The 144179-nt window shown below is 28.1% G+C and overlaps 7 protein-coding genes and 1 non-coding gene across 8 annotated transcripts in view; 4 read left to right on the forward strand and 4 right to left on the reverse strand.

Moving 5' to 3' along the window:
- The window catches only part of LOC107447146 (uncharacterized), a 17463-nt gene extending 14325 nt beyond the window's left edge, over positions 1-3138 (reverse strand). The window contains exon 1 of the mRNA XM_043042365.3: positions 2739-3138. Coding sequence (XP_042898299.1) covers positions 2739-2919 — 181 coding nt within the window. The 5' untranslated portion in view covers positions 2920-3138. The remainder of the gene's footprint in view (positions 1-2738) is intronic.
- Positions 3139-11940: 8802 nt separating this feature from the next.
- Positions 11941-24971, reverse strand: Prp18 (pre-mRNA processing factor 18). The gene is made up of 9 exons (XM_016062005.4): positions 24810-24971; positions 22735-22839; positions 22572-22640; positions 21187-21450; positions 20126-20197; positions 18574-18786; positions 16397-16514; positions 14463-14500; positions 11941-12119 (listed from the first exon to the last, which is right to left on the reverse strand). Exons 1-9 carry the CDS (start codon positions 24870-24872, stop codon positions 12042-12044), a joined length of 1020 nt encoding a protein of 339 aa, XP_015917491.2. The 5' UTR covers positions 24873-24971; the 3' UTR covers positions 11941-12041.
- Positions 24972-25850: 879 nt separating this feature from the next.
- On the forward strand, positions 25851-36605 carry LOC107447157 (mesoderm induction early response protein 1). Its single transcript, XM_016062003.4, has 3 exons — positions 25851-25873; positions 28312-28426; positions 34678-36605. Exons 1-3 carry the CDS (start codon positions 25867-25869, stop codon positions 35192-35194), a joined length of 639 nt encoding a protein of 212 aa, XP_015917489.2. The 5' UTR covers positions 25851-25866; the 3' UTR covers positions 35195-36605.
- A 9157-nt stretch (positions 36606-45762) lies between these two features.
- On the reverse strand, positions 45763-46424 carry LOC107447155 (transcription elongation factor elongin C). Its single transcript, XM_016061999.5, has one exon. The coding sequence runs from the start codon at positions 46267-46269 to the stop codon at positions 45934-45936; it is 336 nt and encodes a 111-aa protein (XP_015917485.1). The 5' UTR covers positions 46270-46424; the 3' UTR covers positions 45763-45933.
- Positions 46425-46503: 79 nt separating this feature from the next.
- On the forward strand, positions 46504-59211 carry LOC107447154 (protein Cryzl2). The gene is made up of 8 exons (XM_043042363.3): positions 46504-47080; positions 50181-50277; positions 51204-51334; positions 53011-53117; positions 54708-54789; positions 55617-55798; positions 57587-57815; positions 59081-59211. The coding sequence occupies exons 1-8, from the start codon at positions 46808-46810 to the stop codon at positions 59147-59149; spliced, it is 1170 nt and encodes a 389-aa protein (XP_042898297.2). The 5' UTR covers positions 46504-46807; the 3' UTR covers positions 59150-59211.
- Positions 59212-64014: 4803 nt separating this feature from the next.
- caly (ubiquitin carboxyl-terminal hydrolase calypso) lies at positions 64015-90140 on the reverse strand. Its single transcript, XM_016061992.5, has 11 exons — positions 89641-90140; positions 89450-89534; positions 87202-87328; positions 84247-84366; positions 74169-74230; positions 71931-72073; positions 70637-70836; positions 69695-69807; positions 68785-69610; positions 67423-67515; positions 64015-65982 (listed from the first exon to the last, which is right to left on the reverse strand). Exons 1-11 carry the CDS (start codon positions 89696-89698, stop codon positions 65782-65784), a joined length of 2028 nt encoding a protein of 675 aa, XP_015917478.2. The 5' UTR covers positions 89699-90140; the 3' UTR covers positions 64015-65781.
- On the forward strand, positions 90107-90179 carry TRNAT-UGU (transfer RNA threonine (anticodon UGU)). Its single transcript has one exon. It is a non-coding gene; the product is annotated as a tRNA-Thr (tRNA).
- A 424-nt stretch (positions 90180-90603) lies between these two features.
- Positions 90604-110348, forward strand: Mccc2 (methylcrotonyl-CoA carboxylase subunit 2). Its single transcript, XM_087153027.1, has 17 exons — positions 90604-91019; positions 92651-92717; positions 92809-92893; positions 94798-94899; positions 96370-96497; positions 97796-97908; positions 98000-98113; positions 99011-99075; positions 99247-99346; positions 102234-102329; positions 102589-102661; positions 103286-103362; positions 104020-104086; positions 104738-104894; positions 106149-106263; positions 107811-107896; positions 110063-110348. Exons 1-17 carry the CDS (start codon positions 90849-90851, stop codon positions 110178-110180), a joined length of 1734 nt encoding a protein of 577 aa, XP_087009153.1. The 5' UTR covers positions 90604-90848; the 3' UTR covers positions 110181-110348.
- The last annotated feature ends 33831 nt before the right edge of the window (positions 110349-144179 follow it).

Here is a 144179-nt window from a genome sequence, read left to right on the forward strand (position 1 = left end):
GTATCCTGGAAAAGAGGAAAAGTTGGAAGTGAAACCATTCAAAGTTTGTTTCCATAAGGAATCCATCTTTGAGTACAAAGTCTTATTAACAGTTATTTTTCACATCCTGATCCTGTTCTTTCAAATGGGCACCTGGAGCCGCTTGCGGCTTTATTTCCTATTACAGAAAATAGTGTTATATATAAGATATAACTTTTATGATTTTTAAGTTTTTAAGTTATAACCTAAAAAATAACTTTTAATAAGTTTTGGCAGCCAGGCTTCGTTATTTAACCTAAAAACAGGATAGTTATGAAATAGTTTTTCTACTAGCTTTTTTTTTCCTCTTTTCCAGGGCACAAATAATCATGTTATATATACGTTATATCAATACAGAATATGGGCTACTATACTTGCTACTTTTAGGTTTTCCAAAGAAGCTTTTCTTTTTTCCAATGCAGTAATAGCCCTGTTATATGTATGTTATATCAATATAGAATATGGACTACTATTCCTGCAACTCTTAAGTTTTCCAAAGAAGCTTTTCTTTTTCCAATGCACTAATAACCCTGTTACATGTATGTTATATCAATATAGAATATGGGATGCTATACTTGCAACCTTTAGGCTTTCTAAAGCTTTTCGTTTTTCCAGGGCACAAATAGCGCCGTAATATGTATGTTACATCAGTATAGAATATGGGCTACTATACATGCAACTTTTAGGCTTTCTAAAGCTTTTCGTTTTTCCAGGGCACAAATAGCCCTGTAATGTGTATGTTATATCAATATAGAATATAGGCTTCTATACTTGCAACTTTTATTCTTTCCAAAGAAGCTTTTCTCTTTTCCAGAGCACAAAGAGCCCTGTTATATGTATGTTGTATTAATATAGAATATGGGCTACTATATGTGCGATTTTTAGGCTCACCAAAGAAGTTTATATCTAGTGGCAGTAAAATGAAATTTGAATTGTCATTGTTAAGTAGATTTTTATTTTATATTTAGCTCACTCATTGAAATACTTAACCTGAGCGTCTATCGTCTCAAACAAAAAATCTCTTTTAGCAGAGTTGTTAATTGGCACTTCTTTTTAAAAACTAATTCTTATTACTTAACATCAAATTCGAAGGAAAAATTGCATTTCAAAAATTAGTTAGCTGAAAAATCAGTGAAAATCATCGAATTTTGAATAAAATTCATGAAAATTTTCCGTAGACACCCTCTAACGAAGAATAATAGAAGGTTAGAAATAGAGTCTATCTCAATGCACTGCGCGAAGCGGCATTAGCTGATTCGTCTGTGATGATATCTCGATAATGGGAAAATATGTGAAGTGGGAACATAATGGAAGGGAGAGGGGGTTCCAGCCACCAAAGGGGTAAGTTATAAGTGAAATAACAGGCGGTAGTAATATGATGAACTCAATTTGAAAATACGAAATGACAAATTAAATTATAATAAAATTAGCAAAACAATTTAAGTACACGATAAGAACAAGTCGAGATTAATACGAGAATACATACAGTAAGTAAATCGAGATAAATTAATAATACTTATAAGATACAGTCGGACTTCTATTTAACGAGCTTCCATTTTGCGAATTTATCTATTTTGCGATTTTTTTTTGAGGAACTAAGAACATTTTGGAAATTTCTTCGTAAAATAACTTCCAAATAGCGAAGTGAATTATCTATTTAACGAACTTTTCTTTGAGATCCACTTTCCCTATTTCCCAAAATATTTCAGAACATTTCAAAATTGTTAAACATTTTATGGGGGAAATGAGCTTGAATTGATTTTCGAGGCCAAACTTTTATAGAGAAAGCAGTAAAATCCCTTTCCCTTTTTGTTTACATTTCAAAAGAAAATTAAAGGATTTTATCAGTAGCAATTAAACTTAAGAGCTCATCTCGTAATGTATGTTTAAAATTACTTTTATAATAAATGCAGCTATAATTTTATGCATAAATTTAGCTTTTTTTAGTTGAAAATGTACATAGCATGATAGGGTAACACTGGAAAATGTTTTGCTCTATTCTTGCTTTCCATGAAGATTTCTTTTATGGTTAAAATTCATAAAATAAATAGTAGATACTAGTTTACAAGATAAAGGTGTATCAATTGCTATTTTAATTATGTCTAGAGTTTATAAATTTATAACCTGTTTTGTGTTGTTTAACTATTTCAAAAGGTGATTTTCTGCTAACGAATTTTCCATATAACGAACTTTTTATCGGGATTTAGATATTTCGTTAAATAGAGATCTGACTGTACGTACATTTGTACACAAAACTGAGAACACGAGATGAAAATTGAATTATGAAATAAAAAGGAGTTATAGTTAAAAGACTAGTTACTAAGTCAGTGGCTCTCTTAAAGTGATGACCCAAGCGTACTGGTAAATACCACATGAATAATAGCTGTTCAATATGTGTGTTTAAATTATTTAAACGTAGCATAATAATTCTAAATAGTTCTAAATATTAAATTCAGAATAGTTCTAAATTGAATTTATTCGAGCATGAATCGAGTTTGGATGCAGTAAAGTGGCTATCAAATTAATTGTAAAAATAAAATCATCTAGAGAAATTGAAAGAATTGGCGAGTATGGGTTATCTTACTGATTTCTCGTGGTCAATAATTTTGGGTGGTTTGCAATAAATTATTTTACTACTAATTTTTACATTTGGGCACCTTAAACTTATTGTACCTTAATGTGAATTTCAGTAATGGTAAATAAATGATTATAAATCTTACCATGTACTACAGCTAAAGGTTTTACATCCAGTTTTTTATCCCTTCGATGTTTTGATGCCGCAGCACCAAAAAAAAAATTATTCGTAGGAGGTGGTGTAGTAGGTGGCATAGTTGTCATCGGTGTTGTCGCTTCCAATTTACCAATTGCCACCAACGTATACAAAACGATGTCCCAGAACATTTTGAATCCAAACAGTTAATTTTTAAACTTAAGATCAATTTTGAAATTAAAATTCCAATACAATCATCAAATTTGGAGAATTTAAAATTTTTTTAGAACTGTACTCTGCCATTAAAGTTACTACATTTTCGAAAGTACAAAGCAATTAAATGTAACGAACTTCTCCTCTGAGCAGTTAAAAGTACTAGTTATTAAGATCTACCGTAATTAAATTGGTGTAACGTTTCTAGTGGCTATATTACTATATGACCTAGACATTTCTTAACCAATCAAAAACCACCATTTTTCTAAGTACCACCCACTTATTCTAAGCACGATTTCTGGACATTTAGTTGTGTCGCGATGGCTTGCAAATAGCTCCAGAAGTTTTGTATAGCTAATTTTACAAATTATACAGCAAAAAGGGAGATATTTTGACGAGCAGATATAATATTCTTCGGGTCTTAATTTAGTGAAGTGGCTGCTTTTGCAGCTGCAGTAATTTTACGCTCTGTTGTTTTGAATTAAGCCATCAAATATACATGCATTCCTAATTCTGTATTACTTAGCTGTACCCCTTGTGTTATTTAAACTAATGGATTGCCGCTTAACGTTACTGTTTTGAGCAATGGTTGTTTTGACTGAATAAACGCTCTTCATTAAACTCTACGTGCATTGTAAATTTTTGATGAAGCATATAAAAAGTAACTTCAAATCTCACAGTAAAAATTTTAAAACATCAGACATGCAATTAGACTAACAAAAAACTAGCGAATTTTGTAAGAAAGGAATAAACTCAACATCTTAGTAGCATTTCCAATTAATTATTTAAAAGGATTCAAGTTTTTTGCTTTATATATTTTTTTAAATTTTATTAATGGTTTTAAATAAGAAAGTAAAGCTATTAAGGGTGAAGGATACTTTAAACTGGGTTGAATTTCCTTTCTTTATTGATAAAAATAGAATTTAGAGTTTAGTTATGATTAATGAAAAGTTTGAATTTATTATTAATAATTTTTCATTCAACTTTAAATATTATTATTTACATAAATGCATTGGAGGATTCCGAAAAAGTTAATGATGCATTTTAAGTAAAGTTGTTGGTATAAATCTTAATCTTATCGTAAATAATATTTAAAATTAAAATCAATATAAATAAATAATTTAAACTTAACCAAGATTCATGGAAATTTTTTTAAACTATGGTATATATACATCGAAGAACCATTACATTATGGCTACCCTGCTAATAACATGTAGGACCACCTTTAGCCCTCAAAACTGGTAGCACCCTCCGTGGTATTGATTCCACAAGATGCTGATAGGTAGTCTGAGGTATCTGGTACCAAGCGCTCACCAACTGGTCCTGCAATTCCCTCACATTGCGAGGGTGTAGCATGGCAGCACGAATTTGGTTTTCCAAGTAAGACCACAAATGCTCTATTGGATTAAGGTCAGGTGAATTTTGGGGCCAAGACATGACTTGAAAGTCACTGGAATGTTCCTCGAACCAATCCATGACGATTCGACCCTTATGACATGTTGCATTATCCTGTTGGAAAACACCATCCCCCGCTTGAAAAACTGTTGCCATAAATGGGTGAACCTGGTCTGCAACTATATTCAAGTAGCTTACAGACGTCAGGGCTTGTACTGTGAGGATTATGGGTCCTAATGTGCCCCATGAAAACATTGTTTCTGGACGAGAAACCACGAAAACCTGGGCGAGCCCATTGTGGAGGGTGGTCATAATGTAATGGCTCTTCGGTGTATATATATATATATATATATATATATATATATATATATATATATATATATATATATATATATATATATATATATATATATATATATATATATATATATATATATATATATATATATATATATATGAAACATGTGCCAATGAACAAGTAGTTCAAAAGTTGCGAGAATTTTTATGTTTAAAAAGCACTATTTTTGAAATGACTTATGTACATTTCCGATGAAAATTTTTGTACTGAATTTAATGAGATAAATTAATATGATAGGGTATATAGTTCTGAAGTTATAAGGTTTTCTTCATAAGGGCAAATAAAAAATCGTAAATTTAACACAAAATAATGATTTTAACTTTTGAAATACTAGTCCTGTTGATTCATGTTTAGCATCATTCAATTGAACGAGAAAAAATACGTAGGAAAAAATACCTCACTTGTCTGTATAGCAATGTAAGATGGCAAATAAGTGCAAGATAAAAGTGAATTTCCAAAATTGTTCTTTTTGTACATAAAACGCTTATAAATTCTGAACAATTAGTTTGATAGTCTCGGTATTGACCTCATTCAATTCAGTGTGAAAAATTACACCGAAAATAATACCTTACATGCTCATAATAATCCCTAGATAGTAAGGTAAAGTGTGCACAAAAGTGCGCATCAAAGGAGTAATTTTTTATACATAAGAGCTCTTGCAACTTCTGAAACATTCATTCTATTGCCTCGCGTATAGCCTTATTTTATTCTCCGGGAAAAAGAGCATAGAAAGTATGCCTCACTTGTTTAAATGACAATGTCAGAGGCACAGATAGGGACAAGTACAAAAATTTATATTTTTACATAAAATCCTTATAACTTCTAAACTATTGGTTCGTGTGAGCGTGATTAATCTCTTTTGATTCAGTGTAAAAACTTCATCAGAAACAATACCTCACTTACCTGTATAAAGGATATACAATTCTCCCTCAAATCACCCCCATTTTTTCCATAAAAAGGGTGAAACTTACAAGGGAGAGTTTACAATTATTGTTTTTAAAGTGGTTCCCAATTTTTTCCAGCTTTGGAAACCCTAAGGATCAACCCACTTATGGCGAAATCCTTACTTCTTTATTAAAGTATGTAAAGATAATTGCGAAAAAAAATATTCTTTTATTTTTAAAATATTTAATAAGTGGAATTATTTTAATCATTTATCATTGATAATCCTAAATTAGATGTTATGTCCGACAGTTGAATTCGCTGTTATGGGGCTTTATGACAATGTCTAGTAAGGAATTTGTTTTTGATGTATATTTTTTAGAGTACATTTATACGCTAAATACGGATAAAATTAGACAAATTATGGTTTAATTTGAAATATAAACTAAAAGTTGCTGTTATTAACGTTGAAAATGGATAGTAAGTAAAACATTTCTTCAGCAGCCCGCTGTGGGCCAGAGCGTCGCGGAAGTTAAGGCTTAGTAATTTCGCGTACAGCGGCATGATTGTAGCAATGTGCTCAGCTTGGGAATATATTGCCTTTGCTTTCCAAGCAAGCTGGTACTCATTGATCTGAAGCTGGGTGGGTATCGAGCCGCCACTGGGGATCGAACCCCAGAGAAAATAGTTATTAGGGAAACATATTTCATCTCTAGCGAATTTAGTTATTTTATTTTGATTTGAAAAGTCCGAAGGGGAAGACAAATGCATATCATTTTAATAATTTATTCAATATACTGTTATTGAAAAAAATTAAATTAAAAAAAAAACTTGTAGTTATTTTTATTGGCATTTTATTTAAAATAATTTGATATAAAGGCAATCGAAATATTAAATAAGTAATGGATTATTGGTTAGAGTCGCATATAATTAAAGTTTCAAATCATTACTGCCTAAAAAAAAACCCAGTCTCGGAACATTTTCAACTCTTTCATGGAACATTAGGGGTTTGCTAAGCACCATTTGGGAGCCACTGGTTTATAATGACAAAGCAAAGCGCTTTAAAGAAAAAAAAAAGTCTTGTAAGTTAGTTCTTCTGAAGAACCCTCCTTCTTTTTTTTCTTTTTTTTAATAATAATAAGTTTATTTCTTGGTGAAAAAAATGAAAAATATTCTAAGAGGAATCCTCAATTTTTCTAAAAAAAAAAAATATTGTAATTTTTTATAGTTATAAGTTGTTACAGCTATATTCTTAAAAATAGTCGAACAAAGTAGAGTTTGGCAGTGATTGAAACACCGATTTCGAGAACAACGCATATTACAGGATCAGACCTGCCGAACACTATCTTGCATCCCTTCCAAATTCTGGATACCCACAACCTGCCAAAATTAAAATTGGTGACTTAATTTTTTTTTAAGACAACTGATTTTTATTTTTAAATTTAGCTTCCACTTTGGTTTTATAAAAAGTTTTGAACTTAATAGAACTTAATGTTTTCAAAGAGACAGTATTTTTCATAAACTAATCAGTAATAAACTAATTTCATAAACTAAACCTTAGTAGTTCAGAGAGATAACCTCAAACACAGTAATTAATTTTAGCCAATTACTGATAATATTACGGTATAAGACACAAAAGTATACTTTTTCTAAATAAACATACATTTTTTCTTATGACTGATTTGGATTATTGATCATCAAAATAATAGTAGCACTATGGAAAATATTCCAATAGTTTAGGCTGGAGAATGGTCATAAGTTTGAACCCCGTGATGTTGATTCAACAATTTATATATTTCACCATACTCAGGAAATTTTTAAGTGCATTGAAAAATTCTGCACACAATTATAGAATTCATTTATCCAAAGATAGTTCCGAATAATAAAAAATAATATTATTCATCATTATTTAAATCAGTAAGGGTCAAGAAAATTATACATTGCGAGTCATAGAAGTCTTGTATACCATTTTGAACTATGTAATTTTAAATAAGGATCTAAAAAATTTCAGCGAAAATGGTTGAATAGTTCCGGGTTTATAAAATTTCAAAAAAGCTGCATAACTATTTGACCAATTTCGTTCAAATTTTGTATTTTGTCATTTTTAATTACTTAGTTTTAAATGGAATAAAATTATTTTGACAGATATTTAAAAAAAAAAACAATTACATCAAATGAAATATTTCTTAAATAAATTCTTAGAAATTTTCCTTTATATTCGGATAAATGAAAAGTTTTCTTTGGATAACCAAGTTTTATAATTCGATTCCCTTAAAAATTTCCCTTTACGGAGCGAAATATCTAAAAAGTGGAACAGCAAAGGATCTAATAATCTGACCATTCTCCTGACTGAACTATTTGATTATAATTTCCAGTCTGTTTCTCCTTCCTCCAAAATTATGATGATAAAAAAGTATTTTTATTTAGAGAAAATACGTTTTTCTGTCTGATTTCGTAGCTTAATTAATAGTTAGCGCTAATTAATAATTTAATTTACCTTTCAGAACCATTAAGATTGTCGCTTAGTTGCATAATTTATTCGTGATGTCTTTTCTTTAATGCAAATTAGCTATCATTTAGAAAAATTTGTTAGACCGTGCTCATTTAATATAGTTTGAAGAAGTTAAACTTCATTTATGCAAAAACAAATCATCTATACACTATCCTAAAAAATTATCAAATTTTCTTAAAGTATTTAAGTTTTTCAGAATAGTTTTTGAAGCTGATTTTAGAGATATCAATGAGTCGGAAAATGAAAGAGAGTAAATAATTTTTTTTATCTCAATAGTTGAGAGTCTTCAATCTTAATAAATATAAGATTGATAATGGGCAACAGAAAATTTCAAATTTAAATTAGCAATGATAAGGGTCCGGAAGAATCCCTAAGCTTTTTCAGCTAAAGTTATCGCCTCAAAAGCAGGTATGTCTTAACTCGTTAGAATTATTTCCATATTTTGTTCATAAGCTGCTAAATCAATTATTTCACTTTGGAAACTTACCTTGGAGAAACAAGATATTATATTTTATAAACGGCGCTGAACAGCCCACTCAATTCTGAGTGTACGACTATCAATGTTTAACTCTGTAGCCATGCAATTTTAAACCAAACACAGAAGACAAGGGAGCACATGCATCAAGCATTGGGACAAACTAGCCTTTGTGGACGACTTTTAGATGTAACTAACCGGCATTTGCGTTACACGGGGAGAAAAACCACAATACCCTCTCACGGTTAGCCTGACGGCCAGGGGATAATAACCCATGGTCTATCACTTAAAATAGTTCACAGCAGCACTATGGTGTACGACTATCAGTGTTCAAGTCCTTAGCCATGCAATTTTTAACCAAACGCAGAAGACAAGGGAGCATATGCATCAAGCATTGGGACAAACTAGCCTTCGTGGAGGACTTTTAGATGGAACTAACCGGCATTTGCGTTACACGGGGAGAAAAACCACAATACCCTCTCACGGTTAGCCTGACGGCCAGGGGATAATAATCCACGATCTATCATTTAAGATAGTTCACAGCAGCACTATGGTGTACGACTATCAATGTTCAACTCCGTAGCCATGCGATTTTAAACCAAACACAGAAGACAAGGGAGCATATGCATCAAGCATTGGGACAAACTAGCCTTCGTGGAGGACTTTTAGATGGAACTAACCGGCATTTGCGTTACACGGGGAGAAAAACCACAATACCCTCTCACGGTTAGCCTGACGACCAGGGGATAATAACCCATGATCTATCACTTAAGGTAGGTCACGGCAGCACTATGGTCAGTGCGAGTTGGGTGCAGAATTCGCTTCAACCAGAAACCGTTGGGATTCGAACACGTGTCACTTAATCGGGAGGCGAACGCTTTCTCCCCTGAGCCATCAGGGCTCAGACATACTTTTAGATGTAGCAAGATGACATAGCATTTTGACCGCAATCAGCGATATTTAAAATAATTCTTTTTTTTTTAAGAATGGTAGTAGCAATAACATGAATATCTTTATGTTGGTTTGATGTTGTATGGGTGACCGATGTTAGAAAATATCATCATAGCTAAAACCTAAATACTATGCTAATTTTTTTAAAAGTTCTTTTTACATCGCTATCAAAATCATCATCATCGCTGCGCTTTTGCAATCTTATCAGGAAATGAAATAACGGGCGAAGATTGTAGATGTAGCCGGATAAGTAGAGCAGATGCTGAAGTATTCCATAAAAGTTTTAATCTTGTACGTGGTTATCAAATCTTCAACATAACAAGCAATGCAAAAATGATCACAAAAAATGGTTCACAGGAGACTTTTTTTTTGTTGGAAAATTGAGTTTTTGAAGTGGAATAAAAAGAGAAAATTCTATTTTTACTTATCTAAAATGAAAAACGCAGGGCACGTTACTTTCGAAAGGATTTCAGGAGTGGTGATAGAGGTTTATTATGAAAGTGTTGTGCCCCACCTTTCTATAAGTGTGACAAAAATAGAATTATTTTCTCGTTTTCATTTCACTTTAAGAACATAACTTCTAAAACTGTGTTCACACCCAAAACGAAAAAAGTAGGGATCATGAAACAATTGCTACTTATAATATCATCCAATACAGAGCTTCAGATGAAGTTTGAACATTATTTAGATGTAAATTAGTCGAAATTTCGACAGGCAATAAATTCTATTTGGAAATAAATTCGGCCAGTGAAAAACTGGGAAAAATTGAAATGAGAAAATCCAAAAGAATTTGAAATTAAGATTGATGGTAAATTTTGACAGCAGTCAGGCAACGATTAAAATTTATAAAGTAGTTAGGAAAAGAAAATTTAAGTTTAAAATTGAGCAGTCTAGTAAGTCAAAATTTTAATTGACGATAAATTACCTTTTGTGATAACATCTCAAAAAGTTAAGATTGCAAAAAGTCAGGAAATGATTTAATGTATCTAGCATACAATTAAAATTTGAGCATTCTAGCTAATTTTAATGTGATAGTTAAGTTTCTTGGGTGATAAGATCATGACAAGTTCTACGCGAGCCGGTTAAGAGAGAGTTGAAACTTACTTTGTCATCAGGTACAGTACTCTAGTAGAGAGTAATGATTTTCAGTTTTCCCGTTAGTCAAAAGTTTTATAATAGTCTTAAATTTCTTGTTTCATAGCACTTATATTGTATATAGAACTAACAGGATGCTTTGAAATTAATTTTCTGATTTGTATTAAGAATAAATTTCTAGGAAAAATTTGATAGACTAGTTATAATTAATATTCTTATAATTTTTAATCATTGCAATTGCAATACAAATTATAGTAAGCATTAGTATAAAATAGAAGTTGTAATTATAGTAAGGTAAGATAAAAAAATAAAGGATCGATGCAAACAATCCAAGAGTATCTGCAAGCTCATATTTTATGAGTACCGAATGATTTTATTACATTACAAAAACGACAAAAAACATTTCGCTATTTGATATATTTATTCCCGATAAAGAAAAATATGTACATGTACATTAACAACATTAGAGGAAATTTAATATAAATAATTATATATAAAAATAAAAAACTGCATTCGTCTTAAGTAATTATTATCATACCAAAAATTAAGTAATATTAATATTTTTGCGCATGTAATTCTTCACAGCAAAAACTATATTTAACTTTTGTGTCAAACTTTGGCAACAATGTTTCATTTTTATTAACAAACGAAATTACATTAAAAGATTTCCTACTGCCACCGTAATTGTTTATTTTTGTTGTAAAGCGATAGTCATGTCCAGTTGTTTGCTCGTCTGCTAATGATGGGATCACTAATTCTTGGACAAAAATGAACAGTTTTATCTTTTCTCTTCGGTAATACAACTAAACAACTTTCTTTTACCTTGCATAAATTATGATTATGTTTTCGCCTGCTTCTTACCTTAATTTTTCCTCTGTAAACGTTTTTTTTTTTTGTTGCACAGATACTTTTTTTTTTTTAAATATTACAATATTAAAAAAGTATCTGCAAATTGGAGAATATCTACCAATGTATCCATGAACAGCATGTGTCTATATTATCTAACTATGGTTGCAATAAATTTCATTCTCTTGCCTTTTTCTAACAATTAATGACAATATTATGGGGAAGGACTTTTTATTAAGCAGCTTTTTATTAAGCATTTTTTTTAGCAAACATATTCAATAATTTTTATTAAGTGGGAAGTCATTTTACTTCTGAACTGAACATTGCAGTTTGGAAATTTTAAAATCAAGAACTATTATACTATAAGCTAACAAATAAGACAAATTTCAGTTAAACACAGTTTCTAAAAAAATTATTATAAAGAAGAAGAATAAAAAAAAATCCTATTTACATAAAATGTTGTTTCAAGAAATGTAATTCAAGACTTAATATAATAAAATTATTTAATGCATTTCCACATACAAAACCACAATAACAAACACACATTATATACATATGATACAACAAAAAAAAATGCAGTTCCTTTTTAAGCATTATATTCAACAGAGCGGGAGGGATCTGTAGGAAAAAATCTCTGGCATTGAGTCATCAGTCTTTTCAAACCCTAAAAAGGATAAAAAATTAAATGACAATTGTGAAGAAAGCTTTACGGTTTAATAAAAAAGATCCTGAGAAAATTATACTGGCATTACTAATTCAAGAAAATATTTCATATGCTAGACCAAACTAAAGCTTGAAATCTTGGTTTATTTAATTATTATTAATGTTTTTATTATTATTAATGCTTTTAATTGTTATTACTTTTTTATATAATCTTCTTAAACGAATAGTCATTTATAGTAGTCTGTCTAGAGATATTATACTAGTACCAGAGGCAACAGAAGCCTAGGAGATCAAAACTACATAATGATTTTGAGAAAAAACAATTTTAAAAATTTGTTTAAAATAATTCTTCCTTTGTTGTTTTTATTTTAATTTTAAAGAGAAAATGAAATACTCAAATAAGCAATGAATAATAAACTACTATCACCAAAAATCCTTTTATGAATTAAAATGGGGAAAAAAGAGATAAGGTAAACAAACTCCCCCTGAAACGTCGCACAAAATATGTGTCACTATTCACTACTATTTAAATATCAAAAATCAGTAAGGAAAATATTTAGAAGCTTTTATCTTATGTATTAAAAAAAAAGAATGAGGGAATATAGGGGAGATATAAACAATCACAGACATGCTTCCTCATCTAAAGGATAGTAGGGGCAAGTGACCCCACTTTTTTATATTTAAAAAAAAAAAAAAAAAAAAACAGATATTCCCACCCAGAAAAAAAATTTGCTCAATAACTTATTTATAACCTATCAACAAAAATTGACTTCACTAGTTCAATAAATTAAAATTAAAAAAAAGTCCTAAGCAGAAACCTAGAAATGTTACATTTTGTGCTTACAATTTTTGTGCAATGCACAATTTTATATAAAAATTGCACAATTAATTGAAAAATACCTTTTATCTATAAATAAATAATTTTATTCAAATAATTTTATTTATATTTTTAAGTAAAAATTGTGACTTGAAATACAAAATTATTGTTCTAAAAAAGATTAAATCAGAGAATCATCAGAAATACAGTCAAACCCCGCTATAGTGAACCTTCAAGGGACCGAAATTTTGGTTCACTATAACCGGGAGTTCACTATATCCGTTACGCAGGCAATTTAACTAATGGTTCCCAAACTCCTCCCTTTTATTACACATCATTCAAATAAATGACTGAAAAATATTATGTAGTAGCAAAAAATGCGTTAATTTTCATTACTCTTCGTCTTGCGTGCAAAAAAAAAAATTTTTTTTTTTTTAATTTTTAGCTTATGAGCAATCTTTAACATCAGATATGGAAACATTTTCTGCCTCTCAGATAATTTTTCCTTAATTTCCGTTATTCCGCTTTTTAAACCTGTCTAACCTGGCATTCGAGCACATAAAATCGCTTAACAAATTTATCGACATTTGTCAAGATACTGGAAGATTGCGGCTTCTTCGAATGGTGAACCACTTCAGTAATGCTTCTTCAACAGCCTTGTGATATGCTTTTCTCAACTTTTTTCTGCCATCTAAATTTTTTTCATTAGCAGAAATTATCAATTGTCTATTTTTCCATTTGTTACAAACTGCAGATTTGGATAGTTTATATACCCTGCAAATATTAACTTGATTGCATCCATTTTCAATTTTTCTGATTATGCTCATTTTATCATCAACGGAGAATGTTTTACATTTACTGGTCGCCATAGTTAAATTTGAGACACTTGTTTGCAGGCTTTTTTTTAACTGAACTGAGAGCAAAAAGGAGTTGAAATGAGGGTTTTATCAACACATATTAGTGTTCAACCATTTGACCAATAATGAATAATTACTCATTCCTGCTGACAGAAAATGCATATTGACCCCACTGACACCAGGTCCGCCTGGGTTGGAAACATCAGCTTGGTTTGTTTAGGGATTGGAAAGTGAGATAAAAGAAGCAAACAAGAAATAATGCATATCGCTCTATTCCCCTCTATAGATGGTTTTAAACATTGGTATATGTATTTATTTTGAAGTAGAAATTTCAAAATGATTACCAAAAAAATAAAGAAAAAAATCAGTTGAAGACAGAAAAAAGTTCATTATATCCAACTTCCTCATTTTTTTGGTTCACTATATCCACAAGAAATAACATTATACGCGTATTGCAAGGCACGGGACCGAACACTTCGTTCACTATATCCGGGAGTTCACTATAAACCGTGTTCACTATAGCGGGGTTTGACTGTACCATAAAATAGTGTGCAAAACATTTGCAAAGTTGTTCTTCATAACTTTGCAAAGTTATGAAGACCATATCACTAAAAATTTTTTTAATTATTACACTTCTTATGCTAAACTAAAATAATAAATTATTCCCTACTTGAATAAATTTTCTTTGAGTTTCATCATTGAGTACATCTATAAATTAGTTAAGGTTAGTATAAAATCAGGAAATCAAATAAAAAAAGAAAAAAAAAGAATCAAGAATTATGTAATTAGATAAGAATCCAAATAATTTTAAAATCCAACAATTACAAAGTAAGTTGCATAATTTGTAAGACTGATACAAATTTGGGAAAATCCAAAGTAGTAAACGTTGTTTTCTAATATATGTAATGAATCAACTTTGACATACATATATAATGAAACAATGTGAGGTATTCTGTCTAAATTTTTCACAGATACATTAAAAAAAATTTAGAAATTATACAAAAAATACACATTTTGAAAATTTTTAAAGAATATAAAAGACAATTGTGAGAAAAAGTTTATATGCAACTACACTTTTTTCTTCATGCTCTGAGTAAGCTGAGATTTCCTTTCAAGTTTATATGAGTCTTCCCTACTAACATTGCTTCCTTTTTCAGTTAGACATATGTTTAATCTTCGCCATTGAGGTTGTTGGAGATCAGATGACCATCTTTCAGATAACATGAATCTTAATATATAATAGTTTTCTTGGGCAACTGCTTTTCTATGGATTTATATGCATTTTTTTGCAGATATGTTTCTGCTGACAGCTTTTCAAAGAGCTGTCTTGCTTACATGATCCCAGATTATCTAGTTTACATTTAAATAAGCCAACTTTAAACAGAGGCACCGTTTTTGTTAAGTGAGGGTTCCTTATGAATATGATAATTGCACAATAGCAATGTCTACAGATTACTCTTACAAAGAGTTAGTGATTTATATGATGGGAACGTTTATCGATAGCAACCAAAGGTTATGATGCAATCTAGAATAATCTGTACATACGGTTTAATGTGTTAAAATACGGAAATATGCTACTAGTCTTAACCTTTTGTACAAGTTAATGAAAACCTTCCTAGCAAAGTTAATGAAAACCTTCCTTCCTCATGCAAAAATCATGTCTAAATATTAAAGGAAATATTTTTGCACAATTTATGTTTTAAAGCATTTAAATCAACCTATTTTTACTTAACAATAAAATTTTTACCTCACAACGTGTACAATTGCTTTTAAAAAGAAGAAATATGCCAGCCTGCTTTTTATATTCATGTAGCTTATGCAATCCCAAAACAAAGATCAATATTAGTCAAATATTGTGCGCTTGAGTAAAAATGGTGATAACTTTTATCAGCAAAAAAACTAAATTGCTTTCATCAAACTAATGTCATGTAATAGACATGAAAGTATTTAATTCAACACTTTTTTTATCTTCATAATTTCAAAAATTTAACATCTGACATTGGTTATTACAAAGTAAGTTTTAACTTGGAAGAAGGGATATAGCTGAGAAAATATTATAACAATGACAATTTCCATTCATTGAATTAATAAAAAGGTTTTTCCTGTGCCTTGCCTAAAGTAAAACCAAATAAAAATTTAAGAGAACCAATTTTTAAAAAAAAATGAAAAATACCTGACAATTATTACCTTAAAATATTTATTCCAACATTTATTAAGGATCTATGCACTACTTGTTTAAAGAAATAATTAACATAATGTACGCTCAGGCATAACTTTATTAATTTTATAAGAAATAATACAAACTAATAAGAAATTTGTCTAAAAGCTATAATTCTTGAACTATTTAATATTTAATGACATAGCGAAAATGAAACATTGAATTATGAATAAAATTATGACTTTGAAAAATCAATTCATTGATTCATCTAAAATTTTGTTGCTAAAAATAAATAATTATGCAAATGAAAATAATAATAGCTTCGTTATCAGTAATAGATCTTAATAAAATGAACTAAATTGGATAGATTAAAAGAAAAATTGTATGGCATGAGCTAATTTGTCACAAATACTTTGAAATGAAAATAAAGCATTAAGGAAGGATACGGGCAATATTTCTTGAAAAAATCTTTTCTCGACCAGTTCTTGCGTGGATACCCACCATAGTCACACCAATAGGCCATGGGGCATTACCAATTGCCATCTGCAAGTATGCAGCATTTGCCTAGAAGCAAAAAATTACCCTTACAACAATCATAACATAGCACAAAATTTTTAATTATATTTCAAATTTATAAGCTTACTTACATTTTAAATTACATATCTAAATTTTAAGTTTTTCAAACAAAAATCTTAGGCTAATTTTTCTTCCTAAATTATTCTTTTTTTACCCATTCATTTTACTTTGTCTAATTGACATATGAAATAAGAAACGAAAATGACTTAAGTCGAAAGTTTTTCAATCCATCAAAAAGCACAGAGTTAAATGCTAATCCCAAATTCAAAATTATAATTTCTCATAACTTATTAAACTAATGCAAAATATACACATTTCTTAAATCATACTTCTTTATTTTTCAGTTTTTTATTATTCTACATCATGAAATAGTATATTGTTGTTTGAAAAAGAACTAAGGGTGATTCACTATTGATTGTTTCAATACTTTCTGAGTTCAAATCACATTGTAGAGAAATGTGCTTAAGTATACAGTAAACATTAACTACCTTTCCCATAAAAACACTGTATAGTAACTTAGAAATCAAATTAAATCATTTAAATTTTAACCAACTAAAAGAATTTGACTACTGTATTTAATAACTGATCATTTAAGAAAACAATTGAAATCCATTTTTGCTTAATAATAAATGAAATCCTAAAATAAAAAAAAAACGCAATGCTATTATTTGATTAATTTAAGGTTCATTGAAAAAGATTTTTTTTTGAACATCAAGTTATTTCAAATAAATTGAAATATATTAAATCTGTTCATAGAAGTATGCGGGTCATTTAAATAATTTTAAGAGCACATTTTCGTTTTTTATGGGGGGAAATCTTCAACATTGCAATGTAATTCATTATAAAAAATATTCTTGAATATTATTTATGGTTAAAGTGTTCATTATGTAACTCAGGTAGAAAAACTGTCCTCTACACAATAAATTTAAATGAATATTTCAACTCAAGTTGTGTGTAGCATTTTCCGGTTATTATGTTGGTGAGAACACGAAACATATAAAGTAGGCGATTATTACAGTGCAATAAAAAATTAACATAAGGGACAAAAAGTTCAACATTGAGATTTTTATATATTTGGCATTTTTGTATAATAAACACATTACAAAATTTAAAAAAAAAAAAAAATTTCTTTCAACAGTTTTTTCAAATTCTGTTTTAGTGTTCATAACATTAGTAATAGAAAGAAAATAGTAATCAAGCCATTTTTATCGAAATTTATCGTGAAGCACTTACATTATTTTTCAAATTACAATGCAGATTACTTCTTCAAAGTAAAAAATTCTCATCGGATTTGGAAACCTTCTCTCACCATTTCTTTAATTATTTTTTTCCATCAAACTTTCATTAGAAAAAGACACTTTAAAACTGACTTCTTGTCAATTTTGATCATGAAAACTTGCACAAGAAAGATGATTGTGCCATCTATTCATGAATTAAAACCACACACCTATATCATCTATTTAAAACTAGAAAAAAACGTTTAATTACTCATAATAAACTATTCATTTCTGAAAATATTAATGTTCTATCAACGGAAATTAATAAATTATTTAATTAATAGAATATTAGTTCTAAAACATTAAAAAAGGAAATAAAAAATAGGAGTTGTAATTCAACTTAGCATTTTTTCTTTCACATAGACGTGCCATTTTACATGCTACAAACAATCCAACTCTATCTAAATTTGTTTACTATTAAAATTACTATTTGATAATAAAAAAATGCTTCCATTTTAAAATTGCATCATTGTAACCTGTAATAATGAGAGTAGGATAATTGCTTTAAGAACTATTCTTGAGAGCATATCACATCATACTTATAAACAAAACTTTATTATGTTCCCCTGATTATTATGCTTGGAATGGAACCATCAGTTGATAAATTCTTTCAGATTCATCTTGTACATTCATGCAAGTTTGAAAATTCATATATAATTAACTAAATTTTGAACGTAAATTAAACAGTGAAGACCAACCAATCAGATAAAGAATGTAAGAATTTTTCAAAAACTTAAAGAATTAGATTATAACTGAGTGAGCATATTTACTTCTACATAATTCAGGTCCAGCATATATTTAACAATTAAAATCAGATGTTCTAAAATGTCTTCAGGACAAGTTTCTTTCTTCAGGCGTCGAAATAGAGGCCTTATATAGTCTTGAGTTTGAGTGTAGGTGGCTGATGCCATTTTCCCCTTCATACCTGTCTTTTCACTCTCTGAACGAGAATTTAGTTTTTGACCCCACACTTGCATTAAAAACTAAAACAGAAAAGTCAATTTTTTATTACAGCTAATTTTAAAAAATAAAACAAAACATTGAAAACAGACCAAAAGCAGCAATAAAACATAAATTAATATGAAGGGTGTTAAAAAATGGTGACAGCAAAAAGCATAATATTTGTAACAGTTTTGTAAAAGATCGACAGGTTTGGGGTCTAGATTGTATTAAAGATTGGCAGGTCAAAACACTGGGGGCTGACCACCCAACTTGTATATCAGCTCCTGCATCTAAGGTAAGATAACTGGGATGGACACAGTAGGCCTTGTGAGCCCATGGGCTGTTCACCACGGAGTTAAGTTAAAAACTATGTTGTCATTTTAAACATTACAGCCACTGTATAATCCTGAAGTATATTCATTTCGAAAATTCAATGAGTACGCTGTGGAATTTAATTTATGAATTGGTCATGTAAGATGTAGTATATATTCCCTTAGATTTTTCCGAAATAAGGGGAATACCTGATTGATAATACTTAAACTGATCTTTCTTTTTTGTTTGTTTGTGATAGTTGGATTAATATTTTTTCATTTTTAATTCTTTTTTCGTAGGTGCAAATCTAATGTACATTCGAGGATTGTTCTGCTCCATCATATTTGTACTAATCTTTTATCTGTCAAGAGTTGAATTAACTACTCCACAACTATACATATGTATAGTCTTTTAACAAAAGTCTTATGAAATGTGTTTAGTTACTATTTTTCTTTTTTAAAAAAGTATAATTATTTAATATAAAAATGGTTTTTTGTAGATGACTTATAATTGATATTCTTTAGCGATCTAGAAAATCTGAAAAACCAGATCAAAATGTTGTTGGAATATTTTTGGAAAAAAAAAACTATTTTAAAGTAATGCAATTTAAAATTGTGCATTTATGATGTTATTGATTTCATTTTTAGAGGTAAGAATTTTATGAAAGATCCATTTTTAAAATGAAAAGGATTGTGAGCATATGCATAAGATACTATAATTTGCGAACAGTTTATCACTCGACCCAAATTTTTCCTAAATGATGTTATGATTATTTGTGTAAATGATGGAAATAATTTGTCGAAATAATGGTTACAGATCATATTTGTTTAGTTTTTAAATAATAAAAAAGTACATGAGAACTTTATTAGGTGGCTGAAACTTCTGAAAGCTAATGCACTTGTTCACAAATAGCAATTAATATTTCAATAATAACAATGAAAATCAGAAACAATTCAAAACACTATTAGAACAGAGAATTTTTAAAGTCAAAAATGAAAGCTAATAGATTTTATGTAACTAATTTAAACAATCCAACTTAAAATTAAATTATTTTAAGGAGTTTCTTACCCGCAAAAATTTTAAGATGACTTTAGCATCATCACTGTCATTTCCTTTCCCAAGCTTCTCTTTAGCTTCAGTCTGAAACACACAATAAAAAATTTTGAGATTGCAAGTATGTTCTAAAATTTTAGATAATTTAATACACCAAAATTCAATTTATATTTTTCAAAAAAGATGTCTTACACATGTTTATAAATATAATGGGTAAAAAAAACTTGTACTTCTTTTTTTAGTCAGAGTTAATAGAAAATATTCAGAAAAAAAAGTCAACATCTCTAAAAATTGAATTTTATTCTTTATATCTCCTCAGAAATGTGATTTAGATCATTGTTTAGTACCTAGGTTCCCAACATAGGTGCTATCACCTCCCCCCCAGGTGAGTGTTAAAAACTTCTAGGGTACCTTTGTGTAAAAACTTACAAAGAGTACTTTTTTTTAAAATATTGAGTACACTTAAAATAATTTTATTTTATATCAAAAATAATACATATTTAACTCTGCATAAATTACATATTAACAAAGCAGTTATTAATTCAATAATTTATAAAGGAAAATGTTGCTAACATATTTTAATAGTGAAAATAATACTTTGTTTACCGTTCTACACAATAATATATTTACACTTAGAGGTTTGAGATGATTTTTTCTTCACTTTTTGAAATTTATACTATGCTTTTTGATTTTTTGACAAATTATTTTGACATTTTTTTTTATTCATCGTTAACATAATGTAATAATAGTTTGGAAATTTTAAAGTAATTTGTTAAAAGTTATTTTACGCTTTGTTTTGAACTTCACAGGAAATAAATCTTTTTTTTTTAATATAAAGCCTATTTTCATAAAAAAAAACTTCTAAAAAAAGTTTTAAAAAAACTTTATTATAGCTACTATTTATTTTGAGTTCTTTAATGCTTATAAATTAAAACATTAACTTAAAATGACTCACCAATTATCTGACAATTTCGATTTTTCAACAAACCTCTTGTCCCGAAGGCATAGGTTAATCAAAGTTCTACTGTATGTAAATAACTGAAAGCTTATTTTGTGACTACGAAAATATTTTTTACTTTTATTTCTTCCATAGATGTGCTCTCCTCCTCTACTTTTACATCATTCACAGATTTTCCATCTTCGACACTGCCTTGAGTTTTCATTAACTCATCTAGATAAGCCTGGTCAACTTTTTCCATAGCCTCTTGAAAATCATTTCTGAAGCCACGATCAACTTCAGGTTCTAGGATTTCTAACCTTCTTAACCTTTGAAAAGCTTCAAATTCTGTTTCACCATATAAAATTATAGGTTCTTGTCTTTCTCTCAATCTCCTGACAACCTAAACAAGCATAGAGAAGTAAGTTACATTTCATCACTACAATATTTCTTTAGTTATCATTTTTTAAAAATATTTCATAGTAAATCTGATAAAATACAAACTTAGAAAACAGTTATTTTTATAAACTTAAAGGGTCACGTAACTATAAAATATTTAAAAAAAAATCATTACATCTTTTAACTAATTGTACAATATTTCATATATTCTCTAATTTAAGTAAAATAGAATGAAACTCTAGGAAAGAGTACATTTAAAGCTCATGCTATAAAAAAAAAAAAATTCTATAAACTTATTTTTGAAGCTCGTTTACACAATTTTCCCAAAGCTCCTGCAATAATTTCATTGAAATGAAAACATTTCTTCTTAATAAAATTGACTAGACATTAAACAATGGATTTGTTTTCTGGTACTTTCGCCTAACCCAATAATATCGCCAAAAGGTAGCTTTCGCACCAATAATCGCAAATTTTATCCTATTTACTATGTTAGCCTTTAACATGTGAACTATATTATAAAAAAAAAAATAATAAAAGTTTTTACTTTGTTTTGATTATTTTTATATTTTTTATTATGTATTTTTACACTTAAATTTTTTTGTTACTATTACTTTATTATTGCTTGAAAAATTTAATGTGTTTAGAATGTTTATTTTAGAAATTGCTTTTCATTATGGTGGCGCCTAAGGATTTGCATATTTTCACCAGCGTAGGCCGCAGGATAATACCAAAGTACCTTTTTTCTTTTGCCACAATTTATTCTTCAAGGCAATATATGTGGTCTTAGTTTTAACAAAAATGATATTTTCTCTGCAAGAATTTCAAATTTAGATTTTTTAAAAAACTTTATTCAAATCCAGTCGTTTCTACTTCGATGCACGTAAAATTACAATAAGATTGAGACCTAAATTTTCATTAAAAACTCAGTAAAAGGTTACTTATACTAAGAAACCTGCAATACAGAACTTTGCCAAAAAAATTCTTAAAATGTTTAGCTACAAATTTAATGTAATTAAAAAACTGAATTTTGAATAAAATTTATTTTTCAGCTATATTAAAAGAAAAAAAATGCTTTATTTTGCTCTTTAAAAACCATGTAAACCATTCAGAATTATAAATATATACTTCTTTGCGAGGCAGTGCATTTTCTGATTCTTTAGACTTTGAGCTTTCAGCAGCTTGCTTCTTCTCATTCTGCAAATTGGAATGTTTAAAGATCAAAATCAATATAAAATAATAAAAACATCGTTTGAATATTTTGATATTCTTTTTCTACTTAAAATAATACCTCACTAATTTCATTATCTTCTTGTTGGGGATAGTGTTTTTTCCAGTAATCTTCTTCAGCTTGCTTGATTAAATCTCCTCTCTTGAAATATTTTTTCCCAGAAGTCTGTAACATCAATATTCACTTTTTGAAACAAACAAAATAGTAAAATTAAGGGTTGGGGTTTTGGATGCACTAAACTGGTTTTGGACAGGTCACCTGGGTTTTAATGTCCTAAACCATCTTAAATTGTCCTACACTGACTAAAACTGCCCTAAACTAACTATAACTGTCCAAAAACTTGAACTTTGGTAAAAGGTAAAAATTCTATATGTGTAACATATAATTACATATATTAATAAATATTTGATTTTTTTTGTACAATTTGCTTAAACTTACTAAAACAAAACAGGAAAAGATTTATAACTTTTGAAGCTCCACAATTCATTGAACAGCAAAAATTAATACTTTATCCCTTAAATATGAATATATTTATATGCTTTTAATGCTGATAAATTATGTTTCGCATAAGGATAAATAATGCAATATTAAAAATAATAATAAACTTCTTCAATTAAAAAAATTGTCTTCATTCTGTTTCTTGTTCAAAAATTAACCTTTCATTTTTCACAATATTTTTTTTTAATTAAGACATGAGTAAAAGGGTTTTAGACAGTTTTGGACAAGATGGATGAAACTCTGGTTTAAACCATGGATTAATTCATTCTGTCCTAAACTTTGCCAACTCTGAAAATTTTAAACAATGAAAAAGTTACAAGTCAGGTATTTCCTTATTTTCATTACTTTTCAAGCAGTTGTGTTGCATTGCAAAAATGTTTATAAATTTGATTTTTATTTCAAATTAATAGTTTAATTTGATGATAAAATTACATAACTCTAATCTAAATTTTCAGTAGATAAAGCAATAATTATTCAACTTTAGATACTATACTTTACACAATTTTTATACTATCACAAAATCTTTTTAAACAAATCAATGATTAGATAATTAAAATATAAGAGCAGAAAATTGAGTATTTAGTATTCTAACAACAATTTCAGGTAAGACCAGAAACATCTAAGGTTAAAGTTTCTCAGAAATCTGATTTTTGATAACTATTCTTGACAGGAACATTGCCCATTTTGGTAGAAAATATGATGAAATATTTACACAGTAAAATATAGACCAAAATTAGTAATATTTACAACTAAATCACATGAAAAAATTTCTGAACTACCCCTTCTATCATATTCAAAACAGGAAAAATATAAATATATATATATATATATATATATATATATATATATATATATATATATATATATTAATTTCTATGAAAGTTCTTTATGTTTCAAAGAAAACTTAACAAATTCTTTTAGTCCTAATCAAGAATTTTTTTAGCTGTCCTGGTGCACATGCAGAAATTTAAAAGAAAGAAAAGAAGTTTATTTGGGGAGGATATGAAATAGTTCTTTTCTGAGATGTTTTTCTTTCTGTTTCTTGCAGTCTGCTGCCTGGAAGTTGCCAAAGGTTCTGAAAACGGGCTTAAGATTACCACCACTAGAGGAAAATAATAAAAATTTAAGAACATTTTTTCACAAATACCAGCTAAGTTGAACGAAATTTAAATGTTAAATAAAATATCATAATTTGAAATCACTAACGACTTCAAGGAGTTTCAGAACAATTGAATACCCGTATTTTGTATAAGTAAATTTGAATGAATTTCCAACTGTAGAATTTTTATAATTGGGTATTATTTATATTTTTTAAGGAGGACTTTTCAAAATCGATACTTAATCACATACAACTATTATCGTCACGGCACCAAAGGGTTCTAATACGAGCAAATATTTTTTTAAAAAAATACGTAGAGGTTTAAATGCATATAACATAATGAATTTGAATTGAAAGTAGCTTCTTTTACTAATATTTGGAAAACATACAGTTCCTGACCATTTAAACTAATCTATTAATTTAAAAATATTTTTTTTTCTCGTTATTTTTAACTAGTACATTAATCATGGGGTTTTAGTAAGTGAAGGTGAAAAGGCCAGCAATTAATGAATGTAATTTAAATGAAGAGGAAAAATACCACAAGATTTTTCTCTTCTAGAAATCTTTTTTTCCTCTCAATTTCAGCTTTAATTATATCCATTAATATTAATTAAAACGTTTTCAATCGCTGGTTTGGATATGGTGCTAAAAATTTGCTACTACTGTTGATACTACTGTTTACAATTAGTATTATCAAAAGTTGCCAAAAGAAATTTTAAAAAATACTGATCTCAAAAATGAGCGTTGTGTGCTAAAGATGTATATTGATTAAAACAATTCAAAAATTTCTGGATAATTATCTTATCCATGAAAACAAAATAATTTTTGTTTTATGGATAATTCTTAACAAATTACTTTTTAATCTAAAAGTTATAGCCACATGGTCGCAATGATATACCTGCATGACGACATTTGATTGGAGGAAATACAGTAGCGGTAGGTGGAGCTAAAGGATTTTTTTCTGGGAACTTGAACTTGGCACACTTTCAAGTAGTTCAGTTTAAGATTATTCAGTCGATAGAATATTGACCCGTAAATATTTCTACCTTGTTCGAGTTTTTCCCAGTGAGTCCGTCGAAACGTTTTTGATTCTTAAAGATGGTACAACGAAAGAGAAAAGGCAAGAGGTAAGCATGTATGCAGTTTATTGCGTTTTACTTTTGCAAGTTCTTTTATTCTGTTACTATTGCTAAAAACCACTTAAACCAGTTCGTGTTAGGTTTTTATTTTTATTATATTTTCATAAGTAAAATAAGATATACCCTTTTGATATTTTTCTGATATAAATAGTTAAATATCGTGTAATTTTTTCATTAAAAGCTCGTGGTTTCAAATAGTTTTGTTAGTATTTATTTTAAATATAGTTATAAATTAGATATGTGTACTTCTATCAGTTAAGTAATAAAAGTAAAGAGATTTATTTGGGTAAGAAGACAATTAGTTAAAAACTGCATGAAATTTTTGTTTACTCCTCGTTAGAAAAAAACCAAAGCAGCTTTATGTTTGTTTTCGGTATAGATAAATATCTCGAATTTTAAATATGGATTTTGCAATCTATCTTTGTTCATTTCCTAGATTTGTCTTATTTGTTTTCAATGAAAGGTTTATTTCTAATTTTGCTGCATTTTTCCCCCTTGTTTTACTATCGAGAAAACCATAATAAAAATAAATTTTTGAGTGTTTTGAGAAGTATGAAAATACCTGTCAATTTAGAAAAGTTTAAAATGCCCAGCAGTCTTCTTAAAAGCTACAATATATTTAATTTGTATGCAGTTCTACTTGGACGATTGCTGTTGGTACGACTATATGCTGTTATTTGAATATCCCTTGGTCTTATATAAAAATAAAGAATAACCATTTAATTTATTGTTGCAAATAAATTATAAGATTTTATATATTTTTTATACTTCTGTTAATAAATACTTTCTTGATTGATCTGAACATCTTGACTGATATTACTATTTCAGTTAGCATCTCTAATACATATTTTAACCTTCGATTTGTAAAAGTTTTGAGAAGTACTATTTTTCATCAGTGCTTCATGCTATTTTTCTTTAGAATCTATTAATTTTCCTTAGAAAATGAAAGTTTTTTTTTTTTTTTGAACGGTGAATATTTTTTCATTGATCATTTGATTTGGTATTCATCAGTGGTTAAGACCATGTGCATAACAACTCAATAACTGAATAAATTTAAAATTTATCAAATTTTATCTGTAACTGAAATAAAATTTTTCAGCACTTACAATAACTTAGTGCATTACAATTGTTGTATATGTATAATATTTTGGGATTTATCTTTTTAATGTATTGCGTTGTTGATATCAATCTCTAGGATATTGTAATGAAAACTGCCAGTATTGATCGCATTTTTGGGAATTTTTTCTGCAACATTTGTTTTTGCATTGTATATTTTTACGATTTTAACTAAACTCTAAAGGCAATATGTTTAATTAAGTCTTGTTTTTGGGTAATACCACCTATTTCCGCTTACGACTTATTTCCGTGTTTACAGTATATTAGGCACCTATTACTAAAATTATTCTAGTATCACTGACATCTATATTTTAGTAATTTTTTTAATATGGCTCCAATAAAAGAAATGTCCTTAAAATTGCTTATTTTGAGCTGAGTTTATACAAGATCCTTGTAGCATTCTGTATTAGCTTTTTTTGTGTTTCATTGATGTTTTACTGGTATTTTACTTCTTTAAAGAGATATAAACTATTTAACTGTTTTCCTTAAGTGATTTTATTTTAATTGACATACATAATCCTGCACCATAAAATAAATTTAATCCAAAAAAGTTAAAATTCTTAAATAGCTATTTTATATCGTTTCTTATAAAGCCATTTTGTTTCACTTTGAAAGTATGATTTGATTACGCATGATTTTTACACACCCATATCTCATGATTGCAAAGGTATGTATGTCATCTTAAATGTATGTTGATGTTAAACATCACTCAACATTATAGAACAGTAGTGAGTAAAGTGTTAGGTGTAATTTTTTTTTTATTGAGAAATTTTTTTATGTTCCTCTTTGTTTTAAAGAAGGCATGTATTTTTGCAGTCACCTTCTGTGGTTTTAACTGAAACTTAAAATGCTCATGTAGTTCATTAGAAAGAGCCCATTTTATAGTTTTCTTTGAGGAAAAAGAGTCATAGCTTTCTCAGGCTCAGAAAATAGATATTAATATTTAATTTATGTATATATTTTCCTATTACCATCTATTACAGTGTTGGATGGAAACACAGTACTTGGTATTATTATTATTGTAAAGTTTAAAGAGTAAATCTGAATATCTCATTTTTAGCTGTTTAAGATTTATTCATTCTTTAATTCATAGTTAATCAAGGTTGCCACTCCACGGGGAAAACCTGGAAAATACAGAGAATTTAAAAATCACCTAAAATAACAGGGAAAAAGCAGTGAATTTTGATTTTTCTTTACAAACTAGGAAAATACAGGGAATTTTATTTCTTATTTTTGTCTTTCTAAAAAATGGTGACCATTCAAAGCGTAATTTATGGTATACTTAACCATGATATTTCAGCTATTTTTAACTATTCCATTTATTACTTAAATAATGCTATTCTATAGCATTATTTAAGTATGTTCAGTTGTTTTTCCAGCAATTAAAACTAATAAATATAGTTATACCAATATAGCTCACACAAGAGCACAGTAATTGTTGTTTCCTCTTAATATATTGTGTATAATATGTAAAGGGAAAACACAGGGAATTTTTTTCCAGATTTGAGTGGCAACCCTGTATAATAGAAAATCTTTAATAATAGAAAAAAAAACTAGATAAAAAAAAGTTTGTTTTTTTTCCCACAAAAAATTATCAATTCGAGAAGTTTTGGATTACTACTGAACTTGATTGCTACTGAAGATTCTGTTCTCCTGTTAAAACTGTGCTTAATAGTTTAAGTTCTTGAAAAGCAGTTTAAGAAGATTCCCAAAATGTTTGGTCTTTTTGATTAACTGATGCATATGATGAGAGATTGAAAATTATTTTCTGTGTTCTTTGTGCAGTTTGGGCCTCCTATAAGAACTGTGTTTACTTTGGATCTTTAACATTTTGGAGATTGAAGCCTTTCCTGATGAAATCAACTAGTCTATTGATTGTTTACCAAAGAATAACTGATAAGTAAGAAATGGTGTATTTATATTCCATGAATGAGCTATTAGAATGAAAGTAATGGATGATATGAATTTAGTGAAGAATGAAACTGAAATTTTTTAGAATACTAAACTTGCATGAATGTTTCTTGATGAAAATGTATTTATGGATGCTGTTGCTTAGTGTGAATGAATTTTTTTAAAACTTATTGTCTTACATAAGTTTTTTTATTATAAGTAATGATTTTACGATTATTTATGTGTCTATTCTAGGTATGGTTGTTGTTGAATAGTGATTTGTCCAAATGCTGAATATTCAGCATCTGGATAGTTCATTACATACTAGAATTATTTCATAAGCTCAAATTACTTTTGGGGGTGGAGCAAATCATTTTCACATATTCTATTCTTTTAAATTTTATTGACGGCAAAGTATATCAATTATTTGGTTAGTAATGTAGCATTTTTTAAAGTCAAATTTAATAAAAAAGTAATTAATTATATTCCTTAGAGATAGCAGAAGAAGTTTATTTAGTTGCCATTTATTTTATTTGCAAATAGCAAAAATTTTCCAAAATAAAATTTTTAACATGCTTTTATATATATATGTCTAAAGTTTTCTGCCAAAAAATACAATCTTGTAAAATGTTAAATACAGTGAACTCTCACTTATGCACCGGTGTAAGGAGCCCAGAGAAAAAGGCGCATAAGTGAAAAACTTCAAAATTCTAAAGCGCAACGTAAATTGCAGTGACAATATGAATAAATATGTTTCTAAAGATTAAATGCTAATATTTATACTGTTTTGGTATTTAGTACTATAATTATACAAAGAAAAAATTTTAAATACCTTAAGACAATTTATTTCCTTACAAAATAATCTTAATACATGTTTGTATTTGTTTTTGCCGACATATTTCAAAAACAGTTTCCTCCAGTTCATATAAATGGGATAAGGGGGAGTTTCAGAAAGCAAAATTAAATTTTGAATAGTCACGAATAGTGTCTAAAGCTTCCAATACTGTTGTGTGATTTGGAGGAACTTTATCATCCTCGTCAGTATCATCCACCACGTTCTCATCGTCCACAAGTTTTAGTTAGATATAAATGAACACTTCTTCACAAAAATTTTGAGTTTTATGGGAGGGGGTGAAACATCACATGATAAATTTCTAAGAAAAGTACTTGACGTCATAATATGCTGCACAATAAGTTGTTCGATTACTAATGTCACTAAACCGATCACATCCTTTTATTTACTTATAATGTCCATCTGACTGCAAGTAAGTGATCGCGGTCTCTTTCATCTTTCGTATTCCAGGTGTCTTTTTTTTTCGCTAGAAAACAGCATGGGAGTAAAACTAATCTCTAGACAAGAGGAATGGTCATTTTCTAAAAGATGAGTGGGCTTTCATTGTTGTTGGTGCAACACAGTGGTTCTTAACCTTTTTTAGCCGCGACCCATATTTGAGAAATCTGCTCATGTCACGACCCAAAAAAAAGTCAAAATTAGGCTGAGTAAGTCACAATGACTTCTTCTAGGAGGTGTTGGTATTACTTATTATTTGAAAAAATTACTAACTTTTTTGGTTCGACTCAGCGCGACCCAAGAAATATGCTTTGCGACCCAATTTTGGGTCGCGACCCATAGGTTAAGAATCGCTGGTGTAACAGATAAGACACCCTATTCAAAATTCTAGAAGGAATGTCTTTCCAGAAACAGCAAAAGTGAAAAGGTCACAGGGGGAAGCAAATTCAATAGGATCTAACAACATATATTTCTTTTCATCTGTAGCAAGGATTGCTTATTTCGGCGCATAATTGAAAAATTGACTTTTAGAGCGACGCATAAACGAAGGATGTTTATCATTATTTTCCTATCTAATGTACTGGGACCTATAAAAATCGTCATATAAATGAAAAGGTGCATAAAAGAGGTGGTGCATAAGTGAGAGGTCACTGTACTTACAAAATCAGCAAAGCTAATGAGGATAGTAATCTCCATTCAAATCAACAATGGTCTGCCAGCGTTTTATCAACTTTTCAATCCCTTCTGCGAAGAATGGTGGCGTGCGTGGGTCCGGAAAGCAATAGACTTTATTTATGACCTCATCATTGGAATGGAAGATTGGGCCATCGAGATGCAGATGTGAAATCAGATAGTAATCCAAAGGCGCCATGTGTGGTCTGTATGGTGGATGTTGCATCAAATCCCACTTCAGCATGTAGAACATCCAGTCGGTCTTCACACTAACATGTGGTCGGGTATTATCTTGATGAAAGAGAGCTACCTTCCTTCTGAACTCGTTTTTCTTGAATGGCATCACTAACTTTGATTAGCTTATTACTGAATATTGTACTTTTGATAGCCTGCCCGCTTTTCAGATACTCCTTATAGATAATTCCACGATAAACTTACCAGAGTCAGAGAAGCACCTTCTTGTTAGTTAGCGTTCGTCTTGCAACCGAACCTACTCATTCCCCGGGTGTTGAACACCCTCCTTTACAGCTTGTATTGCTGTAGTACACCCATTTCTCATCCCAGGTCACGATTCTGTGTAGAATGTTCTCTTTTCTTTAATCTCTTCACGGAGCCTAACCGGCTGCTTTTCTCTTGTGTTCAGCAGTCAATTCGTTAGGCACCCAGCAGTTAAACTTAAGTGTTAGATTTATGCGTTTGAGAGCATTAACTATTGGATTTTGGCAAACGTCAGGCTCTAACGCAATAGTTTGTGTTGAAACATTTCTGTCTTGATCAATGATTTGCTTTAACTGGTCTAAATCAACCTCAATGGGGCTGCCCGAACATGGTTCATCTTCAATGTCAAGATTCACATCTTTAAATCTTTCGAAACCAAACTTTTACTTTATCATAAGAAACAAGTATTGAAACCTAAACTTTCACAAATTTTTTGTGGCATTCAGTTGCGCTGAGTTTATTTCGGAACTCATAGTAAGTGCATAATTTTTCTGATATGTTTACATGATAGGTCCATTTTAAACACTTCTTTGGTGCACTAGATCATAAAGTTTTGACAAACAAATTACACAGTTGTGTAGTTCTAACTTTCATCTTTAGAATGCAAAAACCCATTTGGAGAAAGGTTAACTACCACGGGGGATATGGCTGCTGTTGGCATGGAGGTATCTCCCCTTGGCGGTAAACTTTTTACTCAACCTGGTATTTCGATCTCATATGCATTTTGATTTTTATGATGTTCGTTGCATTGTGTCACTATATTGTATGGGTTTGTTAAATAAAATGAAAAGTTTCCAGACTGGATTGTTACAAAAATAGTCTATAAGTCAAATATTATTTATAGCACTCAAATTTAATATTCATTGAGAGGTCTAAAGGACAACTTTATGTTTTTACATTTAAAATGGCATTTTTCTGCATATTGCATACCAAAATTAAATATTAAAAAAAAAGAAAAACTTGATGTGAAGGGTGATTGGACATTTGTTTTTACAACTAATTATGACATTGGTACCCTCATTTGTGGAAATCTCCATAGGTGCTCATTGAAAAAATTAATGAAATAAAAACTAAATTTTATTGAATATTTTCTTTTTTTTGTCATATTGATATTAAATTATGTCTCATTTGATTGTTTAATTATTTTAGTCATTTATTTTGTAAAATGAGCAATTTTTTCACATTTTGCTACATTTCTAGGTTAGGTAATTAAAAATTTTACAGAGCTTTAAAATTATTCTGCTTATGAAGTGATTTATTTTCCCACTACATACATAAAGTAATGACTATGCCTTATCTAGCCATTTAAGTTCACAGTAGTTTTTTTTTATTTTTAATGATGCTGTTTGTTTGATATTTTGTTTTCAAAAATATTGCAAAAAGCTCTTAAACTTAAGAAAGTGTAGTATTCCTGATATATTTCAATTATATAATTTTATATTTGTAATTTCATATTATGTAAATTTAGATTCATTCACTAGTCTGTTATTTATATATTCCCAGAGTTCGTTATGTATTATATTGGTTTATCTGCACTTTTTTTTAAACTACCCTAGTCATGCAGTTAATAATTCTTTAGCATGGGAATTTAACTTAAGCTTGGTGATATATTATATTAAAATAAAAATAAATTATAAATAAGTAACAATAAAGAAATAGCTCATCATTTAATAATTGTCATTTTATAACCATCGTTGAACAACCACTCAATTTTTGGGTTTGCGACTACTAATGTTCAATTTCGTAGCCTTGTAATTTTTAACCCAATCTGGAAGACAAGCCAACTCCTGGAACAAGTATTGGGAGAAATTTGCCTATGTGAAGTACTTTTTGATGGAACTAATCCGCATTTGCGTTACACGGAGAGGAAAATCACTAAAATTTCCCATGATAGATTGTCAACAAGGGGACTCTAGTCCGTGATCTACAACTGAGGATATTTTTCATCAGCACTGTGGTTGGTGCAAGTGGGTGCGGATTCATAGGCTAATTTTATTTCATAACCATCATTGAACCTCCGACCCAACTTCGGGTTTACAACTACTAATGTTTTACTCCATAACCTTGTAATTTTGAACCCTATCCAGAAGACAAGGGAACTCCTGAATTAAGTATTGTGAGAAATTTTACCTCCGTGGAGGACTTTTTTTAAGGAACTAACCCTCATTTGCAGTACATGGAGAGGAAAACCACGTTATCCTCCCAAGATTAGCCTGACGGTAAAGGGGACTCTAACTCAGTATCCATCTACCATTGAGGATATTTTACCTAATTACTGTAGTCAGTGTGAGCCGGGCACGGAATTCTGATTGATCAGTTGTAGCTGGAATTTGGACCTGGTTCATCTCACTAGAAAGCAGGCACTGTGTACCCTGAGACACCATAGCTCTCATAGCTCTAATTTTTTATATATACAGTCAAACCCCGCTATAGTGAACACGGCTTATAGTGAACTCCCGGATATAGTGAATGAAATGCTCGGTCCCGTACCTTGCTATACACGTATAATGTTATTTTTAGTGGATATAGTGAACCAAAAAAGTGAGGAAATTGGATATAATGAACTTTTTTCTGTCTTCGACTGATTCCCCCCCCCCCCATTTTCTTTGTAATAATTTTGAAATTTCTACTTCAAAATAAATATATATACCGATTTTTAAAACCATCTGTAGAAACTACTTTTATGTGCTCGAATGACAGGTTTAAAAAACGGAATAACAGAAATTCAGGAAATATTATCTGAGGGTCGGGAATTGTTTCCATATCTGATGTTGAGGATTGCTCATCAGCTAAAGATTACTAATTTTTATTTGCGCGCAAGACGAAGAGTGATGAAAAATAACAAATTTTTTGCTATGTAATATTTTTCAGTCATTTCTATGAATATAATGTAATAAAAGGAGGAGTTTGGGAACCATTAGTGCGTAACGGATATAGTGAACTCCCGGTTATAGTGAACCGAAATTTCGGTCCCTTGAAGGCTCACTATAGCGGAGTTTGACTGTATAACCGTCGTTGAATGGCGTTCCCAATTGTTTGATTGACCAATTCGGCGGACCAATTGACCCTTTGGCCAGCAGGTATATAACCCACGAACTCTTGGACATGGGCTCGGCATGGTGTATATATATATATTTTTAGGGCGGTATTAGTAAATTTTTTAATGATTTTAAATTCTAAAATTATTTTTTTTAAATAAGTACTATTTTCTTTTAAAAAAAATACACTTTTAAATGTTTCTTTTTTTTTTTAATTTTATATTAAAATTATAGAAAAAAACTTTTAAGTTTATACATACATTTTTTTTAGTTTGCTTTTTAAAAAAAAAAAAATATGCACAGATTTATCATGTCTTTAATTATTTTTATAAATTACAATTTTTTTTTTTTGATAATGAAGGAGAATTACTTTTTCTGAAATATACGCATAAAATAGTATGAAAGGGTAATTTAGAAATTGTTGAGGATCATATTCAGTTATTACATAATACTACACATTTTGATACATTTTACGGTGTTAAGTGAGTGCCTTCTTCTTAGAGGCCTGTCCTGTTCTGTCCTTTTTTATTCCTAAGGAGAACTCTGCTATTAGATTCTGGGCTTAATTTCAAAATGTCTGAAATAAACTTGGACAATTGAGCAATGAATAATATATATTTTCTGATTTGCCTAATGGGGTGTAGGCTCGTTGCTAAGTGTCAGGAGGATTACAAATTACTTAGGACTTATCCAATTCACCTATAATATATATATGTGTGTATGGTGAATGTATGTACTATAAAATATTTTATTATTTTTCAGATCTAAAACCACTGCAAAGGGACCTCCTGCCAAAAGTGCTTTATCAGTAGACTTCGACTCGAAATACGAAGATTCAACGCCTCTTGGTAAACAGTATCAGGCTGAGATACCACCACTTGCAACAGCTCCTTATGATGAAGATGAAGCTCCATACCTGGATAAAGAGACCTTAGTGTGGAGTCCTTATAAACTGAGTGAGGAAGTAGTTCAGAAACATCTTGCAGACATTGGCATAACAGGGCGAAGAGGTCGCCATCAGATGACTGCTTACGATGAAGAAATGGCATTGTTTGAATTGCATAGATCAGATTATGACACTGAGGAAGCTAAAAGAAGGTTTTTGAATAGGCCACCTATTGCTTCTCTAGAAGATGTTTGGTGTGAAGAAGATAAGAATCTCTATAATATTGAGTTTAAGAAAAATGGCAAAGACTTTGGCGCAATTCACCGAGTTTTGTTTTGGAAAAGCATTGAAGAAATTGTTGAATATTACTATGTTACAAAAAAGATTTGTTAGTCAAGACTTTTTTATTTGTTTCATATCTGTAATTTGCCTTTGACTTGTCATGTGATATCAAAAATTACTGTGATATTTTTGTACATGATGAAAGAATGTTTTAAATGTTTTTTGTCTGTAAATAGTCTCTTAATCTGTCATTTTAACTGCTTTGAGATTAATTAACATTATGGAAGTTTTTGCTAATTTCCTATTTTTGAGTTCTTAACATGAATTTCATATTTGAAATATATATATGTATATTTTTTTTTCTCTTTCCTTTTATACATATATAAATATAAAGAAAGAGGTCTTGTTACTAACTAAATTTAAATTTTTTAATTTATTGATCTTGAGTATAAATGATAATTACTTATTTTTGAGCTCTTAACTTGTATTTCATTCGCTAAATATTTAATTTTGGTTCAGCTTATATATTTTTATATATAAACTAAATTTCAGTTAACATTTAATTATTTAAATTTATTAAAGAACAAAATTTTAATTCAAATTTATTTTACAGCTGATGCTCACATTTCTCTTTCTGCCATTGAAAATTTTATTTACTATCAAAATTGGTACTTAAGATAAAGCATTTTTACTTATTAACAATGTGGGCTCTGATAATAGCGAGGAAAGTACAAATTTATATTGTTTGTATTCAATAATTTCTGTTACATAATTGTCACTGTACAGAGAGTAGTGATAGGATGAATCTTGAATTATGTTTGACCAATTTTTAATTACTTCAAACAAAGCTTGTTTTTAAAAAATCTACCATTTTTTCATTATTATGTTTTTAATAAAACTTACATTAAGAGAAATACTTTAAAAAATGTGTTTGCTATTTGAAGAGTTAGGTGAAGAAGGTTCTAAGTGTCACTTTTGAAAAAAAAATTGACTTCTCAGGGAAATATTTTTATTTTATTATTCTTATTTTACTATAAAATTTTTTTTTTCTTCCTCAAGCCTTTACATTTTGAAGACCTTAAGAGATCTCTTAGTTCTTAGATTTAACTAATGGCAGGTTTACGAACAAGAAATAAAGGCATAGCATAATCTACCTTAAATGTATAAAATTTAATAATTTACTCAAGTTCATTGAAATATCTCTTAGAGCCTTCATCTACTTAGCTCTTCATATATTATGAGTTGTACAATGTAAGTACAGTACAGATTTATAACTTTTGAAATTAAATAGTTTATTTTTTCAAAAAGATTTTAATGAAAGTTACAGCTAAAAATTAAAATGTCTTCCTAGAATTATATATTCCAGAAAAAGAAACATTTGTTGTAAGAATCAAAATAGTTGTGTATAGGAAACACACAGCTTTAGTTATTTAAAAGTATTCAGAAGCTTGTTTATTTCAATGTGAGTACTAAAATGTTAACATGTGTATCTAATCTTGTTTGAATAAATTTGTTACTTTTATAGAATTAGTATTTATTTAACCACATTCTTGGCATAATAATTATGTAAGTACTATACTTTAACATAATGATTATATCACATGGTGATTTCACTTAGGTGAGGTACTTTTTTTTACAAGGCAGTTTTTAAAAAAATTCTTTATTGTCATATCATATAATATCTATCGATTTATATGTTATTTTTTATAACTTTTTGTCATTTCAAGCAGTTATTCGTGATTGTTAGGTTATGTTTCCCCCCCCCCTAAACCAGCACTCTCTGTGTCATCTTATAAAAGCAGGTCAAAATATCAATATGAAGAAAAGCAACAGTTCTGTAAAATTTAAAGTGTTTGTGAACGATTTCAGTAGCAAATATAGAGTTACCAGTCAGTAAACATCACCTGACCACATCATTTCCCTCCTTGAAAATTTTCATAAAAAGTTTAATTTGATAAATTAATTAATATTTATGCTGTTTAACATATAGAGCGCCTTACCTATTTTTAAGAAAATCCCTGTTCGGCAGAGCAAGCTGCCTAGAGGCCCTCATATTGTGGTATAGCAATGTACTACTAACAGATTGAAAAAGATAAAAAATTCATTTCTAATAAATAAAAATTTAGTAATTTTTAAATGCATTTTCAGTTTTAATGTGAAAGAATTTAAATGTGTCAGTTTTATATAATATTTTACACTGTTAGTCCCCAGTGAATAACAGCCTAAATGGAAAGCTCGGTGTCAGTTATCAATGATTGATTGTAATAGTTAATGCAATTTATATATTAATTTATGCTAACATTTAATAAACGAATGTTGATGTAGTAAACTAATATAGATCAAAAAGGTGTGAATTGAAAAATATATGATGGAATCTCCATTTATTAGGGGTCGTTTCATTTGCAAAAAAAAAAGAATAACTCTCAAACAAACATTTTGAAAAATATAATGAGAATAGTACCTTTCAAATAGAACACAGTGTATCTTCAATTCTCAGTCCTAAAATTGTTAGATATTAAAACATATAATTTGATTATTTTTCGTAAATATTTTAATGAGCAGCCAGATCTGATAGGAAAATGTTGTAGATATAGACCAGGGGTGGCCAAGCTCCTTAATAATCGAGCCATTTTTCAAAATTAGAAATTTTTCGCGAGCCGCAATTAAATATGTATTTAAAAGGTATGAAAATTTTTTTTTTTTATTGAAAACATATAAATAAAAGTACAAAATATGTGTATTGAATTCAGATATTAATCAAATTTTACTTCTCTTACTATTCTTAACTATTTTACTTCTCTTAATAATTCTTTAAAATTTGGTGAATAATTGGTGACAGCACTTCTCAGTAATTCTTTGCGATGCTGGTTAGTTGATACTGATCGATATTTGGATTTCACGAATTTTAAAGTGGAATAAAATGATTCACATAAGTACGTTGATCCGAATATTGAAATAATTCGACAAGCAGCCTTTTTTAATTCAGGATACTTCGATTCTGGTACAAATTTCCAAAATTCAGTAATCGACGTCGACTTATATTTTAATTGTAGAGCTTGATCTTCTTGCATCTCTATTACTAGGTGCTTTTTGGGTCATAATTATATTGGAAATGGAAAACTCACCTTGAATTATATTAACTTCAAATGGATTCAGAAAAAAATCAAGAGACGATTTGAAATATTTCAAGTCTTGAAATCTATTTTGTCAATATTCCTTTTAGCTTTTTTATATACTCGCTGAGTTTTCCCTGTTTAATATTGAAACAAATTTTTTTAATTCGAAGAAAATGACAAAATGTTTTATTTTTAACGTCCTCTTGAAAAAGTTGTAATTTAGTTTGAAAACTAAAGTAGTTTGAAATCTAAATATACACAGTGAGAGGTCAAATATTATTTTATCTTTCCGTAAATTCAGTGTTTGCAAATGTTCCATGACATCTGTTAAAAACATTAAGTCTAGTAACCACTCGTCTAATTCTGAATAGGTTATTTCCTTTTATTTTAGAAATGCAGTTATCGGATCAAACAAATCTACAAAGCAATTTAATACGCTGTAGCTAGATAACCATCTAACAATGCAAAAGAAATTAAAGTCATTTGGAAGTTCTTCGTCCTTTAATTCCTTAAGGATATTTTTTGAATTCTCGATGATTTTTTGCATTGGTGCGAATGCAATTTACAATGTGTAACACTGTTTTCATAACATCAGGATATTTTAAATATTTTGTAACGAAATGTTCTCGGTAGGCAGGTTGGCCACCCCTGATATAGACATTAGTTTTTGAGTGTCGAAGTTTCTTATTTGTGCCACATTATTTAATAACAGGTCTCTCCCTTTTTTTTCCCTTCTTAGTTTTAAAGTTATTAAGTTTTTTAGTCTAGCTTTTTTTAGACTTTTTGAAGAAAAGGAAAAACTAAGCTCAATAGAATTATAATTTTTTTGCAGAAATATGCTTTTATGTCTAAGGATAAGAAGGACCTGAGTCTCTTTTCTCCATAAACGTGCAATTGGTTTTGGAGTTGTTAAACTTTAAACTTATATTTTAAAAAAAATCGTTTAATTGCGAAAGATTAACGAAAAATTCAAATTTTTCCGTTTAAAGTAGCATAGCCATGTATACTCGTATTTAGATGCCATTTTTAAGTCAAAGAATCTGCTTTTACTTGAATTAGCAAGAGTTTTTGATTAAGTATTGTCATACGTATTAGGATGTATGCATGAGACTTGGCTAACTCAAGTAAAAGCTATTATTTTCTTCTTTTTTCTTAGTTGTAATTTACTCTTTAATTTTTTTTTAATAATTTATTTTTTCTTTAAATTATTTATAAAAATGTAAAAAGATTTTTACCATTTTTATTCAGTGTATCTTTTAGTAATTGCATTTTCTTCCCTTTACTAACCAAAAACTATTTAAGCTGAAAAGAAAATCCTTTGTTCAAAATAAATTATTTAGATTTTATAGACCAATAACCTAATTCTAAAAAAAAAAAAAAAAAATACAATTTAAACACCAATAAAATTTTTAACACCTTGAATAATAAAATAAGCATTTTTTTCTTACACAAATGTGTTTACATTGTGACATTTAAACCAGGGTTGGGTTTTTAACGTCAAAAACTGATTTGAAAACCTGTCCAAAAGTGTCCTAAACTGCTAAAATCAGAAAAATTGATTTTACACATAATGAACAAGATGATTAATCACTGTTTTTTCATAAATTGTTTTTGCATTTTTATAATATTCTAGCTTATAATTACTTTCTGTACCAAAATTTTGATTTTTTTTTTTTTACAATTATTAAAAACTATGTCCAAAAGGGTTTTTTGACAAGAGTTAAAACTGAAAATTGTCAAAAACTGGACAATCCTGATTTATATAAAGAGAATAATTAACAAAATATGTATTACAATTATTTGCCATACTAGAAATGCTTTTACAAGTTTTACATTATTTCATTATACGGACATAAATTAAAAAAAAATTAGTTAAGATGTGTAATAAACGATTTTTTTGAAATATTAGGAATAAGTATAATGATTGAGGATGAAAAACTAGTAAGAATCATAATTAAACTCAGTTTTTAATACAATGATTGACGAGAAATAAAAATACTTATGACTAAAATATTATTATATCAATCTCAAATAGTTCATAGATTGAAAAAATACACTTCTTTATGATCTAACCTCATTCTTTTTTACACGCAAGCTATTATAACTAACAAAAAAAAATTATACAGGAAAAAGTTTAAACAAATTACAAAAATTATAATAATAAATAATTTTAAAAAAATTGAACATACGCATTAATCTTGAATATTTTAATTATGCTCAAAGAGGGAGAAAAGAATAGCTAACCATCTAAAAAAAAAAGAAAATCCAGCTTAACATGCTAAACCTTTCCTAAGATGTATTCAGCTGATAGGAAGAAATTTAGTGTGCTAAACGAATCATATGAGCTATTGATGTATTATTTTTCAAATTTATTTTTAATATTAATTCTTTCTAAAAAATTAATGGTGAAAGCATTAAAGGAGTCTGGAAACAAATTGGCCATAAAGGAACAATCAAGCAATTCAAAATGGCCAAGTAATGGCCCTTTGACAGGTATTTCTGTGGCATGCAAGAATTGCATATTAAATTATTTTTATTCATTAACATCTTTTGAAATATTTTTTGAAAAACAGATCTTCAGTGCTAGCAACTCTCACAGACAGATTCAGGAAGATGATATAGTACTTAGAACTTAGGAAATCCATGTTGTAGAAGGGATGTATAAAAAACTAGTATAACTATATGGCTTTAGTTATCTCAATTTCATTTTATTGCTTCCCACAAAGAATGCTCGCTTTAGGATATTTCATCTTAGCTCAATCTTAAATTGAAATATTTTTAAAAATATTGTTTATTTGATATGCACATGATGCAAGGTAATAACAAAACAACAAATGCAGCCACACAATGTAATTCTATAATTAATTTGAAATCAATGTTCAACAGTTTAAAGATTATTTTTAAGGAAGAAAAATCAACAAGTTACACACTAGATTCTTAAAATTAATTAATCTTAACTTGACTAGTAAAAGTTTTTTTTGTTTTTTAAAAAAGGAATATTATAAATAGAGGATTGATATTAATATCTGTGTAAAGTAATATGGAGATTTTTAAAATTTTCTCCTGAGGTTTTTCTTTTAAATGTGCCATGTGACTTAGACCTATTTTTTTTTTTTTTTTTTTGAAGAATGAAGTTCAGCTATCTACCATTGAATTCCTTTATTTAAAATTAGTTGTGGAATCAGTGGAAATTCACAGCTATAAATTCTTACATTTTTGCATATTTCACAAATTGTAACTACAACTAGTTGCTATTTTTACAATATACTGTGAAAAAGGTTTAACTATAACATTCAAACCACCTAGTAAAATGTTAGTTGCTTAAAATAAAATCATAACTTTTAATTTAACTCACAAGAAACAAATATCAATCCACTCCAATATCTCGGAGTTTTTCCACTACTATTTGTACTATTGCAATATGAAAATAAAGGTACGAGATTGCGAGTAGGTTTAAAATAAAGTTATAGTGTATTGAACAAGACTTACTTGAGATGAGCAAGCAAAGCTATCTGAAAAGAACTCAGTTTAAGGGGCTGAAACCCCTAATAATCATGTAAAAATATTAAAAAAGTTTTCTTTTGAAAATTTCAGTGGTAATTGTAATCTTCGTAATTCGCTGTTATTTATAAAACAAATTTTGAGACATTAGAGATATTTACTTTCTTGAGGTGTATATGTTATATAAGGTTGCATAAAAAGTGTGAAATTTTAAAAATAGAGTTTGACACTGGGGATTTCATATCACATGTTTTAAGGATCATCCTGTCTCTCAAAAACTATACATATTTTTCAAAATAATTATAATTTGCTTAATGAGTTACTAAAAATTATAGTTTATTAGAGAATTACTTACGGATCATAAATTGCGCCTGTCTGGTTTTTTTTATTTTATTTAAACGACTTAAAACTCCTCATGCACCACAAAGTATAGCATGAGGCTTACAGTTGCCTGTCTGGTTTGTTGTTTGAAATTTTATAAGGATTTTTTAAAATTTAAAATACATGTTTTTTTTTTTTTTTTTTTTTTGCAGGAGAGAAGGACAATAAATCCTGTGGGTTCTAAAAAAATAAAAATTGTAAGAAAAATAAATATCAAATGAACATTGATCATATAATAAGAAATTTTTATTGAAGAAACTTTAAACAGGTGCGATTTAAAACATTCAAAGTATAACTAATAAAAAATATTTTTCTTTATTTACATATAATTTTTAAAAATCAAGAAAATGTAATAGTTTGACTATGGTGGGATATAAAAAAAAATCTAAATTTTTGAAATTAATATTGCAGATTGACTCAGTATATTCAACTAACAAAGTCTAAAAATTAAAAAAGCACATACAATGTGAGCATTGACAAACATTTGCATTAAATTTGAGGGCAACTTCATTCAAAAGACACCCTCAAATTTAATGCATTTAAGCATATATTTAATTTTTATTCACCATGGAATTCAAGATAAATTGATTCAATTTAAAATCACTTACATAAAATATAGAGCAACATTATATGAATAGGAAAAAGGCTAGCATTATTTATATGCTTTTTTTTTAACTGGCTCAGTCTTATGATTGCTTAAATCACCTGTTTTTTATCTTTACAACAAATTTATGTAAAAAATAATTTATATTGAATAATTTATAAATGTGATTTTTTATTATTTAAAAAAAATTAATATGAGCGATATTGCAAAGGTTTTTATCAAAAGAAATAATGAGATGTAATAATGTATGTAAATGATTGTTTGATGGTCAAGATAAGACTGAAATAATAATTAAAAAAAAAAAAAGAGTGACCAAATGTGGAAAGAAAAAAAAAAAGAGACATGGAAATCATAACTTTCCATTATTTGTAAGTAATATAATTTTCTCTTAAATAAAATATTTTAATTATACTGGTTTAATTAAAACTACTTTTAAAACTTATTAAATATACTAATATTCAGTTTGTGATTACAGGAACTAATGAAGAAAGACTGGTATTACAAGAGTAATTTAGAAATATTTTTTTTCCTTACATTTCACAGTCTAAATAATTTTTTAATCATTTGATATCACCTGTGGCAGAATTTTTTCGGCCTTTCAACGGATCAAATAAAATAATTATTTAACTGAATATGTAATTTTATGGATAGATAACAAACTAATTATTTCCTTTTTCGCATTTTGTAATTCACCATCACATTATAAATGAATAAATAAAAAAAATCATGAAATCTATAGCAGTAACTACCAAAAAAAAAAAAAAGGAGATCGACAGTGAAATCCGCGAATCAGACTCTTCAAAAGGGGTTACTCAAATGCATATTTTCATTTCGAAATTCAGTAGTAGTAATCAATAATATCGAATTTTAAAAGTTATGTGGAAATCAGTAGTAATAACTACATGAAAAAATAGAATGAAAATTTCGACAGAAAAGAAAACATAATTTTTTACTTCATTATTCTCAAATGAGAATAGAAAAATCGCAAGCATTTTTTTCCACTCTGATGTGCAAGAAAGGCATCTTTTGAATATACTTCTGAAGAAAAGATAAAAATTTTCAAAAATTTCTGCAGAAAAGAAAATATTTTACTTCTCATAAGAAAATCTTTCTGCAATAACTCGGCAACATTCTGCGACAATGTCGCCACGATTCTGTCACAGGGTTGATATCCAACTAAAAAAATTTATCTTAGTTTTCCCAAATTCAGTGCTGTTGAGTTTGAATAATTAGTTTGTAATAAGTTAAATAGTTCTAACAAATATTAATGACTTTAATTATAACATTGATTTTATTAGGCTTTAATAAGTAAATGTAAAAATAAAATGAAATTTGCAAACTTTGGAAAAGGGACTTTCCTAGTCAAACAGTATCACTTCATTGTTAAATGTTGTGATGCATAAAAGTTGAGAGCTTGAATCTCATTGTAAGTTTAAATTAGATTTATATTGCAATAATGTCTTTAATAGTGCAATATGTATGTTTTTTTTTTATCTTGGGTTTATGAACTACTTTTTTTATATTGAGCACATAAGCCCATCTATATATCTAAATAAATTAACACATGGCAGTTACATAAAATTTTGAATTCGATGCGCTTTATCAAAGGTTAGGAAAAACATTAATTATAGTAAAAAGAAAGACTTTCGTAGTGTAAATTGCAGCAGAATAATCGCAAAGTCTTGACAACTTCCGGGTAGCGGCCTGTGAGAAACTAAAATAAAAACATTATCATGGAAGGTCGAATTTACTACCTATTAGCGGTACCTTCACTAATTCAACTTTAAGAAAAATGGTAGTTTTACAAAATACTTTTTCATAATATTTTATTTTTGTATTGCTTAAGAAACGATAAATCTATATTTTTATCCATATTTTTGCGTTGATTTTTTAATATAGTTTTGAATTTTTCACAAATTATGTTTAAATTTAAATTATACGTGGCTTTTAAATCACGTGAATATGAAACTCTATATCGAATTTAAAAAATGTAAAAATACAAATCATGATGCATAATTTTTAGATCGCGTAAATAGGAATTACGATGCATAATTTTTAAATCGCGGGAATACGAATACCAATGTCTAATTCATGAATCATATATATAAGAAAATTGATGTTTGATATTACAACTGCATAAACGAACACAAAAGAAAAAAATGCTTATTTTATTATTCAAGGTGTTAAACATTTTATTGGTGTTTAAACTCGCGTGAATACGAATTGCTACATAAGGTTTTGTAAAAGCAAAGCATAAATACAAATCACAATATTGAATTGCAATGTACGATATTTAAATCGTGTGAATAAGAATCGCAATGCGCAACTTTTAAATCGGGTAAAAATATGAAAATTGATGTTTGATACTAAAATTGCGTGAAAAAGAAGAGATATCAGCAGGTTCTGGGCTTGGGATTTCTAAAAGGCTTGTTTGTATTATTTTTGTTTAGCCATAATAAATTAAAATTTAAAAAATAAATTGAATGAGCAAATAAATATTTTCACTGCAAATCCACTGCTATTTTTTATTATTATTAATTTGTTTGCTTTCACGCCAGCAACGTCTAAATTATGAAAATACGAGCTATCTGGTGTGTGGGCTAAAATATTTTATTTTCCCCACATAAAAGAGGAAGAAATAGCTAAAATAAGTAAAAATGCATAAGGATTAGCAAATATGACAGAGCTTGAATTTTCTGTTTATTTTTGAAAATCGGAAGTAATTATAATTATTTTATATCAAAGACTTATTTTCAGAAAAAGCTGTATATTTATAATATATTATAAAATATAATATAAATAGTATATTTATAATATGTAGTATATTATGAAAGCTAAATATTTACAAAAAAAAAAAAAAAGAACAAACAGAACTTTTAGAGAATTGGAGTTTTTGATAAAAAGGCTGAAATTCGAGAGACATAAGCGGAAATCTGCTAAAAAGCGGAAAATCTCATCCCTGATAACTCCTAGCCAAATCTTTAAAAAATAAATAAATTATAAGTTAAAAATCCATTTGTGTCTTAGCGATTATATTTGGCATGACAGATTATGATACAGAAACAATGGCACTCAAGTAGCAATCATTAGATACATTTATTTGTTTATATGTGAATAATTAGTAAATCATTACACAAATAAATAACAAACAACAATATAAATAACAAAATTAAAGTACAGGCTTGAATTTAATAGTTCGATAAATATGCAGTAGCATAGGGATGAAATGTGATCAAGTGACGTTTATTTCAACAATCAAGAAAATTTGCAGCCATAAGTAGCTCTAATGCTATTTCAGGGGCAATTGGAAACTCGGGAATTTCAGTAGAACTGTTGGTGTATCGCACCTTGTATGCAAAATACTGGCATACCTTCTGTAAAACATGAGAAGGTATTTCACGAAAATTTACTTCATTAGTTTCATTTTCTGAAAACTGACCAGGGCCACTCAACATGGCTCTAATTGTTCCTGAAGTTAGAACATATTCTCGCTTAATGATGAATTCGTGACCATCAGACGAAATAAGCTTAACGTACATAGCATCAGGGCCTTCACAGCCTCCGTATAGATTTACATCAGGCATTTTGCTGCTCTTTAATGTAATACTGAGATATTAAATTTTCTGCCTTTTAATAGGCTACTATAAAGTATCCTTCTAATATTATATAACAATAGGTTAGCTTAGAGCTAAACAAAAGAACAAAACTTTTAGCAGAGCATGACTGTTGCCATATTCGTATAATTGAATATAATTGACAGTGTACAGTTAAATTTATTTTAAGATAAAAAAATTTTTAAACTAAAAAACTTAAAATGTCAATTGAAAAATCGTACTACTTTTGATGATAAACATTTCATTTTTAGAGAAAAGCGAGTTGCTTAATCGGAATCAGAAAAATCGAAAATCGGTTAATTATGTTTTTCTATCCAAAAAGGAACAAAAATAAGTAGTCGGAAACATTTGCAAATAAAATTTAAGAAATGTAAATATTGTTATTAAACTAATTGAGAATGAAGAACTAAATAGTGCTTGATTATTTTGAATTATAATTTTCTCCCTCCATTTTCTACAAAAGTGAAAATATTGGTACAAGTCATTGTGTTGCCTCCAGCTTTTGAAAATGAGGACGTTTAGTAAAATTTTAAATAGAATTTTAAATGAATCATTCATACCCTCTCTCTCACCATTCTCGCGCTCATTTTCATTCCACTTAATAGCAGCTCAAAATCAGTATAAAAATAGCAAATTACTCATGAAACACCTGAAAACTTCGAATTTAAATATGGATTGTATGCGACTAGTTCATAATTTTAAAGCAGCTGTGTTAAAGGAGTTTGGAGACGAATTGGTCATAAAGGACCTACCTAGCATTTCAAAACTAAATGAAAGCGAGGTGAGATCGAAATTAACACTTATTTTTCAATTTCTGAAATTTTGAAAATACAGAAAAAAATACTAAATTGTTAATGTTCTACTTTATTGTAAAACTTAAAGAGAAATCTTTAAATTGACATATTTCTATATTAGTATCTTTTCGCGTTAACTGCCATTGTCAGGGAGCTAAAGGGTGTTTTTATTCTTGCAAAAAACTAAAAAAATGTTTGTTGTAGTTTACCTGGAGTGGTTACAAGTTAAACCTTTTGCATTGGGTACAGGGTTGGCAAGTTTTTGACACATGATGGTTTTTACCGGTATTTACCACGGTTTTTACCGTCATGTCAAAAACCCCTCTGTTAAAAACGTCTAAAACTGTCAAAAACCCATAATTTTGGTAAAACTATAGTTCTATTTGAGTTTACCTGCTTATAATTTAAAATTAATTCATTTTGGCAATAAAATTAGAAAAAAAGTTGTTAAAAGATATTTAAGAACAGATTTTTGCATTTTCCCATCACGATTATATCAAAACATACTATTTGAAGTAAAATATTAGGATACTAAACAAAATTTTCAACATTTCCAAACATCATTTTGTTTGGCATATTACATTGCTGAAGAATGTCAAGATAGATTACTTTCATTCATAAAATCTTGCTTTGAGAAACACATGTACACATAAAAAGAAAGCCTCAAAATATTTTTTTTTTTTTAATCAATTTTGCTTTCAATATTTTACACAGAAATGAGCCATGAAAAAGCCTGGGAAATCCTTTTAGTTTCCTTGCAACATTGCAATAGCCTTTTGTTATCATTGTTTGTAGTTAAGTTTTGTTTAATGTGCTTTTTCAACTGAATAAAAGTGTTTAACTTGACAAAATAGCAATAATTCTTGACTTAGAATTTGTTAGTAGTCACAAGTTTTGTTTAGCTTATTTCTAATATTTAAGAAATTTAAAATTCTTCTTTTTAGTTCTTGAATTTATTAATAGTTCCAAGCTTTTTTGTTTGTTTGTTTATTTCCAACTTCTAATAATCAAGAAGTGCAAAATTTTGAATCCTTTGCAAATCAAGCTATAATGATAAAAACAAGTATCACTATTTTCAATAAGTATATTACAATATTTCTGTATGAACGTATATCCTTCTATTAGAATACATGTATATAGTTGCAAAATTAATAGCAATCATTTACAGCATTCATTTATAAAAGCAATTATGTGAAAATAATATATTGTCCGCTATATGCCATAAATGAAAAAAAAAAAAACAGTAGGTTTTTGACAGTTTTTACCGGTAAAAACACGGTTTTAACCACTGTCGTGTCAAAAACCAGTTTTTGACGGCAAAAACCAAACCCTGATTGGGTTTAAGAAATTGTGTTGATAAGAAATTATTCGACTTCTTGAGAGCTTCAATAGTTTGAGGTGGAGTCTCGATAATTCGAGTCCATCTCGAATTATCGTAAATGTAAAATTTAATAAATATTTCAGAAAATGAAAACAAGGCAATTGTTAAATTTTAACATCATTAGAGGATCTGGGAACATAATATTACTGCATCAGGTTATTTGTACTTAATAATTGTTTTATGCCTTTCGTTTAAACACACTATTCACATATATCAGAGTTGAACATACAATATCGTTTCTTTCAGTCCTAGTAATAATTGTAAAATCAATCTTAGTAATTGTTCCATGTGTTATATGTGTGTTTGTCATTATTTGGGAGTAAGACTGACCTTTTTTTCACTAGTTCAGATTTATGGGAAACTCAATCGACAAAGACTCAAATTATTGAGTCTTGACTATACTTTCAATCTTGAAATTTAAAATCTATCATTATTAAAATGTTTTATTTTACTGTCAATTGCTGATTATCCAATTGGTTTCCATTTTGAAATCCTCACCTAAAAACTCTTCAAATTGTAATGATAATCAGGCTGTACTATATGAGATACTGGAGGGCTGAAGATCAATTCCATATTAGAATCTGCTCCTAAGAACTCTTCAAATTGTGATGATAATAAGGCTGTACTATCTGAGATACTGGAGGGGAGAAGAAAGAAAATCTCACTATAGGACTAACTCAATGGGTATAATTCGTGGCCCCTCCTTAACAAGCTTTTATTTTTACAGAATATGTATATTAAAAAATTTTCTTAGTGCAAAGATCCTTTGGTACTTAGGGCATGTAATTTGTAGCGCAAACCAGCACTGATACAGAAATATTCCTCAACTTTTCAATACAACATCATATAATAGTTTTATGAACTATCATAATAACTTTGTATAAGTTATTAAATAATTATAGTCTTAAAATTTAGTTACTATGTTCTTGTTCATTTGTGAGTAAATTCATACAAAATATTTCAAAAGAAATACTTATAGAAACTTAATTAATAATTCTTAATAAATAAATAGTTTTCATAGAATTCTCTGTACACTTTTTTACATAGGGAAAGTAAAATCTATTTTTTTAATGTATTTTTAGCCAATTAATTATTCTATGTATTATTTAAATGTATTGTATTTTTAGCCAATATTAAGTATAATTTATTATTAATGATTAAAAATGTTTTTGTAATTAACAAATGTGAACATTAAATAAAAAGCTTAATTTTTTGACTTCTATACTAAATCAAGAAAGGATATTCCTTAATTAGAGTTATTCTCTCCTTAATTAGACTTTTATTTGCTTCTTTTTTCTTTTGTCTATAAAATGTTAATATTATTTTATGGAAAACATGAAGATTGGTTAGTATTATTTAGTACTACATTTTTTGCATTAGTTAGTACTATATTGCCAATACTGAAAAAAGTAAAATTTGTGCTTTGCTTATTACATTATTATCTTATCAACAAATGAACAAAGATAATTTTTCCTCATGTCAAAAAAAGTTTACTGCAAAATTGAGCTTATAATATTAAAATATTTTTTATATGACTAATAATAAGCTCATTGCATCTCTTATTTTTGCAATTTGCAGTATATTTAAATTAAAAATGATTGTGTAATTTTTTCCACTTTATCATTAGAAAATATAAAATTTATTTTTAATAAATGAAATTTTTTTAATGTATGATTTTTAAATAATATTGAATTGAATTTTTTTAGGTTCGTATTAAAGTTCTGCGTTGTGCTGTCAATGTTGCGGATACACTAATTTGTTCTGGGAAATATGATCAAGAACCAAAGCTTCCATTTATTCCAGGTTAACTATTACTGAGTTTAAATAACTATTGCATAAATTTTCAATTAATATGCATTCCACATTTCAACTGAATATTTGTCTGTGTCTATTCTATAAACAATCGCCTTATAATCTATATATATATATTTTTATTGGAAGCTATTATTAAAATTATTATTTTTCTTCAGTTTCCATTTCAGTTTTTTTTGTGGTCTCTTTTTCTCATAGTAAATTAAATATTGTAAATTAAACAAGTTTTTATTAATTTTATATGTTAGGCATTTTTGACTAAAATTTATGCATCAAACATGTGTGCTTTTTCTTTGGAATTGATCTTTGAAAGTACTTTACTAACAATACGTATTTCAAGATACAGAAAAATAATAGCTGTCTTAATGAGTCTAGTGTTTCAAATTGAACAAGTTAATGTACAAATTAATTCTGAACTTTGTCATTTAATAATAATGGGAGAACTGTTTTTATTTATTTATTTTTTTTACTGGGAAACAACAGATAAAATGCCTTTAGATCTTATAAACTTTAAGCTCTAATAAACTTCCTGATCTTAATTGTTAACTAATAACAGCAAAAAAAAAAAAAAAAAAAAAAAAAGGGGAAAAAAAATAGAAAGAAAAATTCTTATATGCTGATAGTTTTTTTTTTTTTTAATATTTCAGAAAGGTATTTATTTACAACCTGTGAAAATTTTTAAAAAATTTATAATTGGTTTTAAAATTAGTCAAGTCATTATATTATAGAGAAAAATGTGAACCAGTTTCTTTAAAAGCTCATAATTCTACTATTTTACAGCAATACCACTAAGCAATATTTAGCAAATCTTACCTAAAAAAGTGACAATTTTAGAAACTTGATTGATGGTAATTATAAAATTGCTGTATTTGCTGATACTTGATTTTAAAAATGTTGTTTGAAATTCTTTTTCTTAGGATATGAATTTTCTGGAGAAATTCTAGAGATTGGATCTAAAGTAAAAAACTTATATGTTGGAGATAAAGTCATTGGACTAAACAAAGATAATTATTCAACAATGGCAACAGAGTGTATTTCCCAAGAAAGGGTATTAAGTTTTAAGATAAATTTCTTTACTACTAATCAAATAATTTTGCAGATTTTTGATTTTTTAAAAGCTTTGTAAAAATTCTCTTTTAAGCATGTTTTTTTTTTAAATTTTAACATTCATATTATTTTATGTCTTAGAAGGTTATTTTGGACTTGTTATCTTGTATTGTCATACCTTTTTACCTCAGTAATAATGAAAAGAAAATCAGTTTATCGGGTGGTTGTAGGAATTCTGGGTATTTTGTATTATCCTTCCGGGTCTAAATATTAGGAGCAGGGTATATGATTTTTCTGGGAATATTGTGGAATTCTGCGTTTCTCGAAACCATTGGTTCTCGGACTTTCGGTAATCAAAAACATAATCTGACGAAATTTTCACAAGATTCTGCTATCTAAAATTCCAATTTTAAATCTTTCCATAATTCCCGCTAACGAGACAATATATATATATTTTTTTAATGGCGGGCACTTGGAACTATTGTCCATTGGCCACAGAAAGTGCCAGAACTGCTAACTCTCTTTTCGTTATGCAGTGGGCACCAGTGGCGAAGCCACGGTGGTGGAGCAGCGTCGCCCATGTCACACTACCACAATCCGTTTCTAAGGTGGGTCACATTCACACACAAAGGAGAAAGGACATAGATCACAGATAGAGAGAAAGAAACATCCATGCTTTGCCTGAGATTCGAACCCAGAACCTTTCTGATGCAAGGACAGTTCCCTGCCCCCTACACAGGCAGGTCGGCTACGAGACCGGTTATAAATGGTATTCTTCGGCTAATTGGTAGAAAATTAATTTAATTATTCTAGTTTGGTGGATTTTTGAATATTTGGAACTGCATTGGAATCCGCTAATATTGCGATTTTTATTCTCGTGGTTTGTTTATCAAATGTTGATTTTCGTATTTACCTAATTAGAAAGTTATGTGCAATTTAAAAATCCTATGTCGAGATTCTTGTGGGAACTAAGATTGTTCTTAAATTAGTTACTATAAAATTGTAGTATTCTTCTTTAGTGGGTAATTTAATTATAAATTTTATTTAAAAAAAGTATGTTAAATACAAAACATGTATGATATGATTGATATCTTCATATCGATTTTTTGCACATAAAATTTTCAGGGTTTTTCACTTTGTGTCATAACTACCCCCGGTTTATATTAACAACTCACAATGCTCTTAATTTGGCATGCATCTTAATACATTGTCTGCGCGTTAAAATTTGCTTGGTTACGTATGCATGTAAATAGATGAAAAGAGAAAGACTTTAAAATGATATGTGCTGTAGTTGTATAAGAACCTGTATATCTCTGTAATTTTTAAAATTCGAAAAGAGAATGAAAAAAAGTTAAAAATTCTTGTGAAATATTTGACTTGATTTTCATTATGATTTTCCACGTCTTTGAAGACTAGAGTTAACATTCTGTGTATCAAATTTTAATTCTTACTTCATATAACCTTAAATTAGTGCAGTTATACACTTTTCCATGATTCTATAATATTCAAATCCTAATATTGGTTTTGAACAAATTTTCTGAAAATGGTTCATAGTTTTATTATCTATCTATTAAAAGAATTGTTCATAAGTTTATTTGTTTTCAAAATTTAAAAATTTTGAGAGTTAATTCTTTAAATCTCAAAATTGTAATTTATTTATTTATTTTATTTTTGTAGGATTTATGGAAAATTCCTCAAGATGTTTCAATTGATAGTGCAGCTGCCTTAGTTGATAGTTATGCTACAGTTTTAATTGCTGCTAGAAGAGCTAATCTGAAAGAACAGTATGTTTTTTTAGTTTTTTTCAAATTCATATGATGTATTTTATGTGCTGTAAATTAATATGAAGGAAATGATAGCTTTGATAAAATTTCGCAAATACCCGTGATTCAAATTTCTGTCATTCAAATAAGTACCCTTAATGCATAGTTGTCTCTTTAAGTTTTTTTTTTTTTTGGTTTATGTTTATTTATGTTTATTTAACTTGTTTTTTTATGAAATATAATAATTCTTATTATTGACTAATATCATGAAGGTACTAAACTTCTATTGATTTTTTTTTTTAATTTAAAGAAAATGTAAATTAAGAACATTTTTTAGTTTTGTTATGTGTTTCTATTAAGTTAATCATGTGCCACATTAAATTATGTACCACATTAAATTATTAAATATTTTTTGTTGTTGCTGTTAAAAGCAATGTAGCATATAAGTATTTATTTTGAAAAAAAAAAAAATCATTGGAGATTTGTAGCAATATACAAAATTTTCATGGATGCATTATAAATTGTCTGCTTATTTAATAAAATTGTGTTTATTTTTCTTTCCTGTGGTTTTTTGTTCAATGATGTATGTTTTGAGTAAATATTATTAAAATTGTTCTTACATTAAAAACAATTGGGAAAAAAAATTACAAAAAAAATTGGAAAAAATTTATTTTTTTCAATGGGTTTTAATTCAGATGCTTCAGTAATTACGAATGTTAGCAATATTTTCAACACATTCTTCTTAGTTATTTTGAATTGATGCTAAGCTGGAATCAAATTTAAAGAAATGTATTTGCTTGAAAGTTGGAGCAAAATCAAGCAAACTCTGAATACATGTTTTTATCTGAAATTAAATTATTTAAGAGAACTATCTTCTCAAAATGAAATTGTATACTTTTCTAACCAGAAAAGTGTGATTGATAACATTACTGTATCCTTTGAAAAGAAGTTTACAAGCATTGAGAATACATCTTTTTAAACTTAATGCAGAATGTTGTGTCTTTTTTTGCATTGCAATGCAATATCTATTTTTGATTATTAAATATATTAAAAAGTATCCATATTGACCAATTTTTGATCAAAAACAAGACTTTTAGGGTTGTATCACTCTATTTATTTTTTCTTAACTTCATATGAGTCATTCTATCACTGAATATAATAAAAAAAATTTTAACAAAAAAAAAAGAATGATGAAAGAGGTAAATATGCACACATAAATTCACAATGCTCAAAGTAATTATATTTAAAAATGAATAAAACAGTAAAAAAAAAAACCATTTTTTGATATGATGTATATAGGTCAATGACTGATTTACAAAGAACAATTTTTTTCCCTTCAAAAAGTTTTTATTATAGCTTTAATACTTAAATTTTGTCACTTTTTAGATATTTGAGAAATGAATGAAATTTATTGATGTAAACTATGTAATCCTCGATTTTGTTTCTTTTTTTTTAATTAAGAATTTAGATATGCATATTTACCTCTTTAATCTTTCTCTTCTTTGTTAATATTATTTTATTACATTAATAGTTTATTTTTGTATTTAGTGATTGATATTTATACGATTCTTATATTTGTATTTTGAGTGTTAATGTTGTTATAAATTTCAGCGACACTGTACTTGTGACTGTTGCTGCTGGCGGTTTAGGATTAGCTGCTGTTGATTTAGCTGCAAACTTATTTAATGCAAAGGTAAATGGAATATTTGCTGATAATTATTAGGAAATGTTACTTATTTATGTCTTCTGAACCAAAAATGAATAATGTTTTCAAGATATAAATTTTAAAAAAAAATCATGAGTTTTTTAAAGAGAACTTTTGGCTGCTACATTTTCATCATTATACTCTTTTCTTAAGTTCAGTTTTTACTTTTAAACTTTAATTTCAACCTATTTTTTCATATGTACCTAACATAAAAATTGCATTCTAAAAAGGATTTTTACAGTGTGATAAAAATAGATGTTGCACAGTGTGATAAAAAATAACCTCCATTTCAATCTTAGAACAATAAGCTTTATTAAGAGTTTGTAAAAAGTGCTTAATTTTCTATCTTTTATTTAAAAAAAAATTCTTTGCCATATCTGCTGTCATTCTAAATTACATAAAATGCATGATTTTCACATTTTTTTCAGCACAGCAATATTTATCAGAAACTAGTTATTTCATCATGATTATATAAGGTTTTTGAAAATTTTGTTGATTTTATGTTTATAAATTAAGAACCTTAAACAACAGAAAAAAGTAATTTTTATTACAATACAGACCCTAATTATGATTTTTTTTTGGAAAGTGATTAAAAATATTTTTTGAGTCCTAAAAGTACTAAAAAGGTGTTTATATTTTGTTGAAATATCTGACTACATACCCTGTTCTTGTGTGATTATTGTTGTACAGTACTTTTTCTCATTATATTTCAAGTTGTAATGACTAACTCGATCATGTAATTTAATAAATTTTTTATTCATCTTAGATTTTATATTCTCAGTCGTTTTTAAAGTTCTTTACTGTTCTTCATTTAGGTGATAGGTGCTTGTGATACAGAAGATAAAGCAGATATTTTAAGAGAGAAAGGAGCTTTCTCTACAGTTAATTATAGTAAAAAAGAACTTGTAAAAAGAGTGATGAAGGAAACCAATAATGAAGGAGTAAAAATTATATTTGATGCTGTTGGTGGTGAAATCTTTGAAGACTGCTTGCAATGGTAATATTTATTTGCTATCCTTTTTGACAAATTAATGTGTTTTTAAAAAGACAAATGTTTGAATTTTTATCTGTGTTGATTTGATCTCAAATGCCTGTAAGTGGTTTTTATATTAAATTTGTAATTATGTTGTATCAAAGTTTGATAAAATAATGTTGTTAAAAAATAAATTAAAATTTTTTTTCTCTTCTGTATCTTATGTCAGAACTTTATGATTTAAATATTTGCATTGGTGTCAGTCTCAGATTGCACCATTTGGTTGCTGTTAATTGCAATTATTTTTAAATTACTTGATAGTTTTCTCAGAAGTGATATCTGTAGATGAAATTTAAAACTAATTTTGAAACAGATTAGGAAAATATTTCCTATTTTTCTAATCTGAACTTAGCAAACTATACATTTCTCCTTTAACATGCATGATACATTTTTTCTTTAAATAACTTTTCAAGCTGTGAGCCGTTCTTGGGTACCTTTACTTTAATTGTTATCTTCTTCATCTGCTATCTTTAGGAAAAATTATGCTTTTCTGACGAAAAACAAATTGTTAGTGGTTCTTAATCTCCATTGTTATCCCTAAAAAAACATTGAGTTCAAAACATTGAGTTCAGATATTGAACCTTTGTTCTGTATATGGGGAGGTTTTGCTCTTTACTTTTTTTTATTTAATGCATAAATTTATTGATTTTTTTTAAAACTGTCTTTAAACGTTTCGTCTACTGTGTTCGAAATTTTTCAATATCCTATAAAAAAAATTTCTGTCAAAATTTTGAATCTATTATTTATAGTCTTTTTCACTTCTATTGTTGACAAAATAATTATTATTTTATTCATCTTCACTTGCATTATTCAGATAATAATTATCATTATATTATTATAATTACTTCCATTATTGTTAAAATATTTATCATTTTCGTTTTTTTGAAAGACATTAAGCAATATACACAAATATGCAAATACACAAAGAACTACTTTATTAGATTTTTTTTTTATATGGCATGAATAAACTTTTAATAATATTTTTGTTTTGGCCTTTATTTTGAAAACATTTATATTTGTTGCCTTTTTTAATTTTTGACAAAAAAAAATTTTAACTTAATTTTTATTCATTATTATTTTTAATGTTTATATGAAATTAGGTATTATAGCTAGGTACCTTATTTACATCACAATACAACTGCACAATGGGCTATTGGCGACGGTCTGGGAAACATCCCTGAGGATGATATATGAAATTATCATAATATTTTATTGAAATTATCATAATATTTTATTTTCATTGCTGACAAATTAATCATCATCATTTTTTGCATTTCTGAAAGGTGTAAAGAAAGAGTGATTAATCTGAATACACATTATAATGAAAGACTATTATATTTAGAATTTGTTTTTTTTTATATTCTATAATAAAAATTTTTTTAACCTATATTTATCAAAATTTAGAAAATATTTTGTAACATTTTTCACTACTATTGTTTACCAAATAATGATCATCATTTTTGGTTCTTTGAAAGATGTAAAAAACAAATGACATGCATTAATGAAATGACATATGATAATGCATTAAAACAAAGAATTACTTTGTTTAGAATTTTTTTAATACCCTATAAACATATTTGTGTTTATATTTTAGTTTCTGTAAAAATTCAGGAAATATTATCTTGCTGAACGTTTTGCTTTTAATGTTGGCTTAGTAATAAACATTATTTTTGCTATTGGTAAAATAATAATCATTATTTTTGCTTTCTCGTGCCATTAAACCTGTGCTTATCTATCAACTTTTTTTGGTAGTATTTCTCCTGAAGGCTCAATCGTTGTGCTTGGATTTTCTTCTCGAAAGATTCCTCAAATACTCACGAGCCAGCTACTACCAAAATCTTGTGCTTTGATTGGAGTGTCTTTAACACATTATCAAAGAATGATTAATGAAACTTATCGAAACGCCGTTCAAGAAGTCATCAATATGTATCTTGAAGAGTTCATCGATCCTCATGTTGCTGAACATTTTAAGTTAAAAGATGTAAGTATTATTATTATGAAATGCATTGGATATAAAATTTTAAAACATTAATATGAAATTTAGTTTTTGAAAATTAATACAAATTATGATTAATTGTTTATCTTTCAAACATTTAAAAATTAAGTGGATTTGAAGATTTTATGTAAAAATTATTCTTAGAGTATATCGAAAATTTATCCATACATTTTGCACTCATGTTTTTATTACATTCTGTTTCCTCTTCTTTCCATTGACCTTTCTGGTAAAATAGAAGTTTGCTGAGACGAAACGAAATTTATGTAGTTATTTTAATCTCATCGAAAGGGTTTTATAACTTTCACTTTATTTGTAAAATTTTGAGGCCAACTAAGAAGGCAAGTATTGAATCAAAAATTTAGACGAAAGTTTTTGAATGTGGTGAACCACTGAGGAAAAAAGTCTTTAAATTTGCTTTGAATGATATTGTTGAAGAAATCTTTGATACTTATACCTCAGCCCCCCTTTAGGTATAGTTTATAGTCCTTGCGCTTCATAAACTGACTAAGTCGCCATGACAAAGGCTCAGTGCTTTGTCAGATTACATTTTCTATGGTCATTTCTTAATGGCTTGAAATCTATTCTAATGTAATATTGCAGACTCAGTTCACAAATTTTAGAATGCTGCAGTATTGTCTTCAGATAATCTTTCAGGGTAAATCCTAGATTAGTCACTATAATCTATTAGTGTAGTTGTAGTGCAACTACACTAATTTTGACTGATTTCATTATATATTAACCACACTGTTTTGTTTATTATATTGATATATTACCACTATATATTATTATAGTGGTATAATAATCAAATCTATTTAGTGCAGAGATAATTCTTGTCAGCATTATTTGTAAACAGATAAACTTATTCTATTAATGTCATCACTAATTCCTATTGTAAAGTTTATGAAATAGAGAAATGCATTTCAGTTCTAATATAGCTATTTCAAAAAGTAGCATGCATACTTCATTTCAGCACTTATCTTATGGAGCATGGGAAAAAATTATCCATAGAAGACAAACAAAGGACATGATAAAGTGAATTATCTGTCTTCTTGGTTTTTTTTTAATTTAACATATATTGAAATTGTAGCATAAATTCTATTTTCTGAATGAACATTGAAGGTATCAAAATAGCTATATGTAATTCTCACATTTTCTCTATTTTTTCTCACATTTCTTTCTGTTTCAATATTTTGCAGAACAAAGATTTTGTTTCAGCATTTAATAGTTGATCATTATTAAAATTTTTCCAGGTGAATGATGCTTTGAAGCATGTTGAAGATGGAAAATCAGCAGGAAAGGTTATACTAGATATGTCATAAAATATTTTCTTTTTTGTATTTATATAGTTGTTTATAATAAAAATGTTTACTTTTTTAGAGCATATGGCAAAACTTTGTTTGTTATCAACCAGGCTTGGTGAACTTTATTTTAATATACCGGGTAATCATAAAATTATAGAAACTGTTCAGAATTTCATTACTTTCTATTTATGTCCTTCTTTAACTTGGTACCTTACTACTGTGCATTTGGGCCTTAAATATTTCTTCAAGAGACAGCTAGAATTAAATTTTTCTTTTAAAAAAGTTTTGAATATGCATTGATGCAACAAACTCTTGAAAAAACTTATTTTATAATTTTAAATAACAAAACTTTTAATTTCATGACATAAATGGTGTCTACTTTTCACTACCTTAAAAATGGAAACTTAAACTTAGCATCAGAGTTGTAAATTTTTCTGAAATTAGCAGTCTAAAAAATTTTCTTTTCTTGGAAAGGTTATTGGATAAGTAAATTAAAATAGACATTTAAACAATTTATTTCACAAATTTGCAGTGCCTGATTTTAAATTGATGTGATAGTTTTTTAATGCATCCATTTTTAAAATGACATCTTGCACTCGGCATGTTATTAACCTATATCGATTTTTCAAAAATTGCAGTTAACCCATTTTTGGACAAAGGTGCGCGTAACACACCATTTCAATAAATATTCTGAAGGCATCCATAAATTATTAGTAATTCAATTGGAGGAAGCATTTTCTGCTGAGAAACTTTTAAACTATTCAAGTTTTGAAACTTAAAACGGTTATTCACGAATGAAATTTTTTGAAAATATATAATTCGTCTTTTTGAGATTTATCATATCTTTTTATGATGGATTAAAGTTGTAAGTCAGTAAATAAAAGAAAGAAAGAAAGAAATTTCATAAAAAACTAACTTTCAACTAAATGGTTAGTTCATTGATTGCCTATACGCACCATTTGATTTCTTAAATAAAATGATTTTTCATACACGGAATTTTTTTGTCTTAATGAATGCAATGTAAGCATATTTCAATGAAAACAATACCACATTTTATATAACTTCTTTGCTTGGCCTAAAATGGGTTAAAGACAAGTGAACATGTTGAATGTATTATCAATTTAAGTTTGTGATATTTTTTATTACCAACCATTACAATCTAATTCTTTTTAAATATATCTATGATCATTTTAATATTAACAGTTTCGATTGGCTTTACAGTTTTTAATAACAAGAAAATAATCAGCAATACATTAGGAAAACTTTGTCAAATAATCTATTATTTAAGGGGAATTTGATAGAGTTCTTTGGTCTATTCTCTCTTATAATAACACCGGAATTTTTCTCCATTATTAATAAGCAATAGACTTTACTGAAAAGAAATGATGAATCAGGCAATTCTTGATTGGAAACAATTTTATACATGTCTCATGAAAATGAGTTTTTATTCTAAATTTTAAAAATTAATCATAAAAACAAATTGTACTATTCCATTATTTCTAGCTAGTAAAACAAACATATATTAAAATTTCTTATTTGCACTTGTGAAATATTTTTCTACAGTATATTTAGTTTTAAAAAAATAATTAATAAACCTTATGAAAATACCACTTATAAACTCTTTGTTCATGATCATAATTTTATTATACAGTATGATTGATACAGGAAGTGTTTGGAATTTCATGATTCAAAATCTGATTTAATTTAATGAAATTTGGTTACTGAATTTCTCCATTCATAAATACTTTTAATTTTATCAAAATTACATAACTTTTTGTGTGCATATTTTTAAGTTCAATAACAGAACAGTTACGTTTTTTTAATAGAATTATTTTTGTACAAGGTTTGTTCGAAAAATTTTGTCAATGGTTTTATAAAATAATGAAAATAGAATATAAAAATAAAATACCTTAAGTAGCATTCAACGATTTCCATATAGTAAATAAGGGAAACTGGAAGAGCCTTGCTACGGATAGGATCAGATAGCAAAGACTACATTGGATGGTCCTGGCCTGTTACAGGCTGTAGTGCCTTGAAAGATGAAAAAGCATTTAAAGCAATAGCCATTGTGTAAATGCTCTAATGTATATTTTGAATAACTTTTTTTTAGTTTAACTTAAAGCACTGCTATCATGCGACATGCCACCTTCAACATATTCCTTTCTGTTTTTGCTTCCACACTATACTCTTTTAGTAACATTACATGTTTTTTTTTTTTGCAAATGAATTAGAAGCAAAACTTTAGGTTTACATATTACTCCTCTTACAGTATAACTTCTTTTCTCACACAGACTGTCTTAAATTGGACATAAAAGTTAGTTGACAGTTTCACATCGCATTTGTGCGAGCACGATTATTCCACTAGATTTTTGGACAAACCTTGTTTTACACAAAATGATAGAGACATCCATTTGTAATTGGATCAAATTGTTTTCAGTAATAAAATATCAAGAATCCCTCATTATATTTTGATAATTTGAAACAGTATAACATGTCAGTTTATTTGTTAAAAATAAAGGATACTGTTGCAACATAAAATAAAGCTTTATTTTCAACATTAAGAAAATATTTACAACTTATTATTTACATAAGATAAATTTGCAATAATTATTATATACAGAACTGTCCAATCAAATGTTTTCAAAGTTTACAGTATAACTCAAAATGAATATGTGTAATAAAAATTGCAACAAAATTAATATTATGTATTGATATTAATTAACATAGTAACTGTTAATAAAATAACATGAAATTTTCTATTTAGTGATCTTAAAATTAAATCTCACAATTTTTAAAAAGTACAAAAAATCTATTCAGTTTGTTACAGATTTTGGGAAAAAATAATCTTTAACATTAACTTTATAATATTTGATAATTAAAAATTTTTTTTTTCATTCAGAAAGACTATTTTTGGAAAAGTAAGATACTTTGGAACCCTAAAAAGTTTGCTGCCTTTTTTAATTAAGATAGTCAAACTCTTCATTTTAAAGAAATGAGAAAGCTATTTTGATTTAAAAGCTTATAAATACAACAGTCTTTATATAGAGATTCTATGACCTATATATATTCTATATATAAATATAAATAGTATTATAATAAAAAAGAATAATTTTTAGGAGACTTAATACTTTATCAAATTTGAGCATTATTTATAATGATAAACATTAAATTTATAATTAGTTTGAATTTTCAATTTAATAATAATAAAAAATTATCCACAATTTTTTTCTTTTTTATTCTGCTACTAAACTAAAACATTCCAAAATGACTTTAAAAATAACAAAAACAATTTTTGTGAAGATGTAAACAAATTTCTATTAAAGCATAATTTAATTCAAAATATTTAATAAAAATTGTTATTTTGAATGAAAAAAAAACACCAAGTTTTTATAACTTAATAGTTAGAACTTTTAATTAATACTGGTAGGTTTATCGGCACCATGGGAAAGTTATTAGTAGTAAAGTTACTAAAAGGAAATTTCAAAAACTCATTGCTTTATTTTTTTTGATTAAAAAAAATCACTCAAGTTTTTTAAATTAGAATGATTAAACGCTGAGTTTGAAATATTCGTTTTGAAAAAGCATTTATTACCCTGACATTTCTTCTCCCTTTCCTCTTTTTATTTCAAAAGCTCTGCTTAGTTTTTCTTGAATTCAAAACATGGTTTACACAGAGGAGTGATTTTATAAGTTACTTTTAAACTTCTTCATTTTATCCACTATTACAAGTTGGATTGTGAAAATATACTTTCTCTTATATATGGGCTTTTGATCTACTTTTTATGTAACTTATTATGGCAACACATATAATACTATAAATAGGATGCTTCATAAAAAATCAAATCTATATTTCTTTAATTGCAAGAAAGTTGATGAAAAAAATGCAAACAAATATTTTAAGCAAGCTAAAAAAGAAAAATACACACACACAAAATTGAACGACTTTTAAAAGTAAATTTCCTAAAAACAAATGCAAATTAAAGATTATTATTTAATCTAAATATGAACTATAACCACAGTGTTACTTACTTATATTTCTAGTTTAAAATGCTCTTTATATTCTTAACTAGCTCATTGTTTCAAACTGAAATGTTTCTCTTTGATACTAATATTGTTTTTCTAGTAAAGCTTCTAAAATTAAATTATAATACTAACTATATATCCACTTTTTTAAATAATAAATTCTTATTTACTAAATTGATTATATAATGAAGCTCAATTGAAGTCTTACAGTTAGTGAAATGACGAGGAGCTAATTCAAATTGTTTACTGATCAAATCTAGTTTATAATATCAAATCTTTTAAAATGAAATATCTTGATTAATTTAGTATCTGATCTGATTTAGTATCTCTTTGAAGATTTCATAAAAAATATATCTGATTATTTATGAAAATGTACATATTCATTCATTGTTTTATAGATTTTTCTTAATCATTGGTTAAATTCTTATATTTAGAAATTAGCACTGCGTCTGCTAAATTTGGTATTGTTTGCAATAAATTTATATAAGAATAAACTAAATATCTATTGCGAACAAATTAACTTTAAAAGAGGTAGCTTTTCAGAGCATCGCATGCAAATATTTTAGAGTACTCTCTTTTCTCTTCATTTAACAGGGTCCTCATTCACCCAAGCTAGTCAAAAATTAATAATATAAATTAATATTATTAAATCAATTATTAATATCAGGCATGGGATTCTTCCAAGCTATAGCAAAATTTCTGACTTTTTTAAAAAAAAATTTAAATTCTAAATTTTATTATTAATTTATTCTTATTAATCATGATTTATATTTAAAGCTTGGCAGTTTGTTATATTGTCAATGTACACATATAGTAGAAAAGAATTTTTTTTTTAAATAAGTATGAAAATAATTTAAATATTTTCTTTTTGTGCAAAATGGCTTCACATGCTTTTTTATTTATTATTTCGTGATTTGAGTTGATTTTCAGACTTCTTGTTCTTTTATCTCTCTTATGCCTGTATTAAAAAATTAATTCATAACATAAAAGATTCAGAAATTTCACGATTCCATAGGAAAGAATTTGCTGCCTCATATTAAGTTTAGCATATGGTAAGATTGCTCATCAATGAAGAATTAAATATTGATCTTTAATGACACAGGATCAATTATTTTAAAACAAATGTGATTAGATATTTGCTTCTGTGTTAAATTTTGCATATTATTAATGATGAGATAAATAAGTAGAAGAAAAAATAACAAAAGCACTGTCACCAAAAACTTTTTTTCCCCAATAAATTTCGAATCTTATTATAAAAGTCTTCAAATAACAAAGCTTCTACAAGGCAAAAGTATAGGAATGTAATAAAAAACTAATTGGGAATCTTAGATTCACACTGTTATTGAAGCCATATTTAAGCATTGACTTAAGTCTGATTTATGCTTTCATATATTTGTAAGCTGAAATTATATTTAGAGAGGAACATAAATTGTGGACTAAGTTTTTTTCTTTTTCTACAAAAGAGAGAAACATCTTTATCTTATTGAAATCTTTGGATTATGTAAAAGCATACCTGATTTGTGATTTTGGCACAAATTTAGCCAACTGATAAATAATTTTATTATCTAATATTTTGTTATTACAAGTTCTCAGTCTTAATAATAAAACATTTTAAGTTTTTAAATTAGATTGAATCCTGATATCTTAAGAATTTTATCGACTAGCATGAGATGATTTTATCTGAATATGAATTATCAAATTTATTAAAATTATGGAATAAAGTAGAGAATCATTAAATACTATATAGTACAATAATAGCCCAGCAAAATTACCTAAAATCTGCTGGGCCGATATCGCTTTTGATAGTTGGATTTTCATGATCTTCAAGTTTTTGGCTAAAGAAGAAAAAAGAAAAGAAAGCTTCTAGTGCATGGTTTTTGTGAGCAGAAACAACTACAATTAAATAACACATCAAGAATGAGGGAAATTAGTTGATCCACTTGATCTCTTTTTATAATAATTTCAAACCTGAAATATTGTTTAAGTGTTAATTAATTAAGTACTCTTGACTGATTTTTGTGAAGCTAAAGATTATTCAATGGAATGAAAATGAAAACTTTTCCAATAATCATACAATCAAAACAGCAAATTTAAGAGCTATTTTGCAAGAATTTTTTTAAAATTTTTATATTTTAGATTTTGCGATCAAATCAATCATGAAAATTTCTCGGTTAAGTGATATTTGAGTCAAACAATTTCCTATTCCGAATAAGTTAAAGAATTGTTCCTGTTTATTGGATAAAAAATTCTATATTGTATTTTGATAATTTAGTCCACACATTTATGTCACACTCAGCAGTTATGGCATTTGGTGCAAAATGTGAATTCACAATTTCAAGGAATAATTTTATACATCAACAATAAGAAAAACAAAACACATATAAGGTCACAGTAATTTACAACATTTATATAAGTTTTAAATATAAACATTTCTATATTTTAAACCAACAAATAAAAAATGAAATTTTTTGTGGCACTTATAAACATCTCATATTTTATTCAAAGAAAGCTTTGCTTCGATAAATGTAAGTTTACTATTGTGTTTCATAAAATCATCTTATCTATTTACATAGTTAACAACAGAACAATCATAACAAAAGTGAAGAAATGAGTATAACATTAAATTTTCACTTCCTCTTACGAGGTCGAGATCTGCGTCGTTTGTCTGGCTTTTTAGTTTTATGCAAACGACCAACAGCTACTCCTTGTCGTCTTCTAACCACCAATTGCTGCTCAACAAGATCAGCTAATTTTCCTTGTTCTGCAAGCATGGAAAGGAAAGTACATATAAACTGATCGTAATTGTGTGTTCTTCGGCAATCGTCCACCTATAATAATAATTATTATAAATTATAGTAAAAGAGATATTAAGATATATCAATTTATAATTAATTGAATAGAGATAAGAAATTCAATAGATCAAAAAAAGATATTTTAAAAGAATGGTAAAATTAAATAAAATTCATGTCTCTTTTAGGCGTTAGCAAGTCTTTAAGTCAAGCACTTTTAAATTAAAATACTAAATTAAGTATAGTTACGTTTTGATTTATACAATCGAAAACTATTTTATTTAGACTTTTAGTGATCATAGACACATGTTTTTTTTTTTTTTTGGGTCACTAAAGAAAGTATTGATTAAATATTTGCCTAATATAGAGTGAACCATATTTCAACTACAAAAGGATATATTATAGTACAAAATATTCTTTGAAGTTTAATGAGTCAATAAATAAAATAGTACTTAAAATACAAAGGTTTAAATGCACAACTTATTTTGGAAGAGGGTCAAAGAAAAAAATTAATTTTAACCCAAGCAGTGAATTTGGTCTTTATATAAATTGATTACTTAACACGTTGAATGCCATGTGGTCACTGGCGAAGCCAAGATTATTAGAAACACATAATTCGAGTAAATTTTTAATTTTTTTTACATTATTATCGTTACTAAAATGGTTTGAAGAAATTAATGCAATATAGAACACACAAAAATAGTTTTATTTATATAGACAGAGATGCCAACTTGCTCCGGACAGCGAATAAATATTTTCAAGTGGTGGTTTAATTATTGTGATTCTTGGTTTAATAAATTCAATTTAGTAGATTTTTATCCACCACTATTTCTAAAAAATTGGTAGGCTTATATAATTTGCCACTTTTTTCAGATATGTCATGCTAAACCTTTTAAAAAATCAAGCAAAATCTGTCTAATATTTGCAAATTAGCATGTTATTTACCGTTTGGCCAGACGGGCAAACCATGTAAAATTAGCGTGGCATTCAACGTATTAATTATGCTTTAGAATAAAATTTACAATATGAATTCATCACAAAATTAAAAAATAAAGTATAATAAATTATATAAAATAATTAAAAAAGAGTATATCTATGATATTTTTAAATTGAAAAATGTGAAATTTTCGATATTTTTTCCTTTTTTTTTAAATTTAGAAGAAAAATTAATTTTATTGTTTGGTTGATAATTTACATATTTAGTTTTTAAACACATTTCTAAATTAAATTGAACATGTTTTGGTAGGAAAAAAATACTTAAATAGAAAATCCATTTACTTCAACCCAATCGCCTTTTACCTGCCATAAATAAGAAAGAATTTATAACAGGTTTATTATTTGAGTAAAAATATTTAGCTATCATTATATTTAAATTGTTTATTTTTATGTTAAGGTACGTATAATACAAATTAAGAAATTTATAAACCAAAATTGAAAAGAGCAGATAAAGAGATAAAATAATTTAATAAAATATATTACCTTATATTTTTTCCTTTTTTCAACTTCATCGTGTAAATTTAGTTCACAAATTTCTATTTCTGTTTCAACTGTTTTTAATAAGGCTAGTAAATCCTAAAATATCAAAGTTTTCGAACATAAATCATTTGCCAAAAATATAAGAGAAAAGTATTATCCTAAATCTGAAATTTATGTATAACTGACTAAAAATACAAAGGAAACAAAACATAACCAAATACTACATATTAATAATGCATATTTATAAATTTAATTATTTATAATTCAGATTATTTTTCCCTAGTAATTTACACATTTTATTTCTTTGTTTGTTTGAACGTTCTTCATTAGTATGCAGCTTAAAGGCTGAATATTAACCATATCCAACTATTCTTAGTTTGTACCAAGAAAGCTAAATTTATTGCTGACTAATTTTGTTTCATCCTTAAAAAAATAAAATTTTGCTTCCCGAAATTTAATAGTATTTTACGAAGTTAATGGAGTGATGATTTTAATATATGTATAAAATGTGTGGCATCGGGTAAGATTATTTAAAAATAATCTAATTTCTGAAATAAAAGTTTCTAAGGTAGAATATCTGATATTCAAACAAGAATTTTGAGCAAAAGAAAAAAAAATTGGATAATAATAAGGAGGTAAAAGAAAAGTAACAATAGATTTTTAAATATTTAAAGTTAAGAATGAGCTAAATGTTCCAGACCTATGAATTTTTCTGATAAAAGAATATTGACACAATTGAAAGAAAGAAATCAGATACAATTATTTGTAAAACTTATAAAAATCAATATTTTCATTAAAATCGATTAAATAGTTATTTTATAAGTCAGTCATTAATTTTTCTTTAAACCACTTTTTATTGTTTCCATTGAATGAAAAAAAAATTTATAATAGAAAATATAAGAAATTTGTAAATCTAAGGAATCTGTGAAATAAGGTTGGTATTTCAAATGATAATAATATACATTTTATACAGCAAATTATTTAATTTCATTGTAATGTTATATCAATTAATATTAGAAATTTATGGAGAAACAATAGAAAATGATTTACAAATAGTTGAATATAGAGTTAAGAGACACAAGAGTTGTAATCAGTTATTCGATATTTAAATAGACTAATCCGGTTAAATGCCTGTTATCTGTTAAATGAAGTCTTTGAAGTATTATACAAGAAATATATTAAAAAAAAACCAAAGATTAAATTTCAGACTTTTCTCAAATCTTAATTTTTTTTTCTTCCCGTATGGCTTGCTATTGTTTCAAAACAGCCCTTTAATAAATAAAATTTCAATGAACAACCTTAGTAAAGATATTAATAACTTCATATTAATCAACAATAATGTTGTTTAAAAGAGATTAAAAATACCTTTGGAGCAAAGTGATGAGGTTCAATTAGTTGAGGATGTTTAGACATACAACTATCCTGTTTCGATGACTCATCAGACTTATTAGGCTCCACTGAATGTTTATCATCAGAAATATTCAGCTTTAAACTACTCGATGTATTATTGCATGCTGAATCACTTCTCAGTTTCTTGAAAGGTATTTCTTCAGATGATTTACCACATGAGCTCTCAAAACTCCTCCTGGCACTATCAATAGATTGTGGTTCAGGTTGTGAAACTTTAACTTCAGGTTGAGCCTGAACATCACTATCACAGCCTGAAGTCATACGAATGACAACAAACTTCTTAATGTCTCGCACATCATCAAATATAAATGAGTCTAAAGGGCAAAGTGATTTCACAGAGTTTGGACTGCAACTGCTGTGAACACTTTGGACAGGAGAATTAAAAGCGCTACCAACTTCTGATGATGTGTCAGTACTTGAAGCACTTGGAGCTGGGGATGTTTCAAATTTAGTCTGGATGCTAAGAGGTTGCATTAGACTAGATGAAGTGTCAATAGAGAGTGGTGTCATAGCGGTGTCTTTGCCTTCAATGGTTGATTTAGTATTTGAGCTAGATGGGGATTCCAAACCTTCCCTTGAAATCTCTTTATCGACAGATCTTGATTCATCATCAGAATAATCAGAACCACTGTAATCCTCATAATGAGGCATATCAGTTCGACCAGATGCCAAACCTTCCATAAGAGGACTTTTAGCATAGTTGTGACTGTCTAAAGCAGGTATTTTGGGAAAAGGTGAAGTAGCTTCTTGATTTAATACATTTTTTGGTTTTGAGTCCAAACTAAAAGAAAAAGAGAAATTTAAGACCTCAGAACAGAGAGCAATTGAATTATCAGTTTGAATATTTTGTTCAAAATTATTTTACCTATATGGTTGTGTGCTTTCATCCTCAGTTGAACAAGGAGGTTTTGAATTCATAGCTGCTACAACTGCAGCATGGTCATCTGATGTTAATTCTGGATGAGTTAATTTGACAAGCTAAAAAATAAAATAAAAATATGAATTGCTTCATAAAAACATTCTTTGTGAATCCTATTTTTATTTAAAAATTATTACATAGTATTAATTTATAAATTATTGCAGGTTTCACTTTTTTCATAAACAAAAATGTTTACTATTACAATTAAGCTTAACTTTTTATTTTTTATTAGCTTAACTTTTACTACAAGTAAAAGTTAAGCTAATTGCAAATATTTTAAGCCTAAACTACAATATAACTTTTTTTTAAAGAAGTCTGATTAAATAAAGAGTAAAATATATGAATAACAGTATTTTAAGATTAGAATAAACTTTTAGGTGTTTCAATTAATATATTTTTTCAATGTTTACCGAACAAGTATGAGATGAAAATACATGAGAATAAATAAGTTCTATAACTCTGAGCTAGTGGAGGGGACTCTGAATAGCTTAAATTTCTAAGTTGTAAACATTCATTCAACTGCCAATTTTTCAACGGAATCAATTTATAGTTACCACATAACTTTATTTGATTAGAACTTCTTTTTGAATACTTGAAATAACTCTACAAGGAAAAAAAACCCATACCAGCATGAATTAAAAAATACACACACACTAATGTTTGGTTAATCATTTTCAGAAACTTAGGGACCATTCCGGCAGTTCAGAGTTCAACTTGTCTCTCTATTTGCGATTAAAATTTAACAGTTTAAAGTGTATTCTACTGGCTTATAGTTACAAAATACTCATTGGATTAAATATGAAAATTATGTATTTAAATTTTTTTTGTAATGAGATTTTTTTTATTGCAATTAGTAAATTAGAAATAATAATATAGAAACTTTTTAACCTGTTGAAGAGCTTCCAACACTATTTGCCGATTGGTTTTTAATGTCCTTAATTTTTGCTCATAAGCTATTCGTCGATCAGGTACAACAGCCATCAAATTGAAACGTACATCATGGTAAGGTTCCCCAGCTGTAGCCAGACCTAATCGTTCAGTCATGACATGACGAAATTTTTCAGTCCAGTCATCTTCTCCATAAGGTCCTGATAATTAATAATAATCTTTAAGCAACCTCATAAATTAGGAAATGAATTTACATAAATACATACTGTAAAATGAAGAATTATAAAATAATTAAAAGGGCGAGTTTTGTGACACTGAGCCGATTGGAGAAAATTTAATGAACCTTTTTACCAGATTTGGTTCACACGTTCTGTCTAAATAGCACCATTGAGATTATCAATTTCCATATGCATATTTTATGCAAATTCTTACTTTAATGAAAAACTTACTATAAGAATGCAGCGAAAACTAAAACTGATTGCACTTTTTTTAATTATTTAAATATGGTAACTGCCGTAACTATTTTAATGATTTACCCCCCCCCCCTTACAAGCTCCCTGTTACAAATTTGTCCATTGTTTTTTTAAATCATAATAAAGGAGAAAACTGCATATGGTAGGAAAATAATTACATTTATGAGGAAGGGGAAGAGTTACACAATTAATACTTAATTTACAAAACTTATTTAACAAATTACTTATCGACAGTTGTTTTATTTATTTCTTTTTTATAATAATAAAATAGTTAGAAAAATTTTTAAACTTTGTAGCCTTTTCTTTCTATCAGTTTTTTTTTATTTTCTTTTTATAACTTTGGTTCAGTTATTTCACAGACAGTAAAATCAAAAAGGATTTCCTATTATCTTTCCTCAAACACGAGGGGAGTAGAGAAAGAATTCTCAGTTCATAAGGAAAAGATCTAAATGCAGTAATAAGTTTCAAAAAACTTCCCTAAATTAAAAAGAAAATATCTAAATTTCTCTACATTTAAGAAACTTTCTTAAATGTAAAGATAAATCTCCCCAAAATGAGAATGTATCAATAAAATAAAAAATTATGATATATTTAATTGGAAAAAGGGGCATTTTTAACATTCAGTCCCTAAATGTTAAAAATAGAGGATAATAGGGGCTTTACAGTATCCTGTTTGTCTAATGAGCCTGCAAGTATATGCTCATTCCATAACCATGGTTATTATTGATTAAGCAATAAATTAGTAATAAAATTGCAATTAATAGAATGTAAAAAAATTATACTATATATTATATAAACAAATAAATAAGTTTCAAACTAACCATGATCAATAGGATATGGTTTTAGTCCATCCAATTCAAATAATCTTCCTCCTATTGGAACATAGCTAACAAAATGAAAAGCTTCTACTGTTCGACCTGTAGATACTCCATGTGATTTTTCATGCAGATGCCTTGGCTCTGGTCTAAAAACAGTATTAAAAAAATGTTCAACTCATAAAAAACTTTAAAAAATATCTTTAATGAAATAAAATGCATTTATATTGTGTTTTCAAATGTAATGTAATAGTAATATTATTAATCTAAAAACGATAGCGTACACTTTGTGCTATGTAGGAAAAAAAAGCATGAACAAAACACAAATGAAAGCACAAAAATGGATATACTATAATTTCAGTGCAATAAAGAGGAACTTTCCTCAGTGTCTGAACACCAAATGATAGAAAAAAGAGGTAAACCTGTGCAAAGTGGTTTAACTATTAGAAACAGAGGAACAAATATGAACAAGATAGTAAAAAAAAATGAAAAGGAAGAACAGGTGTGAGGAGGCAGGAACCCCAAGATGCAAAAGATTAAATTAGAATAAATTTTTAAGCATTGGGAGGTCAGATGTTAGAAAAATCATCAACTAAATCATTAGAATTTTTAAAAATATGGAATGATTTCCAGAAATCATGTTCGGTAGATGAAGAGCAGTGGTGAATGGTTTTTGCAGAAGAAAACACAAATCTGCCATTAGAGTTCCAAATATTTAGGGCGATGAAAGATCAGTTAATGTTCTGATTTTGGACATATTCTTATGTTCTTTAAATTGAAGTTTAAGGGTACCTTTAGGTTTTTCAATATATGCAAGACCATATTGACATGAAGCTTGATAAATACCCATATTAATATAGGTTTTTTAAGGTTGGTGAAAATTAGCTAGTTATCAAGGAAGAAAATGATTTTCAACTTAAAATTATTCAAAATCTTAGCAATTTGGGGACTGATATTTAGATAATAAGGTAAAGCAATCAAACTGTTAAAGTTAGAATTAGAGTTTGGTGGATTGTAAAATTAATTTCCTATAAATGGAAACTATAATCGAAGGAAAAACATGGTCTAAAGGAATAGCTATAAGGTAAAGGAGCTCTTCATTAAAGAGCTAACTATTTGAACAAATTTTCGAAGCATCATAAACTAGTGTGCATAAGGCAGTTATCTTTTGGTAAGAGAAATGGGATGAAAAGTTATGAGGAGGGAATTAATCCCCAAATGGTTTTTCATAAACAGTGGAGAGAATTTCATCACAATTATGAGTAGTAAGAACATCTAAGAAAGGTAAACACTTTTTATTCTCTTGCATACACGAGAAAATGTACTTATTGTAATAGCCTGAATTATGCAACGATTGAGTTTTTTAATATAATTCTTGCCTGCAGGAACCACAGATAGAATTCTAGATTATCTCATTTGTACTTCATGCATTAATTTCTGTTTTAATTTAATTATGTTATAAGAACAATACAGCAATTCGCCAGTCTAATAAATCCATTATCAATTTATTAAAAGCTAATGTTAAAAGGTTTATGATTTTAATTTTTAAAAGTATTTAATTATAATAAATAACATAACAATAAAAAAAAAAAAAAAGAAATACTAGAAAAATAACAAAAAGAAATAATAAACTTATTGACTAGATTTATAAAAAATAGCATTTCTGACAAAAACAATTAAATATATGATTAGATAAGTTTTTATAAGATATCATTGGTCATATAAAAGAGATTTAATGCATAATAATAAATTAAAATATATACATGACAAAATTGTGCATGATCAATAATATTCCATGAACTTTTATCGGTGATGGTGATTATAAATTTCACTAAGAACTATAAGTTTTCTAAAGGTAGTTTAAAATTCAATGAAAATTCTAATTTTTCAATTTTTCCAGAGAGACTGATCAACCTAAAAGACAGACTTCCTCTTTTTTTGTTACTTTTATCTTATTTATAAGATTTGACATTTGCAAATCAATTATTTGTAAAACTAGCTTAATTTTAAGTTAGTATATAATAAGTAATTGTTTAATTATTTCTTTTTGTTATAACAAACTTGGAAAAATATCAAGTCATTGAATGATAAACCAAGAGTAAGTGGCAATAATTTTTATTATAAAATGTTGTTTTTTAAAGAATATATTTAGCGATGCATTTTAAAGATTTTTTAATGATACCAAATCATTATGAAATAATTAAATTATTAAAATTTTTTTAATGGTAATAAAGAGAAAATTACTTGGCATGACTATTGTGAGCTCGAGCAAGTTCAGGAGTATTTCCTATAGCATAGCCCTTATTCTGTAAAATCAAACAAAACATAAGAATGCAAATTAACAAATATTATAACTTTTGATCATAAGGTAAAAATATTGACATAAAATTAAATCTGATCAAAATTAATAAACTTTACAAAAAAATATGTTAATTTTTAATAAATGTTTTAAAGTAAAGCTAAACATAAAAGGAAAAATATATTGCAACAAACATCACTTTAAAATTCTGCAGCAAATCTATTCAAAAGCTTAACTTATACAAAACTAAGAAAATTCAACAAAGAAATTTGCAGATATTAGAAATAAAAAATTTCAAGCACATACAGTGTTCCTACGTTCATAAGTTTTTTTTTTCTTTTCTTTTTTTAGATCTAAGAGAGACAGTTATATTAGTCACTGAAATTTTTGAGTATTAATGAAAAGAAAAATTTTTCAAACTACTTTTTCTGGATTTTATATTTAAGTACAAATATAATTCTGATAATCTAACAGATTTTTTTTTTTTTTGGGGGGGGGGGGGTACTATTAGACTGCATTTAATAATACCAAAATATATTTTTTAGTTGCAATTAGAGCACCAGAAAAAAAATATATAAGGGATACTGGTGTCCCATCTATGTCAAAGGTACAGCACACTTTTTATTTAAGCACAGCAAGTAACTATTTATTTAAGCACAACAAGCTAAAATTTTTTATTCTAAATATAAATCTAAGAAATTATTGAAAGCAAGAAATTGCTAAAAAGTTTTATTTAGTGTAACCTCATTTTCTTATTTGATTTAAAAATAAATTTTAATCGTTATTGCAGTGAAAGTATTTTTTTTAAAAAAAATATTGAAATAAAGAAGTAAAATTATTTACTGTGAACCTCATTGGTTACTTATTACTGCCATTTATGAGGTTAGTAATTTTCCAGCTTTGTGAATTTTTTCACATTTTGGCAAATGAATGCAATACTCCTTATTTTATTTTTTGAAAACTAATATCCAATTTCCCTTCAATTCCAGGTTCTTTCTGAACTGTGAAAACCTTGTTTTATTACCAAATAAGTTAATTAATTGTTTTATTACCTTGTAAAAAACAATGTGAATAAAGCACAAATAAAAATACATAAATGTCCATTTATGTATTCATATTTGTGCTTTATTCATATTGTGCTTTTCTTTAGTTAAATTTTTTTTTTAAAAATAGTTTTAGCACATTTTCATACCTTGATTTGAAATATGTACCTATAATTGCAAACAAAATTACTTAACCATTTGAAAAATACTATTAATAAGAATTATTATATAAGATTTTCATTTATATGATTAACATGATATGCTTTTACAAATTAATTGGTGAATTATAGAAAACCATTAATAAGGTAGCTTTAAATGAAGCACAGATTTATTGTCAAAATTTATTATGAACCATAGTAAACAAATCAAAATTCATTAAATCTCCAGTACATAAAGCTAATTGTGAATAGGTTTATTTAAAGTTATCACAAACGGGTTGGTCGCTATGGCCTCCGGCCCCGCGCCAACCAACCAAAATCACCATAGTGATATTTTTCCTTCACTTGTTGTTGAGGGTGGCAACGGGTGACTGAGAGGAGGCCATGTGTTTTAAAATGTAGCCAAGGAGTGTGTGTTTAAAAGGGAGATTAAAAAAACTATCTCCTACAATTGTACCATGAATAAATTTTGTTTTAACATTTTTAATAAAGTCTTATAACTGAAGCTTTTAAAAAGTGTTAAAATGGCGCACCAACTAGAGGCCCGGATCCCCGATAATCCGATTTTATGTGTGATAGCGTCACCCGAAAGATCGTTCTTCAACGGTCTTTTCTTTTTATTTTGTTTCTTCTTCCGCTCGCTGCAGCTGTGCGTGTATGTTTTTTGTTTTGTTCGTGTTGTTGACATTGAATAACTGTGATTCTTTTTTTTCTTTCGCCTTTGGGGAGAGAAAAATGTTTCTTCGGTGGTTTCAAATAACTTTTACAGCTCTTTCAATGATTTAACATAAATATTTTGATTTGTTTTATTGCTCTCAATTTATAAGAATACTTAATCAGTAATTGTCATGTTATTTAAGTGTTTTAAGTAATATATTTTAAAATAATTTTGGTTACTTGCATTACCTATATATGTTTATTAGAAATGTTTTATAACTGGTTAATAATTTAAAAAGTGCTCATGTATTTCATTTATGAGATTAAGGTATTATATTTACTAAAATAATTCTGATTAAATTTTGTATTGTAAAAGTTGGTCAAGTATGCTATAAAAGTTACCTCTCTAAGATCATTTTGCCATAACAATTACAGTATTATTTTAATTCTCTAAAGTATGCCCTTGTGCAAGAATCGCCCCAGTGTTTACATTAAGTGTTACTAATCTAAAGTATGCCCATGTGCAAGAATCGCCCCAGTGTTTACATTAAGTGTTATTAATCTAAAGTGTGCCCTTGTGCAAGAATCGTCCCAGTGTTTACATACAAAGTGTGCCCTTGTGCAAGAATCGCCCCTGTGTTCACATTTATAATCTGTGCTCTGAAAATAAAAACGTTTTCTTTTGTTTATTGAAAGATGACGTTCTTTGGAAAAGCTCGTAAGGAGGATTTAATTCTCCTTGCTAGTGAGTTGGGTGAAGATGTCACCCCTGATTTTAAAATTATTGATTTGAAGAAAGTTATTACCTCTAGTGATAACTATGAAGAGGAGTTTGTAAAAGAAATGCTTAACACGATCATTTCCCAAAGACAGGATGCTGCTGAGGAGAAAAAGAGAGCTGCTGAGTTAGAAAAGGCCAGCATCGAGAGCAACGAAAGAATCAAGACAGAGCAAATGAAATTGGAACTGGAAAAGATTAGACTCGAGATAGAGGCAAGACAGTGTGGACCCTCCACCAATACTGATGGTTTCCGAAGAAAACCTGTGATTGATTTGTTGTCCTTAATGCCCCGATTTGATCCAAATAATAACGACATAAACCTGCATTTAGTGCTATTTGAGCGCCAAGCTCAACTCAGTGAAGTCCCTAAAGAATTTTGGGCATCCAATCTTATTGGACTGCTGCCCTATGATGTTGCGCAGCTAATTGCAAGAGAGAGTGACGAGGTTGCTAGCAATTATGACAGAGTAAAACTACTACTTCTAAAAAGATTTAAATTGACGGCAGAAAAGTTCCGCCAGCTGTTTGTGAAACATAATAGGACTAACTCATCGTCTTGGCAAGATTTTGCCTATGAACTTAGGAACTTTTTCCAAGGTTGGGTTAGTGGTTTGGAAATAACCACTTTTAGTCAATTAGGAGAATTGATCATATCTGACCAAATTAAACGCAAAGTGCCGGCAGATGTAAAAGATCATTTTATTGATGAGTGGTGCTAGTTGAACACTGTGGAAGGGCTTGTCAAACGGCTTGACGACTACGAAGCTGTAAGAGTGAAGAGGGAACCAGCCGCTTCAAGCTCCACTGCCCGAGTTGAATATAAAAGATATTCGAAACCAAGTAGAAGGGGATACCCTGATACAAGACCGAATTTTCAAGAACGTTCTAGGCCGGAAAATTTTGAACTTCAACCAAAGTTAACATGCTATGGCTGTGGAAGACCAGGATACATCAAGGCAAAGTGCCCTACCTGCTCTCCAAATGTTTGTGCAAGTGCTATCAATCTGCACGCTTGTCATATTTCTTCCTCTCCCATAGCACTGCTTGATGTTGAGATTTCTGACATCAAGGCCAGAGTTTGTGCTGATACAGGAGCAACCCGCTCCATTGCTGGAGAGACATTGTTTAAGATGCTGAAAGAAAAAGGAGCCCAATTCCAAACTAAAGAGGTAGTCATGACTTTAGCTGATGGAAGTCAGACTACAGTTGAAGCATGCGCCACCCAGGTGCTGGTTAACATTGAAGGTAGAAAATTCAATCATGAACTGTTAGCCCTGCCCAAGGCTACTGGAAATAGAACTCTACTGGGGAATGATTTTCTGGAAAAGACTGGTATCGTCCTAGATATCCAACGTAAAAGATGGCACTTTGGTGATGAACCTCATCATAAAATCTATTTCTGGAAGGATATCCATAAACCTGGTTTATCCATGAGCAACATTGTGGCAAATGAATGTAGCCTACGAGAAAATGAAGGAGAGCCTCTGACCCTAGAGCAAAGACGAAGGATTTCCATACTTCTCAGTGAATTTGAAGATACCTTTAAACCAGGGGGAGACCCTACCCCCTTTGCCGAGCATCGAATTAATACTGAAAATCATGCACCAATATCAGTTCCGCCATACAGACTGTCACCAGCCAAGAAAGAAATTCTTAAACAAGAATTGGATGATTTGTTAAAAAAAGAAATTATAGAAGAGAGTGAATCTCCCTATGCAGCTCCCGTTGTGTTGGTTCCCAAACCAAATGGTAAACACAGACTCTGTGTCGACTATAGAAAGCTTAATGCTGTGACTGTCACAGACTCCTATCCTTTGCCAAGATTGGATGATCTCTTGCATGATGCTAAAAACATAGGCTATATTTCCACTATAGATCTCCAGTCCGGTTATCATCAGGTGAAAATTCATGATGATGATAAAGACAAAACAGCGTTTGTAACTCCTTTGGGTGCTTACAGATTCAAGAGGATGGCATTTGGGTTAAAAAATGCCCCTGCAACGTTTCAGAGACTAATGGACCGTTTTAAAAATGGACTCCCCTCAGTAAAAATTCTCATTTATTTAGATGACATAATCATCATGTCACCTACTTTTGAAGATCATCTAAATGATCTAACTCTTGTGTTCAAAAGACTAGCCCAATTTCAACTGAAAGCTAACCGCCTAAAGTGCAATTTTGCTTGCTCTAAGGTAAAATACTTAGGTCACTACATAACTACCCGAGGACTTGAAGTAGATCCAGAAAAAGTAGAAGCTATAACCAAGCTTCCTGTCCCTAAAGATATAAAGCAGGTTAAATCCTTCCTGCAAACCTGTTCATGGTATCGTAGGTTTATAGAAGGCTTTTCTACCCTGTCGAAACCATTATGTGAACTTACAAAAAAGAATGCTGCTTGGAAGTGGACTGAGCAGGAACAAAAAGCTTTTGCTGCCCTGAAAGAGAAGTTGGTTTCTTCTCCCATTCTGAAACAAGCTGATCCCGACCAACCTTACACAATAAGAACTGACGCCAGTGGTTATGGATTGGGTGCTGTTCTCTTACAGGGGGAAAATGAAAATGAACACCCTATAGAATATGCTAGCCGTCTTTTGACATCTGCAGAGCAAAACTACTCGACTACAGAGAGGGAAGCTCTAGCTGTTATTTGGGCTTTGAATAAATTTAGAGGGTACATTGATGGTGCCCAGGTGACAATATCCTCTGACCATCAACCCTTGAAGTGGTTGTTAAGTATTAAATCTCCATCAGGAAGGTTGGCCCGATGGGCCTTGCAACTACAATCTTACAACCTGAATATACAGTACATCCCAGGAAGAAACAATGTCATTGCGGACATGCTGTCTCGCCCACCTTGTGCTCATGAAGAGAGAAATCCTTGTTGTCTCTGTTCAGTTACAATTGATCTTCCAACTCGATCACCAAGTGATATACGCACTGAACAGCTGAAGGATAATGATTTACGAAAGATTATAGAAGCATTTGAAGATCGCTCAGATGAAGTAGACCTTAATCGATGGACTGAACGTGGATATATCATGAATAGGGGAATTCTCTATAGATACTCCTATGATAGTGACTCGGACGAAGCTCAACTAGTAGTCCCTATGCAAGAAAGAGGTCAAATCCTTAAAGAATTTCATGATGCGCCAACTGCTGGCCATTACGGTATAGAAGGTACCCTGGATCGAATCTCCAAAAGATTCTTTTGGACTGGTATGAGAAGATTTATCACCGAATATATTAAAAACTGTGTCGAATGCAACCGCTATATAGCTTCCACTCAAAAGCCAGCTAGTCTTCTTCAGACTCCTGTACATAATCAAAGATTTGAAAGCCTATCCATAGACCTATTTGGTCCATTGCCCGAAGGTAAAGATAAAAAGAAATGGATCTTCATCGTTGAGGACTGTTCAACTAGATGGGTTGAGCTATTCGCTTTAGCCCAAGCCACAGCTAAGGAGTGTGCAATCACTCTGTTGGAGGAGGTGATCTTGAGATATGGATTGCCTAGAAGAGTTATCAGCGATAACGGCTCACAATTTGTGAGCAGTGTAATGCAACAGCTTTGTTTTCTGCTTGATATTAAGCAATGTTTGGTGCCGGTATACCATCCCCAAGCAAATCCTGTGGAAAGAAAGAACAGGGACCTGAAACCTCGCTTGGCTATTCTTGTTGGCCAAGAGCACAGAAATTGGGTTGACCACCTACCAGTCATCCGATTCGCTATGAACACATCAAAGTGCGAAACGACCGGGTATACTGCTGCATACCTTCAGTTTGGACGAGAGCTCAGGACAGTTCAAGAGGTAAAGCATGATATTCGAACGGTTATCCAAAACGATAACTTTGTCCCTGAGATAACCCCGTATCTCAGAAAGTTTTCTTCTATCCTCTTGACTGTTAGAGATAATGTAGAAAAATCCCAAGATCGGCATAAAACATATTTCGACTCAAAACGCCAGCAAAACCCCACTTATGCTGTAGGTTCGAAAGTGTGGGTGACTCTACATCCACTCAGTAATGCTAAGAAAGGAATTACTGCCAAATTTGTACCTAAAAGAGATGGGCCGTATCTCATACTTCGAAAGAAGTCGCCTACCTCCTATGAACTTGCCCACCCAGATAAGCCACGTGTTCCTGTTGGGACCTACCACACCTCAGCATTGAGACAATGCAACTCTGATACACAAGCAACAGAACCTATTTTACCTCTCCGAAGGAGAGGCAGACCAAAGATGAATTCTGATTCCTCCCCAGGACGTAACCTCGGAATCAGAGGGGGAGAGTATCACAAACGGGTTGGTCGCTATGGCCTCCGGCCCCGCGCCAACCAACCAAAATCACCATAGTGATATTTTTCCTTCACTTGTTGCTGAGGGTGGCAACGGGTGACTGAGAGGAGGCCATGTGTTTTAAAATGTAGCCAAGGAGTGTGTGTTTAAAAGGGAGATTAAAAAAACTATCTCCTACAATTGTACCATGAATAAATTTTGTTTTAACATTTTTAATAAAGTCTTATAACTGAAGCTTTTAAAAAGTGTTATAAAGTCTATTACCATAAGCCTAAGTAAATTCAATATGATTGATTTGTTTTTCTAAAAAACAGCACCTAAAAATGTGTTATTGGTAATGGAATATTTTTGGAATTACAAGACTATAACTATGATAATTATGTATTACTGCTTCTTGATAATTGTCGATTATTATGTGGAATTGAGTGTTTCGAAGTAGGTTGTGGAGTAAAGGTTTTGCTGATAGTAATATTTATTTCATATTGGTTTTTAAAGTAAAATTTCAGATATTTATGCAATTGGTTTCCTACACATTAAATTTAATTAGCGGAATATATATAGAGCAAAAAAAAAAAAAAAATCACCCTGAGTTACTTTTGATCTAATGATCAGACTTTCATCTACTAGGAAATTCTGGATCATTAAATCAATTGTACAAATTGTAATGGTTCCAGGCGGTGATATTAAATATGCTAATTAAATAATACAGATGATATTTTGAGTTATAAAATCAGAAGCAAAAAACGTACTTTCTCTGAATAAGCATACCTTTTTTCAAAGTATTGGTCCTAATCTTTTGGTCAGAAGAGGTCCCAAGTTTGGACCCCTTAATGTTAGTTTTAATTTTTGTGTTTTTCACCATATCTCAAGAACTTTTTAAATGAAATGAACAATTTTTGCACAAAATTATAAAATTTGTTAGTCCAAAAATAATTCCATGCAAAATTTTCTTAAAATAATTATCCATCATTTTTTAAATATTTCATTTAAGTCAAAAAATCATAATAGTCAAAAAATTCTGAATTGTAAAGTATACAAATTCTTATATCATTTTTAAAAAAAATGTAGCTTTATATGACAATATACAAAATTTGAATGAAATCGGTTGAATAGTTTATGAGAAATTGAATTTTAATAAAGTCATATAAGATCAAAAGTTATTCGATGGTAGGATGATTTAATTTTTTTGGATGCACTGTACATTGATTAAGTATTGATACCGAAAAAATCTTTACTTTCATTTATATGAAATATTTTAATTCATATAAAATAATTTAATATGAAAAAGTTTATCCAACAACATAGAGCAAAAAGAAAAAATTACATTAAAAAAAATAAAAATAGATATATTGATGAATCAATTTTTAATTGTTTCACAACTGTAGCTGTTTATTTTTCAGATTTTGACTAAAATGCCCTGTAAAAAGTTACAGGGCATTGTTGACTCGTATTCTTTTACTTTTGTTTACTTGAAAAGAAGATTTTATTCAGACATAGAAGGGCAAGTTTAAAAGAAGAGTGGCACAAATTGAAGATTTGTACATCAGAATTAAAAAAGTTTCCATCTATAAAGTAGAAAATAGTATTATTACAGAGCTAAGCAAACAAGGAAATTTTAAGAATAATTTTATAATGAAACAACTGTTAACTACAAACAACTGTTAACTCAAAACATCTTTCTTTTTCTAGAAAAAAAATATAAAAAGTAAACTATGGAGGGAGTAAAATATGATGAGAAATATAGGTTCTTAAGAAATTAAGAAGGTAACTAACAACTCAAAATAAATTGGGATGAGAACAGTAGATTGAAAGCAAATTATGAAAACAGCTGTTATGCATTAACAATTCATAGTTATAAAAATTTTATTAATTTTGATTATCTTTCAAAAACAAAGGATTTGACAAAAATTCCATGCAGACTTTTTAGATATTTATTTTACTATAATTTTCGATAAATAATAAAAATAGTTTAATAGATATAACTAAAAATTTACTTTTTAGTTATCTTAGACGCACTTTAAATGAGCTCATTAACTTTAAATGAGCTCATTAACCTTATCATAAATTGAATGAAGTACAGAGTAAAACTCAACTTTTATGAATACTATAAAACAGAAATTTAAAAACAGAAATTTAAAAACAGAAAAAAACTAGAATAAAATTAAAAAACATGCACTTTTTAAAATCTTACATAAATACCCTATATTTTTTCAGTATTTTGTCTAATGACAATTATGAAATATAAGTTCATAGAAAATTTTGACTTTCTGTACTAAAATTTCCTATTTGTATTGAACACTTTTTGTTTGACTTTTTTACAAACTTATTGATGGATATGGTATAACTTAAACGTCCATCATTATTTACTCTACAAAACAAAAACTTAAGATCTAAAATTTAAATTTTTTAACATGTGTGTTTTCAGTAGATTAAACCAAAATAAATAAATTAATAATAAAATTATAAAAAATTGCAATAAATCATAAAAAATTATAATAAATCATAAAAAATTGCAGTAATTAATACAGAATTTAAATTTATAATAACAAGAAAGTTTGACAGACTATATTGAACATTACTTCATAATTGCTTGACTTTATGACAAATTTCAAAGTACATAGCAAAATCTGAATCCTTAAATAAATTTTTTCCATAAATATAAAAATTTAAATTATTTGTAAATAAATCGAACCTGTAATGATCTAATAAATGTAAAAAATTTTTCTAGATGAGAGAATTAAAAAACAAAGAAATCTTTAAAGTAAATTATCAAGAACATGACGGATAACATTAGCAAACTTTTGAAATGTTTACATTCTTCACACATAGTAGGCAGTATATAGTAAATTTTACAATGTATCAGATTATAAAATTTTTATCAAACATTAAAGGTTTTAATTTCTTTTAAATATTAAATGTCAATTTCACTAATTCTTAGAAAGTATTGTAAATTATATACATATGGCTTTTCCGACCACATTTATCATTATTGTGTCTGATCACATTAAAGTTTCTTTGAAAACATACTTCATGGGAAATAAAGTATAAGGGTAAAAAATAACATCAAAACATTTAATATATAAAACTACCTCTGGATTCATGTTAGCTGTATGTTCTTTCAATCTTGCCAGAGTAGGGCCAAGGTATATTTTCGGGCAATTCAATAACACACTTAAGAGAGCATGAGTTGCACATGAATTAGGCACCATCTACAAATAAGTTAAAGATTTTTAATCGACAACTTTCCTTAAAAGAAAAGCATTTGTAATTAATTTTCCAAAATCTTTCCGATTTGATAAATGGAACCAGGGTGGCGAAGGGGATAGAGAGCTCACCTCCGAATCAAGTGAACTGGGCTCAAATATGAGTTCAAGGATAAGGAGTTGAACATTAGTAGTCGTAAACTCAAAAAATTTGGGTTGACAGTTCCACAACGGTAATGAAATAAAACAAAATTTGATAAATTAAATTTTAATCAATAAAACTTACAAATTAACTAACCAAATTTTTTAATTAACCAAACCTTTAAAAAATTTAATTTACAAAATATAAAATATATATATATAAATCAGGTTTGGGATTCATTCCGGAAGAAACCTACTTCTCAGAAAATGCTGAAAGAAACTATTAATGTGAAAATAAAAATTCCAAATTATAATATATAATTATAATATATTAATATTTATTTTATAAGTTATAATCTTGCAAATCTATAAATAAAATCTGCATTAAAATTATCAAGCAAACAGCATTTTCAACAGGCATTTACAAATGCCGATTGAACATTTGATTTCAATCAATGTGAAAAATTTAACAATCACAATTACAACTTTGTTATAATTCTTAATTTTAAAATTAAGTTCTACTATATTCTCTTAAGTAAAACACTGTAAGAAACTTCAGTTACTTTAATTTCTTAAATAATTTGAAAAATACCTTTTTTTTTTTTAAAGTATTATTGATAGTTTTTAGCTTCCACTTATTTAAAAATGATGCATTAAAGAGCTTAAAATTAGATTGGATTGCAGCTAAAAATTATTTTAAAATATTATCTTGAATCTTTGATATTTAAAATTAAGATTCTTCAGTTTGGGTGGACTTCGAACAAAAAAGGATGTGATAACATGAGGTCGCCTATATAGTGAGGGCATGAAAAAACTGGAAACATTAAAAAATGCTAGACCTAAGCTGACATGTAGCTAAAAAAAAAATACTTGATTTATTTTAACAAAGCGATGCTTTACTTTAATAAGAATTTGTTAGCTAACAGAAAAATTAATAATGATGTAACTTTTTCTCTTCTAATTTATACATAAAAGTACCCGTTGAAATCATAGGCGAAAAATGATATAACATATGCAAGCTAACAGCAAAGACCACTATATATTTTAATTAAAAAAGAAACCACAGAATTGAACAGACATTTCACCAAAATAGCTAAAACAATTTTCAAACAAGAAAAATATAATTGATAAATTTATTGTATCTTTTAAAAAAAGTTAAACAGATTATGAATGACCATAAATTACAACAACCTAGGTCTTAGTATAAGAATTTAATATGTCATGTTGCTCTTCTTTGAAAGAGAATTAAATGTGTTTCACATTTATTGTATGGTAACATCAAAGGAAATAAATGGTTTAAATAATTTCTTTTAAGCCTTTTTCTTAATTAAATGTCTTAACTTCGGTAGCTATTGAAGAATGAATGATTCAGTACAGCCATTTCAATGGACATTAAAACATTTGTCTATGTAATTCCAAAATGGACTTAATGCATTGGTTCTTTTAATGAAAGAGTCACTTTAATCGTAGGTCATACTAAAGATCACAGACTGTATATATACAGTGAGCCAAAAAAGGACTACCCTGAATAATTTTTGATCTAATGATTGGATTTTCATGCTCTAGGACTCAATCTTATTGATTCAAACAATTAGTAAAGCTGAATGTTAAACAATTAGTAAAGCTGATATTTTAAGTTACAAAATAAAAAAAAACAAAAGATACTTTATCTAAATTAACCAACTTTTTTTTGGACGGATTCATGTTTCAGATCCCCAAAATATAGGGGTTAGTTGAAATCTGGTAAATATGGTTTCAATAGTTTGGTCAGGAGAAAGCTCCAAAGTTTAGACCCCTTAATGTTAAGTTTACCTTTTACATATTTCGCTATATCTCGGGAACTTTTTAAGCGAATTGAAATTTTTTTATACTCAATTAAAGAATTTGTTTTTTTAAAGATAATTCCATGCAAAAAGTATCTTTTAGTACATATTTATTATTTTTTCATTATTTTAATGGTTGACAAAATTTTGAATTGTAAGGTATACAATTTTTTGCATCATTTTAAAGAATGTAATTTTATACGGTAAAATATAAAATCTTAAGAATATGACTTCTTGGAAATTCAGTTTCTCAGGAACTATTAGACTGATTTTGCTCAAATTTGGTATCTAGCCATATTCCTAAAACGGAACAAAAAATTGTATACCTTACAATTAAAAAAATTTTTGAGCATACATAAATAATAAATATTTTTTGAATGCAATTATCTTAGGATAAATGAATTTCATAATTGTGCGTAAAAAGTTTTCAATTCACTTAAAAAGTTCTTGATGTATAGTGAAATATTCCAAAAGTGAAATTAACATTAAAGGGACTAAACTATTGGGACCATATTTCCCAGATTGGGGTTACCCTTATATTTTGGGGGCAAAAATCTGAATTCGTCAACAAAAAAAAAAAGGTATGTCAATTTAGAGAAAGTACGCTTTTGTGTCTGATTTTGTAATATAAAATACTGTCTGCACTAATCAATTAGCATATTTGAGGTCACCACTTCGAGGCATTAAGATTGAGTTCTAGAATGTGAATCATTAGATCAAAAGCTATTCTGGCTGGTCTGTTTCTTTTTTTTGGTGCACAGTACACCAAGGAGGAGATTTGCTATTTCTAACATAAATGCATAAACGCTTACCCATTGTAAATGCGAAAATGACAATAATTTAAGTAAATTTTCTATAAAAATAATTTTAAGAATACCTGCTGAGCAAAAAATATTCTATTAATAGTTTCTTCATCTTCTACAAAACTTTCTTCAGCGGTTACTTTACGTCTGGATCTTCTTTCTTCAATCCATTTAAAAAGGAATATGAAGCCATAGACTGGTCTACGTAAAAGTTAAACAGATTATATTTATAAAATTAGATCTTATTTTTATAAATTATATATGAGTATAAAATATTCCATATATATGATTCAACTAGTAGGTATAATTCGTTTTTTTTTTTTCACATTGAAAATAATTTTTTAAACATTTTAAAGATTAAACAGAAAGTTACTAAGATGCATCACTTTCTAATCACTTTGGTAGATTTCCATGTCGGTATCTGTACTAAAATAAGTGCCTAATTTTGGTAAGAGTTGGGTACTTCAGCATCGATATGTTACACCAACTACAATTGCCTAGGCACGCCAAATGAATTTTAAACTTACAAAATTTAAAACAAAAAACATGTAGACGTTCACTCTGGTTAACGGCTATGAGTTATACATAACTTCAAGTTGGTACCCTTTTGTGATGTTTTTTTCCTAGTTTCTTGGGGGCTACTGCCTGGAAGACTTGGGGATTATTTTGGTGTAGATCACGATATGAAATTATTCTCAATGCTAAAAGCTTATTTTTAAAATATTAAGTAATAATTAAACAATGATCACTAATTCACTATCCTACTACTTGTTAGTTTGAATCCATTAGATATCAAAACAAATTGAACATGGATGTAACTTATATTGGAACATGGGCTAAAATTATCGCTATGTATTAGTGATAAAAGAACATTATCACAGAGCAGAAGAACTTCACAGAAAGATATTAATTCAAAAGAAATAATAATCAGTCACTCCAGGGCAAGCTAGCATAAATTGTTTTATAAATATAAAAACCAAACATTTGCAGTTGGCCAAATGGGATTGGGAGTATTTTTATATTGGCACTTGTTTGTGCCAACTATAATTGTCAAGTCGCCAAGAGTTTTTTATTTGCAAAGATTAAAGAAAAAAAAATTAAGTGTTTTACCCGGGAGTGGCTACGAATTTGTCCCCTTCTGAGATATTTTTCTGAGGTAACTGTGTGCCAATATCCGGCTCTTACCAAAGTTTGGGGATAGTTAAAATACCGAAATTGTCTTATTGGAAGATTAACATGAATGAATAATTGAATATAGAGCCCCTTGTCTTGTTATTAAGCACAGATTTCCCTTCATTCAGGGAAAAATTTGGTGGCATCACTCTATATTAATAACAGTGTAGATAAGCTCCAATCTGTGAGTAAAAAAATGCACCAACAAGTTTAGTTATATACCATGTTAACAGATAAACAATTTTTTATTTCTAAATAAGCGAATGGTTTCTTTTATTTAGAAGAATTGTAAAAGTAAAGCCTTTATAGATATTAATGACAGATGTATTATAAAAAGAGCATTTTAATTGCAGTCCAATTGTACTAATGCGATAACAATTGAGCCTAAAAACATAAATTAGTTTTGTTTCTAAAAAAAAGGAAACTGCGTAAAAATTCAATTAAGATAATTGAATGATTTCTTTTATTTTGAAGAATTGTAAAAGTAAAGCCTTTACAGATATTAATGACAGATGTATTATAAAAAGAGCATTTTAATTGCAGTCCAATTGTTAATGCAAAAACAATTGAGCCTAAAAACAGAAATTAGTTTTGTTTAAAAAAAAAGAAAAGGAAACTGCATAAAAATTCAATTAAGGTAATTGATTAAATTACTAAAATAATATTATTCTTTAACACACGATAATTTCGAGTCAACATCCATGCGTGTTTTAATATCCATATAAGCTTTTTAAATATTGGAGAATATAAAACATAACATAAAAAAACGCAAATTAAAAAATAGTTTTTTTAAAATAATACTTCATTTACATTAAAAGATGAAGTGTGCACAGTAGTTTATAAGAAAAATTGAACTGTTTGTTTTCAACTTGATTATATGTTAACTTTAAACAATGTATGAACAAATGGTATTCCAATAATTTGTTTATAAAATTAATAACATAAATCAAATTAACATCGTAAAAGTAAACAAGTAAAAGTATATGTAATCAAAAAAGTAAAAGTAGGTAAAATCAATATCAACAAGTTGAAGATTTACAGTACAATTACAGCTTTCCAGTAGGAATTCATTGAAAAACAAGCAATCGTTTCAAACCAATAGTTTTAGTTATAATTTGTTTTAATAAGAATGTTTAAATAGTTACAAACCCTTCGATTGCTTTTTGCAAATCATATACTTCTTCAACTTGAACTCCTCGCACACCGAAATCCTCGAGTAAAAGAGTGAAAAGCCCTGCAATAATAAAGTAACAACAGTAAACTCCTGTTCAGTAGAAATCACTATGAAGATCTAGAGATATATAAATCATAATACACATCATTAAATGATTTCAATTTACCTGGATCACTTTCTAGTTCTAACCAACCTTCTGTTAATCGGTTTAGATCTGCCGGCATAGTAAAAGTGTCATTTAATTTACGATTTCGCACAGGTACGAAATTGTTACAGTTTAACAATACGTTATTGGGGAAAAATTTCAAAACATGATTAGGTATTAACAGCTACATACTGACATTTTTAAATGTCAAGTTGCTACTTGCACTGCACATCTGCAAGTGTAAACAAACAGTTGATCATTGACCGTACCGCTGTTGTAACTACGCAATAATTGTTGACAACTTAAACTACTCCACTTTTTCGATGTGTTTCTGTCAAGAATTTAATCAATAGTTTTATCAATTAAGGTTGATTGAAAATTTTAAAGGGTTTTGCCGAATAAATTATATAATTACAATTTATAAATAGTTAGATTATTATACATTTGTATAAATGCGTAAGAAATAAAACTTTTTCATCTTACTCGAGCCATCATAGCTCAGTGGTTAGAGCACTGGTCTTGTAAACCAGGGGTCGTGAGTTCAATCCTCACTGGTGGCTAAGTCATTCCTTTTTTTATTCAAATGACCTTTTATTTTGTTCATTGATAAATTAAAACAGTTCCAGGACAGTTTCAGAAAAAAAGTGATTTTTTTTCTTTGATTGAATTGAGTTGATAGAAATATAAATACAATCATTAGGGCAATTTAAAGTACTAATTTTTGAGAGAAAAGTTTACTGATTGTTGATCTAAACCAAATGTTATCAGAAAACATTTGTTCAAATAAAGAAGAAAGAATAAGAAGCATGAAAGAAATTCAATCACTTTTCAATAAAGTTTATAAATTGAATTAAATATTTAACATGAAATGTTTTCTGTAAATTCTTATATAAAAAAAGTTTCTTATTTATATAAGAGATAGCAGCACCAGTTAAATAAGTTGGGAAATTTTGTTGCCAGATTTTAAAATATTTATTGATAGACAGAATATAAGAAAATATCACAATAGAATTTTCTAACTGTAACTATGCTCACGCAAATGTAAACAATCGTATTTGGAAAGCAGGGACTACATTAGGGGTTAGTCTATGTTGGAAAGTGAAAAATTAATTTTTTGTTCACTGCAATAGAAATGTCACATTAATCCAACGCTAATGCTGTTGAAATTATTAATATTATCACAGTAGAAGCATTTTAGAATATATACGATACATATTAGTATTGTAATTATGGCTCTGAATAACATTTTTAGAAGAAACATTAGTGTATGGACTAAAGGAAGATATTCCAATAAAACTAATTATTGTTCACAAGCTTACTTTCTTTCTGTTAAAAGTTATCACTCAGATAATTTTTCTGTTATTGGATCTGAACCTGATCGACATACTCCTGAATTTAAAGTAAATAATCATTCTATAGTATAAAAATTGTATATCGTTTAACTTAGGTAGCATTTATTTTATTTGTTTACTGTAAGATACAAACTGCCATCACATGCATCTAAAGAGGTCGAGAAATTTTAAATGTAATCAATTTTTTTAAAATTTCATCTCAATACCTCTAAAATGGAGAATACTACTAATATTCTGCTGAGTTTGCGATTCGAATTATCATTTTTACTCACTTTCCAAATTAATTGTTTTAAACAATTAATGGAAATTTTCGGGGATATTTCCGTATCATGATCTGTAGCGCCAACTACAATCGCCAAAGTGCCAAATAGATTTTAAACTTGCAAATGTTTTTAAAAAAAATATGTAGATGTTTGCCTGGGGATAGCTATGAGTTATACCTTTCGAGTTTGTCCCTTTTTGAGATGTTTTTTTTAGCTTATTGCGGGCCACTGCCTGGAAGTTGTTATGACTTGGAGATTATTCTGCCACGGATCAGGAGATGGAAATTTCCCCAAGATTTCTGTGTGGTGATCAGTAACAAACAAAATAATTGTCAAGCCTTGTCAATTTCCGATCAGCGTTTCGCGATAAACTAAAAAAGATACTGAATGGGGTGTAGCTCGCAGGATATAACTCATAACCACTCCTGGACTGAGGATATTTCTGTATTGTGATCTGTAGCACCAACTACAATTGAGAAGGTGCCAAATAGAATTTAAGCTTGTGAATTTTTTTCACAAAAGACATGTGGATCTTTGTAGTCATACCTTTTGAGTTGGTCGCTTTTTCTGATGATTTTTTAGTTTCTAGTGGGCCATTGCCCGGAAGTTGCCAAGACTTGGCAATTATTCTGACACAGATCGCAATACAGAAATCTCCTGTCTGACCTAACATGTTTTTTAAAAAGAAATTTGCTAGTTTAAAATTCATTTGGTGACTTGGAGATTCTAATTAGTACGGCAGATCACAATATAGAAAATCCCCTCACAAAGTTTTGGCGCTTTCTGGGCTGTAGCTTGCAAGAAACTAAAAGAAAAATCATAGAAAAGGACCAGCTGAAAGAGTATAACTCATAAGCTGTCCTGACCAAACCTCAAGTTGTTTTTTTTTTAAATGATTATAAATTATAATGAATTTTAAAATTAAAATCCATTCAACAATTGTAGTTCTCATAACAGACCACAATACAGAAATTTACCTAAATTTTTGAGTATAATATTTTTAAATGCCAAATCGTCTGTAACAATCGTTTCTGTTACTAATTTGAATCTACAAATTCAAAAGAAATTATATTTAAATCCATGACAAATTAAACATATTGATTCAAAATTTAACTTTAACATTATGTATAATATTTGTATTAGGTAATTGTTATATGATATAAATCAGTTTAATCAATTGACTCATTTGAATCAAAGTTACTGTTCAATCCATAGATTCAAATTTATTTGTCTAAAGATACTGACCTACTATTTTTGTTTGTAGTATAATTAGACTGGTTTACCTGTTAAAATTTATTTTATTCAATCGAGTGATATATCCAATTATACTACACAATAAAATTGCACATAATTAATGTTTGTGTATGAAAATGTATAATATATCTGAAGCCTAATATATGTGCTGTTATTTTTCAGGAAAACTATGTGAATATGCAAAATTTAGTTTCTGATTTAAGAGGAAAAATTCAACATATATCCCAAGGTTACCAGCAATTAGTTAATACTCTTAGATTTTTATTTTTGATTATTAATTTAAATATCTAATTTCAATGTCTTACCATACTCTTACTTAGGTGGTGGAGAAAAAGCTATCATACGTCATACCTCTAAAGGAAAGCTCCTTGCTCGACAACGAATCTCAAGCCTTCTTGATTTAGGGTAGTTTTGCACTTTTTTCTTTCTTTCAAAAGTAGTTCTTATTAACTTAAATATGACTATGTTCTTTGCCTAATAAGATTCAATTTTATATATATATATAAAAATAAAATACAAAATAGTACATTTGTACTAATTTAGGATTTGAAAGTTGAGTTTTGTTGGTCTCATTGTGCAGTATTCTTCTTAACTTTGCATAAAAAATTTATTTTTGTTTATCATAATGAAAAAAATACATTGAAAAGTATCTATTTTTTTGATAACTAAATTTTCAATTGGTATTCTTTGTTATTAAAACTTTCATATTTACAGTTTTTAAAAATTGGATTTTGTTTAGTACATTTTGTACTTGTTTATAGTCTTTTTTTTATATCTTAAGAAAGGAAGTAAAATAAAAAAAAATGTAAAACTGATTTTTAGAAGACTTACTTTTTAAGTAAAAGCAAGAAAATCTTTCATATTAAAAATCAGGAAAATGCTAATTGCGTTTCTTTCTATTTACTTAGCATACTCAAATGACTTCATATAACTTTTATTTATTTTCCTTCCTAGCTTGCTTGTTTATGACTCAAATTTTATTTGCGTAATACATAATATACCATTGTAAAAATTTTTTTAAAAAAAATATTATTAAATTGATTAAATGTACTTTTCCAAATTTTCTATAATTTTTCAATAGTTTGTTTCCAAAAATGATTTCTAGTATGAAATATCAAACTTGAAGCTCTATATTATTGAAATTAGATTTTGTTGATAAATTAAACAACAATTTTTTACGATATTTCTGTGTTCAAATTGATTAATTTATTAAGATCTAAATTTTTTAAAATTCTTCCTTAAATGTAACTACATTTTAGTTCAACAATAGCGACATTAATTAAGTAAAATCTAGAACTCTTCAATGTTAACAATCAAGTTGAAACTTCTCATCTTCAAATCAACAGTTACAGCCGTCCGTCCTACTTTATGGGTGCAAAACTTGGAAATTTACTAAATCTCAAGGAAACTCCTTGAACTCCTTTCAAACTAAAGTTCTGCGCAGGATTTTCAAAATCTTTTGACATTCTGTGGATGGGGTAATACAGACGTAGATGGGTCACTTTCTGCGAATGCCTGCTACTGAATTTCCTCATGTAGCTCTCATCAGGACACTGGAGGGATGAAGGAAGACCGAAACTAACATGGTGAAGAAAGATAATGAGGGAAAGAGATGTACTTAGATGGTCTAGCTGCAGTTTGGCTGGGGAGGTTGCTTTGGACCGTAAGAGATGAAGGACGAGACTTAAAGTCTTATGCGCCAGACTGGCATTAAAAGAATCTTGAGATGTTAGCTACAATATATATTATATATTTGTGTATTGTATGTTGTTTTGCTTTTTTACAAAATCTTAACATACTCTGATACATTGTTGTTTTACAAAATGACATACTTTCTATCAAAATGTTAGTGTCATTGCTAATTGAATAAATATATATTTTTGAAGTATTGCCATGTATAGTGAAATCGTAATCTGGAATGTTGTTGAAATTTTCTTCGAAAAAAAAATTAATAAAGTACAATTATCTCACTTTAAAGTAGAAATTTTCTCTATTTAATCAATTTGATTCTCTTTCTATTTTAGCTAATATCTCCTTGTTATTTTAAATACACAATTTCTTCTTTCCAGTTATCAATATGGAACATCCATCATTTAAGTAAAATATATTAGAAAGAATAAGAATAATGTTCGGCTCTATCATGTTAATGCGGAAAATTTCTATATTGCATCAATCTGGTTTCCTTCCTTTTTTTATTTAATAACCTTTTTTGTTTTAAGCATATAATTAATATAGCTATCCTATAGATATTGATAGAAATATTTATTTTTAAGTATTTTGGAAGTATAATTCTTTCAATTTTCATGTAGCTCTCCATTTCTAGAACTGAGCCAGTTAGCTGCATATCAAGTATATGGTGCAGAGGAAGTTCCTGCTGCAGGGATAATAACTGGCATTGGTTTGATACATGGGTAAATTATTTATTATTTTATCTTTCCATGAAATGATATGCATGGTATGTTAATAGCTTTCATATTTATAGACTGATTTTGGTGTCTGTTGAGGCTAAATTTTGATCCTGCAAGGAAAATGTAGACATTTTCTGGTTACACAGAACCTTTAAATCTTTACTGGAGCTTTGATGACTATACAAGCATCAATAATTTCTTGACCAATTCAAACATAATTAATTTTTTTATTACTAAATAGAATTTGCTATCAGTCAAAATTCTGGTCAAATTTTGATATTCTGGAGTGTTTAAATTTCAATGAGAGTTTTTTGTTTGTTGACAAGGCAAGTTTCAAAGGTTTCCTCACTGTTATTAACATAATCTGTAATCAATCAAAATTTTAACTACTTTATAATTAGCTAGAGTACTCAAATTTTAATTGGGGCGTCTGTGCTGGATTACAATACAAGTTTCATTCGTTTCTTGACTGCTGCTTGCAAAATTTATTACCAATCTAAAAAAAATTGTGTAGAATTAAACTAAAGAGAGCTTTGGTTTTTCTAGCACTAATTCAATTTATATTTATAGAACTTTTTCTTACTATGTTCTTGTTTTATTTTCATATTTTTAAATTATAAGAATTGTGAATTTCTTTTTATTCTTTTTTTTTTCTTTCCGCATCTAACCCACAGTATTTTCATGCACTTGATCTGTTGGATTAATGTGTTGGTTTTGGAATGTACTGCCACTATATGAGTTAATTAAATTTCTACTCTTTAGAATTAAATTTTGAATTCTGCCAATTCTTACAAACAAAAGTTTTTTAATGTAATAATATGTACCTAAATTATGTAACAAACAGTTTTATTTTTTAGGGAACTGTTAAACTCTTCGTTTTAGTTGGGGAAAAAATTAAACACAATGTATTTCCTTTTTAACACTGGGATTTTTTGTTATGTGCTTTTATAATTGTTGCATAAATTTAAAATAGTAAGTTGTTTTAAAGCTTAAAAAATAGTGTTTAAAGGTAAATTCAAAGATCCAGCTAGTTTTCTAATTTTTTTTATTTATAAAGAGAAAATTTCTGGAGAATCCAAAACTTAAAAGTGTTAAATTTTTTTTAAAAAAGGTAATTTGATGAATTCAAATAATATTTCTTCTGAATTATGTCTTTGAAAATTTTTTATATGCCGTTAGCATTGAAATTTTAATGAATTTAATATTAATGAATGAATCTATTTTATTTATTTTTTCCCTTTCTTTAAACTTTATCTGAAATTTTGTTCAGATTGAATTCATGTAAGTGTTATTAAAATTTTCATTTATTATTTTAAGTAAACGTTTTACATTTTTATTTTGTATTAATTAAAATTTGAAAAAATATTTGTGTGTTTCCAAGTATGATTATAGTAAAAATGCAGGTTTTATTTTATTGTTTAATCATAAGTATAATTTATTTATTATTTAAATTTTTTTTTTATCCTTATTTAGAGCTGAATGTATGGTAGTTGCTAATGATGCCACTGTTAAAGGTGGGACCTATTATCCATTAACAGTTAAGAAACACTTGAGAGCTCAAGAAATAGCCAAAGAGAACAATCTTCCTTGTATTTACCTTGGTTAGCAATTTTAAATTGATTCCTACTTCTATTGAAAAGAAATTTTATGTAATAAAGTTGTATAATATCAGAGTTTTCTTATCCTCACAATATTCTCTGTTGAACGGAGGGGTTCTGGATCGTAAGAGCCAGTTTATAATCCAAACCATGTTAAACTTTATAAAAGTTAACTTATTTTATTCTTTTTATAATTAATACAATTATTAAATGCTTCTTCTGTAAGCGTACTATTTTTCTTCCAGAAATTGTGAAAATAATTCGATAAATGATTCATGCTTTGAATTAATTTTAAAGATATAAATTTTTTTAAAGTAAAATAAAACATATCAAGAATAATTAATGGTCAAGAAGAAAAATTTTGCCATATATTCATGTTTATTATTTCTCTGAGCAATTTTTTATACGTTAATAAATGTTTGTAGTATTTTGAACTTGATACCTATTACTAAATCAAATCAACTTGCATAACTGACTTACTATAAAATTTTTATCTTATTACATGTCATTGTTGATTTTTATCTTATTACATGTCATTGTTGTCATTTATAAAACCATTAATGATTGTTATGTATAGATTGCAATATTAAATCGAATTCTGCTAACATGATTTTAAATACAGCGTGCCGATTAACCGAATTGTTTTATTTTCTCTTTTACTTATTTCTATTTGTAATAATTTTTTTAGTGTTGTATATTTTTTTGTTTGTTTTATTTGAATTTCTTATTTTACTTTTTTAAATTAAAAACTCTTATATATTAAGATTGTTACTGTTTAAAATAAAAATACTTTGATACAAAACTGAAAAGAATACTTGGATAAAAATTTCAGAAACAGCTTTCTGTTTCATGAAAAGTTTATAAATGTATCATTTTAATCAAATTTACTAGCACATTTCATGTACATACATTACATGAACATTAACATAATGACCAAGAATGATATACATTAATTTCAGCCTCAATTGTCAATAATTCAGCCTCAATAAGTAACTTTGAAACGATGGTTTTTTGACAGAAATATTTTCATGAGACTATTTCAAATTAGTATATCTGGTGATGAAATGAATAAGAAATAAGCAATATATTTCTATCGTTAATATATTTTGAAAAATATTTCTTATATTGTTATTAATTGTTTCAAAAACAACTTTTAAAAGCATTGTAATTATTATCAGATATTTTTTTTTACTCTGATAAACTATCATCTAAATACCAATTTAATGTGAGTTTTACATATATTTTATGTACATTAAATAATGAATTTTAATGGTTATTTATATAAATAATTATTTGTACAGTTGATTCTGGTGGTGCCAATTTACCTCGACAAGCTGATGTTTTTCCTGATATCACAAACTTCGGTAGAATTTTCTACAATCAGGCTACCATGTCTGCTCAAAACATACCCCAGGTACATTCTTCTATAATTGAGGAAAATATATATATTTTTTTGCACTTGTATTGATTTAAAGAACTGCTTATGAAATTAAATTTTAATTTAGATTGCAGTAGTTATGGGAAGTTGTACTGCAGGTGGTGCATATGTTCCAGCAATGGCAGATGAAAGTGTCATAGTAAAAAACAAAGGAACTATTTTTCTCGCTGGACCACCTTTGGTAAATTTTCAATAATATGTTATTTATTAATTTCAAAGATTTACCTGGAACTTATTATTATTTTTTAAGTTTACAACTTTTATCTATTTCTCCTTACACTTTTAAATAGTTTTCATCCATTCCTTTATAAATTCTGCGATTCGGAAAATACTATGATGTCTGGTTGCAGAAGGTATCAAACTTTATAATTTGCAGAATACTATATTATATTATTTTTGTAGAAAGATTTTGGAATATTAAATATTTGATGCAAGTTTGAGATAGAGCCATAAAATAATTGTACTAGTTCTTTATTTTAAAAGAGACTTTGCTTTTTCTCAATGATTATGTCCACATTAAGATAATCAAAGAAAGTATCTCTAAAAAATTAAATCTAAGTATCATATCTAATCAAATCTAAGCATAATCAAATCTAAGTATCTCTCCTGTGGTTTTTATTACATTTTAATGAGTTGTTTGTATCTAGGACCATTATTTGTTGTATTTGTATTTGTTGTACTTAGAATTATTTAACAAATTAAATTTGTATTTATAATTTTCTATTTTTACCAATAGGTATATTATTATTAAAATAAAAACAATGCATAGTATTACGGTTATTTTGTAATCTCATATTTTTCAAGAAACAACTGATTAAATATCTGTTTTCCCCCCTAGATAAATTTTATACTTTGTCCCATTTGTTTTAATCTCTATGATTTGCGGTTTAACAAATTGAAACCATAAAAGTTCAATGTTATTGTAAAATTATATTTTTTTAATTGTGTTTTATGATGACTTCTAGTGAATAAATTTTTTTTCTTCTGATTTTAATTTTTTTCTAATTTTAGTTTTCTCATTCTAATTAGTTTTAGGATGATTTATAAAGGTATTTTTTAACAATGATATATTTGCTAGGTGAAAGCAGCAACTGGTGAAGAAGTAACTGCTGAACAACTTGGTGGTGCTGATCTACATTGCAGGTTTGTAATTGAAGAGGTTTTTATAGAAAATGTAATATGCAGAGTTATGTAAAAATTATAAATGAATTTTTTTAAAATCCCTTTTGTCATTTATTTCAGAGAAATAAATTTGTATACTAAGACAAACTAAGTTTGTGTACCTAAGGTTTTTTATGGGAATTTTTTCTCCAGGAAATCAGGCGTAACAGATTACTATGCTACTGATGATGAACATGCTCTTCATATTACTAGAAGAATTGTTAAAAATTTGAACAGGATAAAAACACCTGAGGTAAGTTTAGTTATATCTTATAGCCATGCCATTTTTTAAAATTTGTGTGCTAAGTATTTATTTTTCTGTGAAAAAATTTTAACGTCTATTACGAGTGTTATACATGAAATTTTGTTTCTAAACAGTGAAAAAATTTTGCATGTGACTTAGCTAAATTGAATGAGAGGCAGATAAGTAAAAATAAGAAGATATCTATTTCTATAGGCTATTCATATTTTGTTAAAAAGTGTATAAATTTTCTTTTAAATATAAATTTTGCTGCTCTATAGTCATTTTTAAATTGTATAGAATTACCCTTTTTTTTTTGTTCAGACTTTGAAATGATAGTTTAAAATATATGATAGTAAACTTAGTATTCTCTGCAGGTAGAGGTGCAAAAGTGTTTAAAAAAAAGTTAAATATGGAAAAAAAATTGAATGAAAAAAACGAATATATATATTTTTTAATTCTATATTTGTTTTCAGATTAGCTTAAGTTTTTATGTGAAACTGATAGTAAAAGTGCAACTTTTCAGTTTTTTGTGTCATCATGACTAAAATTGAAGCATAGTATAGTGTACTGTTTTAAGTTTCATCATTCTGTGAATTTTATTTTCTAATTATTATTCCTGATTAGAAATTAGCTCTTAAACTTTTTTTAAATGTTACAACTTTTGGGGTTACTTACGGCTTAAGTTACCTAACTGCATCACAAAAAACGTACTATGAATACCCTGATTTAACTTCTGACAAAACTATCAGACTTCCATGTACTGAAATGTATAATTTTCACAATAAAATTATGATAATTAGCTTTTAGCATTAAACTGACACAATATATTGTTATTATTAATATTACTTTTAACAGAAACTTTTATCTTTTAAGTTTTAACATCAAAAATTTGTATGATTGTCCCACTTTGAAAAATGTTCTAATAGTTTAGAATGAAGAAAGCAATAAAATATTTGATAGCTTAATGTTATTTTTATTTTTTTCAAAAAAAAAAAATATGTACAAAATTTTAAAACTTATTAACCCAAAGATAATTTCCAGCAAATATAAGTTTAATAATTAATTATTATTTTTATAATGATTTATTATTTTTATTTTTTTCCGTAACTCCTTAAATGATTGCATAAATCAAAACAAAATATGTACGAAATTTTAAAACTCATTAACCGAAAGATAATTTCCAGCAAATATAAGTTTAATAATTAATTATTATTTTAATAATGATTTATTTAATTTAATAATGATTGAAAACTTTTTTGAATTTAAAGTTTTACACGATTTTAAACTACATAATTTTATATTCATCAATTTTTAGTTTGAAAAAAAAAATGCTTGAATATTTGTTTAGAAATAACAATTTAAAAAACTTAATAAATACTTTTAATAGAAGTGTAATAGATACACATCTTTGGGTAACAGTTCTCTCCCCATTTTTTCTTGCTTTATTCTTGACTTATCATCACTGCTTCCCAAGCCTCTTATGTAATTATATATAAAAATCAAATAAAAATATATCATACTATGATAATCTGTCTCAATGTCTCAGGTCAATGTTCTCTATAATTCTGATTAAAAATTTCACATGACAAATACACTTCATGATATGTTTTCATTTTTCATGATTGCTAAATCGATAATGAAAACTTTATTTTACTTATGTGCTTTAATTTCTCCTGAAATTATTTTAGTTGCTTGTTTATTGACCAGACTTGTACAATGTTGTAACACCTTTTTTTAAAATAAACCTGCATCAGAATGTTTGAAGGATAAGAAACCACTTTTCAACACATTTTGCCCCAGTGCGAAAAATTTAGAGATAATGCTCTTTTGTTAACTTCAATGTATCTTTGGTTTCATTATTGGAGATAATCATCATATCAACATTTTCTCATACCTTAAGAACAATTTTTTTTAATACACCGATCTAGCTTTTGACTCACATTAGAATTAGTAATTTTAAGCCCAGTTGTAGGTATGCTGTGGCACTACTTGCACTTATGCTTCCATGACTCTAAACTTACTAATCAACCTTAATTTGTTTTTATGCAAGTACTATTATTTGTTTAATAACTGGAATTATTTAATTAAGTTAGCAGTTTTTTTTAACAATCCCAATTGTTAGGCATTTATCCATGTTTAAAAAATACAGGTCAGAATAATTGTAAATACATGGTTGATTAAATTTAAGCTCTAGCTAATAATATTAAAAAAGAAAACTAAGAGCTGATTAAAAAAACAACACTTTTTAAGAAAAATGTTAGCCAGGAATTATTTCACATACCTGCGAGTATCATACATGTACAAATTAGTACTGAGCTTATTTACCAGGGAAAGAAGTGTCTGTAAACTGTTAGTGTCTTTGTGTTATGAGGATTTTGTTTACCCCTTCCGATAATTAAAGTATTTTCGGCAGTCCATCTCTCAAAATATCTATCAAATGATGCTAATTCAAAAGCTGAAGTTTTTGAAGTCTCTATGCTTCCAAGTTATAAAAATAGCCTATTTAAATGTCTCTCATCTTACATGTGATTAAGTAGTCGAGTGGCTATGTGTGTGATAAGAGTGATTTTATACTTCTATGGTTTTAGTTCATCAGCCGTCAGTCAGAAAGACAAAGAATGAAATTTTTAGTGTTTTTGAGGCTAATGAAAAACATTTTCTGCATACAATGTGATAAAATTAAATGCGACAACAACACTATAGAAATTTTAAACCAAGTTCTTAGATATTGTTATTTTTATGTAAGTTATTTTGTTATAGACAAAAAATTTTTTTCTTGTAAATTTGTTTATTAATACTTTTGATGCTGAAAAAACTTACTTCTGATGTAACAACACTTCATCCTTGATGAATGTTTTACTTTAATATTCTATAAAATTCTTTTTATTTATTTAAGGTTACCATTTCTGAATCTGAAGAACCTAAATATGCTCTTGATGATTTATATGGTATTGTTGGTGACAATTTGAAAAAAACTTTTGATGTCAGAGAGGTATATTTGTTTTCATTTATTGAAGAGCTATCATAATTTAATTACATAAGTAGTTAAGATGAACTTAGCATTGTAGTCTGTATTCATATCTTATTGCCATATTTTGATATAACTGTTATGAAATCTTAACATTTCATATATTTCTTAATTATTTTTAAAGTAAAAATTTTTAAAATTAATTTATATAATTTGAGGTCATAAAATATTAGTATTTATTAAATTTTTGGAAAACAAACCTTTCATAAATTTTTTTTTAAAGGTAATTGCCAGGCTTGTTGATGGTAGCTATTTTGATGAGTTTAAAGCTTTATATGGAGATACATTAATAACAGGTAAAGTTTATTAATTATTGTAAATAAATTAGCATTATCAACGTATTTATTGCTATTTTAATATTCTTTTTTCTGAAATTATAGTACCTACTTATTTTAATATTGAAAATGATTATTGTTTTTTCTTTTTAATAATAATGATGTATCTGACTAATTTTTTACTTAATTTGGTATTTCTTTTTATTTATGAAAAATTAGTTTAAATCTTGTGTTAACAATTAAAATTAAAGTGTTGTTTTTATAGCATTTATAAGGTTATACAATGTTACTGGCACAGCTTATATTTAAAGCTTTTGTGTATTTTACTATACTATTTTATTATATACAGCTTATATGCATTTTCCAAAATGTCAATTAAGAAAATTTTATTTTACATGATTTTCGAAATTACAAAATATAGATTGGTTATTTAAAAAATATTGATTAGTTTTTTTAAAAAAAATTTAAAGTTGAAATCTCTCTGCTTTAGTAACATCTTAGTTTTTTTATTTCCTCATTACTTCTTTCACATTACGTTTACATTTTTACTTTATTTATTAAATAAATTAGCCAATATATTAAAAAATATTTTTGTGTTTTTAGCTAGATGTTTATAAAACTTTAATTTGAATTTAAACTATTTAGGTTTTGCTGGGCTTTATGGATATCCAGTTGGTATTATTGGAAATAATGGTGTATTATTTTCTGAATCTGCATTAAAGGTAATATACGTTGATGAGTGTACTAATTCAACAATTCTTTTGTTTAATTATATTATTATTATATATTATTGTTTATAAATAAAAAAAAAATATTATAATTTAGTAAATGTGAAACAGATGTTAGTTTTAAGTATATTTATTTTAAAGTATAAAGCATTTTATGTATTGCTGGTTTACCTATTGATGCCAGAAATCTCTAATTTTACATAAAAGTAACATTAACCATGGAAACAAACAGATTGCAGATATTTATTTTTTGTTGGTGTGCACGTTTGGAAAGGAAGGGCCACAAGGGACTACTATCAAAATTATATGATGCACTTGCTTTAACTTTTAACTTACAGAGCTTTAAAAAGTTTTTTCCATGGCGAGGTGTGTTTTACCAAAACTTGTTAAAAAAAATGATGTGTAATATTGAAATTTTATTTTGAGCTTGGTTAACATTTAGTTGTAAAGAAGAAAAATGTAAAACTTCTCTACACAAGGATAATTAAAACTATGTTTTGTCAACTATTTGTTAAATTAAAACAATGTTATTTATGTGTCTTGTATGTTATTATCTATTTCTTTTTCTGTTTCTATACTGGTGCTTAATTTGTGTGCATTTTGTGCCTATTCTTTTGAATTTCGTTAATTTATTTTGTATTTTTGTTGTAGGCTACTCATTTCATTGAATTATGTTGTAAAAGAAAGATTCCTTTAATTTTTCTCCAAAATATAACAGGTATTATTCATTAAAATGTTTCTGATTATGAATGTATATTATACACATTTTTTTAAAAGCTTAATTTAAAAGTTTATTGGGGTTGATTAATTTTTTGTGTATTACGAGAATTATTATTAATTACTTGAATTTTTAACTGCGAGATTAGATACATAAAAATGACAAACGCAAATTTGCTACCTATAAATCTATAATTATTAAATATAATGTTACTAGCTTTATCATACTTGCCAAATTTTCTTTGACACTAGTTTCCCTGCCAACCAAATTTTTCGCACATTTCTCTTGCTTTTAATATATTATTAAAAGATTTTTAACAATTTCCTGAATTTTTTTCTTTAGACTTTAATTATTTTAAGCTACTAAATATTCTTTAAAAATCAAAATATTGGTAGGTTAAAGATTTGAATTAGCAGCTTTAATAGATCACTTAGAACTAAATCCCCATTTGGCATCATTTATTGTATCTTCACCTATCTATTTTTAGTCAAAGGATTAAGATGCTGCATTTCTGCTTATAATTAGACCTTAAACTTTTATTTAAGAAAATTGAATAACTCAAATCAATTAAAATTTTTAATGTTTTTTTTCTATTTGTATAGAGCCACATTTTGATTTACGGTACTTTAAAATGTGTTATATTTTCTGTAGGTTTTATGGTGGGACGTGAAGCTGAAGCTGGAGGAATTGCTAAACATGGTGCTAAAATGGTTAATGCAGTTGCATGTGCCAAAGTTCCTAAATTAACTGTAATTATTGGTGGGTCTTATGGTGCTGGGAATTATGGAATGTGTGGCAGATCATATTCGTAAGTTATAAATAATGACTGCAATTAAACTTTTGTACTTGAATTTTTTGTAAAAATAAAGATTAGATTGCTTTATATGTTCTTAATTATCCCTCCAAAAACAAACATATTTGTTCTAAACTTAATATTTTCTCGCTGTGTTCCAAAATAAAAATGTTTTAAGAGATTATCTTAAATCTGCACTATAATTATTCATAATATTTATGCTGCATTAAAAAGACAACTTTTATTTACAATTCCAAGCAAAGAAAGGTTATTGCTCCAAATGGCACCAAAAAAGTTAAACTGGCACTTCAAATTGCTTATTAAACAATGAAAGTTAGCCTCAGAATTGCTTAAAAACATTATGAATATCATTGAAAATTTTTTAATTGCTTGTCTGTTTTGTAATAACAAATACTTTTTGATTTATTTTTTATTTACTTTTGAGTAATAAATGAGAAAAGACGCATTCTACAAGCATCTAAGTTTTAGATACATTTATTTTTCTATTAAAACTTCTTAACAATTTTCTTGAAATATATTTTTTTTGTATTACAAGAGACATTATACCCTGTTTTTTTTTTTTTAAATTAAATAAGTATAAAATACAGAAGTACTCAAAGAAAGAAGAATATTTGCTTAATGTAACTTACATATTTAAATATTTATCTGTCTACTTTGCTACTTTTTATTTAATTATTATACCCTACCCCTTATTATTGAAGTTATTAATTCAAAGGCTTTTTTTCAAAACTTTGTAATGCCTTTAATTGCATGTTCTCAGAATGGATACTATTTTAATAGGTGGTGGATACTGTAATAAAATTCCCATATTAAATAGAGAAGAAATATTGCTTTGCATTTACAAAACACAATTAGTATTTTATAATCATTAGAGATTTTGAATTTTGTTAAAATTAATTATCTTTTAAAGTAAGTTCTATAGTAAGTGTAGATATTTCATTAAATAAAATCGGCTGCTTTATAAAATCAAATGTTCTCAGAAGGGATGTTATTTTAATAGGCAGGATTATTTTAATAGGATCTTATTTTAATAGCTTTGTAATGAAATTCCGAGAAATAGAGAAGAAAGATTCTTTTGAATTTACAAAGCACATTTAACGTTTTATTAATCATTAGAGATTTTGCATTCTGTTGAAAGCTGTTATCTTTTATAGTTTTGTATGAACTTTTATATTTTGGAATCTGGTTTACGTAATATATGTTTCATTAAAATATAAACTTTTTTAGTGAATTATTTCTGTATTATAGGCCTCGATTCTTGTATATGTGGCCAAATGCTAGGATTTCTGTCATGGGTGGTGAACAAGCTGCTAATGTCCTTGCTCAAATAACTCGGGATCAGAGAAAAAGAGAAGGAAAACCTGTAAGATGCTTAACTTTTTTTTCTGTTTTTGTTCAATGAGTTCTCTATTACCTTAATTGTTTTAATGAGTAACCACTAACAATGAACAATTTGTTTAATTTAGCATGTAAGTTTTCTTGATAGTGAACAGATTGTTTAATTTAGCATATAAGCTATCTTGATAATGAACAGATTGTTTAATTTAGCATATAAGTTTTCTTGATAATGAACAGATTGTTTAATTTAGCATATAAAATTTCTTGATAATGAACAGATTGTTTAATATAGCATATGAGTTTTCTTGTTAATGAACAGATTGTTTAATTTAGCATATAAGTTTTCTCATTAATGAACCGATTGTTTAATTTAGCATATAAGTTTTCTTGATAATGAACAGATTGTTTAATTTAGCATATGAGTTTTCTTGTTAATGAGCAGATTGTTTAATTTAGCATATAAGTTTTCTTGATAATGAACAGATTGTTTAATTTAGCATATAAGTTTCTTTGATAAGTTGTTTGTCATAATGTTTTAAGGCAAGACTTGAGCATTTAATTAAAATTGAATAAAACATTTTGTATTTAATTTTTTCTGTTTTTAAATTTTTTCAATTTAGTCAGATAATTTTTCAAAATTTTTACTTGCATCCCTTCATAATTTATATTCTCTTTCAGTAATATTCCTTATTGTTAGGTTTGTTATATGCTATAATTTTAGGTGATTTAAAAATTATTGTAAAAGAATCAATTACATGAACATGTGTTTTTCAATTCCCAATAGCTGTGGTAGAAAATGTAAAATATTTTTTCTCATTTGATATTCATCTTGCACATAAACTTGGAAGATTTTGTCCTTGGAAGTTTAATTCACTACTTTATCACATCATAAGAAAAGGCAATAAACATCGCTTATTAGAACTGTATTAGCATGTATGAAAATAGACACTTATACAAATTTTACTTTCTTTCAAGTTACTTGCTAAAAGTTAAATTTTTTTTATAAATATGCTGTGTTACATTATGACCATCATGTGCTTCTTTGATACGCTATTGTTCTAAGCATCTAAAGCTACCTTGATATTTTTACTTGTCGTGCAGTAATTGGCTCTCATCGACAAAATTTTTTCTCCATAGTAAACACTTTTTTTAACCTCTAGAGGGGTTTGCCTTCTTCAGGTAAATACAGATTTACTTAAGGCATAGTAATGTTTCCTCTTTTTATTTTGTTTCATTTCCTTTTTATTTTTGTGTCAGACATAGCTTGTATTTATATTCTAATATGATTTCATTAAATTGAGTACATAATAAAATGGCCACAGTATAGCCATTCTCCAGCTTGATAGCGTTAAAATTTTCAGTCATGTACATAAAGTCACCCAAAAAATTTAAAGTTCTGAAGTTTTAATTGGTTTCATTGACAAACGAATTTATTTATTAATTGCTGCTATATCATTTGAGGTTTAAAAGATAGGTTTAAACTTAAAGGCAGTGTATTATTTTTCTACTTGTTATAGTCAGAAATAAATGTATAATTCTCAAAATATACTGACTTTATTTATTTTATTTTAGTGGACAGAAGAGGAAGAAAAAGCTCTGAAAGAGCCTATCATTGAACGATTTGAAGAAGAAGGTCATCCATATTATTCATCTGCTAGGTAATTTCTCAACTTTAAAACTATAATTAAATAAAAAAAAAATTAATATATTTTTAAATTAATATTTATAACTTTTAATATTTAAATTCTTCAAAGTTTTTCATATCTTTTTTCAATATGTTTGTTTTTGTGGGGGATAATAACTCAGTCAAATATTCAATAATTATTAGTTTTATATTTATGTAATGAATCAGTCTTTCATTTATTTAAAAATTAACATACCAAGTCCCAAATGAACTTGTTAATAGCTATTATATGTTCATTAGTAGTTTAAGAAATTAAATACAGATAGGAGTAAATTTAATAAAGAATTTCAATAAAAACAATCATTGCAGATTTAATTTGAATAGATTTGAAAAAAATCTTGTATTTTGCTTCTCGATATGGCCAAGATCATTGTTTATAACAAGGTGAAAAAATTTTATTTCTTTTGAATGCTACTTTATAAAAGTTATCAAAAGTAGAGTCATTTCTACTTTTTAAAATTTTAACTATTTGTATTTTCTTCCATTTTCCTTGACAATATATATAAATATTTTTTTATATATGTATATATCTATAGATTGTGTATATCTTATATCGCATTTATACATCCTTTTGTTCTATAATAGAATTTTTCCTCCAGAATAATTTTCATGATGTTGCCTGAAAAGTTATAGTTTAAATAACGTTTATTAGAGAGTGAATATTCTCATTCTGCCATAATTTGGTAACCTGTTCCGTGAACGTCCTTTTTTCAACTGTTCCGATTTTTACAGTCAAAAACTTCTTTTTAATTAAGTTATATTTCTTATTTAAAAATTCATTTATCGCCATTCAGGTGTATTTGCAATTTTAATAATAAAACTTTGCAAAATTAGTTTAAATTTTTATAATGAAATAATGCTCTTTAGTTGTTCATTTAAATCAATGTATGACTGAGTTTATATTTTATGGAGCCATTTCTGAAACCTTATGATAAAGCACTTTTGTAAATTTGTTGTTTTTTTTAGTTTGTCTTAAAATAATTTGTCTTGTGTTTTCTCTGCTTTGATAAAAAAAAACTTGCTCATTATAAGTGAGTTATCAAACCAAATATTAATAATTGAAGATCTAATGAAAGAATATTTTACATAATATTTTAATTTATTTCATCAGTTTTAGAGACATCATACTTAAAAAAAATATTTTAAAGGTACAAAGCTCTTTACAAAGCAAAATATTGTAATGGTACAAAAATTTTACGAAACATATTTTTTCCAATAAAAATAGTTCTTTTTTAATGACCTGTAAGAAAATAATAGACTATGCATATAGGCATAACATGTTTTCAAACACAAAATTTTTCCCTTTTTCTGAATGTTACTTACTATATTCTACCATTAATCTCTTTTAAAACAGAACTTGACTGTAACTGTTTGTATGCAGGCTTGCCGAAGGCTCAAATTTAATCCGATGGAACATTAACTCTATTTGCTCCAAAGAGCGTTAGTTACCTTCTAAAAACAAATAGACTGCTTACATTAGGTAACAAATAAAGTTAAAGAAACATTCTTCTGGTGAGGATAGAATTGGAGAAAACATGTTTTTTTATTCAATTTTATTGAAATTTTGTTGTTGTGAAGAGCATTGCTTTTGCTGAAATTTTTTTTCTTCTCTCAATTAATATTTGGCGTAATAGACTTTTAAAGCTTACATAAATAAAATTAGATGTCTTTTTCAGAAGTTTATTACTTTTTTCAAAATTTAAATAAATTAGGAAAAACTTTTTTAAATCCTCAATAAAATTTTAACTTTTAATCTATAAGTAAAAATTTTGTTAGAAATATTCTTAGATAGGTTAAGGTAGATTTTAGATGTGATAAATTGTTTTTAATATTTTAAAATATCATGGAAATCATTTTTCATTCCATGAATATGTTTTGACAACTCAGAACCAGAACTATTGGTTCAGCATAGCAGCTGTAACAATGTTTTGCATTTGGGAAATTAAGTCACTTTGTTATTTATGAAGTTGTTTGAATTATGATTAAAGTCACATTTTAAATTGAGTGATTTTACATTTAACCCTGTTTTTTTATTTTCTGATCTTAAGCTATTAAGTTTATAGTTATTTGATAAGGAATTTTTTTTAAAGAATTTATTTATCAAAACTAGTTTTTTACACCATACTAATTTCTTTTATAGACTTTGGGATGATGGTATAATTGACCCGGTTGATACTAGGAGAATTCTAGGATTAAGTTTGAGTGCTGCCATGAATGCAAAAATACCAGATACTGAATTTGGAGTATTTAGAATGTAAACAGTCGAAATTACTAAACAGAATCTAGTAACTTTTGAATGAATTTGCTGATATTTTATTACTTGTAACTATTTTTGTTATATATATATATATATTTGCTACATAAAATCTATTTTGTTATATAAATTTTTTTATTTTATGTTATTAAATTGTTTTTCAAAAACTGTTGCTATTGTTCAGTTGTATCATTATTGGTGTTTTCTTTGTTGCAAGTTTTGTTAAACATTTTGACAACAAATTGTTAAGTTTGTTCTGTTTCAATATTATATATATTTTTTCATAAGGAAGATATTTGCTGTGTACAGCTCATATTGCAGTTAACTTTTTTTAATTAATAATTAGACTTAATAATTTTACCTAAGTTAAAATTTATTGATGTGGCTTTATAACTCAAATAGTGGCTTAGAATATCATATTTTATTTTTAAAAAAAATCAATTTCAAAAATCGAAAAAATTCATAAAATGCGACATCTATATCTGTGTTTGCTAAAAAAATGATATTATTCTAAAAAAACATAGTTCTTTGGGCAAGCTGTTTTTAGCAAATAAATATAAGTAATGTATAATTTTATAAATTATTATTATTTTTTTAAAATAAGGTATAGAAAAAATAATAAATAAAATTAAGGATGCTTTTCGGGTTAAGTTTTATATACTACAAAATTTTGTAGTAGAAGAGAAATTTAAAATTCTTATATATCATATTTCTCATAATGAAAAGGTGAATGTAAAGTTTGCATTACAATGCAAAAATAAAAGACCAGATTGAAATGGAATTAAAATTCTTTTTCTTCTTCTACATTTTATGGTGCACTATTATCTGTGCTTAAAATTTGTTTGTTTTTTCTTCTTTCTATTCTATTTCTATTAAATTTGCCCACTTTCTTTTTGTCTTTTCGTTTATTCAAAACATTCTTTTAAAAATGAAACAAACTGAACTTTTTTGAAACAAATCCTTATCAAAGTAGATTTCTAACTTAGTTAATTGTGTGCTAGAGTACTAAAATAATTATTACTGCTTATAAATGAAGTAAGTTTCATTCATAGCATTCAGTTTGGAGCTTTTATTTTAAACCGATCTTCGAAATGAAGCATTTATTTGGAATTTAAAGTCCATATTAGCACTCATTTTTAATTATTTTTTTTTATTTTATAGTTTTTAAAAGCTATTCCACTTTGAAAAAATAATGATCGACTTAAAAAATGAAGATTATGTGTTTAAAATAAACTTTAATAAGTTAATTAGCTCAAAATTTCATTGTTTCATTAAGTATGTCATGTCTATTAAAAAAATGATAATAATGAACACTGTTAATCTCAACTAATTGGGAATATTTCCTGTTTGCATTACTTAAAATTTGGGGTTATCCTGAGCTCCAATTCTGATTGATGTTTCACATAATTTTTGTTGATATAACAAATGGGATAGCAGTGTCTTCCATGCAGCAGGTTTTTGGTGATCATTTTTTACAATTTTTTTTTCCTACATGGAGTGCTATGTCGTTTCATAGATAGAAGTGAAATGTGTTTTTATTTGATCACTTACTGATGCTGTATCACTAAGTCGCGTGATAAAACAAGTTACTGATAAATAAGTGAATCATAGTTATGATAGGAAAACACACATTTAAAGGAATAACCAGTAGCAAAAATAATCAAAATTAGATTGAAAGATTACATATAAAATATATTTATTTTATAAAATTTTTTAGAATGCTAAATTGCGAACCATACTCATCAAAATCAACTGAAATCTGTGCTTACAAAACATCAAGTGTACAATTTAATAACCATCATCCACATCCAAAATCATAGGTTTGCTAATTTCGACCAATCCTATTTAAGAATAAATCACTTAATTATGGTTGCTTTTATGAAAACCAAAAATAAATGTTCATGCAATCACAAATCCATGCTTATTAGCTTTCAAAACTGTTCTCACTTCATTAAAAACGAGAATTTTAAAATTTTGTGTTATTCACAAGGTACCAAATAGTAATTTAAGAAGGTTTCAACTTCTACACTTTAGATTATAGACATCTTAGAAACATTAAAATAAATAATAAAATTTCTGAAAACAGTATTCATGTCTTTAAAACAAATCTTAAATTTTTTAAAATACAGAATGGCCTGCATTTAATGATGAGTCTGAGAAATCCAAAAATGCTTGCTAAATCTGGTTGCTTCTTAAATCCAACTTTATGGTTCGTACAATGAATTTAGAACATAAACTTACATAAATAGCCTCTAGATAATATTTATCAAGAAGTGAAAATTTGGAATTGTAGGAAAGTATTGAAATCTAACTTTGTTTAGCTTTACAAAATTTTATTTAATTTAAGTTTTTTGGTAAAGCACCTAATTCATTTAATGTTTAATCATCTGTATTTTCTCTGGCTTCAAAAATTGCACAAGAATTTGTAATGATGTTACAGTAATAGTTGTTTTAAGTGAAACAAAAGAAACAATGAAAATTAGGAAAAAAGATGACAACTGAAGCTGACGTCTTTAGGGGGTACCAGCTCCGGAAGCCATAAATGCAAAACCTTATCTATCGAGAAAGCATGACAAATGTCTAAATTGCTCTCTCTGCACCCCAAAGGTTTTGCCAAAGTTCAGGAAGAGAATACAATATAAAATACTTAAAGCAAATACAAAAGTATAAAATCAAGACTAACACATAAGAATAAAACGCACAAAAGTTTTTTATTATTTTGTGCTTCTTAAATTATTTTTCTCGTTAAATGGTAGAAAAAATGAGAAAATTATTTGCTAAAGGAATACATTTATAACATTATAACAAGCAAAAGATTCTATTTACCTTCTTTAAAGTTGTAATATTGCTAAATGAGGCCTCATTATAAGCGAGTTCTAACGAATAAAATTCTTTTGTGAAATGTAGAAAGTGAAAATGCTGATCTTATAGGAATAGAATGCAAGCATATTTTGGTTTTGGTGGCTAACTTAATGTATTGTAAAAGAAAAAGGTTATCTATCAAAAAGAAAAAAAAATTTAAACTATTGAATTAATCTTAACTTTGATTTAAAAATTTTTTTTTTTAAAACTATTGAAATAAAAAATTTAATCTATCATTGTGTGGAACTTGCTTTGTATAAAGAAAGCAAATGTTACTTACATTGAAGTAATATGAAAATAATATTAATGTTTAAACTAGATAATATATTATAACATTTACAATTGGTATACCCCATTTATTCCCTAATTTGCAATTTTCCAATGATATTTTTAATATTAATATTAAACACCATGTCAAAAAAATTATAAGAAAATTTCAGTCTAAAAACCTTTAAATTTTCGTTTGAATTAAAAATAATAATCTTAATTAAAAATTCATAAAATAGTTTGAAGTGTCAAAAATTTAATTAAGTTTAAAATAATTTTCTACAACTTATAGTGCCTTTTCTTCAAAGTACTAATTAAAAGGGCTTGTTGGTGCTAGTGGGATAAATTATATTTAAAGTCATTCAATTATGATTGCTTTTTAAAGAAAAATCTAAATTATATGACTTTAAAGATAATTAATAACTTGCTTTAATTAAACAGCAAAAAATATAAATAATTAAGTTATAAATTTTTAAAAAAGGAAATTTAATATCTGAAAAGACTTAAAAAATGGTATATAAACTGGAGAAAAATTAAGAAATCTCAAATGAACTTTTTGTTTTACAAATAGATTTTAGTTTTTGTAAAAAATCTAGTAAAGTACTTTAAATTGTTTAACAAAATTTTTATAATACTTCTACATGCTTATTATATTTTTAAATTTTAATGTTTAAAAGTTTTTATCATTTTCAGTTCTTATTTTTTAATACAAATTGAGAATAATTATGGACAATAAAAGTAATAATCACTGAAATAAATGTGAAATGAAATCATATAAATCTTTCAAAATTGTATAAGCAAAGTTAATGGCTTAAATTTTCTAGCGTTAATACAGTGATCAATAATTTTACTTGGAATATTTTTTGTTCTGTTCTGGGTGATCACGATTCATTTTCAATGTAGCGCCATCTATTGAAGTGAGTATAAATCAAAAATTCAGAACCTTTTTTTTTTTTTTAAATTAAAATAAGAGCAATGGAAAAAGAGTTGTTCGAATTCTGTTTTGAACAATAACTCTCAGTAAATAGATTTTAAACATAAATTTAATTTTAAACATAAAAAAGCGAATAAATTGACTACCACTTTATAATTAAATTAAAAAAATGAGTTTATATTACACGTCGTCCACACTCTTATGGGTGGAGTATCGCGTCAGTCTGTAGAGGTCCGTCAAAGTTACGCCCATCTTGGTTGCCGCTTATGTCAAAAACAAACGGCATGGCTTCCGACTTATTTAGGTTTCTTCTTATATATAAGAAGGGCGTAAAGAATAAAAATATTAAGAAAAATTCCAAAAAAAAATCAATAAAATGTAAATAAAAATATTCAATGAAAAAAAAAAAAATTAACTTATCACAGTGGAATAAAAAGTTTAAAATATATTGAAAAGGAAAAATGCCCATAACAATGTACTGAAAACCCTGTGAATAAGTTAATAAAATAAACGATACGGACTGTATATGGATTGACGAGGTACTCTTTTAGTTGAAAATTCATGTTTAGGGAACAATTCACATTTTTTTTGTTGATACGGATCCACAAATAATTAATCTTTCTTCGGTGGTAACCCGACTTTATAATAAAGTAAATAAACACAATTAAGTTTTTATGTTTAACAGTTGATTTCACAGTATTGAAGCTGATTCTAGTCGTGGTAAAAATTTATTTTTATCTTAATATAAAAAGGAAAAAAAAAATCAATTTCTATGATCCATGTGAAAATGGTTGTTAAAGTATATAGAGTAATGGTGGTATATTTCTTTATTACAGAATTTAGTTATTTTATTTTGATTTGATAACCGCGATGTGAAATACTATAGTAATTTTTTATAAATGCATGTTTTTTTTCTCCATAATTTTTGATAATTGTTAGAAAAATTATATTCAAAAAAAAAAAAAATCCCTTTCTCTCTCTTTGTCATTTTATTTTAAATAATTTCATAAAGGTAATCGAAATAATAAATGTTTCAATCTAAATATAATTACAAATTTCAAAAGTGTTTAAAAAACTGTTTTAAAAAGTCTTAGCTCTCGGAACCCACGGAACCTTAGAACTCTTCCATGGAACTCTAGAGTTCCAGCGTGTATCGTTCGGAAACCGCTGTTTTAGAGCATGAATTCTTTGTTACATTCTTTCTTTTCAATGAGTAACAGCATTTATTTTAAATACGATGGGTTTCAAAACTCTAACAAACTTAATAAAAAAAGTTTGAAGTGGGTCTATTGTTTTTAGCATTAAATTAGAAAAAATAAGAATAAAATGTTGCAAATATAATTACCATTTGTTTTTCAAACTATTAGATTTGAGAGATTACAGCGAATTTCTCAAAAATAAATAATAATGAGGTAACGGCTAAGGTAGTTTCGAAACTTTAAGAAATACCCTTCTGAAAAGTAACGGTTTCATGTTATCTATAGATTAATAAATATTTATTTAAAAAAAAAAAATTCCCATAACTTAATATGAAAATAAATAAATAAATAAACATACTGAGAGGTTTTAATGTAAGTGCACAAATTTAAGTAACGAACTTAAACCATCTCTGACCAGCAGGACCGCCTCGAAAGGAGGAGGAGCTATTAGTTCAGAAGGCCACGACGGTACTCGTTTCGTGATATCATGCATCACGACCCATCTACGTTTCTTCACTTTCTCTTTAGATTTTGGTAGTTGTTCTGAAGAGATTGCTTCATTTAATAAATTTCAATTTCTGCTAGAAAGGGAATCTTCATTTCAACGATAACATAATTGTTGAATCTCATTAGTGATAATTTTAAAAGAATATTGAGTTATTTTTATGCGAAGGAGTCCAGAGAAATTCAGGAAATAACTTTTTCATCTATCTGTATACTTATAATTCAAAATATGGATCGTAAGAAGATTAAGAAAAATTAAAATATTATTACATTTAAATATTTCAACCATAAAAAATCAGATTTTTAAGCAAAACAAAGGACTTAATTTCTTTTTAAATATAGAACACTACACTAGTTAATCTCAAAACTTGACATAAAACGAATTGCAGGTTATTTTTTTAAAATATTTCTTCTGCCTAAATTACTTGAAATTAGATTTTCTAACTACAGAATAAGAGTATACAAAATATAGTTTAGTATTAAATGTACAAGAATTTAGTTTATTCTAATTAAATATAACATAAATTTTGTACATATACTTAAGTTTCTTTTGCATCTATGAAATTATCATCCATAAGAAAAAGTGTAACGATTTGAAAGTATCAAGAGCTAACTAGTTTATTTAATGAATGCTATTTGTGTCCTGAACAAACAATTTAAATTTTTTTTAAGTTTCTTTTTTTCTTTTTCTAAGTTTTTAAAGTTTCTTCTTTAAGTAAGCCTAAATAACTTGACATTAGATTTTCTAACTACAGAATAAAACTATACAAAATATAGTTTAGCATTAAATGTACACGAATTTAATTTATTCTAATTAAATATAACATAAATTTTGTACATATACTTTAGTTTCCTTTGCATCTTTAATTACCAAACATATAACCTCATAAAACTTTGTGTAAATGAAATTATCATCCATAAGAAAAAGTGTAACGATTTGAAAGTATCAAGAGCTAACTAGTTTATTTAATGAATGCTATTTGTGTTCTGAAGAAACAATTTAATTTTTAAGTTTCTTTTTTTTTTGATTAATTAAAGATGGTAAATATTTCTTCCACTCTTTACCTTTATTAAATCCCTGAAAAAATAAAAATGGGATTTAACTGTAATGTTGCTTATCAATTATTTATTGCAAATTATATTCTTGAACATACAAGTTGAACAATCTACCACACTTTTATGATTCACCAAAATCTTTATTCGATATATTGTTATTTACTAATATGAGGTTTTGAACAAAATAGTTGAAATGCATTCGGATGGAAAAAATTTACTTAGTTCCTTATAATTTAATAAGAATTAATTTTTATTACTGATTGATATTGTAAAAATATTTCATGTTGAGCATTTAACAAAACAAGACTATTAAAATAGTCTTTAAACGCCATAAGATTCATACTTTATGAGATACTAAAGAATAAATTTAAGAGGATAAAAGAACAAAGCGTATGTAACAAAATTTAAACTTTAAATTGATTTTTTTTTTTTAAATTCTATGAAAAAATAAATAGATTTGGACAAATGTGCAGGCAAATTTAAATGAGTTGTGTAAGCTTTGTAGGCAGAAAACACTATAAAATTTTTTATTCAATTTTCATTGAAACAATACTTTTTCACGAATAACACTAATGTAAATATTATTTTTATTTTTGTAGACATCAAGATATAAATACAAGAGTCATTGCTTTTGTGGAATTGACGTTCAAAGAAAATTTAAGTATCTTTTCAAAATCGATTTTCATCAGAGTTGTTAACAAAAATAAACAACTTTTAATCACAACTGTACAGTATTACAATGTTTATTCTAACTGAATGATTCGCATGATTTTATAAATAAAATTTTTTGAACGAATCCATCCTAATCCTCAAAAACTAACTGAATACTATTTCTTCCAATCTAATAAAGTGATTTCTTTGCTTTCCATATTTACTTTAAAGGTATGAAGCTGTCGAAGGATACTGTATCATCAAAAGTTTGTAAATTCAAGCAATCACAAAGAAAACGAAAAAAACAAAAATTTAAAATAAAATCCGAGATGGAGAGGGAAGAATCCTCTTACGCGTTCAGTTAATAAAGAGAGTGCATGAAAATATTACCTAATCAATATAATTCTAATTTTCTTAAAATGTATAGACGATACCAGAGTACATCTTCTTCTAAGTCCTCAGGTGGAAAATAAGATTGCATAACCCTTCTCTATCACCTTCGCCACTGAATTGGAAAATGAATGATCATTAAAGGAAACTTCAACTTCGAAAGTGTTATAACTACTACCGGGACAACATTGAATGGTCCGTATCAGTTTTAACGATAAGCCAAAGTAAATTAATTCCCATCCTTCCAGAGCGAAATTAAGAGAAATTCCACCCATAATGTAAAGTCTAGTGAAAGGTTGCCTTAACCCTATCGATAAACAAGTAAAAGGATTTAAACCACGTTTGGAGCTCAAACTTTTGGTCCTTATATTGAAATACCTCTCCCTTTTCAAACAAGTCGTTTTAAAACTTCCCAATTTACTTAAGTGGAAATCAGATTTTCTTAATTCGCGGTGAAGGAAAAAGGTTCGAAGGCGAAGTACCTGATAAAAGTTTTGGCGGGAATTTAATGAAAATGCTTTATAGTCACACGAGTATCCCCAATCGAGAGAGTAATCCCGCGTGCTTCTCGCCTGTCTTGTAAAACACTGATTTAAGCATTTAATGGAAGTGGAGTAGATTAAATCTTATGAGAGCCAGGGAAAATGGAGTTGCTTAGAATGAGTTTAAAAATGGCGTTTCCATACTGGGGAACGTGCAAGAGAAAGATTTAGCAGTGTAATCCTATGTTTATAGCTTTCTTATGCTTTTAAGAAGTGGAGTTCAATAGAGTTTAAAAATTTTAATTTTGAAATACAGTGAAATCTGTGTAAGTTGACCATTTTCGGTGCATTGCGTTGGTCAACTGATGATCAATTTGTAGAGAAAGATGAGTTTCTTTTTATTTTTAATAATTTCTTACATCATGTTATTCTTGTAATTTCACATTATTTATGTTGTTCATAGTTTCCTCATATATTAATAAAACATGAAGTAAAAATAAATATTATTTTTTCAATATATCTTGGAAATTTCCTTTAGCAAATACACAATATCTCATAAAAATATTAATTCCAAGAATTAACTGCAAATTGTTACATAAATTCAACTTACAATAATCAAAATAAAACATATAATGAATATAATTAATATGTTAAGAAGCGAATTACATGTTTTAAGAGTTATTCATAAAACATACATTTATTATGAATTAGAAGAATAATACTTTTTCTTGCTTTTATTTTTGCAAACTCTTTAATAAGTTCATCTATATCAAGGGTTTCCAACTTACATGAGGCCGGGGGCCACAATTAAAAACACAAATCAAATGGCGAGCCGCAACTTTATCAAAATTTTATGTAGGACTCTTTTATGTTGGAAGGAACATTAAATATTACTGTCAGATTTTTATCAAGTTGTACAAAACAAAAGTATTGAATTACAAATTAAAATAAGTAGATTCTTAAAAATATTTAATTGTTATTAATAATATTTTTAAGAATATTAAATAAATAATAAAAATTCGGGCTACAATAACTTTAATGTGCACCTATGTATTAAACAAATAATGTGCAACAGATATCCAATTGTTAATATATAAAACTTTAAAAAGGTTGGTATTAAAACTTACATAGTAGCACACAAAATATTCAATTAGAAAATTGAGGTTTGTCTGCTGCAACCACCAGAGAATAGATATTTACATTTTAAATTTAAAATTTACAAATGTGTGTGTAAATATTTTCGTCCAAAATGAGTGGTTTCATGAAGTTAAATTGGAGAATTTCTTCGAGAAAATTTCTGATACGCACATGCTAAATTATATTCACAAAATACAAAAAAAAAAAAAATGAAATAAAATAGAGCAACATACACGATTATTTTTGTATTTGAATAAATATTTTCATGGATGCAAAACCTGAGAAATAAATTTCTTTGCACAGTTGGTATGTTTTTATGTTGGTTGGTATGTTTATGTTGGCATGTATGTAGAATTAATTTCACAGAAGCGATGAAATTAGGTTTTTATTAACGAGAAAAGTATTTTAAACCCATATAGATTTTTTATGAAAATTGTCCGCTAAAAAATGCAACTAATATATTTTAATTCGTGAATTATCTGGTCTTCTTTGTAAAGCAAGCTCTGAGTAAACCTTTTGCAATCAGTGTTATGCCGTGCATACCATCAAACTTTCACTCTTTTCAAGAACAGAATTTGTTTTATCATTATAGGCAAAAATATATATTTAATTCATCCATACTTAAACACATCATCATATGGTCCAGCTTTTACAACTATGGCACTAGAATTGATTGCGGTATCATATAAAAGAAACTGTGGAAAACAAAAATTATTCTTGAAGTACTAGGCTTAAGTCACTTCCTTACTTGTAAATGTTTTTGGCTTACACCGATACAGCTTTAGGAAACGACAGTTGTTGCTGTGACAACTTGAAAAAGTAACCGCTAACACATAGTTTCGATTATCGAAAGTACTAATAAATCTATATTTTGAAAAGCAAAAGGTTAGGCTTCTAGATGTGCTAATCGTGCATAAATTATGCATTTGAGTACTTACTTTTATGATTTTGATTAGTTAATCCCGAGCTCCAGAGTCTCAATATTACGCAGAGGAAAACTTTTCTTAGTCCTAGTATCAATTAGAAATTGGGCACAGAGGCGAAGCGTTCCTTATCGCGTCCATCTTGAATTTTTTTTTTTTTTTTTTAATCAGTGTGTTGAAAACAATGTAGTGAGCTGTCAATGAGGTAGCTAATGTTTAGAAACGAGTTCATTTTCATAAGTTCATGAGTTGACGAGGAGCTATTTTTTAGTTGAGCAGATGATTTAGTTTGAGGAGCTAATTTTTAGTTGAGCAGCTGGTAAAGTTATGTTGTTCGTGAAATTGAAGTTAGAGTAGAATTTTAAAGTCGAAGTCTGAGGTTGACATTAAAAGTTGAAGCTGAAGGCTGAAGTTTGCTGTTGAAGTTGAGTGTTGATGAGGTTATACTTTATTATTTTTTTTATAGTTGCGATATGAGGCGTGGAAAACTGTTATAAGCAAAAACACCTTTGTTTCAGCTCGAAAAGATGCTAAATAAAACTGGTTAACAAGAAAAAGTTCATTTTAATAATCATGATTATTAAAATGAACCTTTTCTTGTCAATCAGTTTTATTTAACATCTTTTCGCAATTAAACATGTCGGATAAATGTTAAAACTACATAACATAAGTATTTTTAACACAAATTCTCATTCATTTGGTCATGCTTTATTTTAGTTTTTTAATAGCGCTATTTTACTGAATTCTTCCTATTTTTTAAAATTTTTTGCTTTAAAATGAGTTATTTACTGATTTCGATTTATGCATTTAATCAAAAAAAAGTTATAAAAGTAAAATTTCTTTACGTTTTGGCAAAACAACTTTGAAAGTAGTTTGTTTTTGGTTTGAAAAAGAAGATTCTATTTACTAACACAACAATAACCAATAATTGCAAATAAGTGCACTATTTTACTTTAACAAAGTTGTTTATTTGCCTTGGTATCCTCATAAGCGTTATTTATCCAATAGAAATTTCTTTTTGTTTTGTTTAAGATGTTAGTATATGTTGTATTGAAGACCAATTCATTTTTAAAGAGAAATTCATCTCTATACAAAGTTTTGTCAAATTCGAAAAATGCTCTAAAACAACCAAGATCTGACAGTGCGAACATGTAAAAGGTGAAAATGAATTACTGGCACTATATATATATATATATATATATATATATATATATATATAGTGCAATCAGGGCTCGAAAAAACTCAGAAATTTTACCTGTCTCCGAGGACGGCTTGTCCAACAATGTACCCGCCCTCTTTTCAAACTAACCCGTTGCTTCGATAAAAATAAAACTATAATTTTCTCTTATTTATTACAAACATTTATATAAACTAGTGGGCTGCGCCCCCTGCTCGCTAACGCTCGCCAACCCCCCAAAATTGCTACGCAATCTTATATGGTTTGCTTCGCAAACCAAGCTCGCTTCGCTCGCTACTAACTTAGGTACACTGCAAATTCACTGAATTCTAAGAATTCAAAACAATAATTCAAATCCATATAACAACTTTTTTTTTAAAAAAAAAATTATATCTTTTTAGTAAATACTAAGTCATTAAAATAAATTTAAATTCAAATAAATGACATGTAATTCGTTAAACCTATTAGAAATGTGCTATAGTACAAAATCTTAAGATAAAATTTCTAAAACTGATATCTCTTCAAAAAGGTTAAAATTTCGGCTATAATTAAGTCTATTAAAAATCGAAATAAGTGAATCGCAATGGAAAAACATGCATAAACAAAACATTGAATTTCGGAAGAAATCACATTTGGTGAGAATGCTCTCTCTTGCCAAAAAAATACAAAATAAACTGACCTCAAATAAAACTCAAAGGACTTCGAATCAAATAATTAAGGAAACTACTATCACGTTTAATACAAAAGGAAGCTTTATTAACTAAACAATAAAATTACAGCATCGCAGTTTCAAAAAAAACAAATCTCACACTCTCTCTCAAAAAAAAAAAAAAAAAAAAAAAAACAATTTACATTCTAAATAGTCACCATAGCAACTACAAAACTCTACTCGTTACCATCTATAAACTGATATATAACAAATAAATTATTTGACAAAAAATACGATGCGCATAAGCACTAATATTTTACACTCTGGTTATTTCTGTTTTTAATAGCGCTATATGTTGAGCCACCTCACCATGTGACATTCTTAGCCGCAATCATTGGTCGATTTTCTAGCGTTGCCATTTGGGGAGTTGTAATGAGGCTTTTTTTTTGTCGCCGTGTAAGAGAAATATATATATAAATTGCACAATGAATTAGTAGTTACTAGGATTACAAATACTAGGATTACATTATACAGTAATAAAAGAAATACTAGGTTACTAATAGTAAAACCTAGTACTTCTATTATGAAATAATTTACTTCTTTGATGAAATAATTTAAATAACAAAGGTTAAGTTATCTGTCAATTATCATGTCAATTTATCCGATGGTACTGCGTTTTTTAAATGAATCAATTAAATTAATTATAACTAAACTAACTAACGTAAACTAACGTTTAACTACCGTAAAAATTATAACTAAATTACTTAAAATAATAGTCAAATTTTTGAAAACTCCCTACAAACCTTTTTTTCCAGTTAGATATAATTATAACTTTTTGACGCCCGGTGGCTGAGCGGTAGCGCTTCGCGCTGTCGTGCCACAGGTCCCTGGTTCGATCCTCGGGCCGGGCAAGGTTCACTCAGCCTTTCATCCCTTCAGTGGGTCGATAAATGAGTACCAAGCATGCTTGGGAACTAAACACTGGGGGTTCCGCGTTCGGCTGACCACCTGACCGGAACATCTGCTCCTGCACCCCAGAGCCCAAGGTCAAGAAAACTGAGATGGGCACAGTAGGCCTTGGCCCTCTATGGGCTGTCGCTCCACTGAGTTTAGTTTATAATTATAACTTTAAAATTTCGTATTGATAAAATTTTTTGTTTTAAATTTCACTTGAAAAACAATAAATTAAACTCCGCTCATTACTTTTTTGTTTATTAAAATATTATATATTTGTTTATTAAATAAATATATAATATTTTAATATATGTCGAAATATTTGTTTATTAAATAAATATTTCGGATCTTATAGAAAAATAAGATCCGAACAAAAGCGGTAAAAAATATCTTTAACTTAAGTAGAAAATAATTAAAGTAGAAAGTTTTATTTTAAACAATTATTGTTCTTTCATTTCACTACTTTAGCTTCACAGGGCTCCCTCTGGCTTTTCAAATTTTAAAAAATGGTAACGAAAGTTAAATAAATGTCGACAATTTAATTTCTGCGTAACCACCACTAAAAATTGTGTTACAAAGAAAGTAAACACGCATAAAAATTCCAGTTTCAAAATTTTCCTTCTGATGTTTAACAATACTGGGCTCATGGGCCGCGCAGCGACCCTAATCCCATTCATCATGAAATTTAAATACATTGAGTTACAAACATTTTGAGTTTAGCAACATTATGGTAGCTATACAAATAGGTCAAGCACTTTGCTTGATGAATTAAAAGTTGAAATTATTATAACAATGAGAATATTTTTAAATCAATTAGAAAATATAACATATAAGTAGAAGATAAAAATAGTAAATAACATCTGAGTATTGAATCAAATAACACACGTTAACGTAGATGTAAACATAATTTGTAGTGATTATACATGAGTTGACATAATTAGTATATTACAGAAATTGATGCATATTAAATTCTAACATTCATCTGCCACATTTTGCTATGTATGGAGAGTCTAAGAATTAAAGAGTTTTTTAACTGGAATAAAACAGTTATTGGGAGGCGAAGGAACTTCAGAGTTCAGGGGTAAAAGCGAGTTCAGTTGGGATCGAACCAAGGATCAAGGGGACATAATGCGACATAAGGCTTCTGAACCACTTCATGACAAAGTGGTATATTATAAAGTGGTATAAATATCTTCTAGCATTAACCTAAAATTACTACCACCACTGACATTTTTCAAGGACCGCGGGAACTCTGAATTATTAGCATTTAACACAAATACATCATTGTAATCTACCCAGGCTGCTTAATAGGCGTAACGCAAAAATTAAGATACGCCTACTATTTGGTGTGGAACTAAGAAAGAGGGCGTTAAGCATAAGTTTGGATTCGAGAAGTGTTAGGCGTTTTATTAATTATTAGCGATATAGTTATCTATTTTTAGTGATATCTATTGTGAAAACAAAGGATGAGTACAAAAAGGTACCAGCCTAGAAGACCCTCCCTCGTACGTAAGTAGTTGGTGCTTTATAAGTAAAGTAGTTTGCGCAGACTATTTAAAAAGTGAACCGGGGTTGTGCGCATGAACACAATTTCTATTTTAAAAGTGACTGAGAGAATTTTAAAATACATATTTGACTATTGAATCTGTAGTAGTAGACAAGTAAATAAGACAAATCAATCATAATTATAAATTAAACAAATTTTTAGACATATATTTGCTGCCACTTTCTTATTTTTACTAGATTTTGTGTTAAAGTGCTCTTTCGTAAACTGGTTTACCTTCATAGTGGTCTGACCGGAGTAGTACCGATAAAAAATCGTGTGGAGGCTTTCAGTTTAGGATGCTTTGGCAGGACTCCTGAGGTCAATAATGTCCCTTTACCCATTCATCCTGTGTTTTTTAAACATAAGAAAAAACAATAGACAGATTACATAAAATGTAACAAATAATGGCTTATGTGATTAGAAGATGTGCAGAAACTAATACTTGGTGCACCGGAGTACCTGGCCAAAGAGGTCACCTCCGTAAATTATACGATTACAAACTGAATCAAAGGTCATTGATATTAAAATTATTTGGGTTAGTAAACTTAATGTTAGGTAGTTAAATAATATTGCGATAAAAAAGATAGAACAGGGATAACACGGACTGGTGATTAGAAGATGTTGATAGGGAGGAATATACATATGAATAAATAAATATTAAAAATAACAATAATTATTAATATTGTGTTTTATCTAAATTAAATTTGCACAAACATGTAATTGCATACGATGAAAACGTGGATTTTTTACATAAAATTTTTAAAGCAGCTTTTAATATTACTGATCGAATTTAGACTACAATCAGTTAGCATTTTAAGAACGCTGCTGTCACAAAATTTATTTTTGTTTAAAGCAAACCGATTCCATTGCTTGTATTTCGCTGATAAGAGATTATTTACAGTCAAACCCCGCTATAGCGAACCTTCAAGGGACCGAAATTTCGATTCACTATAACCGGGAGTTCACTATATCCGTTCCGCAAACAATTTTAACTAATGGTTCCGAATTCCTTCTTTTTATTATGCATTATTTAAATAAATGACCAATAAAATGAAATACAAAAATGACTGAAAAATAATACGTAGTAACAAAAAATGTGTTAGCTGGATTTTATTCTTTATTATTTTTCGTCTCGTGTACAAAAAAAAAAAAAAAAAAAAAAAAAAAAAAAAAAAAAAAAAATTATTAATCTTTAGCTGATACAAGGAAAAATTTGTCCATACATCTGCCTGGGTCGGCCTTTGTTTGGGGATGGAAAAGTGAGATAACAGAAGCAAACAAGAAAAAATGCTTATCTATAGATGGTTTTAAAAATCAGTGTAAGTATTTATTTTGAAGTAGACATTTCAAAATTAAAAAAATAATGAAGAAAAAAAGTCAATCGAAGACAGCAAAAAAATTCATAATATCCAATTTCCTCACTTTTTTAGTTCACTATATCCACAAAAAATAACATTATACGCGTATAGCAAGACACGGGACCGAACGTTTCGTTCACTATATCCGGGAGTTCACTATAAACCGTGTTCACTATAGAGAGGTTTTGACAGTATTATGAGCGTAGTAAATAGATCCCTCCCCCCGAAAGGAAACTTGATATAATAAGTAAACATTTTAAACTGGGGTTTTTCTAAAAAAAGATAAGGCAAAAAATTGAGCAGATGTCGGAGTCATGTCTCTGGTATTGATGAATTAGGCATAGAAAAAGCTATATTTGCATTTACAAAACATGTTTTCGCAAAGAATAGACAGGATCTTTTAGAAAAAAATTTATACAAGATTCTTTTCTTTGATTTAAAATTTATCTTTAGGTACTATGTATATTCTGCAGCTAAATTTTAAATATGAAGTGAATATTAGAATTTTGTTTACTATTAGCATTACTTTACTATTATAGCATTTTAAGCAGGAAAAACAAACGAACAAAGCAAAAACATACTTTTTCTTGCAAATTTCAACCGAATAATCAAATTAGAGTAATAAAAACAATGCTGATAATATAAATATTCACCAGCTTGAGATATTGTTTATAAAGTTGTTGTTAAAAGAAAATTGCTTCCGATATCATATCCTTACATTTTGATGAAATTAAACCATTGCAAAAAATTTTGTAACAAATCAAACTGTAAAACCAGTGAGAGGTAACCTTTATCATCTTTATTATTTGAGAGAAGAAAACAAATGGAAGAAACAGAATAAAGGCAAATTGACAAATAAAAGTAATAAATGGAATACTGATAATATAAATATTCGCAAGCTTGAGATAGTGCTTCGAGTCATTATTAAAAGAAAATTGCTTTTGATATCATATCCGTACATTTTGATGCAATTGAATCAGTGCAAAAAATATTGTAACAAATCAATTTATTAAAGCAATAAATAATGATCATCATCATTATTATCATCATCATTATTAGAGGTTGAAAACAGATGCAAGAAATAGAACAAAGGCGGAAAATATGGAAATTTTTTTTAAAGAGAAAATGAATCTTACTGTATAAGCACAAAAGACTGATATTTTTACGCAATATAAGAGTAAATTTCTTTATTTTTGTAAAGAAAGAATTTTTTGGTTTGCATCACAGTAAGTTAAAGATAAAAATTCATAACGTCTCGAAAAAGTATAGGTAGTATAATTTTAAATACAGGGTGTTTATAAAGTCCCGGACCCATTTTGATGTTTAATAACTCATAAAATAATAAAGATAGATTAAAATTAATAACATAAATGGTTAGATAGACTCAAAAAGTTTCATGACCCTTGTCAATGAACTACCACGTGTGCCACCTTCGTCGCACGGAGAATATCAAGTCGATAGTCAGTTTCACGCTAGGTAGCGGCAAGCATGTCGGCATCCACAGAGGCCATTGTGGTTGCAATTCTGGCTTTTAGGCCATCAATGTTCGACACGATCCTCCTGTAAACATTGTCCTTTATAAATCCCTAAGGAAAAAAGTCCAGCGGCGTTATATCAGGTGATCTGGGTGGCCAAGGAATTGAACCTCCTAGCCCAATCCATCTTCCTGGAAAATGGTCATTCAAAGAACTACAAACGATGATACCCACATATACCTTCGTAATTCGATGATACCATCGTATTTCCGCAACTAGAAGAGCTTCAGTCACATGTCTTTTTGCAATAAGATGGTGCACCACCTCACTGGGGTATCATCGTTCGTAGCTCTTTGAATGACCATTTTCCAGGAAGATGGTCATCCAGCTAAAAGAAAAATACGCAATCGTAAATTTTCATGACTGACTTTGTTTCTAAACAAAATGTTTCGAAATTTTCGTTTGTTGCAAGATATTTCGCATAAAAACGCGTACCCCCGCTAAACTGTTCCCGTACCCCTGGGGGTACGCGTACCACCCTTTGGGAAACACTGTGCTAAACTAACTGAACGCTGTTTTAAAATGCATATCCTGAATTATCTTCCCGACAAAAGTGTAATTATTATGTTTTTATGAAAGATAATTATGAAAATTTAATAAACAAGAATATAAGATGATTTAAATGTCTCGTTTTTCAACCTGATTAAACGTTAAACTATTTTTAGGAGCGCAACCATACATGAAATACGTAATTACAAATAGAATTTGAAGCATTAACAAACTTAACTAAGTGGGATTTTATAAATGAAATCTTTACTAGTATATATTTAAGATTACTTGCAGTCTGATGATTTTAATCAACAATTTAAAAAAAATAATACATACTTTTGAAGTGGAGCGAGGGATTCAAGATGGTGGAGTAAACAATCTTTTCAGACTTGACAACATTTCATAAAAAAGTTTTTCTAGTTAATCGTTTGCGAACTAAATTATTTTTCAATAACAATAGCTCGCGTTTTCCGGCATAAACTTGCAATAGTAAAAAAAAAAAAAAAAAAAAAAAAAAAAAAAAAATCCGTCAAATATTTAACTTATTGTTTTCTTGCGGAAATAAATATTTATTTATTAATAATATGAGGTGTCTTTCACAAAAAAGTGGAGCCAGGCCGAAAGTAATGAAATGATAATTTTAAAAGTTCAACTGTTAAATCGAATATAATTTAATCTTTACATAACGTTAGATCTAATATTAGTAGATAAGGGCCGGGATAGCCTGGTCGGTAGGGCACTGGGCCCATGTCCTAGAGTTCGTGGATTTGATCCCCGCCGGCCGAAGATTTCCCGTGTAGTAAATGGTGACCGATTCACTTTAAATATGTCTGGTCACAATGTTCCCATAACAAATCAAAACTTCTGGGGGTACTGATACAGGAGGCATTTTATTTTATTTTATAACCGTCGTTGAACAGCCGACCCAATTTCATGGGTTTACGACTACTTACGTTCAACTCCGTAGCCTTGTAATTTTGAACCAATCCAGAAGACAAGGAAACTCCTGGATCAGTACCCCCAGAGGTATTGATTTGTTGTGGGAACATGGAGGACTTTGAGACTCGACAGATTTAACGTGCATCAGTCACCATTTACTACACGGGGAGTCTTCGGCCGGCGAGGATCGAACCCACGACCTCTTGGATATGGGCCCAGCGCCCTACCGACCAGGCTATCCCGGCCCATACAGGAGGCATTGTCTTCTGAACTGGGTTCCAAATTACAAGGCTACGGAGTTGAACATTAGTAATCGTAAACCCAAAAATTGGGTCGGCTGTTCAACGCCGGATAAAAAATACAAAATATTAGTAGATAGAGTCGCGATGGCTCATGGGATGGAGCATTCGCCTCCCAATGAGGAGAACCGCATTCGAATCCCAGCGATGACCGGTTGATACAAATTCCACATCTGGCTTGCACCGACTACAGTGTGCTGAAGTGAAATATCCTCAGTGGTAGTCCAATCATGGGGTAGAGTCCCCTTGCTGTCAGGCTAACCGTGGGAAGTTCTCGTGGTTTTCTTTCCAAGTAACGCAAATGCTGACTGGTTAAATCAAAAAGTCCTCCACGAAGGCTAATTTCTCCCAATACTTGATCCAGGAGTTCACTTCTCTTCTAGATTGGGTTCAAAATTACACGGCTACGGAGTTGAACATTAGTAGTCGTAAACCCAAATTTGGGTCTTCTGTTCAACGACGTTTATAAAATAAAATATTAGTAGATAGGATTTAGGAGTCTAGCTCCGGGGTTCCCAATTTTTTTTCGACTACGGAACCTTAAATAATCAATCTTTTTTTGGCGGAACCACAACTTTATAAATAAAGTTTGTTAAGGTAATTCTGAACGTTATAACCTATAAAAGACTTTTTCTAAGTATTTAATTAGAGGTAAGAAGATTTTTAATTGTTTAATTATTAATAATCTTAAAATATGTTTTATGCCCGACAGTTAAATTGGCAGTTCTTGTACGATATCTAGTCCAGTTATGAATTTGTTTTTGGTGTATATGCAAAAGCTGAAAATGTTTAAAATAAAGCAAATTATGAATTCGAAATGAAAACTTAAAAGAACAGCTAAAGACGTTTAATATGTATTAAAGAAATATGTATTAGGAAAACATATTTCTTCATTAAAGATATTAGTTATTTTTATTTTGATTTGAAAGGCATAACGGGAAGTACTAATGCAATATTTTAATTTTCATAATTTGTTCAATGTATTGTTATTAGAAACATTATATTTTCTTTTAAAAATGCCATTTCCATTTCTTCGGCATTTCACTTGAAATAATTTCATAAAGGCAACCGACAGATTAAATAAATTATGAATTATTTAATGTATCTAAATGTAATCTGTGGTATCAAAATTCATCACTGGTTATAACAATTACTAACTGGTGGAACCCTTTAACTCCTCCATAGAGCCCTAGGGCTCTGCGGAATGCCATTTGGTAACCGCTAGCAACCGTTTGGGGACCGTTTTCGAGCTCTGTAGTATTATATTGCATTTATATAATGTAAAATAATGTTGTAGCGCCACCTGGGGTCATTGCTGCATGTAGTCTCATCCGATTTTTAACACGAAAGCTTTTGCAATTAATGTTTTACTCTTTTTTTCAGTGGTTCTTTTCTCTCTCTTTTTTTGTGTTTTTTAATTTAAAAAGTGGTGAAATAGTTGTAAGTAGTATGCCTTTTGAGTTCCATCAGGTATAATATATTCTGTTATTTATGTTAATAAAAAAATTTTCCTCTTCAAGGCATTCAAAGTAATTAGGCAAATTTCTTACGAAAGTATAGAAATCATAGAAAATTTATTATGAAAATTATGGAAATACAATTCATATCGTTTAGCGCATAAAGAATAGTAAATGCGTTGAAAAGATACGTTAATACTAAAGATTTATGCAAGAAGTGATATTTTTTTGAAATGGCAATCTTAAAATTATTTTTGCTTATTTTATATGATTTTTCGCCACCATTTTCAATATTTTGATATCGATGGATATGAAAATTTATAAACTTAATTTTTTGAAAGTTTCATATATTATGTTATAATGAGCTCTTAATAGCAAATTAATAGCTCTATGGAAATTCTGTCCAAATAAATTTCTTTTAATTGTTCAGAAACATAAACTTATGAAAAAACCCTTTTCGTTAAGATAGTTTTTATCAGTTCGTCTTTTATTTTTTATCTATGAAAAGAGCAAAAAAATTATGCCCTTAATTTTCTAAAGGATAAACTGAAAATGAATAAAAAACAGCTAAATCCTTTTTTCACGCCTATTTTAACTTACCAGGGAACTATATAAGTGACTAGTCTCATAAATTTTCTCTAATCGTCTGGGCGCTTATCGTAAGCATCAGCTTTCATCATCTCCAACAAAATTATATCGATTAATCTTCCAGTTGGCAGCACGTAGAAGCAAGCGATAATTTTTCTTACTTTTGTTTTTTGGTATTATATTACGAGCAAAAAGAAAGTTTCTGCTCTTCCTAATTGGTGTTACCTGTCGCTTATTTCGATTAAATATCCTTTCAAATTAAATAACTAAATTTTCAAAAGTACTTAATAAAAATTTCGGTAAAAAATTAAGATTCAGAGGTATAGTGGAGAGGGTAGGTAAGGGAACAGCTTATTCTTACTGGTTTTTCGAGAAAAAAAATCCTAATACTCGTCAATTTTGCAGTTTTTTTTATGAATTGTAAAAGTAATATGCAGTGTTGTGTACATATGTATTAAAACATCGTGTTGCTACCTCATCAAAATTTTTTAAAGTTTGTTTTATCAATGCAAACCCTACTTTAATTCATTCAAAATATTAATACAATATTAATTTATTCAAAATAATAATTATTCAATATATTAAAAGGGAAAAAAAAGAAGTTTCTGATAAATGATTCAATAAAATGTATCAGTTTAAATTTCGAATAAATATTCTCCGTATTTTAGATATAAATATCAATGGTTAAAAATATATATAAAAATGAGTGCGATAGGAATTTCCTGTTGATATCTAAATTAAAACTATATAGAATAAAAGAAAAGTCCCTTATAAGATTATAAATATAAATCACCAAGTCTGATTACCAGATATAACAAATGGCTTAAATGCAACTTTTTGTGATGACAAGTAAACTGCGTTCTTATAAAAAAAGCTGGAGACAGTTTTGTTACAAAACAAACGATCATTTTACAGTTTTAGCTATTACTTTAGGTTAAAGAAAAAAAATCAAATAATTTCTGATAGATATAAAGATATTTTCACAAATCTTTATCTACAATACAAATATAAATTTTTTATTTATTTTTTTGCTCCGATTTGCATTTCAATCACTAAGTAACTATCTACAACAGGGGTTTCCAACTAACTTGCGACCGGGAGCCGTAATTAAAAACACCAGTCAAGCGGCGGGCCGCAACTTTATCAAAATTTTATATAGAACTCTTTTCTGTTTGAAGGAACATTAAGTATTACTGTCACATTTTATCAAGTTGTACAAAACTAAAGTATTGAATTACAAATTAAAGTAATAAGTAGATTTTTAACAATATTTAATTGCATATTAAAAAATTCTGACTACAAAATTTACAGATGTAAATAATTTCGTCAGAAATGAATGGTTTCAAAAAGTTAAATCAGAGAATTTCTTCGAGAAAACTTCTGATACGCGCATACTAAATTATATTCACAAAATACAAAAAAAAAAAAAAAAAAAAAAAAAAAAACTAAATAAAAAAGAGCAACATACACGATTATTTTTGTATTTAAATAAATATTTTCTTGGATACAAAATCTAAAAAAAAAAAATTTTTTTTGCACCGTTGGTATGTTAAATTTCACAGAAACGAAGAAATTAGATTTTTTTTTAACGAAAGAAAAGTATTTACGTAAAATCCATATAGAGTTTTTACTAAAATTGTCCGCAAAAAAATGCCAACTAATATATTTTAGTTCGCGGGCCACAAAAAAAGACTTCGCGGGCTGGATGTGGCCCGCGGGCGGCTAGTTGGTAACCACTGATCTACAAGATGGATGAGAAAAGGGCCCTATATGTTATTAGACATCCAGATAAATATCAATGATGGAGATGCATTTTTAACTATAATACTTAGTGGCGAATTATTTCGAATTTTATGAGATAGAAATATATATATGTATGGGGTATAAAAAGTTTAATAATGTTAGTAATCTCATGTTATTGCTATCAGAAAATGTATGTCTTTTTTATGATACCACTTTGAAATGTTTGCAATTTAAAATCATAGTATTTGTTCGTAAATGTGCAGCGTGCGGGCAAAAAAAAAAAAAAAAAAAAAAAAAAAGACATTCTGAATAATTTCCGATTTATACTCGGATTTTCAAGTACTAGGATTTAAATTTAATGGTGCTGACCTCAAGTATAGTAATTAATAAATGCAGACGATATTTTCAATTACGAAATCAGACACAAAAACGAATTTTCTAGGAATAAACATTCATTAAAACAAGATTCTTCAATGTTGGTAGATACGCATATTTCGTTTCTCCAAGATAAATGCTATATACTGATCTAGTATATAATATAGCTTTAGGAAAAGTTGTTTTGCAAAGTGGGCGATGAACGAAAAATGGTTGGAAACAGGGGAGGCTTTCAGTAGAAGAATGTGATGACAAAACCCCAACCGCCCACCAAGAGAGATGAAACGCCTACTAGTAAGCTGAGCTGGTCGACTACCACTGCTTTAATGTCAATTAGTTTAATTAGTTAATTCATGCTTTTTTTTAAGGCTTAAAAAACGGAAAACTGAAAAAGTAGCATAAGCAGAAAAATAATATTTATTTTCAAGGTGTATTTTCAAGGCTCAGGGAAAAAAAATAAAAAATAAAATCATTATTTATTCAGTGTGTCTGAAACACAAAGTATTGCGAACTATAAGCAATAAAATTATATGAAGCCATTTAAAGGGTATTTTTTTCTTTCCATTTTTGTAATTATTGATTTGTAAAAAAATTTGCATTCCTTTATAATATATGAAAGCTGCAGTTCCAAGTTTTTCATTTTCACCATAGTAACACCGAACTCTCCGCGCCCTAGTGTTCGATGTTAAGTTGATGATTTTTCAGGGTTCTTTGCTGAATATTAGTTGCCACGTAGCATATAGTTTGTCTATTATAAGAATTCCCCTCTCCATAAACTCTAAGGCTGTCTGCTGCTATAGACACCAGAAATAGCACATTCCAAAGAGGGGAACTTCTCTCGTCCCTGATTCCCCTTTCTCTGGCTTACCAGAGCCAAAACCTGTTTTAAATATTGACCCAACACCCTTCCTTGAAATAGTTAAATCTTGTAACCATAGTCATCGCCACTGCTTCTGACGAATGGTGAAGGGAGTATTTTCCATAGACAGACTATGCTTGATTCTTTCAAATAATGAATACCAAATGGTGTCACTTACCTTGTTCTTCCACTGATAACTTTCTGTACAAATAGATTTAGCGATATAAATGAATTCTATATATTTAAATAAGACTAAAATTAAAACTTTTTTCTAACTCAATTATTTTATTGTTCACAATTACATTGAACAAGCAAGCCAATGGTAACTGCTGAGATAATAGTAACAAAAATATATCTAAATGAATAAAATGTCAACTTAATTTAACCACAAATATGCTTTCACTTTTATAATGAAGGTTTTCTTCTTATTATTAACAAATAAAAGGTCAATAACTTTTTTGTTGCTAAAAAAATTTACATTCGCTAATCAGTAGTACCTGTGTTTAACATCAATAAGTGTTTTGAATCTTCTATATTAATTGTCATACTTCAATACTATTCTAATTTCAGAATGTTTTTCATTAAAAAAATAAGACCTTATTTTAATGTAATACATTCGTTAAATAACTTAAGCTATGCAGGTTGGAATTAAGTCTACTTGTTTGATAATAAAAATGACTTACTTTATAAAAAGAGAAGGAACAAAAAACAGTAAATGACCATTAAGAAATTTAAAGAAAGAAAAATTAACAATATAAGGGTACAATGTTGAAATCATAAATCTGGGCAATAAAATTTTAATATTAAGGCTAAAAAAGAATTTATTTCAGGGGCAGTTACCATTAGTTTTCAGGCGCATTAACGTTTTAATTTACACTATTTAAACCCCCTCCCCCCATATCCTCTGTTTTTAACGTTTTTGAAAAGACAGGCCCGCATTGTTTTTTTTATCTATTGCAATATTTCATTGTTAATTTTTCTGCGAAATATTTCGGCGCTTTAATTAATTTTCAAATATATGATTTACTTTAATCTTATTTTTGCTTCAGGGACAGGTGCTGAGCCCAAAAGAAAACTATCAAATCTGAAGTTTCAGCTCTTCGAAATATCTAAAATGAACGATTACACTAATAATTATAAACTGATGCTTTAAAATTTCTTATCAGTATTAAATTAATTTTATTTATAGGTATGTTTAAATTAACGAGATATAATAATAGTCAAAATAATTTTAAATTAAATTTATCAGCCAAAAATAAATATGCCAACGAATAACACTGGAGAACAATTTTTATAAATTTTCTTTTGCAAGAGATTTTTTAACAGATTTCCAATCTGCTATCAGTTTTTATGTAATTTAATAATATAGCTCGGAAACAGGATTTTTCTTTAACATCACTCTAATGAATTCAGTAGAGGGATTCTGCAGTAGAGAGTTTCTTTCTAAGCTTGTCAGTAAGAGTCGTAAAGATCTGTGATGAGTAAGTAATATCGGTCTAATGCATTTTATTTATATTAGTGTGACATTAAGTCACAGCCTAATTTCTAAATATCCCGTTTTATTAATCAAAATACTAATTTTTCGGCTTAATTTATAATTTTTGATTCAGTTTTTATTGTCTTCATCTTTTTTCTTCTCGCCCCTTAACGCGTTAGCGCAATGAGGACATTTTCCCCAGGATGCTCCTTGCACATTCCTCAGACACTCCTTTTTCTTGGAAAGAAGGCTGTCGGCGACCTTTGATGTCAACACATGTTTGTGGTTACGGTACGGTCGCCGTTAGTATTTAATTATGCTTAAATTTAAGGAGTTAGTTAACTCAGTTCAGTTCGCTCCTTAAGCTCGATTTTTTTGGCTTTTTAGGAAGTTTAACTTCCACTTCTAGCTATTTCTTTAAATACCGCCCATTTTCTGGGAGCGGACACATTCGAAATTTAGTTGTCAACACTTTACGATCCCTTAACAGGGGTTTTTCATTTTCACCCCCTCCTCTCTTTGGAGAGACGGAGTTTTATTTTTGTTTTAAATATATGGCGGTCATATTTCTCCGACCCTCTGAGGTTGCCCTCTGCGGGCTGTGATTGTTTTGTTTTTTTGTTTCATCGCCATGAACATTTAAGTGATTATTCGATACTTTGATTTTTCTCAGTCACCTCGCTCGCGTACTGAGCGTTTATTTTGCTTCGGTTTTCTCTCTGGTTGAGGGAAGGAACTTCACTCCCTTTTAAATGGCGTAATACCTGCCCGCCATAATGTGACATTAAGTCACAGCCTAATTTCTAAATATCCCGTTTTATTAATCAAAATACTAATTTTTCGGCTTAATTTATAATTTTTGATTCAGTTTTTATTGTCTTCATCTTTTTTCTTCTCGCCCCTTAACGCGTTAGCGCAATGAGGACATTTTCCCCAGGATGCTCCTTGCACATTCCTCAGACACTCCTTTTTCTTGGAAAGAAGGCTGTCGGCGACCTTTGATGTCAACACATGTTTGTGGTTACGGTACGGTCGCCGTTAGTATTTAATTATGCTTAAATTTAAGGAGTTAGTTAACTCAGTTCAGTTCGCTCCTTAAGCTCGATTTTTTTGGCTTTTTAGGAAGTTTAACTTCCACTTCTAGCTATTTCTTTAAATACCGCCCATTTTCTGGGAGCGGACACATTCGAAATTTAGTTGTCAACACTTTACGATCCCTTAACAGGGGTTTTTCATTTTCACCCCCTCCTCTCTTTGGAGAGACGGAGTTTTATTTTTGTTTTAAATATATGGCGGTCATATTTCTCCGACCCTCTGAGGTTGCCCTCTGCGGGCTGTGATTGTTTTGTTTTTTTGTTTCATCGCCATGAACATTTAAGTGATTATTCGATACTTTGATTTTTCTCAGTCACCTCGCTCGCGTACTGAGCGTTTATTTTGCTTCGGTTTTCTCTCTGGTTGAGGGAAGGAACTTCACTCCCTTTTAAATGGCGTAATACCTGCCCGCCGACTCCCCAAGGATGCGGTTTTTTTCGACAAGAACGAAAATCAATCTATCGACATCGTAATTTTTTGGATCGCCCTTCCAGAAGCGAAATGTTTATGTGTCGACTGAGACGACTGCCAGCCGCCACTGATGCTACTAGGAGATGAAAAGATGATCAATGTTGAAAAATATGCCTTGTGATACCTAACTGGACATACTTATGATTCTGATGCCCCAACGATTTTATTGATAAGAAGTGATCTGCAGTAATAAACTACAACAAAAAAAAATGAACTCTGGACTTTTCCTTGTGTTTTTCTTTAAATTATTGCAGCTAAGCCAAATTGTGTGACGTCTCCCACCTGCAACAGGTATGTGAAAAATCATTACAAAGACATCTTGATTTCTAGTGTGTTTTCTTCTATGTTTTTTTATTTTAAGGGTTATTGCTCACTATTTTTTTTGTTTCGGCCATCCTTTAAATTATAACATTCCAATTTCGAGCCAGTTATATTATAACATATGGCGCCGTTGACCAGCCACATTGCTGTGGTACTTGTTTATCAAATTTTTTTTGTTTTCTAAAAATGATTTAAGGTTTAATTATAATTAATATATATAATTTTAATTTTGTTTAATATAATAATTCTTTTGATTAACAGTAATTGATGATTTAAGAAATTAATTCCTGGCATTTTGTTATTTTAATCATTAAATGATTGAAGATTTTGATTTTTGACCAAAATTTCTAGCTACCTACATGTTTTTTTTCTAAAAAAAAAATAATCAGTACTGTAATGCTTTATGTAAAAAGTAGGTTTTCATTTATTACCTACATTGTTGGGCTCAATTGCTGCAAATAATAAATAAATATAGGATTAATTTTGACTTCAAGCTGGTGTTTATATATTAAGTTAAGTATGATTTTTGAGTTGATTTAAAATAATAATAATTACTATATGCTGTAAATTGATTCATGCAATTGTTTTGTGATATTGATCAGGTTAACTATTTTAATTAATAGTATAACTTTAAGTGAGAAAATGCAGTTAACTATTTCTTCATAAATCATCTAAAATAGGATTTGATTTTAGTATTTAAAATTGATGTTCAATGTTATTGATGTTTACACAAATGCCATATTGGTTGAGTAAGAATCGCACAGCTCTTATGTATTTGAATGATTATAATTTTAATTTTGTTGATTTAAACTTAAGGTTCACTTATTGAATAATTTCATTTTGAATAGCAGTAATGCGTATATTAATTTTAGAGGTCATTGTCATTTGTTGACGTTAATCATTAGTAATAATAAGTAATTTGTATTTATATCAGTCTTTAAAATGTTATTTTTTCAATATTTAACTAGTTCACATAAATTCATGATAAAATTCATGGTCACAGGTTAAATGAGTCATGTTTATGAATGTTTTATTTCTAATACTTCTTTAAATATTTAATTGTCAGTATTATTTAATACTTGTTTTTCAAGATGTTTCATATAGTTAGATAATTCAAAGTAATCATTTGAGTCATATCATAATTCCTTTTCATATGGCAATTTTTTTAATTGTGATTTGTTGCATACAATTTTTCTTAAAATTTAATTTTTAAAATATATGGTATTGTTGTAGTAATGGTAATTTTATACTATATTTTTATGTAAAGGTTTTGTTTCAATGATGCTAATCAATATAAAATATTTTTGGTAGATGCCCCCAATTCAAACCCGCAGGACCAATTTTAATTTGGCAATTATGCCTGATAATTTTAACAATATCACTATCCCTAAGGTTTATCCTTATGGTTTAACAAATAATTTTTTTGATAATAATTTTTGGAATTAACTTATTGATATATGTGTGACGAGTGTTATTTGGGCATCGTTGTGTGTGATGCTGGTCATTACATTTCCATGGTACAGCGGGGTCTTGTGGCAGTTGTTATACAATATCAATGACTTTTGCATTTGATAAATTTTATTTCTTGTAACTTTTTAATGTTTCTAATTTTTACTAATTTGCTTTTAATTGAATGAAGTATTCAAAAAGTGAAGGGTTTTTCTAATGATGGAGGATGAGCAGTTTCTTTTAGATTTTCTTTTGGTCAATTTTTATCATTTTTTTAAAAAAAAAAGGTTCTCTTTCCAATATTTTTGATTATCTAATGTTCTCAAATTTGGCTCTTTCCCAATTTTTTTTATTATGTCATGTTCTCAATTTTAGTGAATCAATGTTTTGATATAAGATTTGCCAGGCTTCTATGTTTGAATACGTTACGATTTTCTTACTGGAGTATCTGAAAATTTAACATTTACTTGAATTATTACAAAAAAAGAATATTTGGGATAAATCTATTGTCCTGAATCGTGTCTGGTAATACAGATGCATCAATATTTTTGGGATTAATTTTTTTTAATCTAATTGGGATAAAATATGTCCTGATTGCTCTGGGTAATACCTGAGCTCAACAATTTTTTTGCTGGTAAATTAAACCAAAATTTTTTTTCTTTTACGTTTCCCTGGCCATAATAGAGCCAGAAGTTTATTAATTTTAGTTTCCTGATCAAAAATGGATCAGAAGGTATTCCTGGTCAAAGAAACCAGAAGATCAATTATGATACCCTGGTCAAAGAACCGGATGATATATATGACATATATATATAATAATAATTTTAAGTAAATAAATACTAAAAAAAAAAAAGATGATTCGAGTCAATTATTAGATAATTGAATTGTTTTGATGCTCTTTGAGGAAAATCTTTTGCGTAACCTTTGAATATCCATATGTTAATAATTACTAAAGTACATAACTTTTACAATGTTACCTTCATTGTTAATGTTAAACTAATAATTAAGTGTCTTTTGAGGTTAAACATTTTTGCTTTGTTTGAGAACATTCTTTCATTTGTGTTGTAATAATCATCAAATCTTTCATTATCAATGATACATTGATTAAGTAATCACTAATTTTATAAACGAACAAATGATACAAATTGGTTCTTGTCTAACTTTTACAATTTTTTCTACTGATTGTTAGGTCATGTTTTAGACATTTTTTACATTAGTAAACACTTAATTTAACTTTGAGGATGACACAAATTTCGAATGCCAATTTTTTTCATTTTTTGATCCTTGCTCCTGTACAGTATTTTTTTTCTTTTCTTATGTAATGAATAAAGTTTTATTACATAACTTTTGGATTCTCAGAACGTAGTAAACGGCTACAGCTCTGTGTTTTAGATACAAAATTTTTTTGTATCTATAGTGTTGATGATTTTAATTTTGTTTATGTCTGCTTGCAAGCACTTTTTGTTATTTTATGTTCATCAAACTGGTTTTATTCTTATGTTCATCAATTTTTTATTTTTATGTTCATCAAGCATTTTTATATTTATTCATAATATGTGAATTCATGAATTTTCATTTTTAAGCATACTTTATAGGCATTGTTTATAGACATTTTAAGTAATCATTAGTTACCAGTATTGGTAAGCAGCGTTTTTGATCCTTGTTTAAAAATTTTGTCTATAGATAAATTTTGTTTTTGGTGTGTGTTTGTTATACATAGTTGTGTGTAGACTATGATTTCAACATACTTAGGTGATCAATTTTTTTAGTGAGAAATATGTCTGTGATTTTTTTAAGGTGTAATTTCTAACTTAGTTTTTGCAGGTGTTAAGTTCAATGTCTTTGCCTAGGCGTTTCTATTAATTTAAGTCTGTTTTTTTTAAATTTAAATCTCTCTAAGTTTTAACTTGTTAATTTTTGTGCACTTAATTGATCTCACTAATGACTTTGATTTCTGAACCCATGCATAATTCCTAGGTTGTATACTAATTTTTGTCGTTTTAACTCGGAATACTAAATTATCAGTCGTATTTGATTGGTCTTAAATTTTTTTTCAATAATTGAATTGTACAAAACTTTGTTGTACAAATTTTTTTTCATTCGTTTAAACTCGGAATACCATCAGTCTACAATGTGAGCCTGATTTGTTTTCATTTGTTTGCAATTCTCAATTTTTTTTAATAAGCATAATTCAGCAAACAAAATCAATTTTTTTTCATTCCTTTTTATAAGGAACCATTTGAGTTAATGAATTACCTCATATTTTTTTTCACATTTATTGAGTGAGTTATGTATATACTCATTGAGTCACATTTTATCTCTGTAATTTTATTGTCTATGGAGATAATTTTTTAATGTCAAGTGAACTTTATTTTGACTATCGGGTAGGTCAAAAGTTTTTAGCAAACAATTAAGATTGTTTACTTTGTTATAATCAAGATCAGCTATGTACAGCTGTTACTGTCTGTTTGTGTGTTGTTGATTGCTATTGTAACTATGTTGGGGCACAGCATTTCTACTTGAGGCCAATTTACTGTCAAAATTTTTGAGATCGAATGTTATGTAACATCTGAATGTTCTGTTAAGGCTGATGTGGTGGACTGGAGTGGCAGGTTGTTAAATTGTTAATTTTAATGCTTTTCGGTTACGAATACTTTAGGCCTTTCTGCTAATTTTTTCATTTTAATTTTAAAAAAAAAAAAAAAAAAAAAAAAAAAAATTTTCATTTCTTCAAAATTTTTTTCACCGGCTGTGGGTATAATGTGACATTAAGTCACAGCCTAATTTCTAAATATCCCGTTTTATTAATCAAAATACTAATTTTTCGGCTTAATTTATAATTTTTGATTCAGTTTTTATTGTCTTCATCTTTTTTCTTCTCGCCCCTTAACGCGTTAGCGCAATGAGGACATTTTCCCCAGGATGCTCCTTGCACATTCCTCAGACACTCCTTTTTCTTGGAAAGAAGGCTGTCGGCGACCTTTGATGTCAACACATGTTTGTGGTTACGGTACGGTCGCCGTTAGTATTTAATTATGCTTAAATTTAAGGAGTTAGTTAACTCAGTTCAGTTCGCTCCTTAAGCTCGATTTTTTTGGCTTTTTAGGAAGTTTAACTTCCACTTCTAGCTATTTCTTTAAATACCGCCCATTTTCTGGGAGCGGACACATTCGAAATTTAGTTGTCAACACTTTACGATCCCTTAACAGGGGTTTTTCATTTTCACCCCCTCCTCTCTTTGGAGAGACGGAGTTTTATTTTTGTTTTAAATATATGGCGGTCATATTTCTCCGACCCTCTGAGGTTGCCCTCTGCGGGCTGTGATTGTTTTGTTTTTTTGTTTCATCGCCATGAACATTTAAGTGATTATTCGATACTTTGATTTTTCTCAGTCACCTCGCTCGCGTACTGAGCGTTTATTTTGCTTCGGTTTTCTCTCTGGTTGAGGGAAGGAACTTCACTCCCTTTTAAATGGCGTAATACCTGCCCGCCGACTCCCCAAGGATGCGGTTTTTTTCGACAAGAACGAAAATCAATCTATCGACATCGTAATTTTTTGGATCGCCCTTCCAGAAGCGAAATGTTTATGTGTCGACTGAGACGACTGCCAGCCGCCACTGATGCTACTAGGAGATGAAAAGATGATCAATGTTGAAAAATATGCCTTGTGATACCTAACTGGACATACTTATGATTCTGATGCCCCAACGATTTTATTGATAAGAAGTGATCTGCAGTAATAAACTACAACAAAAAAAAATGAACTCTGGACTTTTCCTTGTGTTTTTCTTTAAATTATTGCAGCTAAGCCAAATTGTGTGACGTCTCCCACCTGCAACAGGTATGTGAAAAATCATTACAAAGACATCTTGATTTCTAGTGTGTTTTCTTCTATGTTTTTTTATTTTAAGGGTTATTGCTCACTATTTTTTTTGTTTCGGCCATCCTTTAAATTATAACATTCCAATTTCGAGCCAGTTATTTTATAACAATTAGTATCTTATTTTTGATATTTAGTTGAGAGATTGGCTAAGGATAGGTTGTAAAGAGTGAAATGCACCATTAGCTTTGTGAATAGTATTAGAGAAGGGTTCATTCCATTTGAGTTTGTTGTTAAAAAGGAGTCCTAAACACTTGGATTTCTTTACAAATTGGACTGCTTGATAAAATAGCGTTAAGTCAATGCTGATGTGCTTGTTAATTTCGTTGTTACGAGTAATAAGTAAGTTATATTTGCAGGATGGATTTTAGTTCGCCATTTGTGGTATCATATCCGTGACTCTGCGCTGAAGGAGAGCAATAGTGTGAGAAGGCCTGATGGACCTTACGAGAAATGCAGTGTCGTCTGCGTAAAAGGCAATAATTTCAAAGTTATGTGGAAAGTCTGTCGTGTAGATTATATGTAGACCAAGAATACTCTTTTGTAGAACACCTACTTTAATGTTCTTGTTGTCGGAAAAGTCTTGATTTAGTTTGATTCGGAAACATCTGTTCTTAAGATAAGAGTCGATGATTAAGGTAATGTCTAAAGGAATGTTGAATTTATTAAGTTGGAAAATTAGGCCTTTGTGCCAAACCAACGCCTCCTATAACTGAAAGCCTCCACACTGTTTTTCATAAGTAGTCCGATCAGACCACTGTGAAGGATATCCACTTACTGAACGAGTCATTTAATACAGAATATAGTTAAAATAAGAAAGTGGTAGTAAATATATGACTAAAAAGTTATTTTATTTATAAATATTACTGGTTTGCCTTATTCACTTGTCAACCACTACAGATTCAATTCTAAAATATATAAGATAAATTTCTCTCAA

The sequence above is a fragment of the Parasteatoda tepidariorum genome, chromosome 10 (genome assembly GCF_982258835.1).
Source record: "Parasteatoda tepidariorum strain Cologne lab strain chromosome 10, Ptep-v5.0, whole genome shotgun sequence".
In the NCBI taxonomy this organism is placed as follows: domain Eukaryota; kingdom Metazoa; phylum Arthropoda; class Arachnida; order Araneae; family Theridiidae; genus Parasteatoda; species Parasteatoda tepidariorum.

What these genes read in the sequence shown, in the direction of transcription:
- Mccc2 (XM_087153027.1), top strand. Translation starts at nt 90,849, where the DNA reads ATGGCTCTGAATAACATTTTTAGAAGAAACATTAGTGTATGGACTAAA. An exon ending in TTCTCGCTGGACCACCTTTG is followed by an intron (nt 98,114 to 99,010) that starts GTAAATTTTCAA and finishes TATATTTGCTAG; the next exon opens with GTGAAAGCAGCAACTGGTGA. An exon ending in CCATATTATTCATCTGCTAG is followed by an intron (nt 107,897 to 110,062) that starts GTAATTTCTCAA and finishes TTTCTTTTATAG; the next exon opens with ACTTTGGGATGATGGTATAA.
- caly (XM_016061992.5), bottom strand. Translation starts at nt 89,698, where the DNA reads ATGCCGGCAGATCTAAACCGATTAACAGAAGGTTGGTTAGAACTAGAA. An exon ending in TTGCAAAAAGCAATCGAAGG is followed by an intron (nt 87,329 to 89,449) that starts GTTTGTAACTAT and finishes ACTTTTACGTAG; the next exon opens with ACCAGTCTATGGCTTCATAT. An exon ending in GCTCACAATAGTCATGCCAA is followed by an intron (nt 72,074 to 74,168) that starts GTAATTTTCTCT and finishes TACTGTTTTTAG; the next exon opens with ACCAGAGCCAAGGCATCTGC.
- LOC107447155 (XM_016061999.5), bottom strand. Translation starts at nt 46,269, where the DNA reads ATGCCTGATGTAAATCTATACGGAGGCTGTGAAGGCCCTGATGCTATG.
- LOC107447154 (XM_043042363.3), top strand. Translation starts at nt 46,808, where the DNA reads ATGAGGACGTTTAGTAAAATTTTAAATAGAATTTTAAATGAATCATTC. An exon ending in CAAACTTATTTAATGCAAAG is followed by an intron (nt 54,790 to 55,616) that starts GTAAATGGAATA and finishes TTCTTCATTTAG; the next exon opens with GTGATAGGTGCTTGTGATAC. An exon ending in TTTGAAGACTGCTTGCAATG is followed by an intron (nt 55,799 to 57,586) that starts GTAATATTTATT and finishes TTTTTTTGGTAG; the next exon opens with TATTTCTCCTGAAGGCTCAA.
- Prp18 (XM_016062005.4), bottom strand. Translation starts at nt 24,872, where the DNA reads ATGGATATAATTAAAGCTGAAATTGAGAGGAAAAAAAGATTTCTAGAA. An exon ending in AAGATAATGAAATTAGTGAG is followed by an intron (nt 22,641 to 22,734) that starts GTATTATTTTAA and finishes TCCAATTTGCAG; the next exon opens with AATGAGAAGAAGCAAGCTGC. An exon ending in ATGCACTGCCTCGCAAAGAA is followed by an intron (nt 21,451 to 22,571) that starts GTATATATTTAT and finishes ATGCTTGTTTAG; the next exon opens with GTTGTCAGGAGATTGAGAGA.
- LOC107447157 (XM_016062003.4), top strand. An exon ending in TACCAAAGAATAACTGATAA is followed by an intron (nt 28,427 to 34,677) that starts GTAAGAAATGGT and finishes ATTATTTTTCAG; the next exon opens with ATCTAAAACCACTGCAAAGG.